This window comes from Aethina tumida, chromosome 7, assembly GCF_024364675.1.
Source record: "Aethina tumida isolate Nest 87 chromosome 7, icAetTumi1.1, whole genome shotgun sequence".
Taxonomy (NCBI): Eukaryota; Metazoa; Arthropoda; class Insecta; order Coleoptera; family Nitidulidae; genus Aethina; species Aethina tumida.
In genome coordinates, this window is record NC_065441.1 from 884,433 (window position 1) to 1,028,611 (window position 144,179).

General features: G+C 32.0%; 14 protein-coding genes across 25 annotated transcripts; 5 read left to right on the top strand and 9 right to left on the bottom strand.

Moving 5' to 3' along the window:
* Nucleotides 1–12,409: 12,409 nt before the first annotated feature.
* On the bottom strand, nt 12,410–19,701 carry LOC109604834 (WD repeat-containing protein 19). Its single transcript, XM_020021376.2, has 17 exons — nt 19,576–19,701; nt 19,368–19,522; nt 18,880–19,312; nt 18,529–18,815; nt 18,230–18,473; nt 17,929–18,174; nt 17,602–17,874; nt 17,397–17,544; nt 16,728–16,935; nt 16,572–16,669; nt 16,234–16,516; nt 14,207–14,722; nt 13,897–14,146; nt 13,380–13,836; nt 13,004–13,290; nt 12,871–12,947; nt 12,410–12,807 (listed from the first exon to the last, which is right to left on the bottom strand). Exons 1-17 carry the CDS (start codon nt 19,588–19,590, stop codon nt 12,705–12,707), a joined length of 4,080 nt encoding a protein of 1,359 aa, XP_019876935.2. The 5' UTR covers nt 19,591–19,701; the 3' UTR covers nt 12,410–12,704.
* Nucleotides 19,702–19,873: 172 nt separating this feature from the next.
* On the top strand, nt 19,874–22,720 carry LOC109608263 (translation initiation factor eIF-2B subunit epsilon). The gene is made up of 10 exons (XM_049969345.1): nt 19,874–20,197; nt 20,252–20,376; nt 20,427–20,618; nt 20,680–21,102; nt 21,174–21,224; nt 21,287–21,597; nt 21,657–21,875; nt 21,949–22,067; nt 22,228–22,404; nt 22,463–22,720. Exons 1-10 carry the CDS (start codon nt 20,087–20,089, stop codon nt 22,667–22,669), a joined length of 1,935 nt encoding a protein of 644 aa, XP_049825302.1. The 5' UTR covers nt 19,874–20,086; the 3' UTR covers nt 22,670–22,720.
* Nucleotides 22,721–23,213: 493 nt separating this feature from the next.
* Nucleotides 23,214–27,017, top strand: LOC109607786 (general odorant-binding protein 19d). 5 transcript variants are annotated; one of them, XM_049969356.1, is made up of 6 exons: nt 23,214–23,384; nt 26,268–26,352; nt 26,412–26,500; nt 26,584–26,704; nt 26,762–26,832; nt 26,890–27,017. In XM_049969356.1, exons 2-6 carry the CDS (start codon nt 26,295–26,297, stop codon nt 26,920–26,922), a joined length of 372 nt encoding a protein of 123 aa, XP_049825313.1. In that variant the 5' UTR covers nt 23,214–23,384; nt 26,268–26,294; the 3' UTR covers nt 26,923–27,017. The 5 variants fall into 5 exon arrangements, with proteins under 5 accessions (XP_049825313.1, XP_049825312.1, XP_049825314.1 ...); XM_049969355.1 differs by having other exon boundaries at nt 23,214–23,373; XM_049969357.1 differs by having other exon boundaries at nt 23,214–23,369.
* Nucleotides 25,156–25,926, bottom strand: LOC109603561 (general odorant-binding protein 28a). The gene is made up of 6 exons (XM_020020045.2): nt 25,870–25,926; nt 25,716–25,803; nt 25,570–25,658; nt 25,392–25,512; nt 25,272–25,340; nt 25,156–25,217 (listed from the first exon to the last, which is right to left on the bottom strand). Exons 1-6 carry the CDS (start codon nt 25,924–25,926, stop codon nt 25,213–25,215), a joined length of 429 nt encoding a protein of 142 aa, XP_019875604.1. The 3' UTR covers nt 25,156–25,212.
* Nucleotides 27,018–28,774: 1,757 nt separating the features above from the next.
* On the top strand, nt 28,775–29,731 carry LOC126266162 (general odorant-binding protein 19d-like). Its single transcript, XM_049969354.1, has 6 exons — nt 28,775–28,895; nt 29,030–29,114; nt 29,165–29,253; nt 29,340–29,460; nt 29,519–29,589; nt 29,644–29,731. Exons 1-6 carry the CDS (start codon nt 28,827–28,829, stop codon nt 29,671–29,673), a joined length of 465 nt encoding a protein of 154 aa, XP_049825311.1. The 5' UTR covers nt 28,775–28,826; the 3' UTR covers nt 29,674–29,731.
* A 105-nt stretch (nt 29,732–29,836) lies between these two features.
* On the bottom strand, nt 29,837–35,679 carry LOC109603566 (glycine receptor subunit alpha-2). Of its 2 annotated transcripts, XM_020020052.2 has the most exons (10): nt 35,629–35,679; nt 31,685–31,783; nt 31,488–31,559; nt 31,278–31,422; nt 31,000–31,226; nt 30,858–30,940; nt 30,665–30,799; nt 30,512–30,612; nt 30,299–30,459; nt 29,837–30,243 (listed from the first exon to the last, which is right to left on the bottom strand). In XM_020020052.2, the coding sequence occupies exons 2-10, from the start codon at nt 31,777–31,779 to the stop codon at nt 29,946–29,948; spliced, it is 1,317 nt and encodes a 438-aa protein (XP_019875611.2). In that variant the 5' UTR covers nt 31,780–31,783; nt 35,629–35,679; the 3' UTR covers nt 29,837–29,945. The 2 variants fall into 2 exon arrangements, with proteins under 2 accessions (XP_019875611.2, XP_049825305.1); XM_049969348.1 differs by lacking the exon at nt 31,488–31,559.
* An 832-nt stretch (nt 35,680–36,511) lies between these two features.
* LOC109603567 (pre-mRNA-splicing factor RBM22) lies at nt 36,512–40,696 on the bottom strand. Its single transcript, XM_020020053.2, has 5 exons — nt 40,562–40,696; nt 40,451–40,504; nt 40,128–40,391; nt 37,006–37,645; nt 36,512–36,947 (listed from the first exon to the last, which is right to left on the bottom strand). Exons 1-5 carry the CDS (start codon nt 40,613–40,615, stop codon nt 36,694–36,696), a joined length of 1,266 nt encoding a protein of 421 aa, XP_019875612.1. The 5' UTR covers nt 40,616–40,696; the 3' UTR covers nt 36,512–36,693.
* Nucleotides 40,697–41,060: 364 nt separating this feature from the next.
* On the bottom strand, nt 41,061–61,814 carry LOC109603559 (uncharacterized). Its single transcript, XM_049969858.1, has 22 exons — nt 61,703–61,814; nt 60,847–61,047; nt 60,514–60,786; nt 60,250–60,456; nt 59,596–59,865; nt 58,339–58,536; nt 57,452–58,053; nt 54,513–54,668; nt 54,174–54,380; nt 53,861–54,093; nt 53,353–53,572; nt 52,641–52,728; nt 52,212–52,355; nt 51,997–52,155; nt 44,601–44,730; nt 44,379–44,431; nt 44,087–44,294; nt 43,083–43,302; nt 42,788–43,022; nt 42,368–42,724; nt 41,884–42,316; nt 41,061–41,825 (listed from the first exon to the last, which is right to left on the bottom strand). Exons 1-22 carry the CDS (start codon nt 61,812–61,814, stop codon nt 41,642–41,644), a joined length of 4,890 nt encoding a protein of 1,629 aa, XP_049825815.1. The 3' UTR covers nt 41,061–41,641.
* A 2,264-nt stretch (nt 61,815–64,078) lies between these two features.
* Nucleotides 64,079–71,938, top strand: LOC109603572 (phosphoribosylformylglycinamidine synthase). The gene is made up of 9 exons (XM_020020056.2): nt 64,079–64,997; nt 68,201–68,454; nt 68,511–68,894; nt 68,955–69,243; nt 69,305–69,668; nt 69,724–70,030; nt 70,088–70,539; nt 70,659–71,100; nt 71,153–71,938. Exons 1-9 carry the CDS (start codon nt 64,168–64,170, stop codon nt 71,794–71,796), a joined length of 3,966 nt encoding a protein of 1,321 aa, XP_019875615.2. The 5' UTR covers nt 64,079–64,167; the 3' UTR covers nt 71,797–71,938.
* A 435-nt stretch (nt 71,939–72,373) lies between these two features.
* On the bottom strand, nt 72,374–92,427 carry LOC109603573 (protein Fe65 homolog). 5 transcript variants are annotated; one of them, XM_049969341.1, is made up of 13 exons: nt 92,257–92,426; nt 83,614–83,930; nt 82,552–82,861; nt 79,112–79,174; nt 78,765–78,946; nt 78,474–78,702; nt 78,217–78,415; nt 78,025–78,152; nt 74,663–74,925; nt 74,401–74,603; nt 73,923–74,099; nt 73,694–73,864; nt 72,374–73,642 (listed from the first exon to the last, which is right to left on the bottom strand). In XM_049969341.1, exons 2-12 carry the CDS (start codon nt 83,858–83,860, stop codon nt 73,715–73,717), a joined length of 2,151 nt encoding a protein of 716 aa, XP_049825298.1. In that variant the 5' UTR covers nt 83,861–83,930; nt 92,257–92,426; the 3' UTR covers nt 72,374–73,642; nt 73,694–73,714. The 5 variants fall into 5 exon arrangements, with proteins under 5 accessions (XP_049825298.1, XP_049825297.1, XP_049825300.1 ...); XM_049969340.1 differs by lacking the exon at nt 92,257–92,426 and adding an exon at nt 85,438–85,756; XM_049969343.1 differs by lacking the exon at nt 83,614–83,930 and having other exon boundaries at nt 92,257–92,427.
* A 289-nt stretch (nt 92,428–92,716) lies between these two features.
* On the bottom strand, nt 92,717–95,197 carry LOC109603563 (general transcription factor IIH subunit 1). 2 transcript variants are annotated; one of them, XM_020020047.2, is made up of 8 exons: nt 95,080–95,197; nt 94,629–94,866; nt 94,236–94,574; nt 93,978–94,179; nt 93,664–93,920; nt 93,202–93,588; nt 92,968–93,143; nt 92,717–92,913 (listed from the first exon to the last, which is right to left on the bottom strand). In XM_020020047.2, exons 2-8 carry the CDS (start codon nt 94,780–94,782, stop codon nt 92,797–92,799), a joined length of 1,632 nt encoding a protein of 543 aa, XP_019875606.2. In that variant the 5' UTR covers nt 94,783–94,866; nt 95,080–95,197; the 3' UTR covers nt 92,717–92,796. The 2 variants fall into 2 exon arrangements, with proteins under 2 accessions (XP_019875606.2, XP_049825442.1); XM_049969485.1 differs by lacking the exon at nt 95,080–95,197 and having other exon boundaries at nt 94,629–94,881.
* On the top strand, nt 94,936–96,542 carry LOC109603564 (uncharacterized). Of its 2 annotated transcripts, XM_020020050.2 has the most exons (3): nt 94,992–95,096; nt 95,179–95,607; nt 95,672–96,542. In XM_020020050.2, the coding sequence occupies exons 2-3, from the start codon at nt 95,205–95,207 to the stop codon at nt 96,499–96,501; spliced, it is 1,233 nt and encodes a 410-aa protein (XP_019875609.1). In that variant the 5' UTR covers nt 94,992–95,096; nt 95,179–95,204; the 3' UTR covers nt 96,502–96,542. The 2 variants fall into 2 exon arrangements, with proteins under 2 accessions (XP_019875608.2, XP_019875609.1); XM_020020049.2 differs by having other exon boundaries at nt 94,936–95,607.
* Nucleotides 96,543–96,622: 80 nt separating this feature from the next.
* On the bottom strand, nt 96,623–100,286 carry LOC109603565 (ankyrin repeat and LEM domain-containing protein 2). The gene is made up of 7 exons (XM_049969484.1): nt 99,610–100,286; nt 99,102–99,413; nt 98,891–99,043; nt 97,683–98,838; nt 97,437–97,620; nt 97,242–97,379; nt 96,623–97,184 (listed from the first exon to the last, which is right to left on the bottom strand). Exons 1-7 carry the CDS (start codon nt 100,075–100,077, stop codon nt 97,004–97,006), a joined length of 2,592 nt encoding a protein of 863 aa, XP_049825441.1. The 5' UTR covers nt 100,078–100,286; the 3' UTR covers nt 96,623–97,003.
* A 2,392-nt stretch (nt 100,287–102,678) lies between these two features.
* On the bottom strand, nt 102,679–103,984 carry LOC126266261 (NKAP family protein-like). The gene is made up of 3 exons (XM_049969897.1): nt 103,852–103,984; nt 103,476–103,796; nt 102,679–103,229 (listed from the first exon to the last, which is right to left on the bottom strand). Exons 1-3 carry the CDS (start codon nt 103,982–103,984, stop codon nt 102,748–102,750), a joined length of 936 nt encoding a protein of 311 aa, XP_049825854.1. The 3' UTR covers nt 102,679–102,747.
* Between the last annotated feature and the right edge of the window lie 40,195 nt (nt 103,985–144,179).

Below are 144,179 nucleotides of genomic sequence, written 5' to 3' on the forward strand. Positions count from 1 at the left end.
TTATTGAATTGACTGATGTAATCTGCACCTTTTCCAGAATTTTTACAATATGTTATCAAAGTTAACAATATTATGTTTGATGAATAAAATACTGGAAGTTTTCAGTTATTCTAGAATAAAATCTGCAATTTTTAAGATAGTTTAATAAAATTTTCAGAGAAAAGACTTAAAATGTTACTGAATCGAATGATGGAATCTGCATGTTAGTATCTACCATATTATTATGTAGGCTGGTATGTTATGAATATATGTTTTAAGTAAATAGTGTTTAGATCAAAAAATAATGAAACAAATATATTGGACTACAAAATATTTGGTGACAACTATTAACATACAGCGTTAAAAGATAATAATTTACAGTGATTATTTGAAATTAAACTAGTAACCTCAGACAAACAAAGTTTCGGTTATTAATTTTTCGTATGTTATAATTAGGTTGAGAGTGTGCATACACAAAAGAACAGTTTCTGTAAATGCGACTTCGCAAGGGGCAACAAACACAATAAAGGCACGATAAAAGAAATGGGTCGGAGCATTGGAATCGGTTCCGCGCCCCAAAAACTCCAAGTAAAATAGCGACGCGGTGCGTGTGAACCCAACGTGCAATTACTGTAACGTAAGCCGCAATCACTAAAACCCCGCTGATGAGAAACGGACTCGTTCGTCATTTAATATTTGACTTTACGACCTGTCGATTCTGATCCGATTTGCATTCTTGTGCACCCTCCACATGACGTCGTCGCCTTCCTGTTTTTCTTTGTTATATTTTTATTAATAAGCTCAGTCCTTCTTGGTGTAAAATATGAATTGAGATCTTTGGTGCGGATTGAACAACATAAATGTGGATTTATCGAGTTAGGAGAATTCGTAGCGTCGCGACGTGCTCTTTTCGACGCGTCTGATTTTCCCTCTGCCGAAACGTCAAGAAGTATAATTAGGAGACGTTTCCCTGCCACTTTCTTAATTAACAAACTAAATCACGGTACAACCTAATTTTCTTATTTGTCACTTCGTCAACGCGTTTACGTTTTCTCACCTCCACCCTATTCCGATCTATTCCGACAATCATCCGCACAGTCAATTCGACGGTGACAATTTTATCGTCTCAACAACACTCAACTTAAATAATAAATGATAGTTTCAATGACCGATAATTGTACGTTGAATTCACACGGAATTGAATGTGGATCCGTTCGTTCCGCCCGTTCCGCCCGTTCCGCCCGATCCGCCTGCCATTTATACATTTGAATGTGAAATGGGCGCGGAAGTTGTTGAACCCCGAAAAGATTCCCGCAAAGCGTACTCCTCGAATTACACACAATAAAGGACGCTTTTCAATCTTTTTCGAATATTTTTCCCCAATTTATTCCCAACCAACTTGACTTACTCTCACTTCTTCCTTTCAATAAACAAAACAATCAATTCAATATTTATGTGAATGTGCTAAGAAATTCCGATGAATGACGATTGACTCGACTCTATTATTCGTTATTAACGCAGATCAGCGAGGGTCAACAGTTTTCCCACATTTTACTTGAAAGACTGCCACCAGTAAATGGCATATACCCAATAAATAAAATTTTAATTTTTAATCTCTCAATCTGATCAGTGAATTATTGATTTACTAATAGTATAGTAAAAAAAGGGAATAAGGAATAAAAATTTGAAGTCAATCGGAAAACGTATTGATGTTTTTTTTTCTGTTTTCTTCATATCTTCATATCAAACAAGTGTGTAATTAATTTTTGTCACTATTTGTTTTATTTAGTAATTTATATTAAATGTTAACATGCCTAGAGTATGAAGAAGATATAATTTGGGCCTGAATGAAGCAGAAATTTTGTTTCGAAAAATGGCGTGACTTTTGAAGAGAAATGTGGATATTGTCATACTTTGTTAGCAGTCATGGAGTGAAGGGGGCAGAAGAGGTTGATCAAGTGGTTCCGGAAGACCCAGAGCTACCACAGAGCCACAAGACTGTCGTCTTATTAGATTACTGGGCTAAAGGGACAGGATGAATTTTTTTGCCGTTGAAGATAGCATTCGATCTGTTTACCCCCATATAAGGTCTTTTGGCCTATGAATTTATCGTCCTTTTTTGGACTACCAGCAAACCATAGACGCTAACGTAGTGACTGGTGCATAGAACTTCAACACTGGGATGAGGAATGGAATCACATTGTGTTTAGTGATGAATTACACTTTTGCTTGCTATGTGTTAGTAAGACGGCGACGTAGAGAAACACGTGATTGTCGTCTTGATGAGGAGGGTCATATTCATAACACTATGGGTTTAATGATATGGGGTGCTCTTGCTTATAGTAGTCGGTCATCTTCAGTTTTCATTAATGGTAATTTGACGTCCCAGCAATATGGTCCACAAATTGCCAGAAATATAATAAACTTCCTAGAAGCCTTCCCATGTAAATTTACTGCCTTGTCAGATCCTTGCCACCCAGATCTTTAGACCTTTCCAAAATCGAACATGTGTGATATATGATGGAGAGACGCTGAAGAAATTTACAGCGTCCACCATCGACTTTTAATAAACTAAGACGTCAGATTCAGTTCATGTGGGATGAGATACCACAAGAAAATGTCGATAATCTCATTAGATCGATACCACGAGTGCGTCAATCATAGAGGGGGTTCGACTCATTATTTCTGTTCTGATAATTTATGCTTTAAGATTTTTGTTTAATGTTTTAATCAATTATTATTCTGTAATAGGTTAATATTTTTCTAAAAGAAAAATGGAATGAATCAATTATTAATTTTCTAAGATATTTTTAATACATTTTTACTTCTTGTTGAACTAGAAATGTCATTAACTTTATTTTATATAGATACTATTACATTTTTTATTTTTTTTTTTTAAATTCTGGACCTGTTAGAACTATGAAATTAATTTGTCAGCATCGAAATTTTCTGTTATTTGAATTACACATTTCTAGAGACCATATTTTTGCCATTTTTCTCCAATTGTTGCATATTTTGTCTAAATTGTATTTCCACAGTTATTTTTGCACATAGGTAGTAAATAGTTTTTTTTAATTTTGCCAAATCTTACAAAGTATTATAATTAGATTCCGCACTTGTAAATAAGAAAAACATTTTGTTGAAGCTTTCTTTGAGGAATTGTCCCTGAATCTACAGTTAAGTGTGTAATTTAAAACACCTTATATAGCCTACATATAACTTATTCAAAGACTCAAACTCATAAAATAAGTTGAATAGCATAGTAATTGCCACAGGTGTTTTATTTGTGCGCAAAATACAATTTGAATAAGGAAATAATCAGAGTATTTCATAAATTTCACGAATATAAATATAATATAATGAATAAATTCGATAATAGAAAAGACATGACTATTTGTCAATCCAAATATTTATCGATGATATTTAAAAATAGAGTTGTGATTAGCACTTATTTTCCCACATTCATATTAGGATTCAAATTTGAAAACCATTTTGAACAGCAACCTTTGTATCAAATTGTTAGATTATCAAATTTGAATATATTATTAATCATTGATATTTAACTTACTAACTGTAGGTTGAGTTAATTTTACTTAAAAAGGGCTAAATATTAATATTTAATATATAATTATATTTTTAGTGTATATTTAAAACATTTTTATAATTCTATATTTATGCATTAGATACAATATTGTTTGTTAGTTACAACTATGATAATGAATAACAATTATGGTTTCTCTTACTAAATTTGTGTTGGTTGATAATATTAATATTTACAACATTTACTTCTTCATTTGCTTTTAGGATACTTAAATTTCCACATTTGGAATGACTAATTATATGTTTACCCAATGAAAACAGTGAACAGTATTCCAAAATATTAAACATTTTAGTTATAGTTACATTTTAATAGAGAATGGAGCGTAAATTATGTAATGGTTCTAACATATTGAAATTATAAATTTAAATGGAAACTCAATAAACAAAAATAAAAACATTACAACATTACAATGAAGGTAATACAGATATTTAGTTAGTTACTGTGTGTTCCATTAAAAAATACAAGTTTAAAATTACAAACAGAAAAAGAACAATACAAAATTAGACTGATTTATTTTTAATATGAACTTCTAAAGAATATTTTTTATTATTATTTATGTAATATAAATACCTAATATAAATAGTAATGTAAGGTACAATGTATGTATAACAAGCACAGATATGAGACAGAAGAAAACCGAGGAATCCTAAAAGAAATCAAATACGCCCATTTTTTAATTAAATTAAATTTGAAAAATAGAAACGGGTATTTATTCATATGTATTTACCTCACTATTAACACTGGCAACACCACAATTTAAAAAAAAAAATGTAACACACCAAAATCGTAAATTAATTTTCAAATTAATATATTAGTTACATTTGGATAATCTGATAAAACAAACAAATAATTCATTAAAAAAACTGTATATCGTATTGTAAATGCGTAATATAAATAGTAAGGTAAGGTTCAATGAATATTTAAAATAAGAATTTACTTTTATCTTATTTTTCCATTAAAAGATGGTATGTATAACAAGCACAGATATGAGACAGAAGAAAACCGAGGAATCCGAAAAGAAATCAAATACGCCCATTTTTTAATTAAATTAAATTTGAAAAAAAGAAACGGGTATTTATTCATATGTATTTACCTCACTACTAACACTGACTTCACCACGATTTAAAAAAAAAATGTAACACACCAAAACGGTGATTTAATTTTCAAATTAATATATCAGTTACATTTGGACAATCTGATCAAACAAACAAATAATTCATTAAAAAAAAACTGTGTATCGAAATAAACCGACAAACAAATAAACAAACAGTGTAATTCGCGTAAATGCGAGTGCGTTTTACACCCGTGTAAATGTAAAATTATCCATCCGCACGAAATATCGTAAAGGTAAAAATGTGCTTTGCTCGACGAGCGTGTCAATTTCAAAGAGTCTTTTTTTCGCATTGTTTTTGCGCGTGTCGTTTTTGCGGGACGCTTTTAATATGCTTTGTGTAACTTCATTTACAATATGTATTTTTCAGCGAACCAACGAACCAAAAGCGCTCGAAACGCACTTGGAGATTCAATCGGCCGAACGGATTCCGCCCCGTGTCCCCATCGTATCACTCACCTACCCTACCTGCCTACCTATGGTTATTAAACATTATTTTCTTTTGTCGGGGGAATTAAAAAGCACTGCATACCTATGGGGTAAATGCTAATTTATAAATTAGTGCGACGGAAAATGTATGTATTGGGATTTCTGTCAGAAAGATTACGGAATCCGTCAATTAAGCCAGTGTCTTCGGACACGATCCGTCCGGGGAATCGGGCTTCATCAGGACTTGACCACCTACACCCTCCATTCTACTAATAATATTTCTTCCGAACAAGTGCATGAAAATAAACTTACAGTCTAACTAACCCCGCAACAGTCCAGTCATCTTAGGCAAAATTACGTGAATATCTCGGAAATCGAGATACTCAGCTATAAACTCGTATAAACTTACATTTTAGCCGCAACTTATAAAGCCAGAAGTCAAAAGTCACAAAAATCGATTTTTTGCACATTTTTTGTAAATATATCGTTTCCTGTGGATTCTACGCTAGTTGTATTTCATATCAATATTAAGAGAATAAAATTCTCTAAAACTGTTTTACATTTACATTACATTTTTACAAACTGTTTTAAACATTTTTTCATACGTCGAACCTTTGTCGCTTTGCACTCGGCTAGAGTATCATTTGAGGCTAACTGGTAGTCCTGATCGAAAATACGTAATCGTTTAAAAATTATTGCTAAATATATAATTATTATTTTTTATTATCATTTGAATCTGGTGCACTTTTACAATATGTTGGAGACAATGTCGATGTAAATGTCCACACTCTTGATGGTAACAATACTCTTCATCTTATAGAGATGATTAAGACAGTAACACCAAAAATTGCTGTTCTCTGCGACGAACGGATGCAAAAACGCACAACCAAACCAAGTGAGAAAGAGTTGGCAGCCATATCAGATGTATCTCTTCAAGTTTATGAAAAACCAGTCGTACCTAGATACAGGAAACTTCAAGTCGGAATGGTTATCTTGAACAGTTTACTAAAAATAACATTATTTACACAATTTTACAAAGCCTCTCGATATTGCTGTCACATTGACCAAAAACGTGTATGATATGATGTAAAATTAGGAGGATTTCATATGCTGATGTCTTTTCTTGGAAGCATAGGGTACATAATGGACGGAAACGGACTCAAGGAAGCTCTTGGTCAAATATATGCAAAGAATTCTGTTGACAAATTGCTCAATGGTCACGCTTACTCGAGAAGCATCAGAGGCCATACATTATTGCGACTTGCATTATCAATGATAACTTTTGAAGATATGAAGATTAAAGATGGTACTTTGGATTAATTAATACAGCAAATAGCTTCTCTAGATGTTTCCTACGAAAACATAGAAGTGTGTATAGGTAGCTCAACCCGTTTTCCTGCGACATTTCTGAACAAACTGGATGAATTAAAAGCTGGCGGTCCATCTTGGGCTTTTTAAAGAACATCTTGATGAAGTGCGCAAAATGCTGCTGTATTTTCACGCTAGTGGTAACTTCTTATACGCAAAATCAGTACACTTTTATCTTCAAGATATGCCGAAATGGGAAGAAACTATAGATGAACAAACTTTTGAGAACTTTAAAAATGGATTCTTCACCGTGAAACGAACAGAAAAATTCAATTTTGGTACATGGACAGATATAGTAATTGAACATGAAATCAATGAAAACAGAATGAGGAGTACCTCGCGGTCGAAGAACAAAAGAAAGTGCTACAAATACTATATGTGAGGAAATGGAAATTAAAAATAGATAAGTAAGCAAAACATGATTGAATATAATGTAATAGAATTTAATTCTCTACAATATTTATACTGAATGCAAGTAGCGTAAAACCCACAGGAAACGAGATATTTACAAAAAAATGTGAAAAAAATAGATTTTTGTGACTTTTGATCTTTTTAAGTTGCGGCCATCCTATCAAGTTTTGGGATGTCAAAATATAAGATTATACGAGTTTATAGCTTTGTATCTGGATTACCTAAGTGAACTCCCTATAATAATTGGACTATAAGCTTAGGTTCGATGTGCTAGCCACATGCTAGCCAGTAAGGGATATGAATCTCTAAAGAATTTGACTATAAAAAATTTGGTACATACTCATTTCAGAGTGTTTATAGGTTTGCTATAATAATTTCTTTAATTTTCGTGCCTAAAAAATTACTCTTTTTGTCCACAAATACATATTTTCATATTTGACAATTAAAAAAAAGTATCAAAATCTGATCAAAAGTACAAATTTTATGAGGGTTTGCAGCTATTAAATAGTCCACCCTGTATGTATGTATATGTAAGCTTCGTAACTTGTTCTATTCCCCAGTCACATTATAATAATTTATTGTATTGGTTCATTTGTTGGCGGTGGAGAGATGAAGAGATGTAAAGACAAGCAGTAGATCATATCTAAAAAATCAGCACAGCCAACCACAAAAGCGATTGCGGATGACAGTCGGTAATTTGATTTTTCCCTCCCCCGATATTTGTTTGCACATTAAAGAGAATGAAAGTGAAACAGTATCCGTCCTGTCCGATGTTTATCATCATCACTTCTGCCTCGGGCCCGTACAAAACCGAAAGACCGAAACGCCGAAATACTTGTTACCGTTTAACAAACGACCGACTGCATGAACATTCACAAGTGCATTTATTACGGTCTCACCCCTCGACGATAACTGGGGTAACTGCGCTACACATACACGTAGTATAATATAGATATTGTATCGGACAGCAAGTAACAAACTAATAAGATTTCCTGCCGAGTTCGCTTAGATTCTCTTCTAGACTTTCTTTCGGTCGACTAATTAAGTTTCCCGACGTGCGTTAACAATCGTTATTCTTCCCAATAGTGTTCGATGGGAATGTTCAAGTTGATTCTTTTCCAGGACGTTTTTCCATCTAGATAACCGAACCCTTTTACTTTTCTTTTGTTTGCGCTCTATATATGGCACTACAAGTATTTCTGTGTGTATTCAAAACATTTTGATGTCGCCTTGTGATTGCGATTATGTTGAACTAATCTTGGCTAATTAATCACTAACATGAGTTCATTATTCAAAATGTACAATTTTGTCACACAATTAATTGTTTCATAGTTAAATGGTATATTATCTAAGTTTACGAGTTAATCGTAGGTTAAATAGATAGAAAACAGGAAAACGGACAGTATAAATTGTAAATTAAGGAACAACACACCGAATGAATGACAATGAGAATGAATGTGGGGTCGATTGTTGTGGTGGTTTTTGTTCTGATTGCAAATGAGTGTTTAATAGTAACATATTGTGATTCTCCAGAGAGTCCGTGGTGTCCCTTTTGCGGGGGGAGGGAATGGGGAAGAGAGAGAGATAAGATAGTGGGTAAATGCGAGATAAATGGACTAACACAGATAAGCAAGCAACCCTATTGCGAGTGCGATTGCAACCCCATTACAATACCTAGTCGGTCGCACTCCCGTCTCGAATAATCCGTTGACAACTTCATTATATCCGACACGCTAATGTCTCCGTTCAGATTTATGTGCGTGTGCGACAGATTATTATCATCATCTTCATGTCAACCAATTGGGATAAACAAATAGAAATAAAGGCAATTGAATTGATCTGTTTGAACTAACAATAAGGATAAATATATCAAAATATAATTATTGTTACGCCAAAATGCATTAGTCCATTGAACACCGCTTAGTGACTCATGAGAAATCGCATCGAAAATTCATTAATTAAAAAATAATCATTAATTAAAAAAGCGTACACAATAACTGGCGTTTTTATTTAATTCGACGCCAGACTGGAAAATTCGAAATGCAAATCAGGGCATTTTTTCCAGAGAGAAGCGCAAAGTATAATTTGATCCATCAGTTGGAATTAGATGATTATGATGTGGCCAGTGGGTTGTGATTGTGGATGTGATTTAATCGTTTCGGCCACATGTCCCGTTTTTCTACATCTGACACGCACCATACATGACTCTAAAACTCATTTGATCAAATGTGATAACCGACCGAATTACGCATGCATTTGTAGACTTATTACATGTCGACCCCTAAACACATTCTTACAAGCTTTTATTAATTTTTATGTACGGTATATGATTTTTTATTATTACAGATTCTTTAATTATTATTTCCTAAAAATACAACATTATATACATATATTCAGCATATACTGTCGTCAAATTATCTAGAAAATATATCGAGTATTTGAAACACTTACTTTACAGTTAGAAAAAGGAGTTGAAGAAAAGCTAGACATGTGCGACATCTATGAAAGAATATAAGTACTTCAAAGTCCTCAATAGAAAACTTACCTACCCTTACAAAATTAAAACTAAACATCCGAAACAAATTTCAATGATAAAGAGTGGGGTAAAAGTTTTTGACAGTTTCATGTAACATGTAATTACAAACGTAGTCTGGGTTGCCTCTCCATTTAAAACATAAAAACAGTTTTTTTATTTATTTAGTACCAATAGTATGAAATTGCAGTGTAGGTGGGTATAAAAAATATCTACGTCTTCGAATTCAAATTAATTTGTGAATTCTTCTATCAAAAAAATAAGGTAATCTTACAGAATACGCGACTTTAAGATTTTCTAGCGCATGCGTCGTGAGGTGCTGATTTCGCGCAGTTACAGACTGTAACTTACAGTGCAGTGTTATCGCTTTGTAACGGTGAAAATATCCAAATTGTTCTTTGTAACTGAATTATTGTTAAAATAGAGTATTAATTTTTTATTTTTTTAGTAAGTATATTCTTCTAATTTGATGATTACTGCTCATTAATTAAAATATTTTACATTACAGGTTATATTCTCGTGGTGTTTCTCAAAAAAATGTATTATTCTTAATTTATTGGTATGCTCATTTAATATATTTTCATTTTTAAAACATTATATTTTTATTCCCGTGGTAATATCATTTACAATTTATTGCTAGTCATTTTTTAAGTTATTTTACTTTATAGATTATTTGGGTGCTGTATTTTTAAAACATTACATTTTTATTATTACCATTATTTTTTGATAAGTACAATCATAATTAATTTTACTATATTCTTTTTTTAACTTATTTCCAATTCATTGATAAATTATATTTATTTATATGGAGAAATAAATATAAAAATCGCAATGTGTTTATGAGTATTTTAAATTGTAGAAGGGCGCAACATTCATTGGAATAGATTTGTTTCTGTTTTAATTGTGCTGTGTTTTTTATTATAAAATATATAAATATATTTTTTGTTAATGTTATATTACTGTATTATTTTAATATACCTATTAAACTTTTATTTTTTATAAAAATTGTTCCCATTTATAAATTCACCCAATTATTAAATATTTTTTTAAATTAATTAATTAATAATGAAATTTGAATTAGATATTAAACTATCAAAGAGATATGGGGCAAATAAAAAATTAATTAATAAAGTAAGATTTTATTTTTTTTAGAATTCACCACCTAAATGACAAAAGTCATACATGAAAATTGCATATAGATTTTTAATAACATATTTTATTAAAATAGAAATCTGGCAACAATGCGATTTAAAATCTCCTAAACATGATTTCAAATCAAGTTGACGCATGCCCTAAAAATATTTCTAAAAAAAAATAAATTAATCACATTAATCATTTTATTTACCATGTATGCAATATGGAATAAGAGCAGATGTATGATACTATTAATTAAAGCTGCTTGAAAAATGTAGGGTAAATATTATCTTTATAATTTGCAAATTAATCATTTAATTTTATCTCTTAAAATATAGTGGTAGTATCGCAAACATTGGAAAAGATAAAAATAGGTATCAAGTTAGGTTCAATGAAAGTGGAAATTTAATATCAAATCCACAAAAAAATAATAATTGTTTTACATCAACCACCAGAGGAATAACTTTGACCCCTAGAATATATTTCAAAATTAATTTCAAATTAAATATAAAAAGTAAGTAAGTAAGTTCCCATTCATTATATTAATTTTCATTTCATCGGAGTGTTTTGTTTAATATCTCGTAAATCGTTAGTGAAATAAAAATTAAAAATTTTTGTATATATAGAAATGTGTGGTTTCCCTGTACAATTGGATTTCTTTCTTGTTAATATTAATATTTAGATAGTTTATGTTGAAAAAAATTCTACACCATTTTTTAGATTACTTATAATTAGTACATTTTATGTTTATTCATTAAAATGTGAAATATTATATGAAAACAAAATAATAAGTATTAAGAAAAAAATATATGTAAATCCTCATTTATAATTTTAAACATTAACGATGTGTTTTATTTTTTAAATTTACTTAAATGTTTTTTTATTTAAATTCTGTAATTTGAAACAACTTCATTTTTATTATCTTATTTAGAATTCATATTATACATAAAAATATATTTTAGTTGATGTGGAAACACGTTTAAATTATTTCGGTGGTGCAGTTCGTGCACACAAAAAGGATATTTTATTCAATCATTTAAAATATTGAAGTTATTTTAATTCAGATAATTAAGAATAGTTTCTTTTTTTAAATATATACTATTATTATAAACAGTAACAATTAATTTTTTATTTTTGTTTATACCAAATTTATTTCCAAATCAAAGATTTTCGAGAGGTTCAAACTACAGTTAAATAAAAATCCAGATAAACTTTATTATAAATACAATTATATATTAAAATTTTTCTTAGATCGTGATCTTAGTAGTGTTTGAACATAATATTTCGAATTTTTTCCTTATTTATTATTTATTATTTATTCTGAGTATATTTGATAGATAGAGTTGATTTTGTAGGGTTTTTCTCAATGGTTTATTATTTAATCCTTTAGTTATACTCATCAAGTATAATCGTAATTAATAAAAGAGAAAATTTTAATTAACACCTTTCATTGTGGAATCGGAAAGGTCAAGATAAACTAAATAAATATAATATGAAAATTTGAAAATTAATTAGGAGTTATGTTGTAATATTACTTACTAGTATTACTAAAAAAAATCTGAAATATATCGACGATTGCAAGGTTATTAATAAATTTCATAATAATATTTATGACAAAAAGGAATTAAACTTAAAACATATAAGACTGCCAATTTATTGTAAAAAGTTATTATAAGAAATCATATATAAAATAAGTTTTCGTAGATCTCAGATAAAAGTTTAATTGCAAAAAATATTTATAGTTTATATTGTATTAACAACGTTGAATTTTATGTATTTTTTGCAACCATATGAATAAGTTGAGATTTTGGAAATTAAAAGGGTGGAAAGAAAACGACTAAAGTTAAGTCAAAAAACTATTTAATTAAAACATATCTAAAAAGTAACAATTGCACAAACTAATTAAACCACATAACAAACACCTCATTTGGACGGATTTCAGTTACATAATTATCACACTACTTTGTTTGTCATTTGTTAAAATAAATTAATTAAAAATTGAGATCTTGATCTAATATTATATGTACATTTATATTAACGAACGTTCTAACATTTCAATATTTTCTGGTTTTGTTGTAAAAATAAGAAAAATATTTTCCGTTGTTATAGAGTGTAAAAAATAACAGAAAGACTATCTATCACTCTATGTTCAAATAGGGTGCGGTATTAGTAATCTTTAATAATCTTCTTGCATCGACTTTTTCGGAACACATTGGACAGGATTCCTCGCTATCAAGTACCCTATAAAGAAATAAATTCAATAAAATTGATTATATGGCAAACCATTTTGTTGTTTAAACTCACTCGATAAATGCAGTTCTGATGGCAGGAAAATCGCATTCCGGACAAGCCGTTAAATCGTTACTGACAATATGACGTCCCTAGAAACAAATATTAAACTTTCTATATTAAACTGAGAAATTCAATAAATATTTACCGTAACAATACAGAAGGGAATGTTGTTCTTGCAACTGTTGCAGTCAACCTGGGTTTCTGGGATCATATTATCGCAATACGGACACGGACTAAGAGGTTCTTGTCGATCTCCGGACTCCCCATTCTTCGGTGGTTTTCTCACAACAGCTTCAATTTTCTTGGCATATTTTGCATCTATTTGTTTTCTGTATTCGGGATTCATTAACATCGTCGCATATTTGAAAGCTGCTTGCTTTAAATTCGCTCTGTGGCATTCAATTACTGTTGATGTTAAAATTGGTACAATATCTACAATTAGAAATATGATGAAGGATAAACATATTAAAACATTGGTGGATATATATTATTTTAGACAAAACAAGTAAATAGGTATTTACGTGAGGGAAAGTTTGAAATATTGTTCGCCACCCTGATCAACATCCTGGCCCCTTTCAAGTGATCACCTCTTCTGACATGTAACCTAACCAGAATATAACTGTGCAATAGCATCAGATTTGTGTGCATTTCGTTGGGTATCTTGATTCCGTTCTGTCTCAACTCTTGGTACATCGCAAACAGTACGTCGTGAGCATTCCTATAGTTGCCATTGATTTGTTCTTCGTTTGCGATTATAATTGCAGATCTTGATGCTTCACGGAACTGTTTCCTGGCCATGTATAATCTGAATAGGTATTTAGGATCTTTGGGACTACCATCCGTTTCACCTAGTAGGTATTCAATCAGTTGTTCTGCTAATGATTCATCCTTAGATGACGCCACAACGTCGATGGCGACTGTCAAAGCATCGTTTTCCTTCGAGTTGGTTTTCGAAGCTCTCAGTAACAGTTTCATCGCCTGGAATTACATTTTTTATAACATGATTATGAAATCTAAACAATATAATGACCAACTTACTTTCTGATATGATCTGGCATGGAACCAATACTTTCCCGCAAGTAGATAATCCTTTTCGTTTTCGAAATGACTAGCTACGTTCGCAAAATCTTGAGGTCTCATTTCATCTTCATTAAAAGTGGCCAGCAAAATTTCACCCAAAAGATCCATTTTGTTAGTTTTTTTGGCCAATTCATATGCGTCATCGGTGCATTTCGATAATACTAAGAAACGTATCGCCGAAGTTGTATCATTTAAATTTTGGAAAAACCTACAAAGAGAAAATATTGTGTGTATAATAAGTAAAAAGATAATGTTTCTTCAGAATTACTTTGCAACCAGTTTGGCTCCCTCTACACTCTTTGTTTCTTGCACCAATTCGACGGCAACTTCCGGATTATTTAAATGTTCCAGATGCAGTCTGATTGCCGAATCAAAATCTTTCGCTTTGTTGTATGCCTCCAAAGCTTCTTCGTATTTTCCTTCTCCTTCTTTGGCTCTTGCATATTGTAACAAAATCTTATTTGAGCTAACATTGGGCAGCAACTCTCCAACTTTGTTCCACTTTCTCAGTTTAATGTATCCCGAGGCTGCCCGGTCGTACATTAGACATTTTTCGTACAAAAGTGCGGCATCTTGCAACTGATTTTTCTTTTCTAAAATATCCGCACATTCCCTCAACAGCTGCTTGTTATCTAATTCGATGGCGATTCCGACACCATGTCGATAGTTTCCACCGTGCAAGTTTGTGCGTGCGATTCCCGTTTTGCATATCAAAATGTGTTCCGGACCCAAGTTTTCTTGTAACGCTTTTTCATAGTGCATCAAAGCCTCCGCATAATTTCCACTAAAAAACAACAATAATTTAATATTTAATAATAGTTCCCTGAGTAAACAAAACAATTCTTTTTCATTTTTCCTTCTCTAAATATCAGCTGCGTAGTGAATGCACGAAATATTCGATACACGAAACGGAAATATCCGAGGGTATCCGAGTCAATGTTACAAGTGGGTGGCATTAACTTATGCGCATGCTCATTGAGAAACGTGCAGCTGAGACGAGCTACGGGAAATTAATTTGAAAATCATTCAACATTAACCGCCAATTATACATATTCAGGTACTGAATATTATAAATAATGACTCGTTCACTTTGCAACATCAAACTCAAACTTTATAATAATTGTGATATTCATAAGGTTTTGCATTATTAGGTTATTAATAGCAAACTTTCAATTGTTATATAAATATTAACATGTTTTATAATTTTTAGATGTAAAAGCAGCAGTAATTTAAAATAGTAAAAGCGGCAAAGATATCTCAGGAAGTGTTTATACACAACTTAAAATTATACTTCTATTTATTTTATTTATATTATTTTTTATTAAACATTTAAATTTTTAGCAACATAATGAGTAATATTTTAACAAGCATCGAAGACCTTAATTAAATTGTGAAATAAGGAAATAAGGTGGCAAAGACATCATAGGAAGTGTAAAAATGTATATGGACATTAATTAAAACTATTCAATTTTTAAAAAGAATTTGAATATTATATTATTATGATGATATGAAAGCCTTAATTTATTTAAATAGTGAAAAATAAAATATGTTACTAGACTTCTTCTCATACCAAATAAGTGAATACTTTACCCTGAAGTTACCTTAACAAAGTTCGTTATTTAATGCAATAGTTCTAGTTATATTTATCCAAAATGTGAATAATACATATTTTAATAACTTGTCTTACTTTTTTGTTATTCAAATTAATTAAAGGAGTTTAATTGGGGGAAGGAAATGTCTGAAAATAAGTGATTTTATTTTTAAAATATTTGTCTTAATATTAATAATTAATAACGTTGAAACACCTAAATTTAGCACCTATTTGATTTTGTGCTAATATATAATGGTTAGGGTTCATTTAACAGATGCTCAACTGCTATTTGACACTGGTTGTGAAATAAATTTTATTTAAATTAAATTATTTGTTGATGCGAAAGCTTTGTTTGATCATAAATTGATTGAATTGTTTATATATTAATTAAATAATTGGACATTAAAAAAGCCATTTCATTTAAATTTGTAGTTAGTTTACCTAACCTAGTTGAAATAGTTAAAAGTAGCTAGATAATTTAAGCACTATATAGAATAAAAAATATCAACAAAATAATGTACATTTAGAAAATTTATAACCATATCAATTAAAATACTTCAAATTTGTAATGAGATTAAAGTAAGAACACTAAAATATCACATTTAATATTAGGTTCAAACAAATGATATGTAAGATGTTACAAAGAAAGTTGTGTGGCTATATTAAAATAAATAATAGAGTTTAAAATATAACGATTAACTTACGTAAACTCTAACTGTTGAGCATACTCCCTAGAAATTGCGGCAATTTCATCCGGTGCCATTTTACGGGCCAACTGCAACGCCTGATCCCAATGCAACAGGTCACGACGCATCTCTAGTGCAGCGCTAGGTCTGCTGGATTCGAGGAACCATTGTTGGGCCTTCTCATATTCCTTCAAATACATACAAATATAACCGGCCATTAGTTTCGTATCTTCAACCTCGCGTAATTTTTCCAAGTTCCAAACCATAGACACGTCGTCCAATTCTTTATACGCTCTAGTCGCTGCAAGTTATTTACTTTATTATAGATTGTAAATATTTCGATAACAAGTATTTACCAATGTCAATTTCCAAAAATCGTAAACATTCTTCAGCCAACTTCTTATACAACTGCTTGTTTTGAAGCCTCTGACAAGTCAACCACGCCGCACTAAACCTACTCAATTTATTCATTTTAAGTTAATTTAAGTGTGATGACCAGACATACATGTTACCTATGAAGTGCCAACTGTTTGGTCAAATTGGCCTCAAGGATGACCTGGTCTCGTTCATTGATTCCTATTTGAACGGAATCGTGAGTACTCAACATGAGTTGTGTAAGTTGTCCGCCCGAAGTTGCGGCCATCACTTCCCCGCCATACATTAGTAATGGAAGTTGTTTGGACACCAAAGTGGTCACTCCCAGTTTTTGGACTTTCGCTCCTATCAAACAACACGTCCAATGAATATTTATTGATATTACTTGGGAAACATTTATACGTTGGGTGTGTCGTGTGGTATAAAATAATACCTTCGTCGAAATTTACATTAATGATCTCAGTTTGGTGTTGTTCGTCATATTTCGATGGTTCTTCCCGAACAAACGATTCATCACTGCCGCTCGAAGCTAATGTACAATTTAAGAAATTATGGACGAGCGAAACAGAAAATAAATTTACTACCAAATTTCGAAGGGTATTTCTGACAAGTTCTGATTTCGATAATATTTCTAACACCACTGACATGATAATTTCTCAAACAGATCATTGGCAAATTATCCCCGCACTTTTTCCATCTTCGTTTCACTCTTTCGATATTTTTCTCCTTTTTATGACCCACAATTCTCGCAGATATTTCTAATTAACAATATTTAATTATGAAATATGAACAATTCGATTACTCACCATTAATTGAAAATTTAATGTAGATATAAGTGAAAATGTTCTGGTCATCGTACACGATGAAAACATTTCTATCTGAAATGTTACTGTCCCAAGTGACACCATTAATTTTATCTGGCAGTTCAGTGATTGGAATAATTTTATTATTCACCTAAAATGATTCAAATGTGAATTAAAGCTAAATAATATATCTAAATGTACTGCTTACGCCATTATAAACATATCCCTTCCCTTTAATGTCAAGAAATACGAGTCGGGCTCCAGCAGGATCAACGAACAACTCGGTAATTCCCACGTCGTGACTAAATTCATTAGCAACTGCCCAATCTTCAATATGAAAATACACAATGTGTCCCATATCAGTTCCATAAATCAGAAAATCAGTAGTCAACGCATGACACGTAATTACTGATTGACTTGAAGAACCATTAGGGAAGATTATGGTTTCTCGATCTTCGTGGCAGACCTCAGGTTGTTCAATCTACATTGAAATAAATGTAAATACTTAAAGAAAACATAATATATGATGATTTACCATGTGAAGTTGTAATTTTCCTTCATACATAACTGAGGCATATTCTGGATTGAGACGGATGTTCGTCACAACTCCTAAATACTGTCGGTCATTCAACATTAGCGGAACATCCTCGGTGCCAGGTTGAGATTTCGTGATGTCATAAAACCAGATTCTGTTGTTCATACCAGCTGCAATGTGAAACTGACCCACCGCAATAAAACTCGGCTCTATCGGAAGAGTTACCGGTATCGCTTTCAACGCTGACTACAATCAAATAATCCCTATTAGAAATTTTCCAAATAGAAAACGAAATAATTACTTTGTCAGCGGAATAACTGTATAAACTGATTTCATTTAAACTGGACAAAACAGCGATTCGAGGTGCACATACAGATGTCAGAGAAACCATATGTGAAACGTACACGTTTAAAGAGCCGCCCTTTGTACAAACACCAAATAATTGTCCATCCACACTCCAAGCAATTCTTTCCAAACCAGTTTCCTGACTTAGAGTTAAAACACTGCAGGTTTCTTGAAGGTTTTGCAAATCGTGAATTTTTACACTACAAAATTATGAAAATTATTTCATGCCCATTACTATAGATACAGGTGAATTACCAGTTGTCACCACAGGATGCAACCTTGCCAATCCTCTCACAAATAGTTATGTCATTCAAAGTATTTTTATGATTTCTTATTTGAAACAATTCTTGACCAACTTCTTTGATGTGTGTAGAAATGGCAATAAAATAACCCAAGCTGAATCCTATCAGAATATAACCATCTCCATACCACTTATATGTTATCATAGTTCCATAATGAGGTTGAAAGGCTAATTCAATTGGGTTTTCTGGATCCAGCAAATTAAATAAATACAAAGTTCTCTTTCCAACAATCACACTCACCTATAATTTTAAATAAGATTCAATTAAATCTAGCATAACATAAAACACTGCACTGGCTGCTTACAGTATTCTGTCCTCCAATTCTTTCATCCCTTTTCATCTCAGAGAATTGTACTTCATTTGGCTCAGCTCTCAGATTAATCACCCTCAATGTGTCTCCTTCAATATTACTAATTGAAATTGTTTTATCCTCTGAACCCAATGCTAATAAATGATCATTGTTCCATGCCCCACTACTAACTTTCTTGGTATGTTTACCAATAATAGGTGTTCTTCTTGAGGTGTTGTGATTGTATATTGAAACATTGCCTTTGGTTGTGCCTATAGCTAAAACTGGACTATTTTGTGCCCATATTAAACAAGACAAATAGTCCTTCAGTCCTACATCAATTGTGGACTTTTTCTGGGTGTTTGCATCCCACAAATGTAACTGGGGATGAGATGAAATTATTGCTAATATATCGCCATCAGAGTCCCAGCACATCCCTGTACATAAACTAGAAAACAAAAGGTTCTGTACATACTGATAATTTAATTGCTTTACTTTGGCACCTTGAAAGTTTAATTCTGTCTTTAACATCCCCTTGACGGTCGAATATATTAACAATTGAATCGACTCCAGTCGTCGCTAAATACATTCCCGAGCCTTTTTGCCAGGCGATATAAATGTCTCCTGTGCCGTGAGGCTGCTCTAAACGAAAAAGTAGCTAAAAAACAAATTTATTACGTTTAATTTTACATAAAAATATGCTCACAATACCTTTTCACTACCCATTTTTTCTTAATTAATAGATTTTTAACAATACAAACATTTCCTTTTAAACGTCATGATCGTAAACAATTTTCAGTTTGAAAGACAATGCTGTCAACCGTATATCAAATTTTCGTAAAAATTTTATTTCCGAATCAGATTTTCAATTATCATTATAACAAATAACTTTGCTTTGGTGTTTATTTTTGTTTGTTTGCTTTAACCACCGGTGAGTTGCATTTAAATCATTTAGTAATTTGGTATCATTTTTTAATATTTGCCAGACTGTTTTTACGAATTTCTACAGGTAGTTATTCTGCATTGACAGCTTTGGTATATTTGATTTACTGTGTTCTACCATAAGGAAATCTTGTTTTCTTTGTGATTTGTACAGTGTTCTTAAGCTTAGTTCAGTAACTTTACACATATAAACGTTAATAAAATTCATAAAACAACACTTCAAAAAACGTACGAGCGTAATTTGTTTCAATCATATGTTATTATAACCTAAATTTTTATAATGTCGTCCAAAAAAGGGGAATTGGTCCGTAAGGAAAATGCGGTACAAGCTATAATTGTAGCGGACACTTTCAACGACGAATTTCTACCAATATCAAAAGATCTTCCACATGTAAATTTATATTTAGACAAATGATGTAATATTAATTAAAATGATTAATTTTAGGCGTTATTACCACTTGTAAATAAACCTCTAATCGACTATACCTTGGATTTTTTATCTCTTGGCGGAATTGAAGAGACTTTCTTATTTTGTTGCAGTCATGTTGATGCCATTAAGAAACACATTCAGTAGGTTTTAATTAAAGAGGCACATATTATCCTATATTATCATTTTTTAGAAAGAGCATTGAAGCATCTGAAGGGTGGTCCTTAACTATGAAAGTTCATATAGTGAGTTCAGAGAGTTGTATGTCCTTTGGTGATTGTTTGCGAGATTTGGACAAGAAAGGGTTTTTAAGAGGTGATTTTGTATTGGTGGAACCAGGGACAATTTCGAATGTGAATTTATTATCCCTTCTTAAAAAACACAAGTAATAACATTAATTAATAATTAATCATTATTTTACAAATGTTAATCCTGTAAAATTGTAGTGATATCACCAAAGCTGATAAAGGGGCAGCTATGACTTTAATTTTTCAAGAATCTGGCATTGGTCATCAGGCTAGATGTAAAAAAGAAGAAGTTTTAATTGCTACAAACTCAAAAGGCAGAGTTTTATATCACAAAAAACTGGGTACTTATAAAGAACGTAAAATTGACTTCCCCTTGGAAATCTTTTTAGAAAATCACTGTGTTACATTGAGACATAACTTGAAAGACACACATATTGCAATTTGTTCTGCTGCTGTTTTACCACTCTTTACAGACAATTTTGATTTTCAAACAATGGATGATTTTATTAGAGGACTGTTAATTAATGAGGAGATTTTAGGAATGACTATTTACAGTGACATCTTAAAGGGTGGACAGTTTGGTGGTGCTGTTACAAATTGGAGGACTTATCAAACATTAAGGTATGCCTTGTGTGCATTTCTTATTGTGAAATTGATGTATTCTAATTATATTTGTAATTTTATTATTGCAGTAATGAACTCAAGAACAATTGGATATATCCCATTGTGCCATCATTTAAGAGGTAAACTTTTTATAATATATGTGGTAGAAATATGTTTGATAAAAGATATCAATGTGTTACAGGAATAAAAAGTTGAATAAAAACGTGATCGTAGGGTTAAACACAAGCATTGCAAAGTCTGCAAAACTAGAGGGAGTAATTTTGGGCGACAATATAACAATTGATGAGAATGTGACAATAACTAACTCTTTTGTTTTTTCAAATACAAAAATTGAAAAGGACGTTACTATCTCTTTAAGCATTATTGGTGCTAATTGTATTATCAAACCTAAGAGTAAAATTCTGGCAGGCTCGATTTTAGGAAAAAACGTACAAATTGAAGAAGGAACTTTTATTGAGGATGCCTTGGTACAATATACACAACCAAGTGAATGTAAATAAAACTGCATATATATGAGTGTTTTTGTAATAATAATATATTTTAATGTGTAGATGAAAATGGAGATAAGTTGGGGGAACATGCATACAGACTAATTTTGGAAGATGATGATGCTGAAGACGTGGTCGACTCCGCTTTGGCCAAGAAACTCTCGCGATTGCATATCGATGAAGACCATGAAGAGGAAAACGAACACGACGACGGTTTCAGTGAGAGCGATGACGACGGCTCTGACTATACGACTCATTCACCCGCTCCAGACGACACTAAACGTGAGTTTGCTTATAAATTTGCCCTTTTCTTATCTCACGATTAATATCGCACTTTGTCTTCGTCTTTTTCCAGTGTTCTTTACTGAAGTAATAGACAGTCTGACCAGGGGTTTCGAGGATCGACTCCAGTGCGACAATTTGATCCTCGAGATCAATTCGTCGAGGTACGCGTACAATGTCACAGTCAACGAGGTGATTAATATTATTTCAGTAATCACACAGCTTTCTTCAACTTTATAAAATAATCAAATAACATACTTGAAACAATTTAAGAAACTATTTTATAATAATATACCTGTTACTGATTATATATACTAATATAGAGAATGTAAAAAATTCGAACACTTTTTAGGTAAACTACTATGTAATAAAAGCAATATTGACCATGTCTTTGGGACCATCCTTGGGGCCATCCATTGGTCCACAGTATTTCTCGCACTTGCAGCGATTATTGCAATATTTTTCTCCGATCCTCAAGAACTACTTGCGTAACGAAAGAGCTATGTTGGACTGTCTCCAAGCAATTGAAGTAAGTAAAAGTATATATCCATTAATTATGTAACTATAATAGGAAACTGGTTTTGTAGCATATGGCAGTTTCTAATGAAGATTTAAACCAGAAATGGGTTACTTTTGTGCTACAGTGGTTTTATGATAAGGATCACGTTAGCGAAGATGCAATTTTGGAATGGTATGGAACGTTGGATAAAAACCAGAAATTTCACCAGCAAGTTAAGCCCTTCACTGATTGGTTACAAGAAGCTGAGGAAGCCTCGTCTTCTGAAGATGAATAATTAAATTTTATTTTATTTCTGTACATACTATGAAATAAACCTTTATTTACAGGTTATTTTTCATTGTGGACCTTAACCTTTTATTTACAGTGAAAATATTGAAACTTTTTTTTATATTAAATTAATATTTCGTATTTCCTTATTTTTAATGAGTGAAAAACAATATATCAATTCCATATATATAGTTGTTCGGGTTTATTGGAGGAATGATTTGGTTCGTGTCACTTTGACATCCAATTGACAACTAAAAGACAACTTAGACAATTGATGTTCTAGAAATTTCGATCTGTTTGTTGGCCATTTTTATCTGCTCAGCGATTTTGATGTTTTTGTGCACTGGTATCCATATTTTATCCAGCTTCAATGCTTCTTTTTTTTTGTTGAAGTTGTTTCCGTGTTTATGGATTTCAATTGCTTCCCTAATCAACGTCTTGTGATATCCAGTTGTTGAAGTAAGCAATTGTGTATCTTGGAATTTTATCTTATATTTCCATCTAACAGTGCATATTTAGCTACAGCAGACTTGTCTGATTGTCCTAGGATGCAGTTTCGTTTGTGTTCCTTAATCCTAGTCCCTATTGAACGTTTTGTGGTACCGATGTATACTTTCCCGCAAGAGCATAATATGGGGTATATCCTAGAAGCCGTTTTATGGTCTCTCCTATCTTTGGCAGATCTGGGACTGTGTTGAATCTTCCTTGTTGGTGTAAAAACAGTATGGATGTTATGTATTAATAAGATTTTTCAAATTCTAACGGTAAACTTATATATGGAAGAAAAGGTTCAGCCAACACATAAATCTGTATAAGTAATCTGTATATGTTGAATTGAAAATGATTATCTTGGGCTTTTACGTGTAATTTCAGAAAGTCATAAATTGAAGTTGTTATAGATTTCCGCAAACTAATATCTAACCGTTTCTGAAGTATTTACAAAAATTGATATTTGGTAAACTATCTTTAGCCAAGATCTAACTGCTAAATTAAGAGATTTTTAATAGTCTAGTCTATGAAAAAGGAAATCATAACATATAAAATAATTTTTTATTTTTGTTTTTAATAACGCAAAAATTGTATGTATAACATATTTCTTACATTTAAAAAAAAACAAAGTTGTACATGCAATGTCCAAGTTACTTCACAATAATCAATGCATTTTTCATTCTGAGACCTCTTCAACCATTAAGTTTTTTGAAGTGAAAACTTCTTTAGCCGCGTATTTCTGGTGGGGGAAAATCTTATGGGTTTGCGTCACCAACATGCTGACGACTGGCGTACGCGCAGTGTGTGTATATACTGTGCATTGTTGCAGAAGTTTTCACTTGTATCGGAACGTCTCTATAACTGCCTTTTTTTTTGAAAAAATCTATGCATCAAAATAAAGTCATATAAGAAAATATATTAATTCGTTTTTGAAACAACCATGTTTGTTAAATAAAAATAAAAAGTGGATTAGACAAATATTATATTGTATGAAAATTGTTGTTTCTTTAAAATAAAAAAAGTATCATTAATGTCGGGTCTAATCAAGTTTAAGGATGATGTTACTATAATTTTATACATAATAATTGAAAACACTGTCAAGGACGAAATCGTCATAATTTGTAAATTGGTCGACCATTACTGGTACCTTCTGTGAGTACATATGATTTCAGAAATAAATTTAAATACTAGTAGTTGTTAGGTATCGAATTTGTTGACAGGAAAATCTATTTTTCATATTTATATTTATTCCGATTGATCTTATCATCCATTCTGAACATTAGTTTAAATAAAATCCAAATCAAATAAGAAAAAAACTAAATATTCAAATTAACTTAAATATATGTAAAAGAAAATTTAGGATGTTTCACAACTTATGTTATCTAGAGCCCAAAAATACTTACGATTTAATCGAATTTGCTTTTCTCAAAGGTTTAAATTAAATATTTTTTCTTTATTTGTTGGTGAACAATTTTTTATTTAAATTATTATTTTGTTGTAGGTTAAAGGCACATAACATTTGTATATTCTTTTTTACTTCTTGGGATATATTAAGTTTAAAAAAATATATATTCTTTTATAAAAATTTTAAAATGTAAGTATAATTCAATATTATCGAATTAATTAATTGAAAATTAGAAATGGAACTTAAGCTTAATGGTTAACCATTAATTACTAATAATTAATTTATTAATCAACAACTAATTTTATATTTTGTACGTTAGTAATGGGATAAAAAAATTTTGCATTTTATTACATTAGTTTACAGTAAAAAAAGAGCAAAACACTTTCTTTTAGGTGCCATTGGATACATAATTTATCTATTCACTCTTCTAGCAAAATAGTATTAATGTGGATCAGGTTAGTTGTATATTCTGGGTTAAATAAAATGATAAACGAAGAAACACAAATTTTCTGTTATCTTCATTAATAAAAAAAATATTATAATTTTCGTGTTTAGCCCATACGAACTACTTTTCTATATATTAACAGACATAAGACTATATAATCCAGTTTATTTCACATTTTTAAAAAGCCTCGTATTTACCAAATTACTGATCATTAACCTGTAATAATATTTTTCAATAAATTTTATATCATATGTGCTCAAATATACTTAACTTTAACAACTTCACTGACACATTCAGCTAAATTTGCCAAGTGAATACACAAGTCGTCACCATCTTTGGCTAGAAGATTAATAAAATTAGTAATAAGAGAAAAATAACAAAAATACGTACCATTAACAACACATTTTTTAAAACCGTCTTGAAGCTTGCCGTATAATTCCGGGTTCTTTTCTTTAACAGGATCTATATACTTGTTAGCTTCATCGTAATTGAATACACCCTTTTCATTAACCTATAAATGAAATAAATATTTAATATTTTTAATTTAAATATATTTCTGGTTTATTACTATTCCTAAATTTTTGTTCATGCAGAAAATGAAGCATTTTCCTTCATGGCTGGCAGGAATCTTTTCAAGCATCAAATCTGCTAAATCATCTGTAAGTTCAAAGAAATATTAGTGACATTTATTAAAACAAAATTAAAAATACAAACCAGGGGTTGCTCTAGTTTCCGGCAAGCAAATATCCAAAACTTGATCAAGATATGGTATATAAAGATCTGTCACTGCTTTTATTAATGCCTACGAGTTTTTAATCGTATCAGTAAATTTAATACATCTAACAATATGGTTTTCTGAAAAGCTTACCCCATTGACCGTGACTAATAGTCCTACAAAAAATACAATATACAAAAGTTGCGTCATATTTGAAAATATGCCTACGCATTGAAATGCTATCCTATTTATTGTTCAAGAACCCACAATCAAAAATAGATTTTGGTTGATCTTGAAATCCGTAAATGGATTTTTAATTAAATGTCTTATTTTAATTAAACATTTGCTTTAAGAATTAATATCCGCTTGCAATTAACTAACATAATCATATATAAAGCAAGAATTTTGTATTATTTGGTAGTCAATTATAGTAGAAGTAAAAATGAAAACATTCGTGGTTTTATTTTCTCTGTTGGCACTCACAAATGCCGTAAGTGTACAGTAATTAATTGTCTCCATTTTATTTGTACAAATTGTTAATTCTTTTGTAGGTGTCCAGAGAATTTGTGGAAAATTTTATGAATAAACTACAGGAAGTTGGGGAAAAGTGCGCAGAGGAAACCAATGCAACTGACGGTAAATTAAATGGGATATAGTTATTTATTATAAAAAATTAAATAACTAAATATTTTTAGACGACGTAGCTGCATTAATTGCCCATACGATGCCCGAATCCCACAATGGAAAATGTATGATTTTGTGTTTTAATGTTGCTTTTCATTTGGTAAGTGAAACTTAATTACACATACGTGAAATTTTTACAAAAACATGCATTTTTAAATGACGAAAAAATGTGTAAATTTAAAGCAAAAACCTGATGGCACCCCAGATAAAGAAGGTTCAATTGCCTCGTTGGAACCTCTAAAAGCGGACGATCCAGAAATGCACGCCAAAGTTCTGAAAATATTTATGACCTGCGGCCAAAAAAGTAATAAAAGAATGAACTGTTTAATACATTGATAATAATATCGTGGAAAATTTACAGCTGCGGTTGATGCAGATCCTTGTATGACGGCTGCTCATTTAGCCGAATGTGCGACATTAGAAGGAAAAGCAGTAAGTTATATTTAAATAAATATTTACTTTCGTGTTACTTTTAAATTATAATTTTAGGCTGGTTTATCGGCAGACATGTTCGAGGTATAGAAGACTCAATTTTCCTAACTAATCCGCATTTTATCTGGATACTATCATATTTTAATCTATATGTATCTATACATTTTGTTTTTTAATAATAAAAATTGAGCATAGAATATTCATAGTGATTTAATAATAATAGTGATTAATATGTCTAATATTAGATACGAAAAGAGTAAGTATTATCGTTTTAACAATTTAAATCGGTATAAAATTTTTGTTAATTTAAATATATTTTTTGGAAGAATATACCTTTATAGGTATATAATTTTTATAAATTAATTCTGACGAGCAGTGCACACATGAGATTTGAACTGAAACTCTGAACAATTGAAATAATTAAAATAGGCAAAAACATAGAACTTTTCGGAAACTACAAAACTAAATAAAATATAGATGAGCTAAATAAAATTAAAAGCCCAGTAAAATCTATACAAGAAACTGTATAAAAACTTTACAAGAAGGATGACGAAATTTCTATGTCAAATTCAGTGAAATCTACATTAAAAGTTCGGTGAAATCTGCCGTTATATTTGAAAACTAGACTTTATATAGATTTGACATTTAGAAGAGTTGAAGTAGGTGAACATTATACAACAACATTGACCACTATTTAAAACACAAAACCATATATGGTATGTAGTTAACGAAAAACCTTTGTACTTCAAAATTAATTCATTAACCAATTACATTATATTATTTATTCGTCAGATATAACAAAGCTAGATAAAAATAATTGTCTTATATATATATTTTCTAAATTAGTGAAACTTTGAAAGTTTAAAAAAATTATTCACATTAATGAACAATTATTTATAGTTATAGATTTATTTATCCTATTGTAGTATTTTAAACTGAACTAAACAGTTAATTTAACATTAATACTTTGTACAACATCATTTTGCTCTATAATAATGTAATATTACATTAATTTTTATTGGGAAATTTCTTATCTTTTAAAAATATTTATTATTCTAACCAATTGTTATAAACTGGTAATACTACAAAAAAATATATAGTAAAGAGTTTTAAATTTAAATTTAAATATAAATTAAATACGTAATATTAACTACATTTAAGCTATTTAAAATACTTGTAAACATTTTACAATTAGTTTTCTTTCAGCAATATCCAAAAAAGGTTAGTTTTCGGCAATATTAAGATATCTAAGCCTTTGTCGATCTCTATTAGAAGTTTTGCACGTTGGAAATACTTATATTGTGTCATCCCAAAACTTGTCTCAAAATTCACACATGATAGGATGGCTACAACATAAAAAGTCAGAGGTCAAAAGTCACAAATATCGATTTTTTGTAAATATCTCGTTTTCTATATATCATATCTTCAAAATATGCTGAAATTGAAAGAAACTATGGATTAACAAACTTTTGAGAAAAGAATAATTCAATTCTGGTACATGGACCGATATGGTAATTGAACAAAGTCTTATGAAAGCAATGGAAACAGAAGAAGGAGTACCTCATTGTCGAAGTACAAAAGAAAGTGTTTTGTGTAAATAGGTCTATGCTATGCATGCTACAAATACTATATCTGAGGAAATGGAAATTAAAAATAATAATAAATTGACTTTTTAAATTGGCCATCTTATCATGTGCGAGACAAGTTTTGGGATGTCAAAATATAAGTGCATACTAGTTTACAGCTGAGTCTCCCGATTTTCGAAGTGAACTCCCTATATCTATCAGAATTTATGAGAAATGACAGTATTAATAATTTTCATTAAAAATGCATTAACAAAAAACAAAAATTATAGTCAATCAAGAACACAGCAAAATTGAAACATTTGAAGATATAATTAAAAAGCAATAAAGGTACATTAAAAATGTTTTCGTCTAAAAATTGTTGTATATATATATATATTTTTGGCAAAATCACAAACTACACATTTGTGTATGTTTTCAGTCAAAATGATGAATAAATTGATTTTGGTTTTTGTTGTGTGTTTTGTCGGTGTGCAGTCTGTAAGTACTAATATATACATATTAAAATATATATAATTAAATAATACAGTTAAATTGATAATAATTGTTAGTTGATAAAAATTTGTAAGGATTGTTAAATAATATTATAGAAATTATCTAAATATTTTTAATAGATAAGTGAGGAATTTATAGAAGACTTCTTGAACCAAGTCCAACCAGTTGCACAACGTTGTATGGAGGAGACAAATGCGGGGGAGGGTAATTAATTTAAAAAATATATATTTTTTAATATAAATATGAACTTTTAGATGATCTCGGAGCATTAATAAGTCATGAAACTCCACCAACACACGAAGGAAAATGCATGTTGTTTTGTATATACAAACATTTTAACCTTGTAAGTCAAATAAACGGCACGTAGTTATAAAAAATATTTTTTATTTATAAAGAAGACATTTTTTGAATATTAAATGTCTCCTCTAGCAAAAAGAAGATGGTACAGCAAACAAAATTGGGGCATTAAAATCTCTAGATCCTCTCCGGAAAGAAGATCCAGAAGCTTATCGTAAGTTTGTACGATTGTTTGTTCACTGTGGAAGGTCAGGTATAATTTACAACATTTTATATTAATATTTCATTGATTTTTTTTATTTAATTTCTAGTCGTACCAAATCCTGATCCTTGCATTTTCGCTACCGAATTAGGAAAATGTGCTTTCGAAAATGCCCAGGAAGTATAATTGTTTATTCATAATGTAAGTATCGGATTGATGTTAATTATGTTTCAGATGGGACTTGGAGATGTTATGCAATTTTAATAACATGTATTACTATAGAATAGTTTATTCATGGAGTTTTATTAAAAGTGAAAATTTGGAATAGACAATAACATAAGCATTCATATTATTTGTACACTTATAAATAAAAAATGCAAAATCAACAATAATAGATATTTTATTCTACAACACTCTTTTACCTAAAACTATAATATTTCTTATTTTATTCACTTATATGTTTAACTTTCAAGAAAATCAATTAAAATTTCGTATAAGAAAGAGCGATTTCAACATATTTTCATCTAAAAGCAAAATTAAATGTATTCAGCAAACAAAATCCAATAAGTAGCGTTTAAAACTGTGAACAAAAGTGGAAAAAACACCCTAGAAAATCTGTCGATGTTGATCGCTCTGTTTCTGGCTTTTTGTGAGGCTGAAGGTGGCGGCGGCGTTTTGGGAGTAGCACTCAACAAAAGCGAGTTTTCTTTAGAGGGAGGCATATTGAAGATGTTATCCATTTTTTTCGGAGGTGGTTGTGGTGGTTTCGGCAAATCCGAATCACCCAGAACGATGTTGACCAGGCAGTATTCCATCAATGCCATAAAAACGAATCTGGATTGAAAAATAAAGAGATAAAAAATGAATAGACAACAAAACAATAACTAACATTGTACAGACGGACATAAAAGCGTCGACAGCTTTTAGATAAGAGACAGGTGGAAGGGCGGCTTGACTTTTTGCATGTTGTGTAGACAAGGTTAAAAGAGATGTGACTCCCAGTGTCACTCGGGCTGGTGCTGCTTCTGGTTTTATCCAAAACGACACCCACTATAAGATAACATAATTATTTACTATGAAGTTTCTATGAGTGGGCACTTACAGACATGATGACTATTAAGCATGTTGGTATGTAAGTGTGGAATAAGTAGTAGCCCAAACGCCGTTTCAGTTGGAAGACCACTTCGAGACATGTAAAATTTCCTAAAAAATTGTCAGTTATTAGATTTGAAAAATATTAAAATACTAATAAAACCTGTCGAGTAAACTTGTGTACAATCAGCTGTGTAGTTATTGACCAAAGCGAGTTGAGGAAGTTCGATATGCTCATCCACAACAAGAGGAACATCCGGATCCCATTGAAAAATCATATCGTCCGTGGTGTGCGACACTGCAATCAAGATCCCAACCTTATTATTAAGAAGACATTATCGTTAAGTGCAACTTACAGCTTTCCATTTGAAGTTTACATTCTTGAGTGTCGTGTGGATAGATCATAAAATTCATGGCACAAGACAATCTCAAAGTCAACCTGAAACCAGTTCAGTTAATCTAAAATTAGACAATAATTTTTAACATTAATCGACACACTTGACCATATAAAGTATAGTTTTATCCTTGTACAACCACATGTAGTGGTTTGGTATGGTCATGGTTTGAAAAGTTACTGATTTGGCATTTTTGAAAAATGAATCAGGTCTCCACATGTTCTTTAACCAATCTACTTCCAATAATCGATATTCGGAAGTCATGTTTTCGGGTAGTCGCAGTCTGTGATCTTTCCAGGTTTGAGCAAAGAAAATATCTGCAGCATATGTCTAAAATTTTTTACTTAGTTATTTCTATCACATATTGAGTCTCAAACTGACCATAGATCCTTCGTCAATACTGTCCAAACCCATAACAGTGACGTGAAAATAGACAATAGTTGGATTGCCGTCTCTTTTGGGTGGCCGCATCTTGTCGTATTTGCTAGGATCTTCCGGTAGTATGTCCCTGATTGTTAATCCAGTACTAAAAGTGAGTGACAGTGATTGAAAAGTTGCCCATTAGTTTCAGGAGATGATTAAACTACGTACGCTATTTCGTCGGAGGCGGGTTCCACTTTTTTCTCCGAAAACTGTTCATGATAATAATCTAATGGACATAAGCTGTAAAGAAATTGTTATGTAAAATAATTCGTTTTCTGTTTGTAAAGACAATTTCTTTATGGCTTTTGGTGATTATAATGATAAATTTATGTGGGTCCTAGTTCAAAAAAAGTTTATGTACTCACGAAATTTCACCTTCTGTAGGATCATAAAGTAACAGGAAGAGAAAGAGATAAACTATATTTGTTGAATTTGCAATGTTGCAAATTGAGTGGTCCATTTTTCTGCAATAAATTCAAATTATTAACAAGCTAACTATTAAAACTAGTTCAATACAAAATAAATAATTGTAAATATTTTCACCTAGATAATGGCAAAATTTTCTTTTTCGGATTATTACTTAATACCATGGTAAAGCTGATTGAATCAAATTCCATGAGAATTTTTACTTATTTATTTTGAAAAGAAAGTTTAATAAATATTGCTAAATTTTTATGATTCTCCCATTTGAATTGGGTAAATGTTTTCGTCTTAAATTTTACAATTTCTGAGTCACAATTTACTCATTTCATCTTCTCAATTACAGATATTTTAAGGGCTAGCAGATCAACAACCTACTCGCTACAATGCCTTTACTGGAAATTCCTCTACTCTTGATCTCACCATCAGTGAAGCAAGTGAAGCAAATGTTATAGATCAGCTTGAATGGAATGTTCTGCCTCACCTCTATAGGAGCGACCATCACCCAATCTTAATAAAATTTATAGGACAATCAGAACCAACAACATGTTTCCCAAAATGGAATCTCAATAACGCAAAATGGTCACAGTTTAAATCGCAATCGAAGAAAATATACCGACCAATTTACTCCTGGATGTAGACGAATCAGTTGACAATTTTACCAGGCTTCTCTAGACTTATAAATAAAAAATAGGACCATGGTGGAACACTGAATATGCCAAATCAAAAAATTCAAAAACATTGCTCTATCAAGAGTTAAAAGACTTAATATGGAATTAAATCAGATAGTTTAAAAAACTTAGGGCTCAAGCAAGATACAAAATTAAAAAATCTAAAAAAAGAATTAAGTCCAACCTAACTAGTATGGAAAAATATCAGGAAAATGAAAGGTCTTAATAATAATAACACAATATCGCAATTAATCAGAAACAACCAAAATATAATAAATAATTAAGAAATAGTAGAGACACTAACAGATATTTTCAAGGAAAATTCTGATGACAATTATACTGCAGACTTTCTCAACATTAAATCTGCCGAAGAAGAAAAAGAAACCATAATTACTGACAACAATGACTCCATAAACAAAATATTCTTGCTAACAGAACTTCAAGAGGCCCTAAAAAACTAAAAAAAAATACCAATCCAGGGCCAGACAATATACCCCAATTTCCCCAAAACTTACCTTTATCAGCATTACTATATCTGCTTGACATATATAATTATATATGGACAAAAATGAAATTTTCTAAACAATGATTCCAATTCTAAAACCAGAAAAAAACAATGTGAACCTCAATCTTACAGACCAATTGCATTAACATCAACAATGTGCAAATTAATAAAAAAAAATATCAATAAAAGACTAATGTTGTCGCTAGAAATAAACAATCAACTAACAAATACACAAAGTGGTTTTCGTCCAGGAAGGTCGACCATAGAGATTAGAGATAGAAAGCTTTGTTAATGAATCCTTCGCAAACAATCAAATGTGTGTAGTGTATTCTTTGAGATAAAAAAGCCTATGACACAGTGTGGAAACATTTAATCATTAAAAAACTACAAAAATGGAACTACAATGGAAACCTGCTAGTTTTCATAAAAAATTTTCTCAATCAAATACCCTTCCGTGTCAAAGCCAACGGACAAATCTCAGAGAGAAGAAATTAACAAAATGAGACACCACAAGATTCTGTCACAAGTGTAATCTTATTCTTAATATTGATAAATGATATAGTCAAAGATATAGAATTTCCAATTCAAGCGATTATTCGCAGATGACCTGGTTATATATGCAAGAGGTGTCAACATCCTTCGAACTATACATAATATACAGAATGAGGCTTTGAGGATAGTGACAGAAGCTTTGTTACAAGTCATATTGAAAGCCAACGAACCACCACTAAAATTAACAAGACAAACACAATCCCTTAAATATGCTGCTACAGTTACATCAGCGAAACACCAGCCCAATTCTATAACAGCAACTACAACAAGATTCCACAAAACTTATACTAACAAACCAAGACAGAGTCCAAGAGAATATCTAAATACACAGATGAGCTAGACTTGAAAGAATTACCACAAAATTTTAAACAACCAACAAATATGTAACCATCTTGGATAATCGGGCTCCTTCCAAACGATACAAGTCTTACAAATGGAACAAGAATGAAACAATCATCAAGAAATCACAGCCAAATACAGTAATTGCATCCATATATAAACTGATCCATCAAAAAGTCCAGAAGGCATAGGCGCCGCATTTATGTGTAGAGATCCTCAACATTTTTTTAAGCTATCACCTGACCCCTCTTTATACATCGCACAGCTATATGTCATATTAAAGGCAATATAATGCATAAATAACAATAAAACAATGAGTAAAGCATTTACTAAGTTCAATTATGGGTATAAAACAAGTGTCTAGCAAACATCCACTTCTACAAGCAATTAATAACTGTTTGGATGAAATTCAACAAAAAAATTAAATAACTTGCTTCATCTGGGTACCTTCGCTAATAGGCAGGTAACCCTGACAGATACAAACAAACAAAATTAAAAATGTAGGTTTACGTCCATGGCAAACTAATGGGAAAACCTTTCAACGAAATTGAATGAAATTAAACGCCACGTCCTTAGCACTTATAAAGAACCGATGACAATAAAAGAACAAATTATAATAATCCGTCTTATAATCGGTCACACAAACCACACATGGATACCTTCTAAGCGCCAAAGAACCACCATTTTGCAAGATCAGCCATAGTCGACTAACTGTAAAAATATACTGGCCGAATGTGAACAATTCCGAGAAGAAAGAACAGAAAGCAACATACCCAACACTATCCTGGAAATCTCAGATACTATTAGGTATACATTACCTAAAAAATATTCAGATGTATAATAAGATTTAATATAAAATTGTATAACATACATGTACATTTTCGCTAATAAACCTTAAGTGGTTGATGCGATTAATCAGATAATAAATGAAAAGATTATAATGGAAAGAAGAACAAATATTAATGTATAATACCAAATATCTTTGTGCTTCACTCATTTGAACTGTGAAAAAAACTTGGACTAGTCATCAGTTACTTGAGTAGCTTAGATATCTTCTTTCTATTTCAGTCATGCATTGAAAAAACCTTTCACTTTGTTCTATGCTTTGAGCGTCTAGGTCTTCTAGAAAGAAAACTAAAGGACTGAACTAAATACAATATACTATTTAAAGTTGGTTTTCATCAACGAATAATTCCAATTTTCAGAATTTTACATTTTTGATGGTTTATTCAATTATAAATATTTAAAAATGAAAATATTACTATGGAACGAAGAACAAATATTAATATAAATAATCCGAATTTTACATTTGTGACAATAGGTTATTCATTCAAAAATATGATTATATTATGATGGAACAGTTGTTCTTCAGCTGTAACTCAGGTATTTTTCTTCCAATTGCAACAAATTAAGTTCTACTTACCATTCTGGATGCCGCCTTGGGTAAATAGAGACGTTGGAATTATTTATTGATAGAGAGATTACCCGAGTGAAAAAAGTCACTGGAAATAATCAAAAATTGAATCAAATAGAAATTTAAATTTTTTACATTAACTATTATTTTTCCTCTTCGTTAGGAACAATTTAAGTACCATTGGATGCATATCTTACTCACCTTTCTAACGTTTCAATTGTGCTTGTCGTTTATTCTGGATATAGTATTAAGTAAAATCATAAAACAAAAAACATATTTTTGTTGTCATCTAGGTGAAAATAATAAAAAAAAATTAAATAATTTTCGTGTACCTAAATTACCATAAAAATGTGAGGGAAGACTACTAAAATTGAAATTGTAAACTATTATGAATAAAAAAATTCTTACCATTATCTATGACAAACTCATGAACGGACAGAGGCGAAACAGTAAACTGAAAACCGCGCATCGAACTGATTGTTGAAGTGCCTGTCATGTCTACTTATGCACTCGGTTCGTAACCCACCCCCGTAACGAAAAACCGCACCCCCGTGCAATTTTCACGGCGTAACGATGCGAATTTATCCCACTTGACTGGGATGAGGAAGTAATTTTTAGAACTCGTTTCTTTTGTGCGATTTCGTGTCCTCCAACTAGGATTATAAGACGGTTTCCGATCGCAGAACATCTTTCTTCCTTTAACTTTTTTCGTGGTGTTTTTAGAACGGAAATACGGAATTTGCGGATATTACTGATTGATTTTATTTATATGTACTGAAATTTAAACATTCGAACTGCCCTTATATTTAATACTTAATAAAATTGCTACAGAATATTTAAAATTACTGTTTGTTTGGCATAATGATTAAATATGTACCCGTGTATTTAGGGAAGAAAATTTTATAACTAACATAAATATTTTATTTAAATAATAATATAAAAGATTTGTAAAATTACGTGACCGCGTTTTGTGATGAGCCTCTGTTAAAGTAGGTAGGTTGGCTAAAAAAGAATTGAAGACACTCGAAAATCGCACGGTCAGTTTTCGTGTTCGAGTGGCTGCCACAGTCGAGCAGACTCTGCTTTATTGTCCTCGTGTGTCGATGCTTCGTCCTTCGTTCCCAACTCATACAAATTTCACGGAACGCGTCACTACAGTGATCAATTGGGTGGAAACGACCTCAACATTTTTTTTATTTTCTAGAACAAGCTTTTCAATTGCTGTACTGAATTATTTCAATTAATCAATCAATCAGAATTAGATTTTTTTTAAATGAAATAAAAAATAATATTTACTGTTATTAGATATTGATTTATTTTTATAAACTAACGACTTTCTTGATGTACAAAATCGTAATTATATAATGTTATAATTACACATAAAACAATGAAGTAAATCTACTCAAAACCTTGATTCCAAGGCACGTTCTCAATACATTAAAATGCCTAAAAAGTCGTCTCAATCCATTCTTGTTATTCCTGCCGATCTGCATGCAATTGGGTCGCTCCTAACCTTGAAGGGTCCTGGCTAGGATAATGGACAGTAGGTTTAGCAGTAGTCTCGCTGGTACTTGTGCTGGTACTTGCTGTTGCTGTCGATGGTGCCGCAAAATTAGGAAGTTGAGGCGGATTGAAAAAGAACGGAGGAATTGGAGGTGGACCAAACAATGGCGGTACCATTAAAGACGGTGGTGGAGGCATGTTTGGTAACGGAATGTGTCCAGGTTCTATAACAAAATAAATTTTAATATGTACTGCAAAGGAGTTGTTAAGCTGACAAATTACCTAAATTAAAGAAGTTGTTGCTGAGTTCGGGCAATGCACCCGGAAGTCCGGGTACGGGTTCGTAAGCATCGCCCACATGACCCACAATAGATGGTCCAGATCTGCCCTGTGACCTTCCCCATTTAATTGTCAACCGTCTGCCACCCAAAATCAATTTGTTAAATGTCTTTTCGGCTGCAGTTTCAGCAGCTGCCCTTGTAGTGTACTGCACAAAGGCGCATTGCTGTTTTGGAACCAGACTGACCGATCGGATCTCCCCGTATTGATAGAAATGATCTCTGATGTCTTGTTCGGTCAGCGTGCCCAAATTTCCGATGTACAACGTGGTAATGGTCTTGTCTTCGGGAGGAGGCAGTGCCGGCATGGCGGCGGCCCTTTTCAGTAACTTATCTGCCACCGGATCGTTGATACCGTAATAACGATCTTTTATGTTCTGATCCGCGAGTGGGTCATCCGGATCGGTTGGTTTTTCGTGACGATATGGACATTCCTCGCCTCTTCTGCATTCACCCTTCACCCAAAACGAACACACGTGCGGTCTGTTTCTTTTGTAATATGGGGCGGTTCGCGCCAGCCGCATCAATAGATCATTCGGCTCGTTCAATTTTGCGTTCATCGATCCAGGATCAGATCTCTGTAACTGAAAAAAAAATTGAATTTCGTATTTATTATTTACTATATATTACTTCATACGATTATTTTGAACAGGAGGAAACGATTTCTTTTCTTTACTTTACTTATTTTACAGGGTAACTCAGAAATAATTGACCAAAAATTTGGGCTTTACTTTATAAATTAGAAAGGAAATATTTGGGTGTCCCACGAATAAAGGGACAAATTACAACACTCCAGAATGTTTGACTATTTATTTTTTGTATCAATTATTTACGAACTATTAATTTGGTTTTTTGATTTTTTCAAGCAATATATAATACACTGCTACTACTTATAGTCTATTTTTAGATAAGAAAAACTAAAAGAAATAAGTTGTGTAACGCTAAATATTTAATGAAGTCCAAAAATCATTCCCATTTGGGCTATGAAAAATAATTGAATAATTAGCAGTCTTAGTCATTATCAGACAACATGCCACCAACTTATTTCGAATACAGTCATCAGAAGACGGTCCGGACGAAGGTAAAATTGAAGGAATGGGTGGCCACTTCGCCTTCCCCGAATATGAACCCAGTTAAGCATGTTATGCTATTAGGTAGCCAGATTAATTCGGTGTCGTTTAAATCCATAGTGCAGATCTACCAAAGGCTGCATCTGTTAGATGAAATAATATCCCTCAAAAATGCATAGACAATCTATTAAGAGGCATACAGAGACTTATAAATGCTCTATTACAAAGCAAAGGTGGAAAAACTATATTAAATTGTAAACATAGATTGAAATTGTTTTTGATAAAAAATATGAGTTAACGAATTTAATTTTCCTCTATTTGGTAAATGTTATTCTCCTTATGGTGTTTTTATAAATATCAAGATAACAATAACAAATTATTGTTAGTTATCTAAGTGAATATATATATATATATATATATATATATATATATATTCATATCTATCAGAAAGTCGTTATTGGAATTTATAGCTCTTTATAGATTGAGAAAGTTCAAAAGAAAAAGAAATCTGAAAATAATAGGTGGTTTTTTTTAACTTTAATTTTTCTCTGTACGGTTTTCTCATTGAATTTTTAAAGATTAAAAGAAGAAAACGATTATTTTTTGCAAGAGCAAAGCCATAAAGACACTTTCGAATACTTAGTTTATGATATAATAAAACTCATTGAAACTACTACTTTTACTTATAATTTTAAAAACGTACATCAATTTTTGAGTCCAAAATTTTTCGTTTTTGACCATTTAGTATGGCCTAAGTGAGACACTCCCCGAAAATTTGTATTTTTCGTCTAATTTTTTTCAATTGTAAAGCATGAAAATATGTATTTAAAGACACGTCTTTAGGGTAGGTACCCGTCTGGATAATTTTTAGATGTGAAAATTGAAGACAGCATAGTTGCAAATTTATAGCAAATTTAACTTCACTACTCAATTACCAGATATATTCTAAATTTTGATAAAAAATTATCCACATTGATAATTATGTGTAAAAATTAAAAATCATATTCTTATGAATTTTTTTTTTAGACTGTGAAAAAACTGTCAAAAATATTTATTTCTCAATAATATTGAAATATTATACTTATACTTACATATTAATAAAGAGTATTTACTTATAATATTAAAATTTTAATTGGTTCCACCAATCTACCATTCATGGTTATCTTTCTTAAGTATTTTGGGATAATTTGCTCAAATGATTCATTAATTCTACCATGAACTTACGATAATAAACGCATTGGATTTAATGGTGGATTAATGGGGACAAATAAAATTTGATTATTCTCACTATTAATACAGTGTTATTAGTATTGATTATAAAAAAATAAATTCATATGAAAGGTATCATTTTTACTTTTTTCACAAAATTATGAATATGTGAAATTAGGTATATACCCATATTGAGGGGCTCTTAATCCAGTGGTGTAATTAGATTTGTTATAAAAAATTGCTGGTATGATTTCTTCAATTTTCATGATTAAAAATTACTCAATAGGTTCTGATTTTATTTATTATTTATTAAATTATTATTTTCACAATAAGTACATATTGTCATGTTTTACAATTAAGAAGTTTATTAAAATCAGTCAAAAAATACAAATCTTATGAGGGTGTCTCGTTTTTATAAGAAAGCTAAAATTATTATATCATTAAAATTTCTTGTCATATTTGCTTTTAGATCAAAATTAACCCATAAAGAGACTGAAATTCTAATGCTATGGACACTTTCAATTCAATAGTATTATCTATTTAAACATATTATTTTTTAAGTCAAATTTTTTTTTTTGTGCATTGCCCTTAAAAAAGTTTGATATTCAGTTCAGCATACTGAGACCAAATTACTATATTGTTTCAGGTGACACAAGTCTAACAACATTATAAGGTTAGATCTTTTAATTGAGGAACTAAAAGAATGTAATTTATGTTCTTCAATCAATTGGATCAATTAATTATAGTTTCACTTGTGTTATCTGTGATAAATAAATAAATTAAATACCTCTCTTTCCATATTCTGAATGTAATACTCTTTGTTGACATCACTTTTGGGGAGGTCATCCTTCATTTTAAGAGCAGCATCACGCACTTGGATAGGCAAACCATACTCCAAGTCCAACAAGCAAGTCTGACACACATTTTTCAACTTGGCACAAGTCTGGCAGACCTCAGTTTTTTTAAAACGCATACGAGCTCCTGGACACCAACGGAACACTGTGAAAGGACGCGCACATATTTTACACTCCTTGCCATACTTTTCTTTGGTCTGAAATATCAATAATTATATCACAAACATCCCATATCTATATTATGGATATTATTTACCATTCGAATGTAGGGATTGTCGCCCAAACATGTCTGACACAAAATCGGGAAGTCCTACGTGTAAAAATACATTAAAATATATGTTTATGGAGAAAGCAATAGTGGTCTTACCGCATCCTCCCAATTTTGTCTGTTGTATGTGTTTGTGGTCTTTGAAGTAGCCATTTAAGCACAAAAATTAAACAATTCGCTTTATAACCAAGCGATATTGACGTTTTTAGGTTAAATCGGTTTTACCAACCGTAGGTCAAAGAAAACTAACGACAGATGGTACGTAAACAATATAGGTTGCCTATGACAACATGTAAACAACCTGGGAGATAGAATGTAAAGAAATAATATATAAAATAATAATTTATTTATTTATCATCATATTTTTAATATATAAAATTAATGTTAAAATTTAAAAGAAAATATTAGTAATATATAGTTATAATTAAATTAAATTGGCTAATTAATAAACTGTACCTAATTTTTTTTTAATTAAACATGATTTACTGATTCGGTAGCAGTGTTATTCATTCTGTAAATGTACATGGATTCGAACTTAATGGGCTACCAACAGGTTCTGTAAAGCAATTACCCAGTTGTAAAATAAAAGAAAAATAAATAATATATAAACAATTAACTTTATTTTTTAACAATTTATAACTATTTATAGTATGTAAATATAACAACGTTAAGTACAAATCTCTAATTAAATAAATAATGATTGGAAGATATTTCAACCTGTGCTTCTCATAAAAAAAAAAAAATAAATAAAGTATTCCTAATAATTAACAGTCAATTTTTATAACACCAATGAAATGTACGCCTATAGAAAATGTCATGATCAGTGTAATAAAAATTGATTATTCAGTTATAAAAATTAGAATTTGACGCCTTATCATTAGGAAAATATATCTATGTCTACACTAATTAATTATATACAATTGGACGGATTAGTTATCGTCTAAATTGCGATTTATAAGGCAAGCTATTACTATTAATTCAACATCTGTACCTGGATAAAATTGAAAAACTGCCACCCATTTATATGTTAAGTAACAAATGTTTTTTGGCACAGAGCCTCAGACTAACTCTGGAACTAACTGTAGGTATTTGTAATTAATTTATGACAATATTTATTTATCTCACTGAATGAATTTATTGTTAATTGAATGGAGTGGCAATTTGGGTTGATGGGTGTATTTAAGTATCGGATTTTAGTGCGTTTAGAGCCTTGGAGATATGTCTTATTGTATGTTGCGGCACTGATTCATGGAGGTACCGTTGAAAGTTGGGATGTTTAACTAATAACGAAAATATTCCTTTGGCATGGCGGCGAGCATCTAATGAACCATCTGCCAGACAGTTTGCTGCTGCCCCCAAAATCCTAAACAAATACAGAGTAAAAATTATAATGTATTGTAAAAAGATTTTTCTAACTTTACCTGTCTCTCGTTTCTTTAGGTAGTTGAAATATTTTGTCGGCACCAAATCTTTCAACAATATCTCCTAAAATTCTGGATGAAGCAGCTCTGACAACTGCATTTTGATGCCCACATCCTCGTCCAGTTAAAACCGTGACGACACGATGTAAGGGAAGTTGTTCAGCCATAACGTCTAACGATGAGTTTGCGTCGGCTCTCAAAAACTTGTTAGTGTCGGCCGTTCTTTGCAGCAAAGGAACCGCAATTTCTTCAATTTCTACATCGAGTCCTCTTTTACAAGTAGAAAATAACTCCGTAGTTGCTTGACAAGCTGTTCTGGCCACTTGGGAGCGCAGATTCTTAACGTGTTTCGCTAAAGTTACGCAAACCGCATGTATATTGTTCTCCACTTGATCTGGATGGAATCTCATCACTCTAACCAAACCATGTATACCTGTCATAAAGAAGATCAGTATCCAGATGTCAATCTAAATAATATTTTTACCTTGTATTGTAACTTCCCATTCAGGACTTTCCATCTGATGCAGAGCCTGTTGCAAGGCTTCCTTAGGTTTGCTGCAAGGTCTCAACTGATTGGAAATGGGCTCGATGGCTGGAGTTCGGGGCGTTTTCAGTGATCTTCTACTTTGTGTTCTGGCGAACCTCTTGCTCAAACGTACCGAAGAACCGCTTTTGAGTGGAGGAGGCGCTTCGACTGGCGGTGGTGTTTCATCATCGGTGGCACACCCCGGTAGAGCAGGCCTGACCGGTGATATTGGAGTGTCGTCGAAGTTTTTAGAGGCGCAGTCCAATTCGTCGACGTCGTCGTTTAGTGGTGGAGCTGAACTAACAGATTTTCTTCCTAAACAACAAAGGAAATAGTATAGGTCAAATTTTTATTTACGCGATTTGTGCAATTTCTTACCAGAATTTGCTATAATATCTGGTAAAAATGTCTGTAACTCGACAACTGATTTGCTTTTCGTCCGTTTTTCAAAATCAATCGGTTCGCTATCTAAGTTTTCCAAATCTTCCAAGGTAGTTCTACTTATTGACAGTTCTTCCTTTAATTTATTTTCAATTTTTTCACCCAAAACATGTTCGCATCTTTCCAAATCGTGTGAATCGCTCATTTCTGGGGAACTCATTGTAAATTCTCTCTAAAATATATGAAAAAAATTACAGAAAAGGGTTGTAAATAAATAGAAGATGTTTATTACTTGATCATTATCAACGCAATCCTTCGATTCTTGTTCTGGTTCCATCGTTTCTTCGGTATCTAGTTTGACGAAAGCCTGTTGATTGTCTGGTGGTGGAGTGAAATATCCGGATGATTCGGATCCCGACGATTTGGGCGGCACCAGTTGTGGACTTCCCCCAACAACTTGAGGTGGTACTCTACATATAACCGGTGACTCTTGGGTCACATTAAACACGCTCCTGAATAATGAAGATGGAATAATATAATTATTATCAAGATGTATTAGTGAATATGTATGAATGTAAATTAAATTATTATTTTCATTTTCAATGGCGAAAGAAATTTTCCAAGAAATACTGAAGAATGACATTCTAATAGTTTTCTTTTAATCGTTATTAGACATTATTTTTAAAAATCAATCTTTCTATTGTTAATAACGAGAATTGTATCGAGATTGTAGCGTCTTCCCCTCGTTTTCGCAAGTTAAAATCGACCACGAAACTACATTACTAAAGCACAATAACCAATTTTCGCGAATAATTTATAAGCCGACAGATCGATGGCCATTATTAGTTCAAAGTGCGAAGACAAAAGTACACTTTCTAGACATTTTAAGGTCATCGACTCTATTCTCCACCATTTTCAGAATTATTTTTACTTTAACTCTATTTAAAGGAATCTGATAATTGTATATGTATGTATATAGATCGATTCGATGGGAATTAGGCTGCAATCAATAATAAGCGACGTGGTTAATTGTCCATAAATAACAACGTTAACGTTCTTTCTTGGGGGTGTTTTATTTGCTTTGCGTCATGGCACCTCGTAAAATATAATAAAATATAAATTTTATGACATTTAAATTTTAAATAGTAATAATTTTTAAATTTGTTCCAATTTTTTGTGTTCAACAAATTGTGGTTTGTAGCGTGAATTACATTATATTAAAAAATAATTAGCAGGACAATAAATCAGTGCGTGGGAGCAGAACATAAAAATGTGTATGTGCGAAAAAAAACATACACTTCAAGATCCTTTTCGATGTAGTTTTCAGGCGGCAACGTGACAACGACGACTGGCGTCGAACTTTTAATTTTTCCCTCGAAACTATTCGAATCGCAAACCTTTGCACCCCTAAAAACGCACGGACACCACCGATATACCATGTCAAACTTCTTCTCCCTCAGACCCCACGGGTTTACAATGTCGCACATCATTTTTACAGGACGCACTTAATTTTTACCAAGTGCTGTTCATAGTGTGGACGTTCGAAAGGTAAATGGGGTGGCATCGATTCGGTTTGACCGCCGCTGACCGTCCCCACTACTTACGACGCGGCGTCGCAACGCCAGCGGTCTATCGACGCCGCTCCAAGGTGGAAATTAAGACGTCGCACCGTCTGATTTATTGTTTATACAAATATTTCATCATAAAAATGAATAAATCAAATTTATTAATATTTATTATTATGATTTTCGTGACTCGATAAAATAAAACACAAATACAACATAAAATAAGAAAAAAAATAGTGACTCACCTTTTTGCGATGACAGGCCCGTTGCTGTGATTCCCGTTCGTCCTAATTCTCAATTTTGTTTCCGAACTGATTGGAATTGGGATGCCGGATCTGAAATCTTTGTGCCAAATACCGCTTCTGGTGGAGGATCCTGCGGGATACCAGTTGATCAGTGACATTTCAGTGATCGTGTTCAATGCTTGTGTCTGTCTGGTTGAGACAGATTTTTGATGCGGGATTAGAACAGGTGGTTGATAATTTTAGAACGGTTCTTTCGACGAACGGGTAATTAATTTTGCTAATTAGCGGTTTTTATGGTTTTGAGGATAGATATGGAAGATTAATTCAAAAATCAGCAGGGTTAGCAGCATGTTGTGCAAATTTATGCAATAGAAGATTTTAAAAAATGTAGTCTTGGAAAATAAGTAAGTAAGTAAGTTCCCTGGGAAACAGTTTTTTCAGGCGTAACATCGATTTATTAGTACATATTCATTAAATTACCAAGTCAAATAGCACTTTTATGCACGTTCTCTTTTACTTGAATTGGGTTAAGGCCTTTTAATACTTTTCCGATAATGTATTTTTTTAATTGATTGCTTTACTAATCTGTTTTAGTGCACTTAAATAGAGATTTAGATAACTGAGAATTTCAAAATGAAATCAATAATTAGTGTTTAAGATTTTTTCTACCGTTATCCGTTATAGAAATGTTAAAGGTGGTTGTTCCGCTTAATTTTATTTTAGACATGTACAATAAAAACACTCGAAACTGAATCACGCAAAGGTGAAAGTGAAAACGGGGATAAAATCACTCATAGTAATATTTTATTATTTCTTTTGGTGTGGATGAATGATGTTTTGAATTGTTGATTAACCACTTCGTTTGTATAAACGGTTCTTTTGGGGGGAATAAAAGGTCTATATGTCTTAATATAGTCGAGGCATAAATTAATAACGATTGTGATAATTATATTCAAATATAAAACGATACTAAATTTGTTAGTTTTACATATAATAAATAAAAAATAAAAACGTTATGTTATAAAAAAGAAAATGGTAGTGATGTTCTTATTCATTTTTTTTTAAATTTTATCGACTAACAATTAAATAAAAGTATAATTTGTATTTATTTGCATGCAAATGCAATTTTGATGTAAAGGTTGAGGCTTTTGTGACCATTGTTTCCATATCTATAGTTGTAGAGGATATTATTACCAACACTGAGGCTGCCATTAGAACTTTACCAGAAAATGTAACCCCAGAAATCCGCATGGAAACTTATAGCATTCTAATGAAAGTCAGACCACCGACAAGCAATCTTACAAGTATGGAGTGCCTAGTTCTTCGAGAAGATAAAGGAAATGCAACAGTTATAATGAAATCCGAGAATTACAAAAACAATATGGAAGAACTGCTGGATCCGACAATCTAGTACTGGCTCCTGGGTCACCAATATATACTTAGCTAAGTATCTTACAGGTTGCTACAACCTCATGTTGGAAACACCCCAACCTTTATCAAATATTCCATTCATTTTGTTTAGATATTGAGAGGATTACATCTTGATGTAGAAGATAGACTGATCAGTATCGTTTTAGTTTTCACTAAAGTTTCTGTCAATGAATTCTTAAACATATCAGAAATATTTTCTTCAGATACAGTGGATCTTTTCCGTACGTGCCTTACTGAAAGCTATTTCGTTTGGAACTACAAATTCTACGAACAGTCTGAAGAATTAGCAATTTATTTATAGAAACACAGAACAAAAATCTATTGAGACTTCCAAACACAAACCTTCTGTTTGGTATTGATACGTGGATGATACTTTCGTGGTATGGAAACATGGACAAGAAAAACTGGATCAGTTTCTAAAACACCTAAACTCTCAACATAACAATATCAAATTCACAATGGAATTGGAGGAGGAGAAGTAAATACCTTTTTAGGATGTCCTAGTAAAAAGAGTGGGTGAACATTTACACCATACAGTATACCGAAAACCTACATACACTTATCGGTATTTACATAAACTCTCTAACCACCATCCTAGTCAAAAACAAGGGGTCATCAAAACACTAACTGAGCGAGTCAAAAGGATAGGGCCACACACCACCTCGTTGAAGGACAAGAACACTACAGGCCAACGGATACAAACGCTCAGAAATAAGACAGAGAATGAGACCTAATATTAATATTAAAGATCCACCTAGTGAGCTCACGATTGCTAAAGCTTTTTCCCCATATATATGTAAAGTTACCGATAGAAAACATTATCAACCCCATTTCCGAGGAGATAGGAGCGGAATTCCAGTTTATAGACGACAACGCACGGCCTCAAAGGGCAGAATGTGTTCTTAACACGATGAGGAAACTCGAAATTTCCTTCCATCGATGTCACCTGCTCTAAATCCCATCGAACACATGTGGAATATTGTTCATAAGGTGTTGGATACTCTCGAACTTGCTCCTACAACATTTTTGCAGTTACGGGATGCCTTATCTCAAATCTGGGACCATATTACTTAAGATACGATTGACAACTTAATACGAAGCATGCCTCATCATATTCAAACTGTTCTGGAAGCTAGAGGTGACCCTACAAGATACAGATCCGTCTTTCATAATTAAAATCATCATTGTACAATAAAACTTTCTTTAATTTTTTGCTAGACTTTTAAAAGGCGCCGCATTGCTACGTTATATTTTATTTGTATAAAAATCAACGTACTTTGAGATTACACATTTGATAATTTCGAGTCTTTTTTTCTTTTAACCAAACTAACTCTTATTTTTTGCCGGTAGCTTAGAAAGACATTATTTAATTTTTGTAGAAATTCAAATGTAAATATGTGTTCTACAAACTATAGAGTTACTTTAGCCCTTTAGTTTCAAGGATAAGTAAATTCGTTATTATAGTATCCAGTATATTTAGTTTGTAAAAATAATGCAATTCTCAAAACGACTGTACACGAACGCATTTGATACTAAATCCGAACACATAGTTTATTTTATGTTAATGCAGAATTATACAGTAAAAAGCATGTCAGAACTAAAAATAAAATAAATTAATTTTGTTATTGAAGTGAAAACTTCTTTAACCGCGTTGGACACTTTTTGGTAGGGGAAAATCTTATGGGTTCGCGTCACCGACATGCGCGTCTTTCTTTTGTTAATAAATTCAGACAAAAGAAAAAAGTTGTTGATTTGGCTGGTAACCTTGGTAACTAGTCCAACAAACTATGTGTCTGTCGGCGTTTCAAGGGGTACCCGAAAATTAGACCTTAAGAATAAAATCCCGGAACTAGAGGGTGAGTTACAGCTGTATATTTGAGAGCATTTTGAAGTCAGACAAAATTTTACTAATGTAGTGGTTTCGTTAAAGGCCTACAACTAAGCCGGAAATGAGTTTGACGCTAATATCTATTTTGAAAGTGGAGGGTTAATAGAGGAGAATGAGAAATATTTGAAATTTTCAGGATCATCTTTATTTCTGATGAATTTTCAAGGAAAAAATCAGCGCCCAATTCTTATACCATCTGTTACGAACGCGCTCAATTTCGTCGAAAAGTAATGGATCTGATCAAATATCGTGGGGGGTAAGTTTAGAAGGTAAATTTCTCAAATAACCGTTCATGATCAGTATTGAAATCGAGTGACCGGTTGTACATATTTTGGTTCCAATTACTAGAAGGATGGAGCCAAAGTAATATATACTTGTATTTTATACCGTCAACAAAAGTGTGTAAACTGAAAATTAGTCTTTCCTAACAAGTAATAATAAATTTAAAGTATTTTTGGAAGTGAAAACTTCTTTAGCCGCGTCGGGCACTTTTTGGTAGGGAAATATTATGCGTTCGCGTCATTGACATGCTCATGACTGGCGCACGCGCAGTGTTCTGTGTGCGTTGGACACTTTCTAGATAGGTGAAATTTCGTGCATTCGCGTCACCGACATGCTTATACCAGTATATCTGTAGCTATGCAGTTGATGTATTGTGATGTGTATATCTTATAAGTGAAATTGAATGGATTTAGTGAAAAATTTATTTAAATACTGGCTGTACTCGCGACTTAGTCCGATAGCGTGTTGAATACGATCGTTTTCTAGACGGTGATCTCGAGAGCCCTTAACAATGAATGACGCTATTGTAACCGTTCATTCCTCTCAGAACTCAGAACTCTCATTCGACCTAGACATGAACATCCGTAATCTACAATTTGTAAGACGACTTTCCCTATCTTGTTCAGATTCATTTTCACGTCGCAATCTTTGGCTTTTGTCCTTTCTCATGTTTTTAGAGAGATTTGATTTTCTTTTAGGCATATCTAAATATTAGAAAAAAACAACTATCTACGTTACTAATTAAATAAAATAACCTATAAATAATTTATCAATTTCAATGTAAATCTGAATATTGAACACAAATGTACTTAATTTATAATTGTTTATAATTATTACTTAAAGGTAAAAAAATACAAAATATTTTGAATTAAGATAAGATAAGAAGAACGTATCGGTGTAAGTATAAAAGATACCTATCAATCAAATCAAACTATCAATCAATCGTTGGTGGGAGAAGTGGTGGAAGGCGCCCGAAGTGACGGCCCAGTAGTGGCATCCGCGTGAGCTGCGCGTGGTACTGGACAGTGCTTGGTCATTGCAACATTACTTTATTTTTCTAAAATAAAAGAATTTTTCTAAAATAAAAGTAGTCTAAGTTACTCCTTATTACATGAGCTACCTGCCTATAAAAGTCCCGTCAAAATCGGTTCAGCTATTTCAGAGATTAGCCGGAACAAACAGACAGACAGACAGAGAGACAAAATTTGTAAAAAATGTTATCTTGATGTATGTACCGTTTTTATATTCATATGCATGTAGCAGCATAAGCCTATTGTATCTTTTTTAGAACAAAGTGATATAATTGAAAGTACAAAAAGTCTAAGTATTGTTGAAATTAATGATAACAATGATGCAAACAATTAAAATAATGTTAAATATCAAGTACATTGAAATTTAAGTAAATACAAATAAATAAAAGTAAATAAATAATATGATTGTATATTAATTGTTATTTCAATTGAATTGTATTTATATTTTGTCATAATCTTGTACAGCCCTTAATATATTTAAATAATAAAAAACCATATAAGTATGCATAAAAATTGTTGCTCGGAGTGTTAATAGATGTGAAAACCAGATGATAAATTTAATTCAAACATTATGAAATTTCAAATTTTAATACAAAAAGTTCTAAATGTTCACTTCTATCGGCAGTCCCTATAACTGCCGATATATACTTTCCCGTAAGAGTATAGTATTCCAAAAGCTGTTTGATGGTTCTCCTATCTTTGACAGATCTGAGACTGGTATTTGGTTCTTCTTCTTCAATTCCATTGTGAATTTGATATTATTATGTTGAGAGTTTAAGTGTTTTAGAAACTGATCTAGTTTTTCCATCTTTCTATGTTACGAAAGTATCATCCACGTAACGATACCAAACAGAAGGTTTGTGTTTGGAAGTCTCAATTGTTTTTGTTTAAATTTTTCTATAAAGAAATTGGCGATCACTCGATTAAGAGGACTGACCATTGCTAATCCTCCAGTCTGTTCACAGAATTTGTTGTTCTAAACGAAATAGCTTTCAATAAGGCACGTACGGAAAAGATCCAGTATATCTAGAGGAAATATTTCCTCCAGATATAGTGGATATATCCTGCTTAAGAATTCATTGACAGGAACTTTAGTGAAAAAAGTGACACTACATCGAAACTGACTAGTCTATCTTCTACATCAAGATATAATCCTTTCAATATCTCAATAAAATGAGTGGAATATTTGATAAAAGTTGGGGTGTTTCCAACATGAGGTTGTATCAATCTAGTAAAATACTTAGCTAAGTTATATATTGGTGACCCAGGAGTACTTACGATGGGTCGGAGTGATACATTGTCCTTATGGATTTTGGGAGGACCATATAAGGTCTGGTAAGTGCCTCTGATTTAATTAATTATTTTTGGATAACCGTTGGTGTTAATGAATTCTTTATTAGGAGGTGTTTCTTAACTTTCTCTTTGACGGATCTAGCTAAAAGACACCAAAGAAATTGCTAAATAGGTAAGAACGGCCAACGAGCAGAACGAAATTTGTAGAACAGTTGTTTAAGTTGTAATTCATCAGATGATAAAGTGAAGCGAAACGTCAAGAAATAATTCCAACAAACCCGAACAACTATAGATATTTTTTATTTGTTATTTACATGTAGTAAATCTCACTGATAATATTTGAATTGACATTTGATTTCAAATAATAATATGTAAAATATTCTCAATCCAAGTTTATATAGTTGACATGTGCCAGATCAGCGGCAGGATTTTAACTTTCATACCGTATAATTCTGTTACTAAATCTTTATATTTTTATTTCATGTGTAGGTCAAATAAATTCCCAACTAAGAAAAGATGAAAATTAATATTTTCTATGATCCAATACATTGTATAACGGAAAGGACATACACCAATTATATAAAAAAACAAAATAAAAATTTTAATTAATTCTCATTCATTACATGACGTATTAATTTGAAAATATTTATTCCTGGTTTAAATATGATGATTAGTATGTATTTTATTTCAATCGTTTAGAAGTGTGATAGTTTCATCAAGATATCACTAAAATGGAAGGAAGATACCAAAGCTTCAACGACGATTAAATAAATTATGGTACACCATTATTTGTTATTTATATCAGAAGATACGACCGACAAGAAACATGAAAATTAATGTCTTTAAACCGTTCAAATGAGTGAAATATAGATTTATTTTATTTATAAAGCTATTATGTAAGAACCTATCACTAAATCTACTACTAAATGATATATTGATGATTTGTTAGGCCAAAACATACCGTAATATCTTTGACCCAATGAAGGAAAATAACTTAACTTAACTATAGCTCTTAATCCGTCGTAGGAAATGTAATGAGACATCTATTTTTAGATCTTGTAAATCCCATATTAAGGGAAAATAGAAAATTACAAACGCATCAATAAAGGGAATGAAACTTCTAAAATTCTAGGTCCATATCAATTGGCCACTAGGTTTATGGTGGTAAATTTTAATTATAGTATTTTTTTTCAGTTAACGACAGGAAATGTGACGTGGCTAGAATAAATAAATACTTCTAGAAAATTTAATAGAAAACCATAAAAGTTTAGGCCTAAACTTTCTACTTCTTCTATCATGCCATTTTTAATTTTTATCAGATTTCAGTTTACTAGGTGAAATGTTTGTAACCGGGTAACCATCGATTAAACATGTGAATCTCCAGATATTTTAATTATTTGCTTGTGGAAAAAAGCACATTCGAATTCCAATTATGACATTCATAAGAGTTATAGACGAGTATAATTCTTACCAGTTGATGTAGTTGAACTTCTGCTCGACAAGGAGAATGAATAAGGCTCCTGATTCGGTCGTTCACTGTGATACAATTGTTCTGAAGAAAAACTTTTTTTAAAACTATCATACGGATTTTTGGAATTCAACGAGTATTTTGGCTGGTGAACTGCAGAAGCTGAACAAAAAAATATATTTAGTAATGGTTTTTTTAAAAATACGTCCTTAAATTACCCGATAAAGTTTCATTTGATCCATTGAGAAATCTTCGTTGTGGTTTCGGAGGAGAAAACGACCTGCCTCGATCGTACCTTCTGTGCCCTCGAATTTTATTCTCCGGTTGAAGGATGTAAACAGGTCGAAGAAGATTGGAACTTACTGGAGGAAACAGTTAGTAAGAGACAATGTTATGCTTATTTTCTTTAAAATATGAATAATTATCAAAAAAAGTAGAATTATAACAGAAGTATGCCCAAAACAATTCAGATAAAAATAATAATAATTGTAAATATAGAGAAATCAATATCACTAATTTGTTTAGTTCGTGTCTCTAACCTAGTTCCTTTAAAGAATTTAGTTGTTGCCCCAATTTTCCTTAATAATTGTGTATCAAACTATTTTATATTTATATCATTTGTATAATTTTAAACAATTAAATATTACCTTTACTGTTGGAGTTTGGATGCTGTTTGGAGAATATTGAGGAATCAACGGCCCAAATTTGAGCAGGTTCATTTCCATTGCCCTCGTCCTGCAACGAAACTCACATTGAAGCTTGCACCATATAAAGAAACTTTCTTGCCAAATTATCGACAAAACAAACACTAAATTTAGAAACAGAACAATTAATTGATCTCACCAAAACATAGTTGTTCAATGCAACCGGCCTCAGAGCAACTAAACGACACAACAACATTATTTCATCACCGAATCAACAGCTACCAGTGAATATTATTATTAGTATTATGTAAATTTCGACATTGGAAATAAAAGTGCTTTCTGCCGTTTGGTGATCGATATTTGTGTCGGAGTGGCACGGAACGTATTCGACGTCTGGCGTCTTTCTGCGACATTGCATGCTCAACAGTTCGTTACGTTTCACGTTTTATGTTTTATTGTGACGTCAAGATGTTTGATTAAATGTCTCGATGCAGAATTTACGCCCACACATCGCCAATTCAGCCCCTTTTCTCTCTGGGGGTTAATCAAATTTGTCATGCCAATTAAAAAATTAAATTTTTCTAATTTAAATTTTTACGTTATTATTATTTATTTAAATTAATTAATGTAAATAGATAAATAGATATTGAATTTTGGAACTTATTATTATTTATTTATTTAAAGAATATAAAAGAGTAAGGAGAGGAGAACTCACACTTTCTTTATTCTTCTGAATCATTAAATCGGTGATTGGACCATCCTGATGTCTTAAATTATGTCTCCAGTAATTAACGGAAGCGGTGGAGGACGATGATGAATCGGAAGAAGGTTGTTGTAAGTTTCCGGAGATCCATTCGATTTCCGTTCGTTCTTTTGGAGATGAGTATCTTACACTGCCATCCGTTTCTATGGTAGGAAGTTGTCTCCTCGATAATCTTTAAAATATTAAAAGAATATTAGAGGTAAGTGCCAAATTTCAAAAGTAAATTAAGTAAAAAATTATAATTAAAAATTTGTATCTTTTGTACAGTGTCGATTGATTGATCATTATTTAAATATTTTTTAGACAAAATATTTGTCTAAATAATGAATGTGTATTATGTAAATATGTTTGACCAATTCTTGAATACTTAACTAGACGGTAGTAATTTCAATGGGATTAATAATTTTAATTATATATCATTCTGACTTCATAGATCTTCGTCTATATAACTTATAATTACCTGGTTCTAACAACTCTCATCAAATTATGTTGGTCAGGAAATCCGGCCACATTTTTTTCAACGATATCTAAAATCTCTGAATTGGACCCGATTTGTGCAAGAGTCGCCAGAAGTTCTAATGCGCCTTGTCGAATCTTCCTTCGGCGGTCCCTCAATGCTATCGAGGCAAATTGTGCCGCTCTGTGGACTTCCACTTCCATACTTGGAAGCAAACGGGCACAAGCCATTAAAATCTATAAAAAAGCACATTAGAAAATTGTATTTTTTATTATATATTTATTATGAATGAATTAATATATATATTTGTGAGTACTTGTAAAGATCCCTCCCTCGATCGATGTCCGTATCCTCTTTCAGTGAGTTCGATTTGAAATTTTCTAGCCGGACACTTCTTCATAACCAGCATGGCCAAACGAACTCCTCTTGGGGCCCCCATTTTCGATAAGTTTGGTGCCAACCGTCCCAGACATTTTTCCAAGACTTCCCCTCGTACTTCTCGAATCATTATTTCCAAAGCTTCCTGAAAACAAAATTTATTCATTCGAATTAAAGTGTTCCGTTTATAAATATAACAATCAATTTTATTGTAAATCTTAGTAACTTAATTATATTTGATTCTTTATTCAATTTATATAAGTATAAAAACATTTACATCAGCTTTCCCATGAAGCCTGTCCCGATGTTGGCAGGCAAAGAGGGCTTCGAATAAAAGAGCTGCAGGACCAGGTTCCAAAGATGAACAGGTGTTTGGTTGTTCTAACGCAAAAATCAAATTATCCAGAGCTTCAGTTTTTGCCCAAATTTCTTCCTGAAAATGAATCTAATTATTTAATAATATATAACATATGTTCAACAAATCAAGAAATCAGAAATTTGAAACAATTTTAATTATAAAAAATATATTTAGTATTGGAATATTTTTAAAGAAGAAAATAATTTATGCAATGACAAGAAAATTAGCATTATATTTGCATTTATCGTTCAATAAATATGGCTAATATTTTCCATGGTCTTTCCTGCTTTTCCTGCTTGTGCAATTTAAATTTCCAACTATGAAATTATGAATTTACATTTCGCATGTCATATTCGCTACATATTAATATCTCTATTTATGCGATTTATTTTTAATTTTTGTCATTTATCAATGTTAATTGGAAGGAAGAACAATCCATTCACCTACAATTACCGTTTGTTTCTTCCTGAATAAATTCTACGTGACATATGCAAATATGTGAATGTTTATTATATTTTACGATGGAACGTACTAATAGCTAGAAATAAAATTTTATTCACCACGGAATTTCTAATGTTTACTCACGAAAATTAAGTACGATTAGTCCTTTAACCCAATTTTCTTGATGGACGCACACACTCACAAAATAAGTTAAAATGGGTTAAGAAAAGGTCGACACGAAACTAGCACGCGAGTTAATGATCATAATTGTGCTCATATTTCAATGCAGTCGATCGAATTGCCCTTATTTCAATTTTGCGGACAAATGCGGGCCCTTTTTCCATTCACCCTCCTATATTTGACTAATTCATGTACCTATTACCGTTTCTTGATAAAAGAGTACGTTAACCCCCTTTTGATTGTATGAACTGTTTTGTTAATAAAGAATTTATACGTTTATATGGAAATTCAATGAACGTAAGTAATTTGTTATGTTTTATATTATAGATTAAATATAATATATAATATATAATATATAATATATAATATATAATATATAATATATAATATATAATATATAATATATAATATATAATATATAATATATAATATATAATATATAATATATAATATATAATATATAATATATAATATATAATATATAATATATAATATATAATATATAATATATAATATATAATATATAATATATAATATATAATATATAATATATAATATATAATATATAATATATAATATATAATATATAATATATAATATATAATATATAATATATAATATATAATATATAATATATAATATATAATATATAATATATAATATATAATATATAATATATAATATATAATATATAATATATAATATATAATATATAATATATAATATATAATATATAATATATAATATATAATATATAATATATAATATATAATATATAATATATAATATATAATATATAATATATAATATATAATATATATGTATAATTTGTATTATATGTAGGTAATATGTATATATGGAGGTGAAAGTTATTTTTTAGAATAAAACTTTTTATCCTCTAATAAAATCTCCAGATTTAAATAAATTAATAAAAAATATCTAATACATTAACAGTTACGGGGTTTTTTTCAAAATCAATATGAATTTATTATTGGATTCATTTTAAGAAAAAAAATTATATGAATGTCTTAAACTTTGGGATACATGGTGGTACAATTCCAAACAATTATTATTTTTTATAAAATCTATGCTACTCAGATATATTAATGAAAATTGGTATACAGCTTCTAAGGTACAACAATTTTTTTATTTCATTATTATTTCATTCATTTATTATTCATTTATTATTCCAGTGATGTTCATACGGCTATTAATAAAAATGAAGATGGCTTTTTGCTGTTTTGAGGGCCATCTCGTAAACTGTTCCAAAAGTAAGTAAGTCCTTGTGTTATTGAAAAAAGTGTTTCTAAATATGTCCGAAATTACGAATTTCTCAAGGAGTTAAAATGTAAAGGAAAAAAAAACGAATTATTAATAAAATTAAAATGTTTCGAATAATTTTAGTAAAACTAGGTAAGTTCTCTTCAAATCCTACATGAATGCAACTTGAAGAAATAAAAATAAATTTTACACATCAAAAAATGATCAAGGTAGTTGTGTAAATCAAATATCATTAAAATTTCTAGAATGGTTAGATATGCTATATTCCCGTATTTCTATTTCACGTTCATATAAAATTTTTGTTATTAAAATAAGATCAAAAGTCGCCCTTCTAAATATTTTACCTTACATGTGAAACACTGTAAAACATTTATTAATATTAAACATTGTGAGCATTTTTTGAGGGGCCATAACAATTACAGGCACTAAAAACGTACAATTGCAGCATAAAATAATGGTAATTAATGCAACTCGACACGGAACATCAATAAAAGTATGAAAAAATCGAGGTTAAGTGGCGGAAAAAGGACCTGAAAGGTGAAATTCATGCAAATATTTTGGGGTTGTTTCACCTCACTCCGAAAATCAGATAGAGATAATGATTTACTTGACCCAGTTTAAGCAATCTACTAATCACACACATTGCCTTGTTTTAGTTTTTCATAGTCTTGACATGTAATATTAAATCTTAATTAAAGTTTAATTGATGTGTTTTGATTGAATTCAGACAATTGTTAGAAGTGATTAGTGGTTTTCCAAATAAGGAACGCGTGAACCCTCCCCGTTAATTTTCTTTGTTTACGAGTAACGTTGAGTCGACCTAATGAGGTTATTATACTCTGTTTTAACCCCGTTTCTACCCTTGCATTAAATGTCAAACGACACATGTTATTAATTTAAAGTGTTCCCTGTTTCAAATTTACGTGGCAAAAATTAATAACATTAATGATACTTACTTCTCCGTGAAGATTCGAGAAATGCAACGTTTCGTGCAAGTCTTGTCCATTCTCGTTGTCTTTGTTTTCGAACGAATGAAAGATCTTGAAACTGTTATAACTCTCTTTCCGTCTTAGTTTACCGTGATCAGAAACTTTTGAATCGTTCTTCCGATCTTCTTCTTTGGAAACAGTCGGCCAATTATCATTTTGATCTTTTTGCAACCAATTACTTTCCTGTGATCTCACTTGCGGCTCTTTCGTTGACCATTTGTTCACAGTTTCGGTTGGTATCAGTTCTTTGTCTTTCCAGTTTTGATTTTCTTCTTTATTTTCGTTAGTTTCTTTGCTTCTCCAATTGTTGTTTAATGGGATTTTTTTTTCTTCTGAAACTTGTTCGGTTTCTTGTTTGCCTCCTTCTTTCGGTTCGGATATTGATGACTTTCTGCTCGGCTGTGGAGATCTGGTTAGATTGTGGAACAGCTCGATTTCATTGTGAACAGGAATCGGACTGTACACGTCTTGACGACTGTTTCTTCGTTGACTTTTTGGCTGTTGGATCTTCAAATTTTCTTTGTTCTCTTTGTTCTCCTTTGTTTTTTCCGTCTCTGTTAGTTTAGGAACTATTTAATAAAGAAAAAACAATTTGAATTCGTCGACGAATACAAACAAGAAAGCGAAAGGTTTGCGTTTCAATTGGAATGAAGTTATTTGAGACGGGAAGAGGGTGAGTATTTTGGGGTGGCATACGAATTTACTAGAATTGTCCACTCGGCTTATAATTAAGGATCGTTGACACATAGATCGATAAATGAAATTATTCTATTATTTAACATATGTATATAATGTTATTTTTGTATAGTGATTGTGTTAATTAATAAACAGTTAAGAAAGGTATGTGTACTTACTTTTGATTGTTTCATCTTTCTTCTGATCATTTTTGTGCGTTTTTCTTTGTTCAGTGAAATTCAAGGAAGACTTGAAATTTGGTTGTTCCGAAGAAGAGATTTTTGTGTCCGTTTTAGAAGTATATCTTAAAGGTATCTTCGAATTTTGACAGTTTTTTATACTTAAGTTTGGAGTCGACATGTGCAACCTGTTTGGAGCTAGAAATTTGACAAAAATAACGTTTATTTAATGTTACAACAATTTTGAATTTTAAATATTTTTAAAATTTCAAACAAGAAATAAATAAATATAAATATTTACGTTACTCTCATCACAATTTACCAACCGAAAAGCGTTTGATCCGATTGAATTTTGAGAGAAACATTATGCACGACAAAAACACTAAAAGTCTGCAATTTTGCTCATTAGTGGGAATCTATTACTGTCTCTGTCATGCATGATGTCTTTTTCAAAATTCAGTAAGATCAAAGACTTATCAATCGGTATACATTGAGGTCCAATAATGGACGTTGTTAACAATATTTCAGTGACTACTATTTGAATATTATTAAAATCTTTTTAGGGTATCCTTTAAAATAAGAGTTACCACGTGTTTGTACAGATACACCTACAGTAAAATGAATACTGAACTGCATTTTCAAGATGCATGATTAAACACCTAAAATACATTTTTGAGACATTTAATATGGAAAAAAATAAGTCTGATAGTCAATTAAATTAAACGCCAGTCCCACTTTTACTAATAATAAATGTTGAACCTTAACACTTATTAGTTCAATAGAATATTAGTAGTTATCAATAGGTAAATCTATTTAATTCTCTTGAATGATTTTAGCTGATTAATAGTAAACAGTTTTCCAACAATTGATTGATTATAAAACTGACTCGATAAATTGAATCAACAAACTAACGATAAAACAAGTGTTGTTTGCTTAACCAACGATCGATTTCAGTAATTTTTCTTCCTATTGTAATAAAGAGCAACGATTTTATGCAGATGTTTATCTAATTTTGCCCATTACAAATGGAAATGATTGCGTGATGAACTGGCAAAAACGCAACTACAATTCTCAGATTAATTATTAAAACAATTCATATTGTTGATTTTTCCTTATTAAAATTTTGCGAATAATAATCAAGGATAAACCAAAAAAATCTTACAATGAATTAATTTTATGTCAACGACTATTTTGTTAATTGGTAAAAGGTTATTACAAATTATTTAAAAACTGGGTAGAATTGTTAATTGGGAGTACCTTGCAAACATTTTTTAGGCGTTGAAGGTAAAGATGTGATCCTGACGGGAATCAGACTTTTCTTCGTCCGGATTGAAACGGCGTCGGTGACGGTGATGTGAATAGTGGTCGTTTCCTCGTTCGGTTGCGATTCCGACTCCGGATCGGGTTCGTGGTTGCTGCTGTCGCTTTCGGGCGTCCGCATTTTCACCACCTCACCACCAAAACGGACTTTACGGGGTGTTTTTCTCGCAGACTCGTAAAAATCACTCTCGCTGTCGTCGGCGAGTACTCTCACCACTCCAGGATCTTGTCTAAACAAAATTGGAACATTACCTAATGATTGGAGGGCAATATTCAATATGTGGGAGTGTAACGCCAAAACAAAGCTGAATTCGCCTTGGGTTGTGGTATTATATTCAATAGTTTTGTATTCAGTTATGAAAATGTGTGATAGTTGGAAATCAATAAGGGTAAATTTCACTTAATAACAAACCTGGAACGTTAAATCAATGCAAAGAGAACCTTGAAACCATTCTTGGACTTTTATCACGATTCATTATTATTACATCCGTTTCGTTAAATTTTCTTACTCCACACACGTGCATAATATATCATACATTGATCGTATTCTTTACTGCATAAAAACATACCTTGAATCCTCTTCACTTTCACTGATCGCCAAAACACTGTTCGGTCTGGATTCTTCGTGTATTTGCATTGTGATTGCCGGTCCACTTTCCAAGGTAATTTCAGTCTCTAAAATCACTCTATCCTCCACATAATCTTCGGTCCATGTTTTTTCTGATTCCATTTCGTTTATTTCGGTAGGAAGACCAAGAGTGTCGCACATTGTTCTATACTTCGTCGTGTTCACTTCTCCTTTAATTTAAACACGGAATGTATTCAATAATTATTAATTTTAAACTAAATACTGACCTAATATTTTTTTGAAAGTGAAATCTCCAATGAAAGTTTTAATCCTTGCCAGAGATTTAAGGGCACTTTCATGATTGATGCACTCACTATTGGCGATATCAAATAAAAGGTTTAAGATACGTGTTAATTGTAAAATATTAATTTTTCCACTGATGAAAAACGGTATGGATTTCACGAATGCTGCACTGTTAGTTTCTGAATTAAAAAAATCTTCCAGAATTTTATTGTAATTTTTTGTGTATTCGAGATAAATTCTTAAGGTGTTTGTCGCACCTACAATAATTATAAATATATAAATGAGTAACGTTTAAAAATATTGTCGGGAGAATTTACCGTTTCTTAAAGAGGGAGCAGGATTTTCCAAATTATGGACGATTTCCGGCACAATTTCGCTCATATACGAATCCAAAATATCTCTCTCGGTGTACTTTACTACGTCGCAAAGTACACGAAGGGCATGTTGGCGTACTTCCTTTTCCGGATCTCTCAACTTCTCGTGTATTGTCGAATATAATGTGGACAAATCGATATTATCTAAAACAATGTTTTACAAAAATATATTAATTTTGGTAAATTTCCAAATTTTTATCACACTATTTTGGAAAAATTATCTTCTTCTTAATCAATCTGTCTTCTTACCCTACACAAACATGTGATTAATAAAATACCAAATGTGTATAATGGATTAATTATAAAAAAATGTCGCAAATATACATTAAAAAGCGTTTGGACAAAATTTCTATAATTATAAGCCTTAATCGCTAAAAAAGTTTGACCATAAACAATCAAAAATCTGTAAAACATTTATTTTGTTTTATCAGAACTTTGAGATCAACAAGCGTTTTTAAAAGCTGTAAATTTGCATTAGTGTACTAATAATAAACCCAGAAAAAGACTAATTAATTGAACAAACTATAAATAAATTGTACAACACGCAAGGACGATTATTATCCTGATTTTTTTTCTCCTTTCCTTAAACGTCCCCAAGACTTTGATTGATGCTGGACAAATTTTTTTGCTAGTATTACCTAAGTTTTTTAATTTCTAAAAAAGCATATTACAATTCCTATTTACAGATTATAGATGTTTTCTATATATTCTATAGATATTCTACAAAAAAAGCAAAACTATTTACAATCTACAAGACAATAAAACACTCTTTACGATTAACACACACGTTTAAATTTACCTGGAAGACGTTTATTGTGCAAAATGTACTCCCACAATTTAGCGAGTGACAATTTTCCATCTTGTTGGATTTTTTGCAATTCGTTTAACTCACTTAAACTGTTATCTAACATAGTTTCTTATAGTTTCGTCCATTTTTTTCAAAAAATCTAATCTAATAAATAAAATCAAAAATTAGAATTTTTGAAGCAAATATTTTGGAAAATAAAGCAAAAAGATGAATTATGACATAATTTATTAAATTTAAAAAAAAATAATAAATTTAAGCATGGTTTAAATTCAAATAAAAATTTTAAGGTCATTGTATCACAATTTTAGTTTTCAGGGTCGAAATATCATATTATAAAAAACAATAGGGTTGTTTCCAGCTGCTTTCAACAGAATACTACCATTTTGATCCATTTATTATTATTTTAGTTCGGACAAAATCGATTGATGTAGTTGTAATAATCGAGTGCCAAGTGTAATTTTGAATATTTTTTAGGAAAACGTGTGTGCTTAGATTACAAATTGCTTTAATACACGCACATTACGTGTTTATCTGGAGAAAAATTTTCTGGTCAAAGAAATAAGGTTTTCGGTGTGTAGATAAGACTTGACCTACCTAATAATTAATTTCGATTTCAGAAAATTAATTACTTTCAGTAGATCAATTTAAATATATGTGTAACTGTTTTTATTCATAATTCTATAAAAGTGTGAAATAAAATATTTTGATTTATATATTTTGTATTGAATATAAGTTCCTTTAAAATAGGACCATATCAAATTTCATAAAATATTATCGTATTACTATGGCATATTAATAAGTCTGTGACAGAATTAAAAATTATATTTTTCAAATCAAATTATGTATTCTGTTTAACTAAACCAGTACAATAATATATGAAGAATTTGAGAATATAGTAAGATACTTGTTTAACGCTTTAATTTTCACAATCAGTTTAATGTTAGTTAAAATATCTTTGATTTGATGCATTAAACTAATTGTGGGAACATGTCAGATACTTTGAAATATTTTTGGCATTTTATTCCATAGTTAATTTCAGAAGTGACTTTAGATATATGATGTACGAAAACACGGGCGTGATTCAATGTTAACATACATTGACACCACTAAAAAATTGCTTAATTTAAAATAATTTCAATATATACATTTTAAAATGAAACTTTTTATATTTACAGTAACGAAGTAGCTTAATTGTGGATTTTTTTTTTAATTTAATTAATTTAAAATTGTTTATTATAATTTACCACCAAGTTTAAACAATTTAATTTTAAGATAAAATTAATTTTTCAATATTTCTCACTAAAAGAAATAATTTTTTTTTAAATAAAACTCACCGAGAAAATATTAAAACACTAAAAACTAAATGCGACCCGATTATCGAGACATACCGTTTCACAACGTGGTGCGTTTTAACTATGGTAAACTGAAAGGCAGCCGAACCGCTCGCCGTAAATTCGACCGCGTTACTAATAGCGTCGCGACGCCTTCCCGCAACAATCGATTTAGCCGGCGATTGTTGCAGTGCACGGAACTGAATTTGGAATATTTTACACGTTAGTGGCGGGGAAAATGACGTTCCACTTTGTTTGTTTTTATAACAATCATTTTGATTCAATTATAGTTAAAGCAGACAACTGAAAAAACTTTTTTATTTTATTTATAAATGGGTTTAATGAAGTAATTGAATTTTTTTTAAATACATTTTTTGGAATGTTATGTAGACGTCAACCCTTGTTTCCATACGGATCACCTGTCGCCAGTAACTACTCAACCTCTTTTTATTTTTTCTCTTATTAGTTCTCTGAGGACTTTTCAAAATATACAACGATAAAGTAAACTGTCGGTGAATCTAAAAAATTGTGTTGGCAACAGTTTTACATTGCGTGTTAACTGGGTTGCGTGTCTATATATGAACGTGTCGTCGTTTTCCTTGTTAATAGATGGTGCTCTTTAAATTTCAAATTCAAACGAGTATTCTGTAAATTTAATTAAAGAAATTGATAATTTTAAAATCTATTGATGCACTTTCAACTACATAACTTCCTATATTCTATTTTTTATTTGTAAAATTTAAGGACTTTTTTAAATTAAACTTCGTAATCTAATAACAATGTTAAGAAATATAGTTTAAAATGTAAAGGTGTGTACATATTATTTTTCTTAACATGAAAATTTTAAACAATTTTTATGATAATTTTTAAATTAGATTTTATCTGAAACTATACTTGGAATTAAACTCGAGGCAGAGAGTGACAGAAAATCGTCGGGAATTGCAAAAAAAGTGTCTGCAACCACTTGTTGCGCACTCTTAACGTAAACATAAAAACATGTGGTAACTTGGCGATAACCTTTCGTTGTACCAACCAATATTTATCGTCCGAATTCAAAGACATCCCGTATTCAGAAAACCTCACTCAACTCGAAAGTGTCGAATAGTGAATCTCGCGTGTCTCAGAATGGTGAATACAATACTACGATTGTATCGCACTCCGGGCTGCACCGAAGCGAAAACTAACGAAATTTTTAACAAATTGTCGACGGTCACGCCGAATCTCAAGCAAATCGACACGGAGGAATGTTTCCATGTGGAGCTTACCAAACCGCTCACTGAACAAGAAGAAAACATTTTGAAGTGGGTGCTGAGAAATCCACACAACCCCAACAGTTTGGTTAGTCAACAAGTTCTGACTGAAAATGAAAACCAAATATTGATAGAATGCGGCCCCAGATTCAATTTTTCAACGTCCAGTTCCACAAATGCTGTGTCAATATGCAACAATCTAGGATTGAGCCAGGTTTCTAGACTGGAAGTGTCGCGCCGTTATTTGCTAACTTTCACAGGTAGCAAGCCAACAAAAGACACAGAAAACAAACTTGCACTCTTGTTACATGATAAAATGACTGAGTGCAGGTATACACCAGAAAATATACCACAGAACAGTTTCAATGAGAAATTGGCCAAAAAGGAGAACATCTGTGTGATTGATGTTCTGGGCAAAGGCGAAAAAGCACTAAAACAAATTGATGAGGAACTTGGTTTGGCTTTTGATGAGGCTGACTTAAAATACTACACAGATCTGTTCAAGAACAAATTGAAAAGGAATCCCACTAATGTGGAGTGTTTTGATCTGGCACAGTCAAACAGTGAACATTCTAGGCATTGGTTTTTCAAAGGAAAAATGATTGTGGATGGTAAAGAATATGAGGAATCTTTGATTGATATGATTGTTGATACACAGAAACACACCAATCAGAATAATGTTATTAAATTCAGTGACAACAGCAGGTATATTTATTTATTTTTTTATTGTCTTATAAAATGGTAAATTGATTGAATGTATTATGTAATATATTATAAATTGATTGATGTCGTTATTTGTCAATTGATTGATTAATAACTTGCGTCACTAATAATTTTGTTGTAATAATTTATGAAGCAATTTGAGACATCTATTTTTTATTATTTTCAACTTTAGAATTGTTTGCTTCTTGGATTGTTTATTGCATCAGAGATAAGTTTTGGAATTTTACTATACACATTTATTACATATAGATAATTTTCTAATTAAAGCTCGAACGTTTGAGGTCAACGATATTGTGTGTATTTGCAGTATCTTTTAGTGTGTTACTTTAAAATGATATAACGTCTCACATAATTGTTTAAATATATTAATTTATATCATACTAGTTTACTGCAAAAATATAAAAACATTCTTTTTTATATATTTCACCTAAAAAATAGCAAATTGAGTTTTTCCGATAATTATTTTTCTTACACTTTCACTGACTGATTTTTTTCAATTATAAATAATTCAACTGTTTTACTGATAGTTTATTGAATCACAAACGTTTCAAACCTTAGTACATCATAATTAGATTCTTTATTAAATGTTGTGATGGAAAGAAACAAATATTTACTCTTAATGCTAAATTTGTGTCTTTTCGTCGTTCAAATTATAACATTTTTTATGTTTTCTGCCTTCTTTTATCTTATTCATCATTTAAAGCACCCACGTAAATTTATTTAAAGAAAAAACAAACTAAAAGGCTGAAGAGAAAATAAATTTTAATTATAATATTTAAACCTGAAAATGTAAATTGATTATTTAGTATGAATGTGTTTTAGAAAGAATATGCATTAATTGAAATAATGCGAGTGGTGCATGCCTGTTACGTTATACTTTTGTATATTTTGATATAACTGAGACATTTAAAACTTGATAACAACTATCGAAATTGAGAGTTAATCTTGTTTTGATTCTATAGTTCAGTCATCTTAGTCAAAATTAGGTGAATATCTCGGAAATCGAGATACACAGCTATAAATTCGTATAAACTTATATATTGACATCCCAAAACTTGTCTCAAAATTCACACATGATAGGATGTTCGTAAAAGTCAGAGGTCAAAAGTAGAAAAAATCGATTTTTTGCATATTTTTTGTAAATATCTCGTTTCCTATGGGTTTTACGTTATTTGTATTTCTTATCAATACAATATCAATATTGTAGAGAATTAAATTCTCTACAACTTTTGTTTTAAACATTTTTTCATACGTGGAGCCGTTATCGAGATAGAGGGCAGAAGGTGCACGGCTACAGTATCAGTTGAGATCAACTGGTAGTCCTGTTCAAAAATACGTGTTATAAAGTTTATAAACTACTGCTAAATATATAATTGTCATTTTTTATTATTATCATCAGAATCTGGTGCATTTGTACAATATGTTGGAGACAATGCCAGTGTAAATGTCCACACTCTTGATGGTAACAATACTCTTTATGTTATGGGTATGAAGATAGTAACTTCAAAAAATGCTGCGATCTACGATGAACTGAAGAAAAAATGCACAACCAAACCAAGTGCCAAAGAGTTGGCAGCCATATCACATGTATCTCTTCAAGTTTATGAAAAACCGGCCGCACCTGGATACAGTAAAGTTCAAGTCAAAAATTTACATAATGATGAAGGATTCACAGAAAAAAACATTGACGAAGTTGATTTTTTGTGGCTGTATGGAAAATGGAGAGATATTGCATCGTTGCCAGGGTGGAATGGTTATCTTGAACAGCTCACTAAAAATAACAAGAACTTTTCAACATCTCAAGTTGTTTCTTCCTTTTATTGATAATCCTACCAATCACGTGGACACTATTTGCACAACTTTACATTGCGCTCTTGATATTGCTAAGTCACGTGGACAAAAAACGTGTGTGAATAGTTTTGATTAACCCCTCTACTCTAAAGCACGTGAAATGGTAGCTGCATCAGATGCTAACTCACCATTTAGCACAATAGTTATAAAATTAGGAGGATTTCATATGCTGATGTCTTTTCTTGGAAGCATAGAGTTCATAACGGACGGGAGTGGACTGAAATGAGCTTGGTGAAATATATGCAAAGAATTCTGTTGACAAATTGCTTACTGGTCAAGTTTATTCAAGAAACATCAAAGACCATACATTATTACGACTTGCATTATCAATGATAATTTTTGAAGATACGAAAATTGAAAATGGGATTTTGGATCAGTTAATACAGCAAATAACTTCTCGAGTTGTTTCCTACGAAAACATAGAAAGATGTATAGGTAGCCCAACCCTTTTTCTTGCAACATTTCTGAACAAACTGGATGAATTAAAAACTCGAGGTCCAACTCAGGCTTTTTAAAGAACATCTTAATCCAGTGCACAAAATGCTGCTGTATTTTCACGCCAGTGGTCACTTCTTATATGCAAAATCAGCACACTTATATCTTCAAGATATGATGAAGTTGGAAGAAACTATGGATGAACAAACTTTGAGAATTTTAAAAATAGATTCACCGTGAAACGAACAGAAAAATTCAATTGTGGGACATGAACAGATATGGTAATTGAACAAAGTCTTATGAAATCATTGAAAACAGGAGGAGGAGTATCTCGAAAATGCAAAAGAAAAGTGTGCTATGCATGCTACAAATACTATAAGTGAGGAAATGGAAATTAAAAATAGATTGAATATAATGTAATAGTTAATAAAAAATGGTAATTATATAATTAGCAATAATTTATAAACTCTATACTACGTATTTTCGATCGGGACTACGAGTTCACCTCAAATGATTCTCTACAATTGATAAGAAATACAAGTAGTGTAGGAAACGAGCAAAAAATTGATTTTTGTGACTTTGACCTCTGACAAGTTTTGGGATGTCAAAATATAAGTTTATAGGAATTGTTTATAGCTGGGTATCTCGATTTCCGAAGTAAACTCCCTATAATGACTGAACTACTAGTTTTTTTTTAAATATCAACAACCGTTGTAAAAATAACTTATATAGCGAAAGTATCGTTAAAAACTGTCCACCAACCAGTTTTAAGCAAAATGTTACAGTCGAAAATAAATTTTCTATTAATGGGAGTATGACCCAAATGAGAAAAAAAAGAAAAGATTATTCAGCGTACCTGAATTATTGTTATGTGTTATATATATTTGATAATTTTACAGTGCGATTAAGGGTTACTTGCACAGAAGTTTGAGACCGGTTACGCCAGGTTCTGTGAGCGAATTGAAGGCAGTAAATGCCGAATCCCATTTAATTTTCACGGCTGAAACGCACAACTTTCCTACAGGCGTCGCTCCTTTCAGCGGAGCCACCACCGGAACTGGTGGTCGCTTGCGGGACGTCCAATGTGTCGGACGCGGTGGCTACTGCATTGCCGGTACCGCTGGCTACTCAGTCGGAAATTTGAACATACCAGGTATGTGGGGCACTAAAAATATGTAAGTAAATAATAAACATGTATTTTTCTGTTAGGTTACGATTTACCATGGGAAAAGACCGGCTTCGAGTATCCGACCAACTTCGCTCCTCCATTGGACATCCTGATAGAAGCGAGCAACGGAGCCTCCGACTACGGTAACAAATTTGGTGAACCCCTGATTTGTGGCTTCGTCCGCTCGTTCGGACTCGTGGATGCTGCCGGCGACAGGAGGGAGTGGATCAAACCGATAATGTTCAGCGGAGGTATCGGAAGCATGGAAGCGGCCATGACGGAGAAAATGTCTCCGAAAGTCGGACACCAGATTATTAAGATTGGCGGTCCGGTTTACCGGATCGGTGTTGGTGGCGGATCCGCCAGTTCCGTCGAGGTTCAGGGTGACAATAAAGAAGAGTTAGATTTCAACGCCGTTCAAAGAGGTTTAATCAATCGATCGTCGTTCGCTGTACCGATGTAATTTACAAATAAAAAATTTACAGGCGATGCTGAAATGGAACAGAAACTCAACAGAGTGGTGAGAGCTTGTCTTGAATCTGGCAAAAAGAATCCAATCGTGAGTATTCACGATCAAGGAGCGGGTGGAAACGGAAATGTGCTTAAAGAGTTGGTTGAACCGGTTGGAGGTATAATTTATGCGGACCGATTTGAATTGGGTGATCCTACTATTAACGTTTTGGAACTTTGGGGTGCTGAGTATCAAGAAAACAACGCTTTGTTGTGTGAGAAACGAGATCTTGATTTACTAAAAGCAATTTGTCGCAGAGAAAGGTGCCTACAATCTAATTCCTACAAAGAAAGGAACAAGTTTTAATCAAAATTTTATTTTTAGATGTCCAATAAATGTTGTTGGTGAAGTAACAGGAACAGGACGCGTAGAATTGGCGACCGATGAGACAAAATCATCAATCCCTTTCAATTTAGAACTTGAACACGTTTTAGGAAAAATGCCGAGAAAAGTGTTCAATTTATCCCGGAAAAATGTACTACTTAAACCAATAGAGTTACCGAAAGGCACGTCCATTTTAAAAGCTTTAGAAGCCGTTTTGAGACTACCGAGCGTTGCAAGCAAAAGATATTTAACCAACAAGGTTGACAGATGTGTCACAGGTTTAATAGCCCAACAGCAATGTGTTGGACCACTGCACACTCCTTTAGCCGATGTTGCGGTTACAGCTATTTCTCACTTTGGATACGTAAGTAGCCATAAATATTTTATTTTAATAAGTATACTGTAAATGTTTACTTTAGGAAGGTATAGCTTCTTCGATCGGTGAACAACCAATAAAAGGTTTGGTAAATACGGCTGCGGGTGCCAGAATGACAGTGGCTGAAGCACTGTCTAATCTGGTTTTCGCCGCCGTTTCCGATTTACGTGACGTAAAGTGCAGCGGCAATTGGATGTGGGCGGCGAAGTTAGAAGGCGAAGGTGCCGCCTTGTTTGATGCTTGTAAAGCCATGTGCGGTTTGATGAACGAGTTGGGCATTGCCATTGACGGAGGAAAGGATTCTTTGAGTATGGCTGCCAGAGTCGGGAAGGATACTGTCAAAGCCCCTGGTAAATATATTAGTACTTTTTTGTAAATTTATATTTTTCATGATTCGAATTTTTAAGGAACTCTTGTGGTTTCGACTTACGCTCCTTGCCCGGATGTCAGGAAGGTTGTGACACCCGATTTGAAGGCACCTTCGATGGGAAAATCGGGACGATTGCTCTTTGTGGACTTGTCTAACGGCGATAACAGACTCGGCGGATCTGCACTTGCACAGGTTTTCGGACAATTGGGTAACGAATCTCCGGACGTTCACTGTGCCAAAACTTTTGCCAACGCCTTTAACGCAACCCAAAAACTGATTAAGGACGGAGCTATTCTGTCGGGTCACGATGTGAGCGATGGAGGTTTGATTGTGTGTTTGTTCGAGATGGCGTTCGCTGGAATTTCTGGCTTGAACGTCAGTTTAAAACATCGATCTGGTCCGGCTCTTAATGTATTGTTCTCTGAAGAAGTTGGATGGGTTTTGGAAATTCTTGATGCGGATCTGCAACATTGTCTTTCTACTTTCAAGGTATGTACTGTCTAATCTGAAACTACTTATCAAAGAATATCAACTTCATTGTTCAATAAATATTCGATGTTGGTTGTAGCGTTTTTCTGTGCTCACTCTTTGATCTTTTAATTTTATAGCAATTCAACGTTCCCGTATGGGAAATCGGTAAATCAGTCGGATACGGAATGCGTTCGGAAATCCTCATCAACGTAAACACAGTGACCTTTGAGAGTCGTCTGGTGAACCTCATGATGATGTGGGAAGAAACCAGCTACAAATTGGAACTGCAACAAACCATCAAAGTATGTGCAGACTCGGAATTCAACATTTTATCACAAAGAACGGCTCCCAAATACAAATTGACATTTGATCCGGACGAAGACAAAACAACGAAGGGTCAGAACATTGAAGTGGCTGTCATAAGAGAGGAAGGAACAAATGGTGATCGGGAGATGGCTGCGGCTCTCGTACAAGTTGGTTTCAAAGTATTTGACGTTACGATGCAAGATTTGTTGAGTGGGGACGTAACTTTAGATCGATTCAGAGGTGTTATTTTCCCTGGTGGATTTAGTTACGCAGGTAAGTAGTTGGCAAGGAATCAACGTTAGTTATTAAATTGAATCGATTTTAGACGTGTTGGGATCTGCCAAAGGATGGGCCGCCAGTATCCTCTTCAACGAACGTGTGAGCCAACAGTTCAAAAAGTTCTTCGCACGACCAGACACTTTCAGTTTGGGCGTTTGCAACGGTTGCCAGTTGATGGCACTTATCGGATGGGTGGGCAACAGTCCGGTAGAAGGAGACGACAAACCGGACATCGTGTTGGAACACAACCTGTCCGAACGATTCGAGTGCAGATGGAGCACCGTGAAAATCGAAAAAAGCAAAAGCATCATGCTGCAAGGCATGGAAGACTCCGTTTTCGGAGTTTGGGTGGCGCACGGTGAAGGTAGATTCACGTTCAAAAACGACACCATCTACCGGAAGCTTGTTGAACAAGGCTGCGTGGGACTTCGTTATGTGAACGATGCCGGAAACCCCACCGAAACCTACCCAATGAATCCCAACGGAAGCATCGAAGGTTTGGCCGGAGTCTGCTCGAACGACGGTCGACATCTGGCGATGATGCCGCACCCAGAGAGGTGCACGCAGACATTCCAATGGCCGTACATGCCGAGGGATTGGGTCAATTATCAGAAGAGTCCTTGGGAGAAGATGTTCAGGAACGCCTACGAATGGTGCTGCAACGTCAAATTCCACAGGGTTTATTATTAGGTTCTTTGGTGCAATATTTTGCGTTTACATTCCGCGAGTTTATATTTTTCTATTGAATTATATTATCAGTTGTTAATTTATGGTAGGTTTAATTTGTTGAAGAAATAAAACATGAGAGTTTTTAATAAAAAATTATTTAATTTTGGTTGCCTTTCACTAAGCAAGATATAAAGGACTTTCAAAGCAGTCTTAATAGCATTTGAAATTATGTACATAACCATTAAGTTTTACAACACATTTAAATTTAATTTTTACATAAAAAATTCAACTTGTAAACAAAACAGAGCGCAACGATACAACATTACGCGAAATTTACCAAACCGACGAATTTTTTAAAATAAAAACACTAAATTTAAATTGCTGTATTCTTAATACACCATACATTTATTGTTCAATAGTTTTTATTTTTTGGTGCCTTTTAAGTTTTACACAGTGGCTAAAATTCCTATTCAGTTCATAATTCTGAAAAGTGTAACCACAGCGTTTAAATTATACAATAAGTACAATATACAAATAAGCAATATTTTACCATTTTTTTTTTCATTTTTAAGCACGAAAAGTTAGCTTAGTGCATATATCTCTAAAACATCATTTATTGAAAAATAAATATGAAATTGTGTTTCAACAATTTTAATTTTATATTACATATAAATTATACAAATATACAATTGTTTAAATTTTCATTCATTTATATCTAAACGGTTGTTGTAGTTGTTGTTGATATTGCCTTTACATATAAAACTAAAATGTACAAGTTACCGGAATTAGAGGAACTAACAATACTATAAATAAATACTTAAATAAGTCAGTTGGCGGTAGGTATTTGACGACTTTAATCGTATTTACTAGACGTTCAATAATTACTGGCATTATTAATTATGGTATAACATGTAAAATATATTATGACGAAACGATTTGGAAATATAGTTGTTTATGGAATATTTTAACTAATAAATGCAATTCAATTCCAAAACATTTCGTTAGAAAAGTTTCGAAGTAAAGCAAATGGTCAAACTGAATTAAGTGATCCAATTATGATGAATTATTTGTTTTATTTAAGTGAATTACATCAGTTTCATGACAGAGACACAAAATGCTGATTAAATTTATATTTACAGCGTTTAGCATATGCAATCAAACAACCCCTAACTACAAAGAAAGGTAACGTTTAAATAAACTTTTTGTTTGAATGCGCCGAGGATTTTTTCACGGTAACATCGCCGTTTTGTCATGAAACTTTTGTATGGAAACTCGTCCGTTATACACGACACTTTTGAGAGAATAGGAGCGATGAAATAGAAAAAACATCAAAACATTCAGTTATCGAGATTTGCTACTTTGTGGAACGCAGAATGGCCATTTAAGTATGTACTACTACAACATAGTTGTCATCATAGGTACATTTTTTAATTTAAAAACAAAGCCACCTCGTCAAGTATACCTACTATACAAACCCGTAGTAAATCGTCATATATAACGCATAAATTCCCGATTGCGATTGCGATGCGCAGCCGCGACAATTTCATATTTAATTGCAAATTGACTTAGCCTACGGATCTCCTCCACTCCGCACTCCGTGAACGCGAGCGGGAGTGTCGGTGTGAGTGAGTGAGTTGTGTGTGGGTGAGTGTATCAGTGGTGGCAGGGAAAAAGGTTGGAAGGAAAGGAGGACTAGAGGACACAGAGAGGGTGGCGGCGGTTAGTCGAAGCGGGCGAGTTGCAACCGTCGCAGGTCGAGCGTGGGCGACAGCAGACCGCGCAGGTTGGCCGACATCCTCGGAGTGAGCGGCGACTGCAGATGCCGATGCCTGATCACCTCGCGCTCTACCGGAATCATTCCATATTCCTGTAAGGATACACTTGAACGAACCGATCAATGCTTGTTGCTGTCACCAACCTGTAGAGTTTGCAGTTCATCTCAGGAGTCGGTGCTTTTACTCTTCCGGCCACGGAGCGAGCCCACTATGGATTTGAGGGCGGCGCCGATTCCACCTCCCGGCGTGTTCAAACTAGAATTACTCGTGCCTAATCCCTGTGGATGGGCGTCTAAACACTTTTGATATCGCAACTGCAACGGAATCTCGATTAAATCTTGTTTGGGTTGCGGATACAATCATGTGACATACTTTGCAAGCTGCCTCAATTGTTTTGCACAAAGCGCCGCTCGACGGTTCGCAGTAAAACACGTGGGCCATAAATGTGTCTTGGGCGGTGTGCATCACAAAAGCCGAATGTTTTATTACCTTGCCTATACCCAAGAATGACAGATACCTTACTCTACATTCCGCCAACAGTCTATCGTCCTGTAACACCAACAATAAATTAAATTTGTAGGCAACAAATTTGATAAAAGAGATGGTTTTGATCAGTTCAAACTTAAATTGAAAAAACAACAGAACATAACCAAACAGAAACAATGAAGTATCGAAAATATTTCGACAATATAAGACAATATAACATTAAAACCCAATGCTGAGACTTAAATATTAAAAAAAATAATAAACAGAGGTATAAATATGGGACGTGTGGAAGAAACAACAACTTCAGTTCACCCAGTGTAGGAATTAGGGAAGTACAAAAACAAAGAAAGTTTGATTCTCTTACTGTTGGATGATGTATCGAGATCATGGAGGGCGCTATCGATATGTTGACCGGCTGCCACTGATCCTGCGGCACCGTACTGACCAAACGATCGATGGCGTCGTTCAAAACATCCATGCCAGTCGCCTGGGCCACCTGAGTGCATCCCAAATACTGTGCACGCAGCACTTTCTTCGGTTCCTCCATCGGCGTCGGGAATGATTGAGCTAGGAACGAAACACACATCAGTTTACTGTATACATTTCAAATAAAACAGAATACTCACAGACAAACATTTGATTTGTCCTGCCTGGTCTTCGATGCTCGGTGGGCAGGTTGTTGGGACGCGTGGCGAGACTGCGGCCGTTCGCGTCGACGCCCGCTCCGCAAACGGCCTTGCCCAGATTTTGTTGGAGACTGCGTTCGATCATGATTTTCTTGCATATGTCGCGGAGCGTGTTGGCAATTGTGCGGGCGGGCATGTCGCATCTGAAGACATGACACATGTGCTTGCGGGTGGTGCGATCTCGTGCCACGTAAGCAAAATCCCTACAAAAATATTCGTTACATATTTCATCACTTAGCAACTTTCAAATATTATTGATTACTAATTTACAGAGAAAATTTAGAAACATATTTTTTATAATTTGTAAAATAACTCTAGATAATAATTGTAATTTTCTAAACTTATTGTTCAAGATAAATAGGAATCCTAATTGAGATATTATATTTTCATGGAATGATCAGATAAAAATAGGTAAAATTCAGATACAACAATTCAGTACCCCAAATTTCAAATTTTTACTACGTAGCTTATTCAATTACACTTTAAGATTTCACTAAGGAAGATCAAATAAAAAAGTAAATGTTTTGATGGAAAGAAGAAAAATAAGTCTAATGTCAAATCAGTATATTTTTCAATCTTTTGAATTTTCAAATGAAAAAAAATGTGCTACATCGGAAAAAAAATTCGACACTAAAAAATATAATGTTTTTTGAATTTCCTGGTTTAGACTTTTGTTTATATTTTAGTAGTAGAAAAAAGGATTAGGATTGGGTAAAATTAAGTTTAACCTTCAAATATAGGAATTTGTCCACAGAATCCAGATCAAATAAATCAAATTTATCATTCTTAATTATCATTCATAATTTACTTAAAAAATATTATTACTATAAAGGCATAAACCTTGATAATTGTAAAAGGATAAATATATAATATCAAAATAGATCTAAAATTTTTGTATTGCCTCAAAATCTTCAAAAATAGGAATTTGTCTAAATAATCGACAATATAAAATGAAAAAGGAATAATTATCAGACTTGATTATGATAATGTGCTTAATAAATATATATTATAATGTGTCTATAAAATCTTCAAAAATAGAAATTTGTTAAAAAAATTCAGATCTAATAAATCAAATTTATCATTAAATATGGAATAAATTAAATATAAAAAAGGATAATTACATTCTTTATTATACAAATATCAAATTTATCATTACAAAATACATATATGAAACATAAAAAAGAGATATTTATCATCCTCAATTATATACGTGATAATTATCAATAAATATTTACATCAAGCTATACATAGATTTTTTATTATCTCAATATTTTTATAAAAAATCATAAATTAAATTTATAAATAAAAAATAAGTAAATAAAAATAGACAATTAAATTAATAGTTTAAAAACTTCTGTATTATCTTAAAATCCTTAAAAAATATTGACAACTAGAAATTTGTTCAAAGACTTACTGCAAAACACTTATCAATAAAACACATTTGATATTAAAAATACATGAAAATGAGATAATTATCGGTCAATTTACTTGATATATCAAAATATATTTTTTTAATGTCCTAAAACTTAAATATTCAACTTAACTATTAAATTTATTATCTATTAAATTTTTACAACTATATTCTAAATTACAGTATTAAATATTTGACAGAGAAAGTTTAAAATATATAATTGTTATTATTATTATACTTATAAATATTACACTTTTTGGAAACCTGACAAAATTTTCAATAAAAAAACCATCTAAAGCATACATAAAATAGTAGATTAAAGTGACCAATAATATTATCTGAATATTTGCAGCTGTAGATGATCTCTATTTCAATTTGTATTTACTTTTTATATATTTAATAGAGATAAAACATTCAATTTTTTCTTGTAAAATTTTTATTTTCAAAAAACTTATTTTTTGCATGATGGTCGACAACGAGCTACGACCTGAGGACTGGACCGATTTCTGGACTAAGAGGTTTTCGAAACCACCTATTAAACATGATGCGTCAGGTTACCCCCAGAGAATAGATTTCAGTCGAACAACGTAATTGTTTGTTCACGATAAGTCTAGTCTAGTCATTACATCACTCGTTTAACCAGCTTTGGACATGACTTGAACATGGCTTTAATTGTTGCTTTTGGAAGTGGGTTTTGTAACAGTGTGAGGTGAAATTTCTTTAGAGATATGTACGGAGTTACTCATATTAAACCAAGAAACTATGAACGCTCGATAATATCACGACTAGTTACTCAACTCTAATTCCTCTTGTTTAGAAATATGAACCAGATTTTGTTTTTGTAGACAACAATATCCACTCTCACTTTTAATTTTGAGTTTGTTAAAGAGGCAGGAAGCAGTTCGTAGAGCAAGAGGGGACCGACCAAGAACTGACTGTAAAAATGTATCGGCGGTTCTCTTCTTTTTAATTTCCATTATTTTTGTCATATTAATTTCTGGAATTTGATGATATTAGTTTTATTACTGATTTAAAACTTCTATTGTCAATATAATTTTTTAATTTATGCATGGAATTTTTTCTTGGTATTCTGATTTTCTAAATAAATCAAATTATACACTTCAAAAGACGTGCAGTGTATTTACAAGTTTAAATACGAAAGTGAAGATTCATTTTCTCTTTAGTCATATAATTTTCTACCCAGAAAATTTAGATACCAATAGCGACGAATAAAATGAATGGTTTCACCAACATAACATTTAATATGTATGAAAATATCGACAAAAATAATAACTATAAAGATCAATTGGAAACAGTAATATTTTCTTCTTTTCGATATACTATTTTTACTTCTTATCTGATTCTTTATTAAGTCAAGTATCAATTATAATAAGAAATGTGACTATTCAAATTATTTCTTGGTAAAAAAAGCTACAGAAAGGACGAAAGTGGTGGGAACTATCAAATTGGAATTATTAAATTTTATCATTTTTTATAAATTTCTAATTTAGCTTGATAGGTTTTGAGGTTCAGCTTAAGTAAATTCAAAAATCGAAAACACAATTGATTATCTAGATGAATGATTCAAATGAGAAATAAATGAATACATTTTTCCTGTTCAACCCACACCCTAATTACCCTGCAAAAATTTAAGAAAAATGTTCTATATTTCTTTGTAAATCAGCGATATTTATTAGTTTATTAGGAATAAAAAATGAGTGTAATATAATATTAGTGCGTTTTATGTTTTAATTAGTCCGAAACCTTATGGTTAATTCTAAAACAACTTTTACCTTTCTCTAAATATCCACGAAGCAAAAATATTGAAAAGAGAAGAAAACAATCAATTAATTTGACAAAGTTTTGACAAATAAAATTCTACTTTTCTTACCTGCCGTTATCTCTTCCAACACCCCAAACTCTAATGGTGTGAATGGGCTGTGTGTTGAGCACCGTCAAGTTCTCAGGATCGAATAACTTTAAAGCACCTTCGTCCAAATCCATAAAAAGATCTTTTCCCTAAACCAATAAAATAATTGTTAATATATTGCGATTAAATATATTGAATGATTGATGTTCTTACGTCACCCCAACGTCCGACAACATCTAAAAGATCGTTCTTGCCCAAAGAGAGGTCAACAATGCACTTGTTGACCGCCTTGCTGCTCCTCTCCGGCGTCAAATCCTCTTCCGCAATTTCAACCCAGCCCAACGATCTGACGGCGAACCTGATCGGACGTTCTTTTATTTCCTGATCTGGTTTTGATGGGTAACTCCTTCTCCTAAAACCGATAACACGTTTAAAAATCCATCAGTGTAATATTTAAAATAACTACTCACTTGAGTGAAATATCCTCTTTCCTTTTTCTGTCGTCGGCGTCAAGATCCAGAGCGGAACTGGTGCTGCTCCTGGTTACCGACGAGTTGTTTTCGAACGGCGACATCAACACATCGGTCTCTTTGAAGCCACGCACGTCTGACTTTTCAGGTTTGTCCTCGGTCGCAATAATAGGTATTTCCCGTTGTATCGTACCACTTTTTATGTGCCAATAATACGGTCCGTCATTATCTACATAGAACAAACCGAGTGTTGTTAGTAAATTATCGTGATGGGCTGATGAGATGACGAACCTTCGTGTTTCTCCCATCCGGGAGGCAATTCGCAGCCGTCCCAATCTTTCTCTGGGGTTTTCAGCTTTTCGGGCGGCGACTTTTTCATCGGGATGGCGTAAAGATCGTTGTTGAGATGACCGACGATGTGCGGCACGCCGTCCACGTCTTCAGTAATAACGCGTTGCTGTTTCTCGCATAAACTATACATAAAAACATTCAATTTTCGCCAATTCCATTTCTTTTTTAACGTTATTAATATAATTTGGTTACTTTTTTGAAGTCAAATTTTGAATGAGTTTTGTTAATCGATAGTTTTGGAGAATAAAGTTAATTACTGAAATGATTTGTTTAAATAAAACACCTACTCGTTCCATACTGTGGCACTTTCGGCCCCTTCCTGATTCCCATTGTTCTCAATCACATTGTCCCTACAACAAAAATATACAACCTGTACTTTTTTGTTGTTCTCCTTCGAAAACATAGTGTTGAGCTAGTGAGTTATCTGGTTGGCCGCTCGAAAAACGAAACAATCAATTATTGACCGTTTTTATCGTTCGGTAACCGATAATGTACCATTAAATAAGTGAACACTAAAAATTGGCGCTTCGACTTCAATAAAGTAAAAGGAACAAAACATAAAAAGGTACCAAAGTGATGTATATTAATTAGTAATGAACGAATTAAAGTTAAGAACCTGCATGTGGAAAAATGGCAGTAAATAAAATACTACTATTTTTCATAGACTAATACTTGTATGTAAAAGTGGTTAGTGGCATTTTTAATTTAACCCTTGTTTGAAATATTGATTTTTAAATTAGAGTACTTAGAAACGATATATTTATGGGAATCTATTGTAGTTTTTTTTAATTGTAGAGAAAAATTATTCAAATCAATAAATGACTTCACAACTGTGGTAGATCGGTGACTAATGTATTTCTATGAGCTCCTTTGACTCTATTCCGGATGACAAAGACACGTTAGACAAGGTGTAACTTCTAGGTCACTTGGTATATCAAAATGAGATCTGGTATAGTTAAATGAGAGAGCAGAATTTTCGCATAGTTTTCGCTTTCCGGTCACTTCCGGTTTCACCGGAAATGGTTCCGTTTTCAAATTTTTAAATGAAATACCCTGTATATTTTTAGATTAGTTTGCTTTCGATCACGGCCAATTAGATGCAATATTAAAAATGGTTCTAAAAAATCAAGTAAGCGTACATTTTTTTAAACGTCACAGATCGAGAATTGTCTTAGAAATCCAAAAATGTAAAAATATACAGCGTATTGCACTTAAAACAGAACCATTTCCGGTAAAATCGGAAGTGATCGAAAAGTAAAAAATATACGTAAACACCTCTTCATTTACTTATACCACATCTTATTTTGATATACCGAGTGTCTTAGAAGTTATACCTTGTCTAATAGATTCGTTGACACCCGATAGACAATATGGTGATTCTAGTTAGAATTTAAATTCCCACAACCTTATAATAACATAATCTTGCCGAAATTTATGAGTAATCGGTGACTAAGCAACTCATAATCGATATTCGATGCGATAAATAAGAATTATGTTAAAAGTTATGAGCTAAGATTGTTATCACATTATATTTATTTTAAGTTAAATTAAAGTAATATTGTTCTTGTAATTGTTTCACTCATGGAATCTAAAATATTTGTTTTTGGGCCGAAATTAGCCCACAAAGAGCCCAAAATTTTAGTACTAAGACCACCTTGGAATCGACAGAATTAACCGTTTAGTGTCAATGAGAAAAGTGAAAATATATGGAAAACTTAATGTTAAAAAAAAAACATTGTTTTTTGAGCTATATTTTTTTCTGTTGACCATTTATGAGCCCAAAAAGGGCCCGAAATCCCATGTAATTGTTATGCCGATTTGGTGAAGTGCGAGGGGCAACTTTTCTCACATATGTATTTGTTTTATTTGTTACCTAAATGCCAATTTTTTCTTTTTCCATCTAAATATTTGCAGATTAACTATTTATTTTAATTTTATTAATAATATTTATTGTATACATATAATGTCATAATTACTTTATATCAACTTGCACACATTTTGAACAAATACAGATGTGCTTGTGCTAAAAATATAAATAAATCATTTGTCGATTTTATTATTATTTGTTGTCCACCTCAATCATACTTATTTTATTATTTATTTTTTATTTTATTGTTATTTCTTAATTATTAGTATTTTACACAATGAAAGTTCCTTACTTTTAATACTTCTTATCATCACAGTACAATACTTTTCTTATTTAAATTTTTCACAAGCTTTCTATTCGAATTAAAAATATAGAAAATTATTTTTTTTATTTTAGATATAAAATTTATATTCTATTTGAAATAAAAATTTTTATTTTAAATATCAAACTTTTAAGAATATATGTTATGTATTAGTGTATTTTTCTTATATTAGATAAAAATATATCCGTAGTAAGTTTACAGTTTGAGAAAAAAAACCTATTTTTTCTATATTAGTTATACTCGTAACTCACTAAACATATAATTTGGAACATACTGTATTTTTTATTTTGGATATCAAAATTTTAAGCATATAAGATATGTATTAAGTTATTTTTCTTATATTAGGTAAAAATGTGCCCGTAGTAAGTTTACAGTTTGAGAAAAAAGACCCATTTTTTCTCTATTAGTCGTACTTGTAACTCAAAACATACAATTTGGAACATACTAAATATTTTATTTTAAGGATATAAGATATGTATTAGGTTATTTTTTTTATATTAGATAAAAATGTGTCCGTAGTAAGTTTAGTTTGAGATAAAGAGACCCATTTTTTCTCTATTAGGTGTACTCGTAATTGACAAAACATATAATTTGAGATATACTTAATCTATCTATTCGAATAAAAATATAAAAAATCATATTTCAATATATTATAGGGGAAATCTTATGGGTGCGCGTCACCGACATGCTCATGAGAGGCGCATGCGTAGTGTGCTGTGCACCTTAGACACTTTTTGGATGGGTGAAATCTTTCGTTCGCGTCACCGACAAGCTTATAGCAGTATATCTGTAGCTATACAGCTGACGTATAGTGCTGTGCATATCTTATATGAGAAATTTAAGTAAATACAAATACTATCTATAAATAATATGATTGTATATTAATTGTTATTTCAATTGAAGCGTATTTATATTTTGTCATGATCTTGTGCAGCCCGTAATATATTTGAATAATAAAAAACCATATAATTATTGCTCTGAGTGTCAATAGGTGTGAAAACCAGATTGATGTTGATAATTTTAATTAAATCATTATGAAATTTCAAATTTTAATACTAAAAGTTCTCACTTCTATCGGCAGTCTCTATAACTGCCATTTTTTATTTTAGATATCAAAATTTTAATGATATATGTTATGTATTAGGTTATTTTTCTTATATTAGATAAAAATGTGCCCATAATAAGCTTACAGTTTGAGAAAACACCCATTTTTTATTCATCAGTCGTACTTGTAACTCACAAAACATACAATTTGGGACATACTGAACATTGATTTATTTTTGAATAATTTTCTTATATGCCTGTCTAATAATAACAAGCTTTTATAATTAAAACAAAGAAATATTTATATATTTAATATTCTGCCTTCATGTATTCCAACATTTTCTAATTGCGTGAGATTTATAAATTAGTGTAATCGAAAATGGCATTAACATTAAATTGTTGCACAGAGAATAAGTAAAACTCTCATACAGCGGGTTTTCCTATCATTTTGGAACCTTTCGTAAAAAGAAAGTCTATCTTGAATTCACACTTACCGATTGTCGACCAAATTTGAGACGTTGATCTGTTTGTTATTGGTGACCGTGACAGTGACCGGCCCAGCTGTGACATCGACGCCCATAGATCCGATGTCGAGAGCGGCATAGGCCTTGCGACCACCTCCCGCTGATCCTCCCTTCAATCCGTGACCCATATTGCAGATGTCGTCCAATTCCCGATAAATATCTTCGTATAGCCGATCTCCGGATGTGTTCGAGTTGAGGGCGTCGTCCAGGAGACGGTGGCCGCCTGTCGCCGGCGGACCGAGGCGGTAGTTTGGGTTCTCGTAACTCAGCAAACCATTTTCTATCAAAACAACATTTCCATCTGTTAACCACCTCTTACACTTTTTACCTTTTCTTTTTATTTTGGTTGCCACTCTCACCTAATGCAACCATATTAAATTATGGTAATTAAAACCGCTACTTAAAATTAACGAAACACAAAAAATTACATAACAACAAGCGGTTTCGGCGAAAAAAAAACAGTTATTCACAATTAGTGAACAGCATGAACAGTTAAACTGGACGAAGTGATTTAATTACGCGTCGGCCAGACGGAAAAACGAGTGTGCCAGTGGAAACGAAAACTCGATACCGAGACCGAAGTGAAGGTGGGGAAGAAAGGGGAGAAGCAAATGCCAGACTGACGGACCGGGGGGGAAAACAGTTTGTGAGTCACAGTCAGTCCTTTTTACGATCGCCGTCCCGGCAAATTTATGAGGTCTTTATGGCCCCGACGAAACCTAAATATGTGTTTTGACGTTCAGATGCACCGGATAATTTATAAATTAATCGACCGAGATTCCGAGATGCGATGAGAAAATCATTTTATTCACGAATAACTGGAGCTTCGATTTATTCATGGAATCGGATAATCAACTGACGGAAAGTACGAAGGAAGTCGTCCCGCTCTGGGATGGCTTTATTAGTTGTGGGAATTGAGTTTGGAGCCAGCTGAAAAATATATTTATTCCTGCAAGTTAGATAAAAACATGAAATAGCGCCACTTGTTGCGAGTGGTGAAAGGGTGAGGAGAGAAAGAGTTGAGAAACACACCCAAGAAAATGTCATCGTCGTCGTTGAGCGACGACGAAGAGGACTGTTGGTGTTGCTGTTGTTGGTGTTGCTGCTGCTGTTGCAGGTGGTGTTGGGCGGTGACGGCCGCCATGCCTCTGACGAGCGTCGCCAGCAGCGACCAGTAGGGACTGGTGGTGGCGCCGCCGAGTGCTGCTGCCGCCGCCGCGGGCGATCGCACTTGATATAAACCTAGGTGGACCGAACTGCGGAACTCGCCGCACAACATCCCACCACCACCACCACAACCGACGCCACCAACGTCCGACCGCGTCCGACGCCTAACAAATATGCCCTACCTGGAACAAAAACAGAATCACTTTAAAAACATTCCGTACGAGTGTTTCTGGGAAAAATCGAATATTATTTATAGTCGAAAGGGGATCGCGTGACGCCGCGTGCTCGTTTCTTCGTCGACCCAATCGAAGTCAGACACTGTGGCGCCTTCAGGAGCCGGCTCCCGAATCGATCAACTTGTCCGCGTCCGTCTCCCAAACGCACTCAACGACTTGCTTTCGTTTTTTAAATAAAACAGAGAAATGTAAACCGTTGGTTAAACCTTCTAATAAGCCAATTAACAAAAGGAAAACATGAACACGGAATGAACGTTAAAACTTGTCATTTACTTTTCTCTATAATAATTGTTGATTATATCGAAGATTGCATTTAATTCACGAAAAATATTGACAAGCAATTTGAAATAAAGACCCAAAGGGACGATGCTTTCTTCCCCACATCGTTTTCGCTTGTTTATCCGTTCCCAACTTTTTCCTGCCCAATCATAGATAAAGTAAATGAAAGGGGGTCCAAAAATTAATCTCGGGGACACGAAATCGAATTGACAAACAATTTCCGTTTTGGCAAATTGGTCGTTTCTGATTGCAAACTATGAATCGACTACAGATGAAATGAATAAATGTATAAAAAGTAACAAACAGACATATATACTTATGACTTGATTACAAAATCAATATTTGTCGAGACAATAAATAAAAAATACATTAGTAAAATACAAATCGAATCGGTATTATTTAATTTGGATTCCAACAAACATTAGTGTTTGTCCAACATCGAGAATAAACATACAAAAACAAAATTGTACTTAAATAACATTAATAATTTTTCTATTGACATTAAAATGTAATTTAGTGCAAAATGATGAATGGCATTTTCGATAATATAAATAGTATAAAAATGCATTATTAACAATATTAACAGACCTAATTAAAAATGCATCAGTGGTAACATTTTAATTAAAACATCAACTGATTACAATCATTATAAATATTAATTTAGTTTGAATACAAACCTTTCAGATTTTATCAAACATTTCAGTTTTTCATAAAATTGTTCACAATAAGAAATTTATTATTAAAATAATCATAATTCGAAGTGGATCTGCCGAATGAACAATCGAGAATATCGATTAGCGATAATATAGTTTTCGAGTCGAACAACAAGAATCGTTTCTTGTCTTTTATTATTCTATTCTGTCTAGTTACGTAAGACATAATTTTTAAACAGTTTCTAGTTGTCTTACGGCCTGTCTGTTTTTGACAGATTATAATTAACAAATTGTAAAGTAAATGAATAGTGTAATAAAGACGATCTCTGAACGGCAGGTTAATGCGCCATTAAAATAATATTCATCTCGTGCGAAATCTTAAATTCAGTTCAGTTAACCCACACATTCACATACATAGCTTCCTTCCAGAAAGTACATGTGCATTATTTGTGGGACATTCAAGATGTCCATTAGGTAAGAAGGCTCAGATCAAATAAAAAAGATACTAAAAACCTACTCACCGAATTGGCAAAGTAAAGACATTTAACGTCGGCACGGCACGTCACCACCGGGTAAACGACACGCAGACGAAAACTCCGGACTATGAAAGAATAGGGGGTTGAAAAATGGCCGCGTTCCGGAGACGGATAAAAACGGGGCGACGGCGACTGCGACGACGGTTCCGTGTGTCTATCGTATGGTGGAGTCGCGATTCGACTTCGCGCCGACGGCGCACAACCCCGTTCCTCCGAAAGTGGATATATTGATTTTCTGCCGCCCCGAAAACGCGCACAACAAACCGAATTCTCGGTACGAATACCGGGTGGCCATCGAACGACCAACAACCAATAACCGAAAGAAATGTTTGCTAATTAAAAATATCGGTTGGAAAAATGGTCGTTGGGTTTTCAGGATTTTGGAATAAAACCATTCTTATTTGATGTCGATAAAATACATGTTTTTCTAAAAAATAAATTCTATGTTTTTTTTTAATGAAAATGTTTTTTCAATCATTTTCATTTCTGAAATTTGTTACGTATATTTTGTAAGGTATATTTTTTTATATTCCGCTGTTCTTAGTATTTACACATTATTACACTTGTTCCTCAAATTTCATTGGAGTCGTTTAAAAACGTGATATCTTATTTTAACATATCAAGAGTAATTATTTCAATGGACAAATAACGTGAAGTATTTCCCCGGATGTGATAAAATCGGTGCAGAGCAGCAAGACAGGATCGGCAGATAACAAGGATAGCTTGAAGAAATATTCTGGAATCTAGTAGTATATCCAGGGTTGCTGCTAAGCTTGAACGACTGCATATTTAAGACTAAATGAGGTAAATTTTCCAAAACTATCAATATCTTTAGTTGTTCGGGTTTATTGGCCGACATTTGTTGGAATTATTACCTTACATTTCGCCAGCACAAGGGGCTAATTATAATAAAATTCAACGATTACAAAAGCAAGATGGAAGAACTACTGGCCCCGACAAGCTATTGAGAACTGGCTACACCAATATAGAGAAAGCTGAGAAACATCAATCTCATAATAAAGAAACCATCCATACCAGTGGATATCCAAAAACAATTAGTCAAATCAGAAGCGCTTTCACATCACTTATATGGTCTGCCCAAAATATAGAAAAGGATATGTAGCACTTCGACCCATCGTTAGTAATCCTGGGACAACTTAACTAAGTATCTTACCAGATTGCTACAACCTCATGTTGGAAACACCCCAACCTTTATCAAATATTCCATTCATTTTGTTGAGATATTGAAAGGATTAAATCTTGATGTAGAAAATAGACTGGTCAGTTTCGACCTAGTGTCACTTTTCACTTTCAAGTTCCTGTCAATGATTCTTTAAACATTATATCAAAAATATCCCTTCTATATATAGTGAATCTTTTCCGTACATGCCTTACTGAAAGCTATTTCGTTTGAATCAACAAATTCTACGGACAGACTGAAGGATTAGCAATGGGCAGTCTTCTTAGTCCAGTGATCACCAATTTCTTTATGGAAAAGTTTGAACAAAAAGTGATTGCGACTACTAAACACAAATCTTATGTTTGGTATCGTTACGTGGATGATACTTTCGTGATATGGAAACATGGACAAGAAAAACTAGATCAGTTTCTAAAACACCTAAACTTTCAACATAACAATGTCAAATTCACAATGAAATTGGAGATGGAGAACCAAATATATTTTTTTGGATGTCCTTTTGTGGGTCAACATTTAGACCATACAGTACCAAAAACATGCACACACCGATCGGTATCTACATAAACTATCTAACCATCATCCTAGTCTCAAACAAGGGGTCATCAAAACACTAACCGAAAGAGTCAAAAGGATATGTCCCACACACCAGGTCGCTGAAGAACAACAACACTTGGAGAAAACACTACAGGCTCATACTAATAATAAAGATTCACCTAGTGAGCCAACGATTGGTAAAGCTTTTCTCCCATATATATGTAAAGTTACCGATAGAATTGGAAAAATCTTATTAAAACATAACATCCATACTGTTTTTATACCAACGAGGAAGATTCAACACAGTCTCAGATCTGCCAAAGATAAGAGAGACTAAACAGCTTCTAGGATATACCACATACCATGCTCTTGGGGATGTGTATACATCGGTACTACAAAACGTTCAATAGAGACTAAGATGATTTCTCCATCATTTACCGAAACATGTTATTTATTAATGATAGTAAAGATGTCATCACTCTCAAATAATAGAAATTACGAACGATGATAGAAAAGGTGTAAGATAGTGATAACAGCCACCCGGAAAAATAATTTTTCTTAAACATTTGATCACTTACTCATCACTATTCTAAAATTACACCCCTAACGCTTAACTATTCAATGTATTGTTTTCTTACAAGCCTTAGAAATTGACAAATTTAAGTTTAAATTTGTTACTTAAAAATTTAAAATACTGTACAGAGTGTTTGTTTCGCATTTTTTGTTAACCAAACTTCTTGCTCTGTTTCTAGAAATTAATGCACCATACCAATAATAATGATGATTATTATTAACATTTTTTTAAAATGGTAAAAAATAAACGTATACACTCTTTGTATACTTTTTTAAAAATAGGTTTTATTTATAGTTGTTACAAAAAATTTTAAAATATATTGTTTTTCTAATAATTAACAAAATTTGATGTTTATAAAAAATAAAAATTTGAATTTAATGTGAGGTATTTCCATCTCTACTACGAATGACAGCCCCACATATTCTGTTCATATTCAAAATCTGGGTTCTACTTTCATTTTTGTCCAAACACTCCACCTTCTAGGATGGGCCCTTAAACGTCTCCCAAGAATGTTCCAGTATTAATATCAACGTCAGCAAGATAATTTCGGAAAACATGGCCTGTATGTGGTCGTGCATTATCCTACTTTAGTACAAAATTTGGATTTATAAAAGGGACATATGGCACGACATGCACTTCTAGAATATCCAAAATGTAACACACAGCATTGCAATGTTGTTCAAGAAATGCCACACCGTAATTGAGTCCCCACCACATAAGGTTACCACCTTATTGGGTAGTTATATTGAGAATATCTTTGATTTGGCCGTAGAAACACACGAATGCGTCTATTGCATGTGTTCAGGAAAAATCTGGATTATTCTGTAAACAGAACTTGCTTCTCCTAATCTGCTTCTACCCAAATGACGTGCTATATTCGTACTTCGAGATGATCTAAACCGTTGTTTCAAAATTAAAAGTCTCAAAAAAGCAGGAATTGTAGCAGGATTTCTACCCTGGCCTGGCTTCCTAGTATTCCCAGAAATAAACTTATATAAACTTTCACATTCCAAAACTTGTTTCAAAATTCACTCAAAAATCGATTTTTTGCACATTTTTTGTAAATATCTCGTTTCCTATGGGCTACTTGTATTTCTTATCAATATTGTAAAGAATTAAATTCCTACCTATATAACCCTTTCATAGGAAACAACTTTAGAAGTTATTTACTGTATTAACTGATCCAAAGTTCCATCTTCATAACTTCAAAAATTATCATTGATAAAGGAAGTCGTAATAATGCATGGCCTGTGATGCTTGTAAGCGTGACCATTGAGCAATTTGTCAATAGAATTCTTTGCATATATTTCACCAAGAGAGAGCTTCCTTGAGTCCACTTCCGTCCATCATGTACCCTATGCTTCCAAGATAAGCATATGAAATCCTCCTAATTTTACAACTATTGAACATAATGATGAGTTGGCATCTGTTGCAGCTACCATTTCGCGTGCTTTAGAATAGAGGGTTGATCAAAAGTAATCACACACGTTTTTCGTCCATGTGACTTAGCAATATCGTAAGTGCAATGTAAAGTTGTGTAAATAGTATCTACGTGACTGGTAGGTTTATCAATAAAAAGAAGAAACATAACTTGAGATGTTGAAAAGTTCTTGTCATTTTTAAAGAGATGTTGAAGATAACCACTCCACCCTGGCAACGATGCAATATCTCTCCACTTTCTATTCAGCCACAAAAAATCAACTTCGTCAATGTTTTTTTTCTTCTGTGAATCCTTCATCATTATGTAAATTTTTGATTTGAATTTTACTGTATCCAGGTACGACTGGTTTTTCATAAACTTGAAAAGATACACGTGATATGGGCGTCAACTGTTTGGCACTTGATTTGGTTGTGCATTTTTGTATCCGTTCATCGTAGAGAACAGCATTTTTTGGTGTTAGTATCTTAATCATCCCCATAACATGAAGAGTATTGTTACCATAAAGAGTGTGGACATTTACATCGGCATTATCTTCAACTCTTGTACAAGTGCACCAGACTGATGATAATAATAAAAAATGATAATTATATATTTAGGAATAGTTTATAAACTTTATACTCCGTATTTTCGATCAGGACTACCACTTGACCTCAAATGATGCTCTAGTCACGTGTTCTCTGCCCTCTATCTCGACAACGGTTCGACGTATGAAAAAATATTTAAAACAAAAGTTGTAGAGAATTTAATTCTCTACAATACTGATACAAAATACATCGATTTTTATGACTCTTACTTTTTAAGTTGCGGCCATCCTATCATGTGTGAAGTTTAAGACAAGTTTTTGGGATGTCAAATTTAAATTTAAATTTATTAACTTTAGATTTTCTTTAAATTTTAATACACTTTTATACCGATTGGAATGCCTTTGATCCTACTGAATTTTAAGTGAGATATCATACATGACAGAGACCGTAAAAGATTCCCACTACAGAGCAAATTTGTAGACTTTTACTGCCTCTGTCGTCTCTCTCAAAATTTAGTCGGATCAAACGCTTTTTCAATTAGTATAGCTTGTAATGCAAATGATTCGTCGGTAAATAAATATCTAGTCCTCTTAATATCCTTACCCAACTAACAGATAAACAACAATAACATATTTCGTTAAAAATAATTACTAATTAATCCTCCAGTTTGTAGGACAAAATGTCGAAGGCTGCACTGTATATTCCAGAAGCTGTTTCTTAAAAAAAAATAAAAACAACTAGTCCAGAAATGTGCGAATGTGACCCAGATTCGTTAGCGTTTTCCATCTGTTTGCGTGTCGCACCGAAACGTAAAACATTTTGGGAAAGGTTACTTACGTTATTTTCCACTCGACTGAAAACTGTTTCATTTTATATTCTTAACATCACTTTCATATCTCAAATCAAATAAAAACGTTGTTTCCATAAACACGAAAAACGTTTTCTAATTAAACTACTATTTTCCACGTCGAACCATTCAAATCTAACATTCTCGGAGAATGTTATTGATTTTCTGCGTATGGATAATTCAATTTTCTCTCCTGAATATTTCAATTCGACGATAGGAAATTAGTATCGAGGTGACACTATACAAGAGAGAATGTTCGAAGGACGATTAATTGAGTTTTTGGCGAAACGAAATCATACAAAACTAAAATAGGCACACGACAATAGACTACCAATCCAATTCAATTGTCAGTTAGGATAATTTCTACTTTTTGTTCATTTCAAATAAAACACACTTTGACACATATTCTAACAATACACAAATTTATATTTCTGTTCAATCATTATGTATGAAAGCATAAAGTTCCGTTTCACACATGCACACATGTCGAAAATCGAATTGGACAAACGCAATGAAATCGTTAACTGTTGTACTCATTGAAATTGATAGAATCGAAAATAGAGCGGAGCGAAACAACAAAATAGCGTTTTGTTACATTATCTGGAACGTCAGAGTCACTGTCCTCTCTGACTTTGGAAAATATGCGTTATCGGCAAAGGAAATGTGAAATCCGATCTCATCTCAAACAGGCCACGTTTCGTTTTTCTGTTAATCTCTTATTTTATTATGTGTGGCTTCGGCTTTTCGTCACTCACTCCAGAATTACCGGTGCTCAAGACGAACGCCATTCCTGTAAAGCGTGTGGGTCGAAAAGTTACGTCATTTGTCCGAAATGTCGTAATGTTTGCCATGAACGAAAGAAAAATCTTTTCAAGTGCTTTATGAACATAAATGCATGTTTTATTACAGAATTAGTTAAACATCAAATGTTTATTTTTGACTTGGTATTTCTCAATGTGGGCATATCGATAATGAAATCTTTAAAAAGGCCGGAATCGGTAAAATTACAACATTTCCATCCGCCACTTCCAAGAAGATTCTTTATTTTTATATCGTTTTGGCGCATCTAACGAGGCGATTAATAATAATTAATCGAGGCGAATTAACAATGGCATTCGCACGAAACAACAACGAACTACAATTAAAATAAATTCACCGGTTTCAAATTAAATTCTTTTCCGTTTCTAGAAATAATTTCACTCGACCTCAAATATAAAACTACTATTTTATTTTAAAAAACTCATTAACGTAATTAATAATTTTTATTGCCTAAATTTATAAACATAAAATAAAAATAAATTATTTATAAATTTCATTCAGTTTTATTTAATGTTAAATTTTATTTTAATTAATAAAATAAATCATTAACTTAACTAAATCAATTATAAAGAATGAATAACGATAATTTGAACATTTTCTGTAAATTTTCAGCGACTTTCTCCTAAGAATTCCTGACGCGTTTTGCGTGGGTGTTTCACAAACTTGAACTGCATCAAAACCGTACGCTTCTGTTAACACTAATTAACATAAACCATTAGAGAATAACTAAAAATAACCCACAAAATACACGCCCCAAAAACTACAAACACACACACGAAAATTAACAATTCGAAATTCAATTGGATCTCCCTCACTATATTTATTTACATTAACAACCCCCGAAATGCAACAAATAAAAATTCCTACCTTGTCCGGCCATCAGATCCGAGTTGGTCCGTCTCTGTGGGGCGCACACAAAAAATACAAGTTTTGCACAATCGGTATTTTTTATGCGGTGGCGAACTACACGGATAAACAAACCATTTGACGGGCGGACGTAAATACAACAAATCCGCGGAACCCGCACCGAAATGTCAATATCGAATCCGTGTGGGGATATTACAGGGGAAATCGTAATACCAACATAAAACAGGGAGTTAGGATTGGTCACATTTAAACTTCTTCAATACGGATTATAAAATGCAAAATCGATATTTTACGTTCATTATATTAATTCACATAAACAAAAAAATGATTTTGATTCATAACTTTCATATTGTATTTGTAAACTAACGTATATACGAAAGACAAGAATTTTAAAATTTCAAATTGTTATAGGCAACCATGATATCACATGGTTTGAAAATAATTCAAAAATAAATAACACTGAAATAAGAAAATATTTATTATAAAAATTAATATAAATAAATATTTAAACAAGAATTTTGACAAAGTGATTATTACAGATCAACGACTCTTAATTTTCTGCCAATTAGTAAACTTTTGGTAAGCCATATTAAGCAACTGATTGAGGTGCAGAGTCAGATGATGCGACAACGGCGATAAATCTCTAATCAATTTATCCTAAAACAAAATCTTTTAGATGTTAAACAATAGAAATGATTTTGGGCAACAAACTTCAAAAGGCTTCAACTTTGCTAACTGATATCTCTGAAGTGCTTCATGCATTTTTATACATTTTTGTTCCATACTTGTACTAGTTGGGGGAAAACATTTCCAAAAGTGATTTAACAATTCACAAAGTGCCAAATACAGATTTCTAACTTCTTTTTCAACATCTGCAGGTACAAGCTCTAAAATATTCAAATCAATAGTCTGAGTTTATTTCACAAGTTGAATAAAAATTCTTACGTGCTAAAGAATGTTCTTGAAAGCCTCTCATGAGGGCGCCGCCCGGCGATAACTCCCCTAAAGCGCTAACCGCAGCAGCAGGACTAACTAAATTACTTGTATTATGTCTGCTGTTCCACTGACGAGTTTCCTGAACCACGCCGCGCAAAACATTCAAAGCTTCGTTTGGGTTAATATTCTCTACTGCAGTGTCTGGCATGGGACCATGTAAATATCTTTCTACCTTTGACAGAGTCAATTTTGGTTCCTTATTTGCATTCTTAGGCTCACTATCAAGATCTTCATATGTAATTTTTTCCAAAATTCTTTGCTTTTTCTTTGGAGGTTCAGTGGATTTTACTTCTGTGCTTTCACTAGTGCTTGTAGTTGCAGTTTCTGTCTTCTCAGCTAATTGCAATAATAATTATTAAAAAAAAAAAAAAAAATAAAAAAATACTTACAAATAATCTAATAATTATATACCTGTTTTTGCTCCAGTAGCCTTGAGGACCATTATAGAATGTTGATTGAATCTTTTGATCATAGCCTGGCTAACAGTGCCCAAACTGTTTGGTTTATCATTTGGTACACCATAAGCAGCATCATATGTCTTATCTTCAAATCCACTGATATTTACCAAGGGATCATCAACTCCACTTTGAATGTCTTTTTTCATCTCCTGATCATCAATTTTGCCACATTCTGTGAACAAGTCTTTACTCTCTGCATATTTTCTATCCCTGTTTCAAATGATATTAACAATATAAATTAACAAATCAACTAAAAACAGTTGATACCTGTGAAAATAATGTGATTGGAAGAATTTAGTCCAAAATTGTGGTTCAGTAAGTTTGGTTGGGACATTTTCAGCAAACTTCTTCTTAACTGCTGGATATGTTTTAAATATGCACTCAATAATATCTGGTGTTATGTTGTACTTCAGTCCATTGCAGCCATCAGTTTGTGGCTTGATGTCAGCCAGAAACGCACCAGAAACACCTTTAAAAAAGCAATTGTGACCACGTAGGAATCAGTAAAGAATAATTTAGCCTTACCAATGTCTTGTGTTGGTTGTTTTTGTTTTTGGGTGTACTGTGGGGCATGTTGGGCCCAAAATTCCTCAGAAGAGACAATGTCAGTCATAACCAAATCTTTGTACAGCTGTAACAATGCAGGATTGCTGGACAACACTTTATTTTTCTCTTCAAGTTCTTTATCAATCTTTCTTTTAAATTTTGGTAGCAAGGACTGAAGCATTTCTTTAACATTATCGCGGTCTTGTACTTGTGCTTGTTGTCCATTTTTGTTAATGAAGTGAAATGTGGATGAAACACCACTATGCAAAACAACTTGCAATTGAACTTTGGCTTTGCCTTCTGGTGAAATTTTTTGAGCTGAAACCGAATTAGAGCATTATCCTGTTGCAACATCTAAATATTTTCAATTACATTTGATATCAGCATAGGGATGGGAAACCGCAACAGTATCGCGATTCTCCACCATCCAAATCAACCTGGTGTCCATCAAAAATAATGTACCGTCTCCTTTTTTAAATCGAACCTGCGGGATTTGCAGTAGCACATCTTCGCTTGATCTTGACATTTTTTCTCTTTCAGATTATCGACTGTTTTCAAACTATTCAAGATCGTCAGTAACTTGGCAACTAGGCTTTCTATGCTTGGCAACCTACAGTCCGAAATAATAAAAAACTTAACAACCCTACGCGCAACAGAAAACCTAACCTAACAATCATAGCCAACTTACAAACGAAAAACTGTAGTTTTGACATATCAAAACACGATTTGTTTACATTTGAACTGTCTCAAATATAAACATAAACAAGATTCGTATAAATCTTTGTAGATATACTTACCACAAGAATCATGGATAAAATAATACCTGCGATTCCAGAAGCGGTAAGAGAACAACCTCCTATTTCATCTGAAGAATTACAAAAAATGCTCCACGTTTGGTTTGAAAATAAAGGACTTTTAACAGATTTGCGGTGTCACTTGCGGTCGAAAATGGTGGAAATATTGAAAGATACTACCATGGGCAATACGGTACAAACGTCCAAACCGGCAAATTTGACTGAGCAAGCTGTAAATTTAATCGTGGCCGAATATCTCGTCCGCAACAACTGTCACTATTCCCTCTCAATGTTCACGACTGAAGTGTCGCTAACAAAACAATTTGACACTTCAACTATGCATCAAAATTGGCAGTTCACAAAAGAAAATTTACTCAGCATCCTAGAATTGAATGGCATTCCAAAATACAGTGTCCAATGTGAACAGATTTTGCAACTTTATTATGGATGCAATGGAAACCTTTCACTTTTGACCACTCTAATTAGAGTCTTAAGTGAAGTACTTAAGACACAACTTCATAAATTACCTGAAACTCCACCTGCACCTCCACTAAATGGTATATTTTTTTTTGTTGTATGTAGTTTATAACAAAGTTTTCTAATTTAATCTTTTATGTATAGGACAAGATGCAACGTTTCTACAGTTATTTAAGAATATGCTCAATTCAATAAATCTACCCCCTTATATTACAACACAAATAGTAAAGGTTGTACATAATCATTTTGGTCATGTGGTGAAACAAAAAGATGAAGAGTTGAAAACTGCCATGCAGAATATGACAGAGAAACTAAATTTTAAAGAAAATAAATTACTTGAAATGACTAAAATCAATGAGTGTATACGAAGTAAATTGGTGAAAAAAGTGCAGGAGAACAAAGATTTGAAAATCAAAATTAATAGTATCATATCAAGAGAAAAAGAAATAAGGAAAGAGTTGAAGAAAAGGACAAGAGATAAATATGATAGGTCAGTTCAATGTTGTTTTTCAGAAGAGCCTTGTAGATTAAGTCATTGCGGCGACGGTTGTCTGAATACGATAGGCATTGTTGAAGGTTTGAAGCAAGAAAACGATCGACTATTGAAAGAAACATCCAAACAAAGGTATAAGATCCACGATTTACAGCAGCGATTCCAACAATTAATGCGGGAGTTTCAAATGACGGGCAGTAAAATGAATTTGTTGTGCAATAAAATCGACGGAGAAGAGGCAAATCATAGTGGTGAAAGTTCCCCCTCAAGTAGCGAACCAAGGACCACGGATTCGTTTATGGAACCACTCAGAAAACGGGTGGATTTAATGTGCAGACAGGATAGAGACGTTAATACCAGTGTCGAGTCGATAACCGACGATGTCATATTGCAAGCCAAACTCAAACTGAAAGAGTTGGAAAAGGAGAGTGAGGAAATGACTTCTAGGTTCAGCAAGTACATCAACTTGGCTAATTTATGATTGATTCTAGGTTTCATTAATAAATTTTTTACCACACACCAGTTCCTGTTTCATTTTATTCTTAACAATATTTATTAAAACAACAAACAATACAGGTTTAAAAAAATGAAACAAGCTAAAGGAGGAAGTGTAGATTTCTGTTTTTATTATGAATAAGAAAATATAATTATCACTTTCATATCTTTTATCTACAGTCACAGTATAGCATAGTAAAGGAAATATATCTAGGCACAACCTTTTAACAGTTCATTTACATGGGACAATTTAAATTAGTATGAATCTCAAATATTAAAAATGTAACAAACGTGAATCAGGGACGAGAGGACCTGGTCAAAAAATAGAAAAATCTGAAGAAAAACTTAAAAACTATATACAGTTACAGAAACAACTAAACACTTAAAATAGTACATTAGTAAATAAAATTGAAACAAAAAATTCCTGATCTTCTGTCACTTTACAACTTAACAAAATAAATCTAAACAGTACGTACATTAAAGAAAGCTTAAAAATTGAGTTTAAGATTTTTGAAAGCAGCTCGCGGTGAATTCGCACCCGTTATCCTTATCCAGGATTTGGAAGGAGTGCTGCATTGCAATGGTTCACTATTAATTGATCCATTCATAGAAGGGTCCGGTGTGTTCGGCTCTCTCTGCTTCACTTTCAGATGATGCGGACTGGGCCACCTAAAAAGCAACTCGTTACAAACAGAAACAATGCGTTAGGTATTAACTGCGTGGTACCGTTCTCTTTCAGTCTCTGAGTAGAGTCCCACGTTATGCCTCCATCTGTAGACGTACGGGTGTGTTGTCTCGCTCAGAACACAATTGGAGTAGCGCAGTGCATTGAACACATCATAATCGGTTTTCGTCGGCCGAGTTCTAAACATAAATAGAAGAAACAATTAGCAGTTCAATGATACGCTGTTTTTATTTTACCCGTAGATGAAAATTTCGAGTTCGGGCAACTGTGTGTCGTTAAACTCGTTGTCCGACTCGGATTCCGATTGAAATGTGGGACTGGAAGGGGGCGTGTAAAAATGTTCGTCATCCGATGATGAACTCTCGTCCTCGTGTGGCGTCAAGCCGTTCAGACTGTTGTTAATATTATTCCGATGAATAACTAAAACAATAAAAACAAAACAACAGTAATAAAATGTTTTGGTTCATGTTTATTGCACAAACCTTTTTCGTCATCGTCAAAACACAACTTGATGGGCAGCACCTCACTTTTGAAATGGCTTTTATTTTTGGCACTTCCACTTCTGGAGAGACTGTTCTTCTTCCATTTCCGAACCCGGTAAACGCAATGACACTCCTCCGCCTTGCACCAATCTGCCACGCATTCTTCCTCGTTATCCAAATTGAGAACTGAAACGAACTTGCTTCGCATCGAGTCCAAAATAAATTCCACCAAACAAATCAACTGACGTTTGTGTGAAGTGGGCTTTTTCATCTCGTTCTGGTCGCGAAAATGGATCGCCTCGTCGTCAGAAGAAAAACAATCTAGACTTTTAGTGACGCATTCGAGGAGGTACTCGAGTTTCGAACATAAGAATTGACGAGAATCGTCCTTTATATTGTGGCACAATTTGTTACCTACTAACGCACCCAGTCTAGAATGGACCTTTTGAAAATTGATGCCAGCAAATCGAGCGTCCTCCATATAACTGGCGACTAATAGTTCTAATTGTTTCATTTCAATTTCCAAAACTGGGGCTATATTATTGTATTCCTTGCACAAAATGTGAAGCACGTCGTTACTAATTCTATTCGAGAAAACTTGGCACGCCTTGTCGATGTATGACACTGGCTTCAGCTCTTTTTTATCTGTCGTTTGGACGGGGGTACTGGTTTTATTCGAATCATTCAAATGACAGTTTTGGAACGCCGCACATAAACTAGACATGGGACTTATAATTTCCGACCGACTTTGCGATAGAACCGACACCGGAGAATTAACAACGGATTGCTTATCGTAAAGTTTAGTCGCCGCAATTAAATGCTTCTCCAATAAATTCAATCCTTCCTCCGAAACAATATCCACAAATCCGTTCAAGAAGGGCCAATACTCCTTCCAACCGACCTCGTACTTTCCGGCTAAGTTGCTACCAATTCGTTCCAAACCTTTGTCGGGATCCCTGAAGCGGAGTGCGCTACTCACATCAGAGGGCGGCGAGTCCTCATCTCTGATGAAGCGGCGGACGTTCGGCGAACCGAAACCGGCTGAACGTGGTGGTGTTTTCCACACCCGCCTAAACCTCTGAGCCTCTGATTTGTCCATTGGTCCTGCGTAAGCGTGAATTTCCAATCTAGGACTCAGAGGATTTGAGGGTAAAACCTTTAACAGAATAAAGAAAGTTTGAAGTTAATCTAATTATTAGAAAGATTACCAAAGGTTGAGTGGGCGAAAATGGTTCTCCAATAATTGGAGGTAGACTATTACCCTCAGAACGTAAAACAGGAACATAGTAATTCTGCTGCAGTAACACCTGGATTTTCTTTTTTATTGGAGACGAATTTGTCTCGGCTCTTTCACATATTACCTAGAAACAAATAATAGATAGATAATTAGAAAAAATCGATTTAAACACACATAATTACTTCTTCTGCTGTCTTTTGATACTTGTTCTTCAAAGTCCGATCGCATTCCGGAAAGGACACAAGCACTTCAACCACCTCATATGCCCCATATTTCGAAGCAAAATGCAATGGGGTCTCGTTAAGTCCTTTGTTGGGAGTGTTCAGGTACAGATCTAAAAGGATTTTGGTACGACGTAGCGCGTTCTCCTCATTATCGTCGCCATAAAGTAATTTTACAAATTCCACATCTGACACAGTGTTCAAAATTAATTCGGTCAGTCTAGCATTATTGGCTTTGGCGCATACATGTAAAGCATTGTATCTTGGACCCTCCTAAAAAATATTTCATATTTATTTACAAAACTTTTTATTTGATTTTAAATAAAATAATTTTTTTCCATGTAAGTACCAAAAGTAAACTACTACTAATAATTTATTTATTTTGAAATCAGGTATTAAGTAAAATTAATATCTTAATTTTATATAAAAATAATTTTGCAATATAAGTAAATGAAATGCAAAAACTCACTTGTAAAATACTCGGAGTGTCCCCACTACTGACTAAATATCTGGGATTTTGCCAGATGGTTTCCTTAACAAAATCCTCATTTCCATTTTCAATAGCTTTCCTCAGTTCAACCAGTTCCTGCGGTTTTGGTCCCTTAAAGGGACTGGCTTTTTCACCAACTGATTGTTGAGTTTGTTCATGGTTTGTTTGTACATAAAAGAGTCCATCAATATTAACATTATTGTTGGGATATTCAGACCCGTTGCGTGCAAATTCCAAAGCCTCGTGATAAAACTGGAAGGGTTTGAAGCGGGACTTTTTGTTTTTTTTTGCGAGCTTCAATGCTTCAATTTTGTCTTGGAAAACGTTGATTGCAGGATCGTAATGGTCATTCGGCGTGTAAACACCATAATAGGTCGTATTGTTGCCATTTTTGTCGTTCTTGTCCAAATTACTGATAAACTCGGAGTTTTCTTTCGTGGTTTCCATTTACAGTAACACACACGAACCTAATCAGAACATCAGTTTTAAAATCCTGACAGAGAAAATCACCCAATTCGTGTTCAAATTCGCAACGATTTATTGGGATAAACCCTAGAAGATCCGGAACGCCAACGAAGAATAGTTGTGTGAAAAATTCTAGATTTTCTAACTGAAATTCTTGTTTTGTTGTTGTGTTTGACAGCCCGTACGAAATGACATCACTCAATCTGGGTATTTTGCTTTTGTCACGTTGGCAATTACCAACTTCTAAAATTCGTATTCATTTACAGGAATCTTCAATAACATAATTTTAAACAAATAAATTTTTATGTACGTATATTCTCTTCATTAGTTTATCGCTATATTATACTTGTTTACAATTTGTGAGAAATACATCATCGAAGTATCGAAATATTAGTAAAATTTAAGAATTTATTTAAAATTGACAGTGAAAGTAGGGAAGATTTTCTATAATCGACAGTAAGTGTTTTACAACTGAATTGTACTTTACATTAGCTTATTTATTGTGTGTTTAATCGTTAATATACATGTTCAAACTAGAGTACAGAATCCCGTAATTTGTAAACTACATATAATAGTTTAGCGCTTTTGTTCTAGATGGCGTCTGAAAAATATATTTATTCGGTTAATCAACTATGATGATTTCAAATTTATTAATTTTTTACCCAGACCCAAGAAATTGTAAATTGAAATGAGATTTTTATGACAATAATTTATTTCGTTAATATTGTTCAAGGCTAGATTTAATAATACAAAAATTGGAGAATTTATTGTTTTATTTTTTACATATACTATTTATATATTTACTTATTGGTATTAGACAAATCAATAAATAAACTGTAATATAATGATGTATGATATACATTACGTTATACATTATTTTAAAAAATAATTATAATACTTGTGTAAAAGAAAATTTATTATCACATATTGACTGTTACATAAGAAGTTCAATTTAAAAAAAATATATATGATAAATCGACTACTTATGCAACAGTGAGTATATGATTAAAATATGTTGGATAATTTGCGAAGCACCCTGTATAAGATTTTATGCAGCTTTTATAGATGGATTGAATTATTTTTTATCTCGTTTCCATAGAATTAACTACATCAGTGTTTCTTATATTATATTTAAAACAATGAATGAATTATATTTATATATTCAAATTATTTTTAATTAGCATTTAGTTAGATCTGAGCTTCATAATGTATATTATAGAAAACTATAATAAAAGATATCAATCTTGTAAAAGAATAGATTATTAATAGTGCACTAAACTAAACTAAGTGATCGATTATATGAGGGTAAGACACCACTTCATGTGTGTGTAAAATATTTGATTTTTTTATAATAAATTGATGATGATGTTTGAGAAAACTTCATTATGCTTTATGTTTTTTAAATTGCTTTTATTAGTAGATTAAAACTAATTAAATATCAATGTTAAATAAAATAAAAATTAATGTTGCTGATCAAGTGTTTATATTTACTTTTGTGAGTTTTATACGAAATCTTATTGTAAAATTTCTTAAATAGAAATTAATTAAAATGACTCTAATGAGAATTTTTATTTTTCCATCTTTGGATTACATTACATTACAAGTATTATTATTATTATTATTCTTTCACTGACTCACATGTGAAATTATATGTTCTATCAGGACATTTTAAATTGGTAATCTTAATATAACTAATATATAATTTAAACTAATTAACATAAATGTAAATTATAATGAAAATATATTTTTCATGTGTAAATAAAATAGATGAAGTGTGTTTCATTTCCGAGAATAAAATATTTAATATTCTGCATTTTGGTTCGTCGTCTCATCAGTTACCAAGTGCATTTTTAACGGATTTTAATGAGAACAGACGTAGTTTTGGTTTTTGATAAATTTGATGATTTTAAATTCACTTGGACTGATTTATGTGATTTCATTTCATTTCCATAATTTTAAACTCTTTTTTTTGAGCTGTTTAAAGGAGTCGTGTTTTGTGTTTTGTTTGATTGATGTGTGGATTTTAAATGAGAAATTTGGGTGAGACTTAGTTTTTTTTTCTATATGTTTTTTAAATATTGTAACATTTTTTTGCATTGCACATTAAATGTTGATAAATAATGTTGCCTTAAAATGAAAAAATATATTAATAGTTTTAAGTTTGATAAATTTGAGTCAGTTTTTAAATCAGTATAAAAGTTTAGTTGTCAATAGAATAATGTGGTAGAGGGAACCAAGTTCATCGATGTGCACCAAAATATTACTAATACTAATATTTTGGTAAATTATCGAAAAATATTTATTTTAATTCAGATTCAGATTACAGATTTAATGCACAGTCAGACAATAATCAACCACAGGATATAATTAAATTCACTAGACATGTCAAATGACATGAACGGTAATAAATATTTTTACTCACCTACTTGATAATAATTATATTAATTAAATGAATTTGAATGTTTTTAGGTAGGTTAAGAATTAGACTTGTTTAACTGGAAACTGGCCAGGCAAAGTAAGTTAATAAATGTGTTATTTCTAGGTTTTCTTTTTTATAGTTAGTACTAATTTATATTTTAAAACTTGACACATAAATATTTTTTTTATTTCTCCATCAATAAATACGTACATTATATATTAAATTTGAATGAATCAATAATATTGTCGCCGATAAGGTGAATCATAATCATAGTCATTATATGCCCTGATGATATGTCTCGGATGATCGTATTCATCGCGTTGATCCCAGGTTTCATCTTCCCATCTGTCCGAATGACTGGGCTTCCATCTCGGGTGAACGTAGCGCGGATCTTCGAAAACAGTTATAGTTTTATATTCCGTGTTGCCCCCATGACTCACAGGTGCGTCGTAGTATTCGTCGTCTTCGTAGTATGCCGGTCGGTTGTACTCTTGGTAACTACCTTCGTGACCGTCACGATTTCTAAAGTTTCCTCTGACTCCTTCAACTCTTTGGTCTGCATAATGCCTTAAATTATTTCTCCTTTCATTGACATCGTTGAATCCTCGTTTATCACCCCTATTGTAAACTTTGTGAGTCCCTTTGTTCAAATCGTAACGTGCACTATCTAAGCCGCCTCCGTTTCTGTGTGAATCTCGAAAATCACCGTATGCCCCTAAAACAATTAAAAAAAGTCTTCCAACCTATTGGTCACATTTGCGAATGGAATTCCTTATCCGTTTGAATGTCATTTATTAAACGGTGGAACAAAGTTGCGCGATTTATCATCGGAAACGTGGACGGGTCCCCAAACACACGAATAACACGCGGGGGGTGAATAATGTAACATTACGCTTCGTGTGCGGCTTTCGTCCCTCCACCACAATCGATATTCCAATCAGCAGGAAAAAAATCAAATTACCCTTCTGGTTCTCGTAGACCGCTTCTTCTCCGTTGTCGTCGCTGTCGTCGTAGTAGCTGGAATTGCTGCCGCTCTCGTCTTTGTGGTAGGTGTTGTGGAAGCCGCTCTTGTGAAAGCCCCTGCTGTGGCCGACGCTGTTGCCGTGTTCTCTGCTTCCGACGCTCGCCTTCTTAGCAAACTGGTCTTCGTTGTACCGACCCTCGTCGAGGTGATTCTTGTGCGCGGCAGAGTCTTCTTTGAATGCGTCTTCCAGGTGTCCGTTCAGGAAACTGCCCGCGTGCTCACCCTGCTCGTGGTTCTTGTCTCCGAATTCGCTGTAACCTAAATGAAATATTTGTCACGTTTATAAAGACATGGCCCGTTTTCTCTGTCGTACCTTTGCGATGTTGCGAATTGAATAAGTTCCCATCTTTATCCGCCTTTGCGTTTGACCTGTAACTGCTGATGATGCTGACGGGTCCGCAATGAACAACCGCCACAGCTGACACAAGAACCGCAAAAATTCTCATTTCACCTACGTGCACTCACAAAATGTCCTCGTTTCTTGGTCGTCTTGACTTTTATATCGCCGGCGACCTTCCCAACATACGGATGCGGATTTCACGGTCGAAACACCGGAGTTCTGCCGATTTCTGCGTGAATAATGTGAGTCGAGGAATTTTGGCAATTATACGGTTTGTTTTGGCGATTCGAAGATGTTTCATTGGATCGATCGACCGTCCATGAACACTTGATTTGTAAGTGGTTCCTTTTCGAACAATTCAACGGAAAGGAAGATCATTGTTGCGATCATTCCAATTCGGCTAACTGTACGACGATTAACTGGTATCGATGGCTTGAAATAGTAGTAAGAGTGCACGACAAAGGAAAATTTAAATTGAGTTTGAAAGTGGAGTCGTGTGCACGGTCAAAGGAAGAGTGGAAATCATCGAGGCGAAAAAGTATTTTCATATTGGAAAACATGGAAATATACATGTGTATGTCTCTTTGTAGAATTTAAGTCGGACATTTCCCGGACATAATTTCCCCGGCGGCACTTTTTATTAAATTCTCGTCGACATCAGAAACCGGACATGAAAGGATGATTTACGACGACGAACTTTAAGTTGATATCGCAATTTTGTCAAGACGGGACTCGTTCACGTGATTGGTTCGATTATTTGCTTTGGTTATTTACGATCGGTGCTCGAAAATGGCCATTCGCCTAATTAAGATAAGACCGGGAGCGACCGGAAAAGAATTGCACCACTTAAATCTCGAGTCCCGAGAGAAAACACATTAATCTTGGAATTTTAGTGCGAGTGTGTGTTAATAAATGTGTTGCTGGCACATACCACCATCAGCAATTTTTTTCCGACACTTCTCCATCGGTTCTTGGCTCTAATGATCATTCGAATCTTTCAATAAAATCATTTTACCCATGAAAGAATGGGTAATTATTCGTGGTGGAAAAATTAATTGACGAATAAATGAGTGTTCGCGGTGCATAATGCCTTTAAGACCATAAAGAAGATTAATGACGTGGCGTCGGGATAAAGAGGATGGTAATTTGGCGGATGACGAAAATGTTCGTGGGCTTATTTTACGTAGCGGGGAAATATCCTTTCGAGCCCGTTTTAATGCGACAAACTTTCGACATGATCCCGCGCTTCTTTTCCTTATCGCTCCACCCTCGACGGGGTAACGCGTTTTATTTTTAATACCTTCCACGTTACGTTATGTTCGAAAATACTCGATCACATTTAAAATTTCGACGTTCGTGGAGAGAGGCGATTAAGGGCAGAAGGAGGAATCGCGTGTCATTCGCACTGTTAAACGCGGGAAAAGTGTGGGAAAACGGTGCGAAAATGGCAGGTGCTTCGGGTAATTTGGGCAGGATTTACCGCTTGAGAAAAGAAGGCCGCAGCACCGTCGGAGTAACTAATCGTCTTAATTCGATCTCTTCATTATGTCGGTGCGGGAGTCGGGCCCCTCGATAACGGATCGTCTTTTTTCACGGGCCCATTTGGCTAAGTAAATTTCATTGTTCGCTTTTTCTTTTGCCGCAGGATCATATTTCTTTAGATCGCCTTTTTAATTAGATTAATTACACTCATTTTTATTCATCTCGACTCTCATAATGATGAAAATTTTCGACAAACTATTTCTTAAAGGGATTTACAAATATTAATTGTCGTTCACTTTACGTGACGGGTAGCTGTTAAGAGAATCCGGCGATCTGGTGATCCGGCGACCGGACGCGACATTAAAAATGGTGGAACGTCGCTACAGGGACACCGGAACTTCCGACTCCGGACTGGCATACACATTTACACACACTTTCACGTGAGCCAAGATGCTAATTTTAGGATATCATTTTCATGTTCTTTTACTAGTTCGTCTCAAAATATTGTCAGCAGTACAGACTAAATAAAAAGAACGGTCAAAATCGATATGGGAATTAGTGTTTGTAATTCCATAACAAATCAGTCGAGGGCCGAGTGATAAACACGTCCACTTAGAACCAGCTGACCGACATCATTTCTCACTGTCCGACCTATTCCTGCGTATTCCTGCCGGTTACTGTACGGACCATTTGTCCGGCGTTCTTGTCTCATTTACCTGACAAACTACATACAGTTATTATCTATTATTTTTACACAATTGTGTAAATTATAAAATATAAATAAAACTAGAAGAAACGTGTTCTCAAAGAACTCTTTGTTAACAGTAAAATTTAAGACATTGTCAAATTATTTACGGTTTTACCATTAACCGTTTCATGAACGTAATTATGAACAATAAAAATAGTGTTGTCTCAAGGATGGTGTATGCAATTTTATCCTTTTCCTGTTTTTGAAAATTTTCAACTAATCTTTAATCATCTAATATTAAATGTCATCTATAACATAAATAATTTTTCAAAAAAATCAAAATAATTAAGAAGAAAGTATTACGATTTTAGGATACGTATAAGTAAAACACGATTTTCGCGTAGCCTGTTTATTTATATTTTGTTGCTTCCCACCATATCATAACATACAGTTCTAGTCATAAGGTTCTAATTACGCATTATATTGTTTGCCAACATTTAATAATAACCAATTCCTAAACAATCCCAATAAATAACTATTAATTAGTTCAACCTAATTTAATTAACTCTTATCATTAACATAATGCCTATTACTAATATAACTCTTATTACTAACCAAATATTCTATATAAGTATTTACATATAAATTTTCAAAGTTTATGACATACGGAACAAAGCTTCATTTTATACAATCCTTATACATTTTTAAGCAGCTAGAGTACGTATGTTTTTTAACATATATTTATAAATGATTTGATTAGACACATATTATTGTGGATTCTCAGGAATTCACAAAGAATCAGAGGAACTCTACCCTTATAATATCCTTAAAATACCTTTAAATTAAGTATTGGTCAATATAATCTATATAATAATATCTATCATATTTATGAATCTAAACCATTTTTTGGTTCCAATAACTCTGCCTTAATATAACTCTCACCGTAATAGATTTTATCACCTTGTTTATGAATTCTAACCCATTCTTCATAGTCCACAGTTATTATATAGTATTTTACACTACAAGGGAAGAAAGTTTGAGATTCCTGCCGCCGCCTCGGGCAATATGGCGCGCAGGGCAGGGCTCTCAAACTTTCTTCCCGTGTAGTGTATACTATTTTTCTTACTACCTCGGCTACGCCTCGGGCAATATGGCGCGCAGGGCAGGAATCTCAAACTTTTTTCCCGTGTAGTGTATACTATTTTTCTTACTACCTCGGTCGAAAGTACGTATTTTGCTCCCCGGTTCCACGACAGAAAAATACTATTTTCTGTCGTGGAACCGGGGAGCAAAATACGTACTTTCGACCGAGGTAGTAAGAAAAATTTATTTTCATTTTTCTTCTCCTTCTTCTTCTTCTCCTTCTTCCATCGGCAAAGCTGTAGATCATTTTGTTTTTCAATTTTTTTCCATATGTTCCTCCGCATTTTAAACTCTGTCATATCTAATTCATATGTATACAATTGTGTGTATTTAATTTTTCTAAACTTGTATTTTTTGCTATATTCATTAAACCACTTATTCCATTGTTGTCCTTTGTCATTATAAACTGTTACAGTGCAAATACCCTCTTTATATTTGCAAGAAGAAACTTGAAATTTATTATTTTTCGTTGAATCCTTCATAGCAGACTTTAATTTACTTTCAATATCCATATCATTAGGATAGTTTTCTGAGACAATATAACTAAAATGTCAATATATTACTAATTAAATAGCGAAACTGAATATTAATTTTTCATTTTTTTTCATGTAAACTGTTAAATTTATCAATGAATGTAAAGAGTATTATCAAAAATTTCACAAATTTTTTTGAGAATCTTGTGGAAAGTTAAAAATAAGAAAAAATTCTGTCTGTGCGTTCTTTTTATTTTTCTGTTAGAGCCAATACAAAAATATCGGTAAAAAAATAATATTTAAACAATGTTTTCAGGTATTTCTAATTATTATTATATAAAAGAAAAGATTATCATTGAACATATCAAAATAATTTAAAAGACAACTCTAATGGTGTACACTATTTAAAATAGGCATAACTAAAATAAATAAATGTAATATTTAGTTGATAATAAAGTTGACGATTGACAATTACAATGTATATATAAGTATATTTTAACAGATTACAATAAAAAATAATGTTATTAAAATATAAAAATATGCATATACTCACTGCTCATGCTGGTCCTCTGGATTCTTTTTTGGGTTAATTGTTTTAAATTCGGAATTATCTAACCAACTTGTGAAGGCTTTTCTATTCTTAGCATCGATAGTTACTATACATATTCCATTTTCGTAGTAAATACTTTTAACTTTAATTAACATTTTGTTTATTTGCTGATTCAAATTTGATTTTAATGTCTTTGTCTTCTGGATTTTTTAAGACGATATAACTAAAATTCGATTAGAATTTTTAATTTAATTATAGTTTATGTATGAAATATTAACCGAATCAATATGAGATCACTACATATGTGTATATTAAGTAAAAATTGCGTAAATTTAATTCTAAGCATTTTAAATTACTTACTAATAATAGTCATTGACCTTGCTTCTGTAATATAAATAATTCATATGTAAAAAGAAATGTTAATAATTTTGTAATATATATTATAAATGAAATAAATATTATATATAACACAACAAGATTATTATAAACCCATATTTCTATAATTTATGTATAAAATAAATATATACACGACCTTATTTTATCTTCGGATTTTTTTATTGATCAATTACTCGATCACAGTTATTGTAACGAATGGAAAGATGAAACTATAAATGCATATTTAATACGGCTCTTACCAAAGGATGGAACTGTTTGTTTGAATTCGCATAAACAACCGAACTCGGCAAAGGCGGCTTATGTCAAGGGCCGATATTATTTAAAAACATATTTTTGACATAGTTATAATGAGGTCAATTTTACTTTTCTATTAGTCCATTTGACGGTGCGTTTACAAAGGATATTGTACCGATGTTCAGATTTTGATTTGACTGTGTATTCCTAAAATATAAATAAAATAAATATATAATATTATTATAATTAAATCTTATCGATAAAATATTACAAACATATTTAATAATTTTTATTTTTAGATAAATTATAAATATTTAGAGTTCATAGATACTTACGCCGATGTTGACTGTGTTCCATTCCTAAAATATAAATAAAATAAATTTATACAATTATTATAAGTATTAAAATAAATACAATTAAATTTTATAAATAACATAACAAACACATTAGATTATTTTTAATTATTTTATTTTATTATTGAGATACATTTTTATTTTAACAATAGAAGTTAATTTATAGAATATTTGTTTTTAATATACCCTTAAAAAAATTTTACTGATTGAAATTTTAAACAAAGTAATACAAATTAAACGAGTTACTTTGTTTCTAAAATATAAATGTAATATTAATATAATATACAAAAACTTACTCAGATCATCTAACTTCATTTTAATTTTTAATTAATTTAAACATAACAGTTTAAATAGAATATGATTTTCAATTTACTTTGTATTTATAGTTAAACTAAATATTTACCCAGATGGTGAATCTTCAATTTCTAAAATATAAAAATTTGAAATTATTAGAAAGATAAACATATAATTAAATTTTAGCGATTCTATATCATGTGTCCCATTGAAAACTGTCAATGTCCTATATTTTAAAAATGAGAAAATGATCGATAAATAAAACTGGATGAAGCAGTTTCGAGTTTCTTTTAATTCCCTTAAGGATTCTGTAAAGTATCTCTTATTTTCATAAAATACACATTTCAACGGATGCAATAATTAATGGTTAGATATAGTGACGAAAAATATGTTATTAACTAATTAAATATTCAATATATTCTCTATTTTTTCAACTCATTAGCCAAGGAAACACTAGTTAAACCAATCTGAGTGGCAGTGCAAAATACAATGGTGCCACGCCTTGTTGGAAATGAAGGTACTCCTCACTAAGTATCAGGTTTCTATTTCTATCTCTCTGATCTTTGATTTTTTTTTCTAATTAAGTATGTTTACTTCCACCGAAACGAGTTTTTCAAATTTTATTGATCGATTATCTTTTTAGAGATAAAGGCTATTGACAGTTTTTCGTGGGACACTCTGTGTAATAAACACATTTAAAACTGTTTATTTTTAGCTAAGTTTATATAAAACAAAATCATAAATACTTACCCTGATTTGTGAGTTGTTGCATTTCTAAAATATAGATAATTTAAATGTATTAGTTATAAAATAACATTACAATGAGTTTTAATGAAAATTTAATTAAACATAATTATTAATATTTTATTTTTAGATCAGTTTAGATAAAAAAACATAAATACTTACCGATATCATCGGATATTCTTAATGAAAAATTATATTTAGTTATACTGAGATATAAACTAATTTATGAATGTTTACCCAGAAGGTACTGTCCTAAAATATAATTAATTTAAATGTAGTTATAGTTTTAGTTATAAAAAACGTTACTATTAAATCATCAGATCAGGTCATCAGATGAGGTCCATTTACGTCTTAAACTTAATTTTTACAGAGCAGTAAAGAATTATCTTTTTATAATATCTGTGAAATTTTAGATATTTTAATGTAATTTGTTACATGACTACTACGTACCAAGAGACACTTTTTGATGTAAGTGTACCTTGAATTTTTCTAATCTGCTTGCATGGGTTTGTGTTGGTAATTGGAGCTATTTCACAACACAAAACAAAAACCAAATTCAGAACCAAATAGAAATGTTTATGGTATACTTATAAAATTGTTTTGTGCGTACACGTTGAAATTTAATGCTTGTTTAATTATCGGTTTTTAAACATATTATCCTTCTATCACAATATTAAGTAGCAATCTTTTTTAAAAAATAAAAAGTATATGCAAAACGATAAATTGTTATAAAAAATTGTAAGGTATCTTTTTTGTAGAACGTTCAATTTCCTACAAGAAAGGTATAAATAGAAATTTTCTGTACGATCAAGTAATGACGAGATATGGATTTTGCCATATGGAAAATTGAGATGAGGAGGACTTTTCTATTAAAATTAAGAGCTCATTTTTGAAGAGAGGGAGTTTAAAAAATAGTCGATACTTTTAGACCACCGTAATGTATATATATATATATATATATATATATATATATATATATATATATATATATATATATATATATATATATATATATATATATATATATATATATATATATATATATATATATATATATATATATATATATATATATATATATATACTTTGTTACTTACATGTTGGCAGTATGTTCTACAACTATAGTAGAAAAATGAGAATTGACTTTTATATGTGGTATAACTGTAATCTTATCACACATTACATCTGTTTTAAGATAAATGATTTATTGCTAATTTATTTATATATTTTATAATAATTTATAATTTAATTCATTACTTGTGAAAAATGGAAGAAAAAGAGTGAAATTTGTCCGTTCCATCAGGACAGTCTACCCAATATTGTTCGTTTCCCTGAACGGAATATTGATGTGAACCATGAAATATTCAATGTGCGAGATGTTTTGAATATTGCATGGTATGCGATTCCGATTCCATGTCCCCCAAATTGAGATTAATGTTAAAGAAACTCGTTTCTACATACTGATGATTTATCGTCGATGATAAACGAGTCGATGGTCGTGTTTTTGTTCTATTATGGCTGGTATGTATTGAGAACAAAAGACAAGTTCCAAGTGTTCCATGTTTATTATCGTTTGGGGAAGTTTCGATGCGCATAATCAGAGATAAATAGAGGTGGTGCAAAGGTGTTTTAATAGGATCACTCGTATTATCCTTGGAGGAAGATGCGGCAAAACGATAAGATCCTCGCGTTGTTTTAACAGGATACAACGCAAACTTCCTTACGATAATTACGCTTACACCTCCCGAGCTCGGGACGGAATCCACCAAATCCCCTGTTGGCCGAACATGCCTCCAATTCTAAACCGGGCATATTCCACCTTCATCTTAAATATACTTCAAGAATTCATTGTTGTTTTACTGCATCGATTACGATATCATTCAAACGAACAACAATGACAAATTAGCGACGATAAAAATAATCAGTATAATGTTTATTATTTGATAATGATTAAATTAAACTCTATAACTTTGGCACAACATTAAAATACTTTTAGGCAATTTGTATGCAGTACGAAAAGAGTTTGATCCATCTGAATCCTGAAAGAGACATCATGTACAATAGAGACAGTAAGTCTCCCACTATGGGGGAGACTTCTACTGTCTCTGTCATGTATGATGTTTCTCTCTAAATTTAGACGGGTCAAACGCTGTAGAACTATAGAAGGTAAAAATTAATCCAGATAAATATTAAGAACTATTTTTCTAAAATCGGCAAAGAACCTCAATGATATTATTTGGTATTTTCTATTTAATGAATAATAAATATTCATGGAATAAAAGTAAAGAATTGATTAATTATAAATGTTTCGTTTAGTCTTTAGATTTATGAATCGAAGAAGAAATTCGCCGCCGTTGTGTTGCGAAATCCCCTTGAAACTTGAGGAAACTTAAAAGATTAAGACTTTTATTCGCGCCAGGCTAAACACAATAAAACTTTCGTCGGAAATGTTAATAAACATACTTTATCGTGTTTCTAAATTAGTTTTAATTTGTTGAGAATACTTTAATGATCGGAGAGGGTCCAACTGCATTTGCCCCCTTCACTTTTTCTTTTTATTTCTTCTCCTTTTCAGAATTTGCATACATAAAAGTTGGCGGGGATTAAACTCTCTCGAATTTTATGGAAGCTTCGTATTTCGTTTAAATTGTATGGAAAGTGGTTAAAGGTGAATAAATAACTGGAGTTGTGTGTCATTTGTCAAGTGCAGAGAATCATGGCCGTTTAAACAAGGTAGTGACACGTGTAAAATATGCATGGGCACACGTTCGCCGCCCACATTAAAATATCGCTCGTCAAAATCCGCGGACGTGACGCTGAATTATTCAGATAACGGACATCCGACATATTTTATTGCGATGTCCGGACATTACGTCGGACGCGTCCGCGATTTTCGAAGGAACTTTATCGTTTTTGGACCGCGCACGATCTAATAAATTGTTCTTCAGGAACGCATGAAAAATGCGTGTCACGTCGTTCCGCAACCAAATACTCCTCTCCATCACAATTCAGTTTGTCCATTCGGATGGAAGTTTGAGTAATCCGGGAGACGTGTCCCGGATAAGGATAAGGTGACGGATGTCCCTTTTTGTTTTTCTATTTTCAATCCTAGTCGAACGAATTTATAATATTATAAAATGATAATACTATAAATACAGTTCAAAATATGTATAATCCATTTATGTGAATGGATAAACAATGTAATTTAAGTATGATTTTGCGTGTAATAATTTAATTTCGAAAAAGGGATAACATACAATTTGGCGTGTTGCTGTTGTGTCTGTCTATAATAATGTCATCGTGATATTATAATGAAATTGAATTGAAAAGGTCAATCTTGCCAGTAAAGTTTCTGATTAAATTATAAGGCCGATAAACTGAAAGGTTATTTAATCATCCCCAATTGACATGCTCAATTTCTTTTGAAATGTTCCGAGAACAACTTTCTCTATTCTATTTTTCTAAATAATAATAATAACTATATAACAATATGATTTAATTGAATTCTAACTAAGTTATTACAATGAACTTAATATTTGATAAGACGTTGGGACCTAAGATTAATTCAAATATCTAATCTTAACATAAGTACGTGGGCCTAACCAAACACAGGCTTGTTTGAATTTCATTATCAATCAAATGATTCACTATTTTAGTATTACATCAAGTTTTATTTATAAATTTTACGAATTGATAACGCATGTTGTCTTATGAATAATAATTAAAGATTAAATATTGTTTTATGATTTATTTGAATACATTTTCAAATTAAATTGTAACATTTTCGTGTATATTATTTGATAAAATTTAAATTCAAAATGGAGTCAATCAATATTTTTATAACAATAATAATTCGTGCAAATTTTTTATATGAGTTCAATATTTGTCTTAATAAATTTATATTAATTAAATTTTAAATTGCAAAATTTTAAATTTTAAAATTTAAATTTATTAATTTTAAATTTTGAAATTTTTAAGTTTTAAATTTTATTTTTTTTTAAGTTTTAGATTTTTTAAGTTAATTTTGAAATTTAAAAACTTAAATTTATTAGATTTTAAATTTTAAAATTTTAAATTTTAACATTTAAATTTTTAAATATTAAATATTGAATTTTTTAATTTTAAAATTTAAGTTTATTAAATTCTGAATTTTGAAATTTTAAATTTTTTTAAATTTTGAAATTTTATATTTTATATTTACATTTATTAAATTTTAAATTTTGAAATTTTAAAATTTATAATTATTAAATTTTAAATTTTGCAATTTTAAATTTTAAAATTTAAATTTAATAAATTATGAATTTGATGAAATCTTAAATTTTAAAATTTAAATTTGTTAAATTTTGATATTTTAGATTTTATAATTTTAAATTTGAAATTTTAAAATTAATAATTATTAAATTTTGAATTTTTAAAATTTATAATTATTAAATTTTAAATTTTTCAATTTTAAAATTTAATTTTATTAAATTATGAATTTGAAGAAATTTTAAATTTTAAAATTTAAGTTTATTAATTTTAAATTTGGAAATTTTAAATTTTCAAATTTAAATTTATTAGATTTTAAATTTTTAAATTTTATATTTACATTTATTAAATTTTAAAATATATATTTATTAAATTTTAAATTTTGAAATTTTAAATTTTGGATTTAAAATTTAAATTTATTAATTTTAAATTATAAAATTTAAATCTATTATATTTTAAATATTGAAATTTTATATTTACTAAATATTAAATTTTAATATAATGAGATTATTAAATGTTGAATTTTGAAATTTTAAATTTAAATTTATTAAATTTTAAATTTTAAAATTTATATTTATTAAATTTTAAATTTTGAAATTATAATTTTTAAAATGTAAATTTATTTATATTATTATTAAATTTTAAATCGTACTGTGTATGTGATGAACTCGAAGATTTTATCGCTTACTTTAAAAAACCATTTTACTCATAACAGTTGCTATTTATTAATTGGCACATTGACAGATATTTACAAAAGGTCCTTCTTCTCAATCGGATCATATATTACGAAATATATTTGAAATCGCGTTATACATTGTTATAAAATTTGATTACAAACCTTTCTGTGTCATACCTATTTTTACCATATTACTAAATTGTCAAAAAATTATAATTTGACAATTTATAAACTTATTGACTGTTTTCTCATATCAGAAATTTAATGCTTATAATTTAGACACACTAATTTGGAAGATTGTTTTTTCTTATTTATTAATTAAAATCGTTGAAACGTTAAATATGATTAGCTGTAATTCACTTCACTTTGTACGATAGTTTAAAAATTAACAGGATTTTAAAATATAATTATATTTAAGTACATGAATAATTCAAATTAGAAAAATATATATTGTTGTTGTTTAACATATTTATTTATTGCAAATTATCCTAAAATGTATAAAGTTATTTGTTATATTTAGGCTTTAAACAATTGTTACAAAAACAATAATAATAATTTCTTCTAATTACCACAAATAAAATGTAAACAAGCGTCGATTAATTACTTGGTCAATTGAATCAGTCAATGAAAGAAAGTTTAATTTATGATAAATCAAAAATATTTGAAGCGTTCATATAAATTTTTTTAATTAGTTAATAAATAATAATAAATTAATTTAATTCTTAAATAAAAATACATTTTATAATTTTTTAATAAGGTTAATAAAATAATGAACAATATGAAAACTTTTTGATTATTGGAAAAAAAAATAATTGTTAAACGTAGTAGTAAATGATGTTGGTGAATAATAAATATTTAATTTGGTAATACGACATGGCCCATATTGAGAGTATTGCCATATATTTTATTTATGATGTACAACATTCAGATTACCACACGCAACCAATAAATTTGGTCTTTTGTATGTTCCACGCTTTTGTTTTCAGATGAAAATTAACGATGGACCAACATACAACATCAAAGTGTATCGTTTCTATAAACTAATATCTGTTTGTTTAACCAACAGTTCGCAGCAAGAGCAGCGAAAAAGAAAGTTTACGGGTCTGGTCGTAAATTAGTGTTGCGAAGGTTTTCGGATCCGAAACAAACGGCGAATTAATGAGCGGGCCACGTTAGAATCGCGACAATCGGCTTCAATTAATCAATCCGAGCGAAGAGAAGTGGCGAAGGGGGAGGAGGGGAGAAAAGTGAGGTGACAAATTGTATAAAACGTTTGTTATGTGCGACATCTGCGTCGGATGTGTCCAGCGACTTCGGTCGGACTGTTTTAGTTTGTTTGCGCCCCCGTTTGGTTTCGGCCCCCGAAAGTCTCAGATACAGATGTGCACTTGTGCGGATGTACAGATGTGCGGATGCGGATGCGGACTAATTGCCGATAAATACACCGCGACAACCTTAACTTTACCCAAACAATTTAACTCCCATATAAATTATAGGGGTAGGTGTATACGGTTAAGAGAAAAATGAATTTGTTGTCTCGGGGGATTAAGAAGTAGCGACCGAACGACAAGACAAGACGACGACAGAACAATAATGGAGAGTGACACCGCGATGTGTCCCCAAATTCCCCATTAATTTAATGGAAGTTGAGGTGCCGCGAATCAGCGTGTTAGTCCCACGTCCCCACATCCCCAACCACCTATGGGAGGGTGGGTTAGACCCGTTATCGAAAATGGGATTATGTTGCCTGCCTTTGATACGTGATACCCTTACGTTTCCCATTGACAATTTACAATTTACTCACTAATTGTCATACACTACCAAACATACAAACAGTCGAACAACAGAACTATTTGATATGTTTCGGATTGAGGATGGATGTGGAGGGATGTGGAGGGAGGGTACGGCTCCCTTGTGTTACAAGTGTCGTTAAATATCAATCAATATGCGGACGACAAAACCTTTTGTTTCACTGTAATGGACACGCGAATCACAAAAATCTACACACCACCTTTTTCTGTTAAAATCGTATTTAAATAACTAGTCCACATAAATCAGTTGAAACAACAGCCCCTTTAGTGAGAGGTAAATCCCTAATCGAACGATTTCGGATCAATTTCCAATTCGTATTCGTGCCGCACGATTCTAAAGCCTTGGAAAAAGTGCAAAAATGCGAATTAGTATTCGGCAATAAACTCACCGATAAATTAAATCCCTTTTGTCAACTTATCGGACACCGTAAAACTTTTTCCCGGGAAGGTGAAAATGCCGATAAAAAGCTGCGAAACTGTATAAAATAATAGCGGGAAGGTGAGATAAAAGTCCATACATAAATGCATGTGTGGAATCATAAAATCGCAAGATCGCACATATGACGGTAGGGAGAACGGGCCGAAAATTGATTTCGGTTTAAAACAAGACGCGCGGTTACGGTTATGGGCGGAAGTCAAAGTAAATCTAGGCGCGGTCTCGTAGACCCGGGATATTTGCCCAAACTGGATCCGAATCTGATCCACTTGTGATATATTGAACAAGTCTATGCGGTTTTTGGGGTTGAGGGTTGGGTGCTTGCTTATTGGATTTAACATCAAACATCAGAGATAAATAAAGAATTTAGGTTTTCTCGATCATTATTTTTTGTTTGGTTAAATTTTTGGGTTAAATTAATGTATGTCGACATTTAGATCTTGTTGTTAAGATCATTACTTTAGGTTTAGGTTTTTTGTGGTTATAAATTAACTGTCAAACGACTCTTTAAGTAGATAGAAAAAAAGCACCTATCAGTAAAACAAATTAAACGAGAAATTGCGCTTGTTTTCTGCCCAAAATACATAAAGATAATATACCACTCCGATCCATCGTTGGTACTTCTGAGTCACCGACATATAACTTAACTAAGTATCTTACCAGATTGCTAATACCTCAACCCAACCTTTATCAAATATTCCACTCATTTTGTTGAGATATTGAAAGGAACTTCACTAAAGTTCCTGTTAATGATTCCTTAAATATGATATCAGAAATATTCCTTCCAGATATAGTGGATCTTTTCCGTACATGCCTTACTGAAACCTATTTCGTTTGAAACAACAAATTCTATGAATAGATTGAAGGATTATTAATGGGCAGTCTTCTTAATCTAGTGATCACCAATTTCTTTATGGAAAAGTTTGAACAAAAAGCGATTGCGACTACCAAACACAAACCTTCTGTTTGGTATTGTTACGTGGATGATACTTTCGTGATATGGAAACATGGACAAGAAAAACTAGATCGTGTTTCTAAAACATCTAAACTTTCAATATAACAATGTCAAATTCACAATGAAATGAAATGAGAAAAAGAACCAAATATATTTTTTGGATGTCCTAGTAAAAAGAGTGGGTGAACATTTAGACCATACAGTATACCAAAAACCTGTACACACCGATCGGTATCTACATAAACTATCTAACCATCATCCTAGTTTAAAACAAGGGGTCATCAAAACAGTAGACGAATGAGCCAAAAGGGACATACCAGGTCGTGTGTGGGACATACCAGGTCGCTGAAGAACAAGAACACTTGGAGAAAACACTACAGGTAAACGGATAGAAATGCCCAGAAATCTGGCTTACAATGAGACCTTATACTAATAATAAAGATCCACCTAGTCCGTCCACGATTGGTAAAGTTTTTCTGCCATACATATGTAATGTTACAGATAGAATTGGACAAATCTTAAAACACTAGCTGTACTCGCGACTTCGTCCGATAGCGTGTTGAATACGATCGTTTTCTAGACGGTGATCTCGAGATTCCAAAGATTCTTGAGCCCTTAACAATGAATGACGCGTTCTATCTAATTGTAATCGTTCATTCCTCTTAGAACTACTCTCATTCGACCTAGACATGGACATCCGTAATCTACAATTTATAAGACGACTTTCCCTATTTTGTTCAGATTCGTTTTAACGTCATAATCTTTGGGTTTTGGCATTTCTCATGTTTTTAGAGAGATTTGACTTTCTTTTAGGCATAACTAAATATTAGACAAAAACAACTATCTACGTTACTAACTAAATAAAATAACCTATAAATAATTTATCAATTTCAATGTAAATCTGAATATTGAACACAAATGTACTTAATTTATAATTACTTGGACATTGCAACATTACTTTATTTTTCTAAAGTAAAAGAATTTTTCTAAAATAAAAGTAGCCTAAGTTACTCCTTATTACATCAACTACCTGCCAATAGAAGTCCCGTCAAAATCGGTACAGCCACTTCAGAGATTAGCCGGAACAAACAGACAGACAGACAGACAGAGAGACAAAAATTGTAAAAAATATTATTTTGGTGTATGTGCCGTATTTATATTCATATGCATGATGTAAAAAACGGTTATTTCAATATTACAAACAGACACTCCAATTTTATTTATATGTATAGATCACATCCATACTATTTGTATACTAATAAGGAAGATTCAACACAGAGAGACCATCAAGCTCTTGCGGGAAAATATACATCGGTATCACAAAATGTTCAAGGGACTAGGATTAAGGAACACAAACGAAACTGCAAAAAGTTAAGCATATTGCCTTCTTTGAAAATTAAATGAAAATTGTAGTACTAGAATTGTAATAAAAGAAATAAATATCAAAAAGAAATTAAACTAAAGGCAAATTAAAATTTATTTCACAAAATAAATAAGAAATTTTGTTCCCACATATAAAATACCATCTTTTTTAATATCGACTACTTTCGCCACTGCTTCCTATTACAGCTAGTGCCCTACATGGAATACTTCTTATCAAGTCATCCAGATAATTTTGGTCCAAAGCGTCCGATAATTCTGGAATTCTGTCTTAATTGTCTGGCAGTTTGAGCACGGGGCTGGTGTTGTCTAAAAATCGAAAATTCCACCGGTAATGTTAATTATAATAAATTTAACCGGTCTTGTTATGGTCGTAGATGTAGAGCTTCGTTCTACTTCATAGTAAAATATTTCTTCGTACCATTATGGACCCACCTTCCACATAACGTGAATTTATTCTCTGCTTCCGTCTATAAATTTCGCAGTATTCTAAACTTCTGACAAATGACGTCTCTGCATCACTTTAAGAAAAGACAGTATAAATTGGTTGTTAATTCTTGAACAGAGTCAAAATCAAACTGAATATTTAAATATCGTAATGTATGTAACCCATAATGTGTTTTTCGATCTCATTTTTTGTCTTAAGGTGGCACCATAGAACACCCATAAAAATGTATGGTTAAAATTATATTTTTGTCGAAATATCATGCTTAACTTTTCTGATCAGTTTAGAAAATTATTTTTCAGTTACAAATACCCAATTTACTCATAAGAATGTTTAGAAACTCATTAAAGTTACCATTAACTCAGGTAGTATTATTATTATTATTATTATATTATTGACAGTACTACACTGCTGTAATTGTTTCACCAGGACTTGGGTAGCCGTAATGGAAGATCATCAAACAGTAACCATTACCTTCTTTTGCTCGTTCATGATGCGGAAAAGAAGACTAGACACTTCATAAAGTTTTTGTTATTTTCATTCAATTCGTTCGGTTCCCATTTGTCGAGCAATTTGGACATTTCAATCTGGTTTTAGGTGGTTGGAAACAGTAGTATGTAGCAGCAGCAAACTCTCAAATAGTGGAAGTATTTTCAACTAAGGTTCTCAATTGGTCGTTATAAACCGTTGTCTTCATCATCTTTAAAGCTCTTGTCTTCATCGTGGAATTTTTTAAAGCACGTTTGTTAGTGGTTCTTGGGCCAAACGCATCGTTGATATCGCGAGTAGGTTCGGTCGCTTTTTACTAATTTGCTTTTATCCATACTTTATACAAAGCTCTGATTTCTTATTAGTCCAGTCATCTTAGTCAAAATTAGGTGAATATCTTGGAAATCGAGATACCCAGCTATAAACAATTCCTATAAACTTATATTTTGACATCCCAAAATTTGTCTCAAAATTCACACATGATAGGATGGCCGCAACTTAAAAAGTCAGAGGTCAAAAGTCACAAAAATATAGATTTTTTATAAATATCTCCTTTCCTATGGGTTTTATGCTACTTGTATTTCTTATCAATATTGTGGAGAATTAAATTCTCTATAACATTTGTTTTAAACATTTTTTCATTTGTCGAACCGTTATCGAGATAGAGGGCAGAGAGATCGCGGCTAGAGTATCATTTGAGGACTACCAATTGACCTCAAATGATACCGTAGCCGCTCAAAATATAAGTTTATATGAGTTTATAGCTGGGTATCTCGATTTCCGAAGTGAAGTCCTTATAATGTCAAGAAATTGTAACGTAACAAGATAACAGCAAAATTCAGTTAATATTTTGGAAAGGTCGCGATTTAAATCAATGATAAATAGACGTAAGGGATAGGTAATTTAATAATTTGAGTAAATTATATCAGATTTATTTATTTATTTTATTTAGGTATTGAATTCCATCCCTGAAAAGAAATGCTCTCCACTTGTTGAGTCCTTATCTAGATGTCAAAATGTTCTTAAAAATAGGGGTTTACCAGGTAACATTAAATATTAAATGAGCAAATACTTTAAATATATTTTTAAAATTATGTTTTATGATCATAAACATTATACTATTTTCATTTTTTACTAATAATTAATTTATAACCGCAAAACCTTTTGAATATTGATCTCAATAGGAATCTCAACAAAAGTTTTAACTGAACAAACCAGTAATAATATTAGTTTCGAATTTAAAGAAACTTGTTAAATAAAGTTATCGGAAGGACCGCAAATTGCTCCCGAAACCAGTACCAGGCAATAAATCAGTAGTTTTTCTCGGGCGGACGTTTTTTTCGTAGCGAAACACGTCGGACAGGGACACGTAAGCATCCCCCATTTAGGAGAGGCGATCTCCATGAATCAGAGTCCGGTTCGGGAGCGGCAGGTATCGTCTGGGGGGCAGTTTCGGTTCCCGATTCCTACGTATAAATCCGCATTCCTAACGGATGTCGCCGCAGTTAACTACCTTTTAGAAAGATGGATCGGCCCAAGGACGAATTGTCCTGTCGCGATTCCCGGTCCGGCGGGACACGATTTTCATCGGTAATCGAAGCTTTCGAGTCGACAAAAAACCAAATGAACAAACGACATAACGTTTCCGTAAAATTAACTAATCTCCTCTCTCCATTAGATCTCCATTTGAAAACGATGTCGGGATAAAATAATAGATTGTCGCATTGTTAGAGATCCTTATTAAGTGTCAGTTGCAGAGGCACTAAAGGCCAATTAAATTTTTCTAAATTTAGAGACAACACGTCAACCGCACTCGCAGCTTCGGAATTATGGAATTCTGTTTGCGACAATCCGGCAATTAGCTTTGCCGGAACAAAATTCGTAGGACAAAGACGACACAATGTTGGCAATGGTAATATAAATATTATTATCTTATTATGACGAATCGGAGTAGAAGAAACATCCCGAAAGTAGAATTGTTGGGTCGGCGATAAATCAAACCCGTATCATTCCGATGCAAAAATATACGAAAGGGTATTTTATCGCAAAAAAGAAGCGGAGGGAAAAAAGAAAAGAAAAAGCATCAAATGGTCATTGTAGTTGAAACCGCGTTGCGATAACACAAAAGTTCTACGGCGAATCCGACACTATAAATCATAAAGTTAGAGCCGCACGCTGAATAGTATTATGTGGTGGTTGTGCGATGCGGCCGAGTCTCAGAGACCCGCACAACGAAAAAGTTTTAAAAAACATTTATGGCTCGTGAGGGAGAAGGACTAATGCTTATTCCGTTATTCCGTTATTCCGTTATTCATGTCCTTCCACCGATTCATGTGCATTCATTATCCTGTTCCTACACGCTCTTTTTATATAACTCAGAATCAACGTACTTCTGAGATTTGAATGCGATACTTTCCTCGACACTAATTTGCATTAGTTATTCTCTTTTATTCTGATGGTGCTGGTTTATGGTTTCACGCAACTAACGGCACTTTTGGAGGCATTTGTTTAATGAATTTATATCTTCGTTGTTTACTTGTATTCACCCCCTAAAAAGGCATGTAAATAAAAATCACAACGAGGAGTTATTTTTGAATAATTTCAATAATTGCTTCTCCGCTTGTTTGTTTGTTTGTTTCCGTTCGTCGGTTATCAAACGGGTATCGAACGCGCGCCATAACGAACAATGAATAACTTATTTCACAATAGTTTATAAGATTTCCCAAACACAATGGACTCGCAAATGGCAACTCGGATTTAATAAGGACAATAATAGAAACCTCGTCGCGCAAACAACTCCGCCAACTTCCAAATTGTAGGCATTTAGTCAAACAATGGGGACAAACTCGCCTTCTCTCCCCCGCACCCTCCACTCCTTCCCTCCTCCTGCTCCTTTAATAGAGCCGGGATTTGTATCAGCGACGTTGAATAATAGATGCACATCCACGTGCCGTGCCGCAAGGTTCCATTCTTCGCGACGCGGCGACATCAATTATGAACGGCACGGTAATTAAAAAGAAAAACCGATCGGAAAAATCTCCGGAGAGGAAATGACACAAACATCCTGTTGCAGCGTCGTTGCGAGGCGCTTCCGCCATCAAGAAAAAACTCTTAATATCCTAAAAGGAATTCATTACGGCAAATAGGAATTAAAGAAACATGATAAAAAAGACGCGAATTAAAACGGAAATGCTCATTTGAGCTGGCTTTCCAGATTTGCCTTGCGTTGAATAGTAATTTGAAAAAAACATGTTGGCCGAAGCGGAGTTGAACCAAAGTTAGTTAGTTGGTACAAGAAATAATTAATTCGGTTGGGATGTGTTTATAATTGAGGCCAAGAAAACAAAACGGGTAGGCGCACCTGCATTTGCTACCCTCAGCTGGAATAATATGTAATTCATGAATTAACTTGCAAATAAACAGTTACGGTATGGTTGTATATCTTGAAAGGTGAAACTCCCCAGTTCTTGGCAACCACTTCCACAACTTTGTACATATTTAATTAGCGGATCACACACACTCTCGCCAAACTTAAACATTTGCTCCGTTCCCTCCCGTGTTCCTTCTGGCTCGGATGGTTCAATTGCCGCCTGATTCAGATTAACATGTTTTACCATACTATGTGCATCGGAACAATAAGAAAACCCCGGCCGGCAAACTTGTCGGCAAGGTGAAAGGGGCTTTCCAAGTTGCGGCCTCTTAATGACTTTAATTGTGTAAATAGTTAAATAAGCCGGACTTGGAAAGACCCCCTCGAAGTGGATATGCTTGTCGGGCTAATGCGAACAGCTCCAAACTCACACAATTACCACTTTGCCAAGACACATTGATCAGCTTGCCGTCTCGAACAACGGGATTATTTTCAAAATCTGCATATTTACTAAACCGGGGAGGGGATGGGAATGTGACGACGAGTTAGTTTAATGTAGTAGAAAGAAAAACGTGCGGGAAAACGAACGGGAATCGGGACGCGATATGACGCGTCGGGAATCGGGACGTCGGTTGGGATCTTGGACTGCGATCTTTTATCTTTTATCGCGGATTTATCGTCGGTGCCGCCGTTTACTCTCACGCTCCATCTATGTTTATTTATGTTCTTGTTATTCTCTTTCATTTTTTTCTCTTGTGTGCTTAAATTGAATTAAGATAGATATTCAGTCGTATAGTAGTCCAGTCATTATAGGGAGTTCACTTCGGAAATCGGAATACCCAGCTATAAACTCAAAGTTCACACATGATAGGATGGTCGCAACTTAAAAAGTCACAGGTCAAAAGTGTAAAAAACCGATTTTGTTTATTTTTGTAAATATCTCCTTTCCTATAGGTTTTACGCTACTTGTATTTTATATCAATATTAGTATAAAGTTTATAAATTATTGTTAAATATATAATTACCATTTTTTATTAACTATTACATTGTATTCAAACATTTTTTGCTTACTTATCTATTTTTAATTTCCATTTTCTCACATATAGTATTTGTAGCATGCATATTATAGACCATTTACACAAAACACTTTCTTTTGTACTTCGATCACGAGATACTTCAGAATCTTCAGTTTTCATTGATTTCATAAGACTTTGTTCAATTACCATATCTGTCCATGTACCAGAATTGAATTTTTCTGTTCGTTTCGCGGCGAAAAATCCATTTTTAAAGTTTTCAAAAGTTTGTTTATCCATAATTCCTTCCAACTTCAGCATATGTGATCACTGGCGTGAAAATACTGCAGCATTTTGGGCACTACATCAAGATGTTCTTTAAAAAGCCCGACTTGGACCTGGAGCTTTTAATTCACCCAGTTTGCTCAAAAATGTCACAGGAAAAAGGGTTGTGCTACATATATACCCTTCTATGTTTTCGTAAGAAACATCTCAAGAAGTTATTTACTGTATTAACTGATCCACAGTACCACCTTCAATCTTCATATCTTCTAAAATTATCATTGATAATGCAAGTCATAATAATGTATGGCCTCTGATGCTTCTTGAGTAAGCGTGACCACTGAACAATTTGTCAACAGAGTTCATTGCATGTATTTCACCAAGAGCTTCATTGAGTCCACTTCCGTCCATTATGTACTCTATGCTTTCAAGAAAAGGCATCAGCATATGAAATGATGAGTTAGCATCTGATGCAGCTACCATTTTTATCCGTTCATCGTAGATCGCAGCATTTTTTGGAGTTACTATCTTATCATCCCCATAACATGAAGAGTATTCTTGCCATCCAGAGTGTGGACATTTACATCGGCATTGTCTCCAACATATTGTACAAGTGCACCACACTTTGGTGATAAAAATAAAAATGATAATTATATATTTAGCAATAATTTATAAACTTTATACTAGGTATTTTTGAATGGGATTACCAGTTGACTTCAAATGATACTCTAGCCGAGCGCTCTCTGCCCTCTATCTCGACAACTGTTCGACGTACGAAAAAATGTTTAAAACAAATGTTATAGAGAATTTAATTCTCCACAATATTGATAAGAAATACAAGTAGCATAAAACCCATAGGAAATGAGATATTTATAAAAAAATGTACATTTTTGTGACTTTTGACCTCTGACTTGCGAGTTGCGACCATCCTATCATGTGTGAATTTTGAGACAAGTTTTGGGATGTCAAAATATGTTTATACGAGCTGGGTATCTCGATTTCCAAGATATTCACCTAATTTTGACTAAGGTGACTGGACTACAGGGAATAGTTCGGACGAAGAAAATACTAAAAAGCATTAAAATGTATCACGGCAACGATTTGAATGTGGACGGTGTGTTTTTAAGCGAGATAAAAATCAGTAATTAGAGCGAGTGTAAATTTTTTTGCAGTGTAGATCGTAAAGCATTTCGGAGCATTTGGAGCATTTGGAGCATTTGTTTTTCTCGTTCGCATGCATATTCATAAAAAAGTTTTTCGGTGTCTGGATGTTTTTTCTGCATTTGTATAAAACACAACATTTAAATTAGCCTGTCATAAAAGTGTAACTACAATAATTTTAAAATGGGAAATGAATATAACCCGATTACGGAGCTCCCCTTTTAAGCGCTCCGAAATTAATTTAATTTGCTTAATTTTTATTCGGTCTTTCCCAGAAAACACTGCCGAATTACACGTAAATGCTTTTTAATGTTGGACGATTGCAATTTTATTTAATACCAATAATTTCCGTTTGATAAACGGATGAATACTTTTATGTTTTTATGTCCATTCCTGTCGTTTCATTCATGTCAATTTTATTTCGTTTAATTGTGTTTTTTATACAATTTTACTGCACAATTTTATTATTTATCGTAATCAAAATTTTATATTACTTTTTAAATTCCATTTTTCCATTTCTCCCAATTGAAAATAATTCAATAAAAAAGTAGTTATTAGGAAAACTGAAACTTTTTTCCGAACAGTGTAATTTTAAAGAGAAGAGTGGGGCAATAAAAATACGCGGATTTTACCATTTTTTAATTGAGTTTAATCTAATCGTCCTGCAAAAGGATCATCCAAAATCCTTTTTCCCTTTCCCGAATGAAATCCGACATGAATAAATTAACAATTATCTTAAGCTACACATACTGGTACACATGTACACTAATTAACTCGGACGGAGCGAAAGAATCTCCCCAAGGATTAGAGAACGGAATTTCTGTCACTGTGGCTTTTTTCCATTTTTTATTTTGTTTTGTATTATTCATATTTGTGTCAGTTCAAGATTTATCCCGGCTTAAACGTTTTACCTATGTTAACGTTACATGTACGATTAATTTTGTGAAATTTTTCCCGTGACAAAAGAAACGACAGCCATTTGAAAATAGTTAAGTTTTATGGATCTAGTTTTACAACTGTTTTTATCATGTTGTTTCCCAAATTGAAGTCGAATTAAAGTTTGATCTTTATAGAGGCTCGTTAAAATTTCGGACAATTGTTTTATTATCTCTTTTGATTGTTGTTTTCGAAACAATCATTTCAAGTTTATTGCCGGTTATTTTATAGTGTGCTACTGGATTTAATGCTCGTTTATTCTTGTTTAACATTACATTTGAATCCCCCCACACATAAAATTAAATTGGGTTGAAATTTTGTTGAAATTAACGTTTTGAACTTTTCAGATCATTTTTTAAGTGGGTATATGTACCTTTATGTATAATCTGGTACACCTAAATTTACACAATTTGAGACTAATCCGAAGTGTCCGCTAACTAAATCCTCCACCACGTAACCTCATATTGTACTGCTACTTCATCAAGCTGTCAAACTTCAAAACCTTCTCCAAAAGTGTAATATTTCTTCTCTTTATACTTACTAACAAACTAAAGATAAGTTAACAAGTGAAGTTCAATGAAGTGAATCATTCGATACTTGATAAAGGTGCAATGGGCTTCCGATAAATGTCCTCAATATTTTCTAATTTAACCTGGTGACATCATTTTTATTCAATTATTTTATTTAAAATCAAAGGATAAAAAATACATTTATTTTTAAATTAAATGATTTAAACTAATATTAGCATATCTTTTTATTAATCATAGGTATTTTTATTAAGTTAAGTTGTCTTAACCAATTGTTATACAGTACAAAAAGAATTTGATCCGTCTGAATCCTGAAAGAGATATCATGTACCATAGAGACAGTAAGTCTCCCATCATGGGGCAGATTTCTACAGTCTCTGTCATGCATAATGTCTCTCTCTCTAAACTCAGACTGGTTAAACGCATTTCTTACTGTATATTGCATTTATTGTTCATTCCTAGTATAATGTTTGGAAAAATCTTGTACCAATTTAACTCCTATTGCAGCATAATCATTCACAACTGATAAATTCTTGACAAATTTCAAAGTGCTATTATAGCTTTCATTTTCAGCCGAAAAAATTTGATCGATTCAGCAGTTACAAAAAAATCAATATCGTTGTACAATAAATAATTTATTATACATCGATAGCGTTTTACCCCACATTTTTCATCTGTATAATTTAGTCTTCTTCTGGGATAGGATCGATTGAAATCTTTTCATCTTCTTTATGTAATTTCCTCACAATTTTTAATTTTGTTTCTATTGAAATATCAATTCTGTAGTTATTTTCAAAAATTTGTATCTCAGATTCTATGTTATATAATTTTCCGTTTAATCGACATTTTTCTCTTTCATTACTTTCAAGACAAAAATAAATATTAACGCTAAACTCATTTACAGCTTATCTGAAAATTTTCAACTAAACGTGTGCATTAGCAAATTTTTAACTGTTTTCAAAATACTCTTAAATCTACAGCTTCCAAAGTATAGGGTTAAATAAGTACTGATACTTTTTGTGGGGTCGTATCCTATTGAAATCTGTCCATTTTTTCCTTAATTATCTCAAACTTCGATTTTCTTCAAATTTTTAGCGAAGTTATTATTGTTTCCAACAAAACCTGTATAATTTAACTATGGTATCGAGCTTGGATTCGGGTTATATATATTTCAAATATTTCGAAAATATATGTTAGGGTAGGCCAAAAGGAAGGTCATGCTCATTTCAGTTTTCCATTTTTTCTTCAGTTCCATATGGCAAAAATCCATATCTTGCCATTACTTGATCGTACAGAAAATGTCTATTATATATTTATTTATTTCAAACTTTGATAACTGGAAGCAAATGATAACTCAAATAAATTGATAACTCTCACAACCTTCGAAAAGTCGATTTTCTCCTGCTTCACGTAAACTCATTTCCTTTCCGATGATACCTGTCATATGCTTGAAGAGCATTTTCTGTTGGCAACAGTTTTAAGACAAATTATCGATTGATTAGGATAATGTCGAAAACTCCTACAATTTACTTCTTATAACATCTTAAGTTTTGAATGGATTTATAATTTACTAAGGGTTTTCCAATTAAATCTCTTACAAACAATCCCTACAAGGATAATTTTTATATTAGGCTCCATGTGAGGAATCCTACGAATGAAAATGTTGAAAAAGCTATTCTGAAACGGCTTAATCGTAGATTTTTTGAAAATTAGATTAAAAATTCTTTCGTCAAACACAAAAAACTCACTTTTTTTACAATAAAATTATGTATTACGTATTTTATAGGTTTGTACTGTTCTTTAGTAGTATCTTTTGTAATATCTAGCTCAATCATTTTATTTAATAACTCGAAGTCTTGATAATTCGATTTTTTGGTGGCAAATCACGTCAAGTCAAAAATTTTTTGATATTATAACACACTACTGTATTCTATTTCTTAATAATAGTTAGGTAAAATATTATAAACACCCCCTGTGTTTAAGGAATTCTATTAAAAATACTTTTCCGGAATTTGTATGTTCTCATTTTGAGGTTTAGCGAGTATGCCCATCAAAGTAGTCATATATTACTATGGTAGAAGCCACCAGATATGGGTAACAGCATTCCCCCATCTTAAAAATTGGTGTATGCACATGAACGGTAACATCGGTCTGAAATTTGAATTTATTGAAGTACACATACATTGTACAACAGAGTGGTTCACCTAAATTATTAATAAAGTTTATGGAGGACGGAAAAGGATATTGACATGAATTTTGAACAAAAATTTCATTTACTCTTTCGACAGAAGTGACAACAACTTTGTTAGTCTCCTATATCTAACAGTTTATGAGTTATTAATTTTTTTTTCAAAAATTTTGACAACTTGATAGTCTAACTGAAAAGTGTGCAAAAACTATCCTATAAGCAACCATTATTAGTACACATAAATTTTATAGAGTGTTCCCTATTTACGTCTAATTTTGTGCATCACAAAACATCAATAACTTTATTATTTTCAATAGAACTCCATTCTAATTCATCAATAGAAATTTCTATACTCTCCATAACGAAGCACAAATCTGCGTTACTTGCATTACGTTTGACATCTCGTATCTTTCGAATCATTTGATGGTTGAATGGAAATGAAAAAAAGTATTTGTACGTATAGTATTCGAGTGACGCCTTTTGCCCAGTCCATTGAGATAAGACCGTTCAGAAATCGACTTCGGCATAATGAAACCGTCTCCAGCTTGTGGAAACTATTGTTGCCGACATTCAAACCCGACATGTATGTATGTATTTATTTGAATGCGGTCGCAATAATGTGTGTGAGCACGTTTATCGTCGCACATTGTTTCAGTTTGCGGCCAGATAAACTGGGAAAAGGAAACGTGAAAACACATACACGGGTGGAAACACGTGATGAAAAGGCTTCTCGAAAGATAACCGACCGGTTCACCGTTCAATGGAAATGTCGACGCCATCCGAAATTGAAAATGTGTAATTTGTTAAACAGGACGGATAATAATGATAATTATTATAAAGTTATATTTGTTTATGTAGCGAAACAAACAATGAAACAGTGATTACGTACGCATGTACTGAAAATTTATCAGCCGACGGGACAAAAACAACACAAAACACAAAACGAAATTTACACGGGCAATTATTTGAAAAAAATTATTTCTCGTGCATGCCATAAAAAGGGTTTTAAAACGGCACAAAAACACAAAACAGAAGAGAAACACAGAAAAACAGATTTGGTCTACGGGACACAAATTCGATTCTGTTGTTCTGTCAATAGAACTATTTAATTTGCATCGAGTTCCATTGTGATTTATTCCGTGTGCGCTAGCTGTTTAGTTTTGCTTCATTGCATATTTGATGAGAGCAATGTTAACTGGCGAATCAACGAATCACTGAATCACTGAATCACCTTTTGTTTGCCTTTCATTAATTAAACGCTCGCCTGTTGACACACAAAACTTGTTTGTTTAACTCCAAGAAAAATCACCTCCTATTGCGAATTATGAAACTTTTTACGTTACGATTCTTCGACCAATAAATCAACCGATAAGTATATTAAAATATAAATCTGCACGTAACTGAGTCGAGTCAGTTGTTGGTGTTTTATAGTGGCGATTATGTCATATTACGGGAACAAATTGGCGAGAACCGTATGAAATAGGAACGGAGGAACGGAGGAACGAGAGAATGTGTGCAATCTGTCCATATTTGGGCAAATCCTTTTTATTACCCTAAAACCCGGGGGCGCAATGTGTGACGAAACACACGCTATCTTTCTTAATTGTGCGCACTAACGTTTTTATACCTTCACCCGCAGACATAACACGAATTAAATGATGAATGTGAATTGCTGAATGATAATCTACTGCTAAACAACACACAACCAACCGACAATCTCGACACACAAACAGATTTTGATTACTACCTTTTAAAATGGTGAATGCGCCAGTTTAATTGAGAACTTCGGTGCACTGAAAACTGAAAACTATTTTTTTCCATTTGGACCATTCACTTAGGTAAACGGTTTAATGTTCTTGAATGGATGATAAGTTTACGTGTTAACTTAATTTGATCCGTTCACGAGAAAAATAACTAATGGCTGTTTTTCACTCTCCAATTTATTGTCCTAATGTGGACCTTCAATTTAGAGCTATTGGCCATACGGAATCTAAAAATAAAATATTACCCAAAGAGACAAAAAATTGGTACATGTAACATACAAATTTCTACTAATAAATTTGGTGTAAATTGTGCAGTAAATTGATGTACGTAAAATAATTCAAATTCCATGAAAATTCATCATTTGAATAATTTCTTTCAACAACAAATAATTCCAATATCCTCAATTTCATATTTTTAATCGATAGTTTATTGAATTATCGACATTTCAATATTGAATAAAAATTAAAATATAATAAAAAGAAGAGAAAGCAATTATATTTCTGATAAAAATGGCTTTTCTAACTTGTAATTTTAGTAGTGTACATACTATGTTTTAATAGTATATATGTTACACCTTATAAACAATTTTTCGAGGTAAACAAATTATTAAATGAATTGAGTGTATTTTACAATTCATTTTCATTCGTTCATTCAAAATATTCTTCATTGTCTCCTTTTCAATCGGAATATATATTGACACTGTATTTACAAAATACCACTAAAAATGCTCTGTTTTCTTTTCAATCGGATATTATATTGTCACTATATTTATAAAATATCTTCACTTATAAATCATGATGTCTTAAGAAAAGCTAAGAAATAGTTAGGGTTTTATGCTTTCTACTTCTACTTAATCAAACGTATTTATCAGGGTTTCCTTCTGAAAAATTTGGCATATTTGACATTACTTTAAATACAAAAATTTAACAACTCCAATTATAAATATCACTTCATCCTTCCTCATAAACATAAACATTGAATTGTTCTTCAGTTAAGTTCTTAAGATAAGCTAAGTTATACTTCTACTTAATCAAATAAATTTAACAAAGTACCCTTCTAAAAATTTTGACACATTTGTAATAAAAGAACGAGATGGGATAAAAAAATTAGCATCTCTTAATTATTCCCCATAAACTGTCATTGAATTGATCTTCAGTTACAAATTATGATGATTATTAGAGAAGTTCCTGTAGTTTTTTTTATCATTGTTAATATCAATTATATACATTATCATTTATGATGATGATATATAGCCTGTTTAATAATAAAATATTCAATTTCCATTTACAAATTCATATATGACAATTAAGATACATTTTGTCTTTAGTAATTTGGTTCACCACAGAAAATTTAATAGTGACGAACAAGGTGAAAGATTTTGCTAAAGCTTTACTTGAACAGAAAAAATATATCGAAATTTTAGGAAGGAGTAATTATTGGGGAACAATTGTTTGTTTTTTATATGAGAAAATCGACAAGAATATAAAAGATTAAATCAAATCTTTTTACACAGTTCATCTGGGTGAAACATAAAGAGATTTTACAGTTAATTTAAAAGCTCATCTTTTCTCTATTTTATCATAATTTGTTATTCGATCTTTGTCTGCCAGAATTTGAAACAACTAATAATTGACATATCAATAACATGAGACGAGAAAAATACAACTAAAAATGCTCTTCATTGTTTTCTTTTCAATCGGACATTATATTATCACTATATTTATAAAATATCTTCACTTATAAATCATGATGTCTTAAGAAAAACTAATAAATAATTACAGTTTTATACTTTCTACTTCTACTTAATCAAACGTATTTATCAAGGTTTCCTTCTGAAAATTTTGGCATATTTGACATTATTTTATATCCAAAAAAGTAACAACTCCAATCAAAAATTGTAATGTTATAAAAGAAAAAGATGGGATAAAAAATTTAGCATTTCTTCATTCTTCCTCATACTCTGCCATTGAATTGATCTCCAGATACAAATTATGATGATTATTAGAGAAGTTCCAGCAGTTTTTTTATTTCTCACCATTGTTAACTTCTATTAGATACATTATCATTTATGATGATGATATACCTAGTTTAATGAGATACAAAATATTCAATTTCAATGTTCAGATTCATATATGACAATTAAGTTTCATTTTGTCCTTAGTAATTTTGTTCTCCACCGAAAATTTAAAAGCGACGAATAAGGTGAAATATTTCACCAAAGATTGACTGGAATAGAAAGAACATATCGGAATTTCAGGAAGGAGTAATTACTGTTAATTTTTTATATGAGAAAATCAACATGAATATAATTAAATAATTAAATCAAATCTCTTTACACAGTTTAAGTGGGTGAAACGTAAAGAGATCTTACGGTTAATTTATATGCTGATCTTTTCTATATTCTGTCATAACTTTTTATTCGATCTTCGTCTCCCAGAATGTGAAATAACTAATAACTGATATATGAATAATAAGAGACCAGTAAAATACAACTAAAATATTCTTGTCTTCTTTTCAATCGGAAATTATATTGCCACTGTATTTACAAAACATCTTCACTTATAAATTGTGATATCCTAAGAAAAGCTAATAAACAGTTTTATGGTTTCTACTTAATCAAACAGCATATTTGACATTATTTTAAATCCAAAAAATTAACAATTCCAATTGCAAATTGTCATGTTATAAAAGAAAGAGATGGATGTGATAAAAAATTTAGTATATCACTTCATTTTTCCTCATAAGCTGCCATTGAATTGTTTTTCAGTTAAGTTTTTAAGATAAATTAAGTTTTACTTCCACTTAATCAAATGTATTTATGGAGGTTTTCTTCTAAAAATTAGCATATTTGACATTATTTTATATTTAAAAAAGTAACATCTCCAATTGTAATGTTTCAAAAAAAATAGATGGGATTAAAAATTTAGTATCTCTTCATTCTTCCTCATAAGCTACCATTGAATTGATCTTCAGTTACAAATAATGATGATTATTAGAGAAGTTCCTGTAGTTTTTTTTTTGTTTTTCATCATTGTTAACATCAATAATACACATTATCATTTATGATGATGATATACCTAATTTCATTTCCAAATTCATATACGACAATTAAGATACATTTTGTCCTTAGGACTAATTATTAGGGGACTATTGTTGATTTGTTATATGAGAAAATCGACAAGAATATAAAAGATTAAATCAAATCTCCTCTTTACACAGTTCAACTGGTAAAACATAAAGAGATTTTACAGTTAATTTAAATGCTCATCTTTTCTATATTCTGTTATAACATCTTTACTTTTTATATGAACTTTGTCTTTCAGAATTTGAAATATTTATAATTAAGTAAACTATCGGCGAAAGATCAGCATTTGGAATTTTTTTTTTATTGGAAAAAAACTATTTAAATTAATGAACATTGCTAAAAATCAACAAAAAATTGGAATTTGAAATTTGATCTATTTATCAAATGACCCTTTAAGCAAAACAATTAATAAAAAATAATAATATACAATTTTCTAAATAAATTACTCAAAAGAAAAAAATCAATTTCTTTTTTTTTTTCGTTGTATTAAATATTTTACTTGAATAAATATTATAAAATTTAAACAAATCAAAACAAACAAATTACACATAAAAAAGAAAACATGTTGAATGGAGAGGATTATGGAATAAATTTTTAATTAATATCAATTACCGTGTCAGCATTGTTTTAAATATAGTTTACATAAATAATTATATTGAAGCAACACATATTTGCCCCGTTTTGCCCTGCCAGTATTATTGAAATGATGTCGAAGCACACGCGCGCACCAAATCGGTTTTTGCGCTGATGCCGATGTAATTTATTTAATTTTCTCGTTTACGAAAAACGACTAAAACAATGTGTTTCATTTACCGGGGCACAATTTATTTTGCCTAATTAGATTATTTCCTACTTTATAGGTTAATTCAATTTTCTTGAACCAACTTAAACATAAGCAAATTGTATTAATTAAAATTTATTACTATTTATTTACACAATATTTTAAAAAATACAAATATGTGTCATTTATGAAACAAATTTATTTCTATTTCTCAACACAAATAACTTAATTTTCAATCAAAATTAATCTTATTTGATATACATTTAAAATATACTCATTATATTAAATAAAGATTGACTTTTTGGTATTAAAATGAAACTAACTGAAACGTAAATTTTGAAATGGAGTAAATTCGATTTTCCCTCGTATTTGCCGCTGTGGGATTTTCTATTTATGCTGCATAATGTAAATATTAAATAAATAATCGGTCGTATGTGTGTGTGTGTGTATGAAACTGCGTAAATACATAGATCACGTTAATCGGCCAATTAATTATTGTTAATTTGAAACGTAAATACCATATTACAACAAATCCAATTTGGTCACTAATTACTTTAAAGCAAACACTCGGTCCATACCTTCAATTATGGTACGTCCGGTCTGTCCGAATGTAACGCGAAAAATTCCCTAATTGTATGCAATCAATTCCTGTTTCCGATTTCAGGGACGACTCGTCATTTTGACTGTTTCATGTTAAAGGAGCTGAAATCGTAAAATTAAAATTATGGCTGACAATAAAGTTGGTCAGACGCAAAAGATAAAACGTCAAAGACACGAAATAACAGTAATTCAAAAATGATTAGGCGTCGCGACGCTCGTTTGGAATATCTGAACAGTCAGCCAAACCAAAACTTTTTTATAGTCGCAGAACAGACAAAATATACATATTTGGAAGCAGCAACCGAATCTTTAAATTTCTTTAAAGCAATTTGTCGCCTTTAATGTTTGTTTGATACATTTTTTATGCATTTTCATACATAAACTAATAAATTAAGAAATTTGAAGAAAAGATTTCGCTGATAAGTATAATTAAGGTGGCGTAGAGGGTTTTTGGCACGAAGACAAACAGTGTCGTAAAGTTATGTTTGGTTAAAGTTGTTTCGGCTGTATATCTACGCAGACATCGGCACAAGTTGCGTTTTACGAGGCCGTTTTGGCTCCGTGATGCCTTCATTACGATCCCACCGTCGATATGTTTTCCTTCTCTCTGTTCTGTTGTGTTGTGTTTGTGCCGGCCAATGTTCTGTTGCACATTCCCTCGATCATTTACTTTTATGGAGCCCTCTTTCGCCTGCGAAAACGAGATTTTGATTGTTTTTCCAATTATTTATCTTTGCCAGCTCTATTTATACGTTTTAAGTGATTTTTCTAGATGATAGCAACCTATATTTCAAAATTAAGTGACAATTAAGTCACTGGTCTTTTTTCACTTTAAATAACGCATTTACTTTGGTTGAAAAATATTCTGACAAATCAGACAAACACCCATTTTTTAACATCTACGTAATTCCTGAAATGTGCCTCTCTTAATAAGGGTTGAATTGAAGAAAATAGGTAGACATCAAATTGGGTAAGGTTTTTCTAATAATAATAAAATAATAATAATAGTAATAATAGTATTAGTGATAACAATAATAACAGTAATAACAGTAAAAACAGTAATAAAAGAAATAACAGTAATAACAGTAATAACAGTAATAACAGTAATAACAGTAATAACAGTAATAACAGTAATAACAGTAATAACAGTAATAACAGTAATAACAGTAATAACAGTAATAACAGTAATAACAGTAATAACAGTAATAACAGTAATAACAGTAATAACAGTAATAACAGTAATAACAGTAATAACAGTAATAACAGTAATAACAGTAATAACAGTAATAACAGTAATAACAGTAATAACAGTAATAACAGTAATAACAGTAATAACAGTAATAACAGTAATAACAGTAATAACAGTAATAACAGTAATAACAGTAATAACAGTAATAACAGTAATAACAGTAATAACAGTAATAACAGTAATAACAGTAATAACAGTAATAACAGTAATAACAGTAATAACAGTAATAACAGTAATAACAGTAATAACAGTAATAACAGTAATAACAGTAATAACAGTAATAACAGTAATAACAGTAATAACAGTAATAACAGTAATAACAGTAATAACAGTAATAACAGTAATAACAGTAATATCAGTAATAACAGTAATAACAGTAATAACAGTAATAACAGAAATAGCAGTAGTAAGAGTAACAACAGTAATAACATTAATAAAAGTAATGACAGTAATGATGACAATGATGGAGTTATTTTTTAATTTATTTTGTTAATTATAATTAAAAAATATAAATTATTTTTTTTCAATTAAATAAATAATTTTGGTTTCTTTTAATTTTGTTAATCTTTTTAATTTTATGAATTTAAATTTCTAATTAAAACTAATAATTAGTTTGTTTCATTTATTTGATAATTTAATTTTTTAGCACTATTTTTTAAATTTTATTAAATTAAAATAATAATTTTTTTTAATTTAATTGGACGTTATAACTTTTTAAAATTTATGAATTTGAATTGTTAATTTTAAGACTTTTATAATTATTTTGTTAATTTTTTACCGTAATTTTTTAAATGTTAATTATAATTTTATAAAATCAAATAAAAAATAAATTAATTATTTAATTTATTTACTTAATTTTTATATTTTTTTAATTTAATTGGATATATATTTTTTAACTATTTTTTTAATTATTAAATTGATTTTTTTAATTAATTGAAAATTATCAATTAATTAAAAAAAACAATTAAATCTAATTTTTTAAAATATATAAATAATTCTATTTTAATTAATTAATAATTTTATAATTAATAATAATAATGATGATTATTATTATTATTATTATTATTATTAGTGGAGATGTGACAGCTGCAGAAATGGGTCAAAAATAAGCCTATTGCAAAAATCTGTTGAAAAGTTGGAGAATAAGGTGGACCAGCTACTTAAAAAACAGGAATCCGTCGACAAATTTGACAAGAAGCTGGATGAAATAATAAAAAGTCAAGAATTCATTTCCAACCAATATGATGAGGCTATGAAAAAATTGATTGAAGTAACGGAGAAATTGACTAATATCGGAAAATTCCAGCAAGAACAAGATAGAATTAATAAAGAAAAGGATAAAGAAATTGAACAGCTAAAACTTAGATTAAATGCTGTAGAACAAGAACAAAGAAATAGAGAAATTACATTAAGGCAGGTTCCAGAAAATAGAGATGAAAATTTATCACAAATCATATGTAAAATCTCAAACAAAATTAATCTTGAAATGAATTTAGAAGACATAGAAAGCGCTTACCGCATAAAGAGCAGGATCAGCACTGGTAAAGCCAACAATGAAGTCGGCTTTATACAGCCTATAGCTCTTAAATTTAGAAGCAGAATTAAAAGAGATTTATTCTCTTCACTGCTTAAAAAAGCCAACGTTAAAAGCGCTGACATCATGGAGAATGGGTCAAACCAATATATTCGTGGATATGATATGCTGACACCATATTATAGGAATTTTCTATTTGCCACCAAACAACGTGTCATTGAGAAGAAATGGAAATTCTGCTGGTTTGGCCAAAATCAAGTCAAATGCAGGAAAACAGAAGGATCAAGAGTCATTTCTATTCTAAAAGAAAGCGATTTGGAAAAAATCTTATAAAAGTGTTATTTTTTAGTGTATAGAGTTAACACCTGAGGTTTATTTAATAAAAATGGACCAATTTGTAATAGACAATATTAATGAAATAGAGTGTTTGTGCTAGTTAAATAAGTATATCTAACAGTTTTGATAAAACTTTATTTTCTACAATTTACACTGTTCAATATAGATGCTTTATGTACAATAATTTCTGCTAGACTGCCATCCATCCCCTTGGATGGGCCTATTTAAAATAGGGAATGTTTACGTTAACCCCATTAAGGGATACTCTTAATAAGTGGGCGAAAACATTCCCATGCCTAAACCACGAAGAGATAAGATAACTAACTATATACAAAACTATATCTAACATAAACACTAATATAAACACTAATACATTTAACTCCTCCCTTCTTAGAGAGGGCCTTAGAAGGAAAGAAAAAAAAATATTATTATTATCTTATTTAAACATATATACATACATACATATATATATATAAATATATATATATATATATATATATATATTTTTTTTTTTTTTTTAAGGGCCGTACATAATAATATTTACAACAATACATACATAATAATACCTATACAATAATATACTAATAATACATAATACATTACAATTATACTGTTATGCGCTGCCTAGAACTCATGTATTGGTCGAAGGAACAGGGAATACAATTCTTGAATTAGAGTAGTATAAATCTACTAGGAATATAATAAATACTGTATTATACTGTAATATTTATGTGTTTGTTTTTTTTTTATATATATATATTTTAACTGTTCGATTAACATGAATTTTAGGTAGTCTGGGAAGAGTATTTTTAAATTATTCGGTATATTTGAGATTTGCATTAGAATGGTATCGGTTAGACAGTGGTCTTCTTAGGTTGTTTTTGTTATAATTTGTATTGACTGTTTGTATTTTTTGTGTTAAATTTTTATTTACTACATAGGGTTTGAACTTGTTGGCAAGCTTGTTCCTGTGGTCAGTTTTGTGATAGACTATTGTACCAGGTGTATACTCCAGTGGTTCGTGTCTATTTTTATTAATATTGGTAATGTTCTTTGTTTTATCGGTAATTAATTTTTCTTTGATGTTTTTATATATTTCTTGAGTTAATTCTTTATGTTTGAGAATATAATTATTCATCATTTTTTTGTTAATGTCAATGTCGAAAGGTGAGTTCGTTTTAAGGTGGCCGTTAATTAGATCGCTCGGTTTGTGTTTTGTTGCTGAATGGATGCTGTTATTATAACCTAGTATGGCTAATGGCATTAGGTCTATGATGCTTTGGTCTTTTTCTTTTGTTTTTAATATTCGTAGGTGTTCAATTAGACTAGAGTGTAATCGTTCGATAGGACCATTTGAGGTGTGTGTGTGTGGGGTTGTGAAATGTATTTTAATTTGATGAAGATCCGTAAATTCTTTGAAAACTGTATTTTTAAATTCTGTGCCATTATCGCAGATAATAATTGATGGTGAATTATGATGGCTCATGAAAATAATAAGGGCTTTAATTATATTTATTCCGTTTGGGGAAGTTACCGGGTATGCTTGAGCATATTTTGAAAATGAGTCTACTATCGTCAAAAATTTTTGTGTGTTTGCTGAAAATATATCGATATGTACAATTTCGAATGGGTGAGACGGCGTAGGTGAAACATTGAGGATTTGTTTAGGGGGGTTTCGGTCGTATTTTAATGTTTGACAAATTTGACAGTTGTTTATGTACATTGAAATTGTATTAGTCATATTAGGCCAATAATACCGGTTTCGCAGTTGCATTGTTGTTTCATTGATACCCCGATGGTTTGTTTTACCTTCGTGGTATTTTTGAATAATGTGTGTTTGTTCATGATCATCTTCGACGTCTTGTAAGATTTCGTTACAAATGACTAACTTAAGAGCAGAATTTCTGAAGTTAGATTGTAGTGTACAATTTAATAGATTGAAGTACTCTTTTTGATTTATTAAAATTGCAAAGGTTTTGTTACTGGTCGTAAATTCTTTAAATATTTTTATTATATCTTGCTCAAAATTTATTTTTGTAACTTCGATGGTTGTTCGATTTTTGTTGTCAAATAGTTTTTTCAAGACAGGTTTCTTTGGGTTTTGTAACACTACGTTGATAATAATTTGATCTTTGAACATATTTAAGGGCTTTTCTGAAATTGGGATATTTAAAATAGGATTCTCTAAGCTCGTGTGGACGGTTGCATTATCGTTAATTTCTAAATTGTCTTTTGGTTGAGCATTTTCTAGTGTTTCTAGGATTTCGTCTAGGTCTTCGACATCTGACATTTCGGGGGCATTTGCCAGAATAGATTCTAGTTCTGCCATTGGATCAAGTTCGTTATTGTGCATATTACATTCGGTTATTTTTATTCTGGAGAGTGCATCAGCATTAGTGTTCGATGAACCTTTTTTGTATATAATTTCGTAATTATATTCATCCAATTTAAGACGCCAACGGGTGAGTCGTGAATTAGGATCTTTGACTGAAAATAACCAATGTAATGGTTTATGATCCGAAAAAATTTTAAATTTTTGACCATACAGGTAAGGGCGGAAGTACTTTGTTGCCCAAACTATTGCCAACAATTCGCGCTCAATGGAGCTATAATTACATTCAGCTTCGTTAAGGGTTCTGGACGCATATGCAATGGGTTTATCTTTGCCAGGCTCTCCTTGTGACAGAACGGCGCCTATTGCGAAATTGCTCGCGTCTGTTGTCAAATTGAAGGTTTTTGTGAAATCTGGATATTGAAGGATTGGGTCGTTCATTAACAGTTCTTTACAATTATTAAAACAATTTATGTATTCCGGTGTTAAAGTGATTTTTGCATTTTTCTTTAATAGTTTGGTCATTGGTTTGGTCAAATGTGCGAAGTTGGGAATGAAGCGCCTGTAGTAACCTAAAAGTCCAAGGAAGCTTTTTATTTCTTTACTAGTTTTGGGAATTGGAAATTTTTTTATTGCGATTATTTTGTCTGGATTTGGTTTAATACCTTCTTTTGTAATTATATGCCCTAAGAATGATGTTTCTTTTTTTAAGAATTCGCATTTGTCTAGTTGAATTTGAAAGTGTGCCTTGCGTAGCTTACCGAACACGAGTTCAAGATTGTTAATGTGTTCTTGAAGGGAGTTTGAGAAAACGATAATATCGTCTAGGTACACAAGACAGATTTTTCCAATCAATTCTCTCAGGATATTGTCCATAACTCGTTGGAAAGTCGCCGGGGCGTTCTTTAGACCGAAAGGCATGCGGACGTATTCGTAATGGCCGTTTTCGGCATTAAAAGCCGTTTTTTGTACATCGTCAGGGTGCATTTCGATTTGATGGAAACCGCTGGCTAAATCTAGAGTGGAGAAATAATTACAACGTCCTAGTTTGTCCAGGACATCAGTTATGTTTGGTATTGGATATTTATCGTCTATTGTTTTTTCATTTAATTTGCGATAATCCACAACTATTCGCCATTTTTTCTTTCCGGAAGCGTCTGATTTTTTAGGTACTACCCAAATAGGGGCGGACCAAGGAGAGTGGCTAGGACGGATTATGCCCTGTTCTAACATATTGTTAATTTGATTCTTTACCTCCTCGCGATGTACGAAGGGATATCTGTAAGTTTTAGTAAAAACAGGTATTTCGTCTGTAGTACGAATCCTATGTGTAATTTGATTGCTGAAGGTTAGACTATCATCTGGTTTAAAGAAGACGTCTTTATATTTTCTGCATAGTTTGATAATTTCTTTTTTTTCTTCTGAATTTAGATGATCAGTCCTAATAACTTCGGAAATATTTCTTAATTTAGTTTCTTTTGCTGTTATATGAAAATTATACAGCTCGAAATTATTGTCTGCTTTGTAGGCTTTTAGCGGGTAAAGTAAGGAAAAATTAATTTCGTCATCTGATACATTTGAAATTTCTATAAGTGCTTTACCATTTTTAGCTGTCGTTAATATTTCAGGAATTTTGCAATTTTGAATTGTTTGTTTTGGAATTAATATATTACCTTCGGAGATTGTTGTAGGCACTTGTAATGTTATTGTGGTGTTACCGGGAATAAGTTTTTGAATTAATATGTTATTACTAGTCTGTAGATAGAGAATTTTATTATTTGAATTTGGGGTGCTTAGAATGTTATTAGGAATATCTAGTTTTATTTGTAGGATATGCATATTATCTACTCCTATTAGACCGTCAAAAATTTCGTGAAATTTAAATAAATGAAATGTTATCACCTCATTACTATTAAATTCTGGAAATGCCTTTATTTGCATGACCTCGTCGTGTTTGGATGATGCAAATGCTGTTGTAACAATAAATGGTTCTTTGATTATTTTGTGAGGGTAATGTTTATGAGCGATTAAAGGATTAAGAAAAGATTTTGTAGAGCCTGTGTCGATAAGTAATTTTAATTGAGGGTTTTTTATTTGGATGTAAGGAAGTTTTTTTCCGTTGGGATTTGTGTGGAATTCAATTACTTTGTCGGTTTTGAATATTGGTCGTCCCGAAAATTTTCATAATAAGGACTCTCTTCGTTAAATTCGTAAGTAGTCTCGTTTTGATTGGTTTTAGTGTCGACTGGATTATTGTTTTCTAAGTTATAGAGCTCTTCAAACTGAAATTTAGGTGACTGATTTTGACGAGAATTGATTGTTTTGGCTCTAACGTGGGATACACCA

Coding starts and splice junctions, on each gene's coding strand:
- LOC109604834 (XM_020021376.2), bottom strand. Junction 17,545..17,601: donor AGGGATATGTTTATAATGGC/GTAAGCAGTACA, acceptor GAATCATTTTAG/GTGAATAATAAAATTATTCC. Junction 14,147..14,206: donor GGAGCCAAACTGGTTGCAAA/GTAATTCTGAAG, acceptor TTCTCTTTGTAG/GTTTTTCCAAAATTTAAATG.
- LOC109608263 (XM_049969345.1), top strand. CDS start 20,087: ATGTCGTCCAAAAAAGGGGAATTGGTCCGTAAGGAAAATGCGGTACAA. Junction 20,619..20,679: donor TCCCTTCTTAAAAAACACAA/GTAATAACATTA, acceptor GTAAAATTGTAG/TGATATCACCAAAGCTGATA. Junction 22,405..22,462: donor ACTGTCTCCAAGCAATTGAA/GTAAGTAAAAGT, acceptor CTGGTTTTGTAG/CATATGGCAGTTTCTAATGA.
- LOC109603561 (XM_020020045.2), bottom strand. CDS start 25,926: ATGACGCAACTTTTGTATATTGTATTTTTTGTAGGACTATTAGTCACG. Junction 25,659..25,715: donor GGAAACTAGAGCAACCCCTG/GTTTGTATTTTT, acceptor TTGAACTTACAG/ATGATTTAGCAGATTTGATG. Junction 25,513..25,569: donor TGAACAAAAATTTAGGAATA/GTAATAAACCAG, acceptor TTTCATTTATAG/GTTAATGAAAAGGGTGTATT.
- LOC109607786 (XM_020024255.2), top strand. CDS start 26,159: ATGAAAACATTCGTGGTTTTATTTTCTCTGTTGGCACTCACAAATGCC. Junction 26,705..26,761: donor TATGACCTGCGGCCAAAAAA/GTAATAAAAGAA, acceptor GAAAATTTACAG/CTGCGGTTGATGCAGATCCT. Junction 26,833..26,889: donor CGACATTAGAAGGAAAAGCA/GTAAGTTATATT, acceptor TTATAATTTTAG/GCTGGTTTATCGGCAGACAT.
- LOC126266162 (XM_049969354.1), top strand. CDS start 28,827: ATGTTTTCAGTCAAAATGATGAATAAATTGATTTTGGTTTTTGTTGTG. Junction 28,896..29,029: donor GTTTTGTCGGTGTGCAGTCT/GTAAGTACTAAT, acceptor TATTTTTAATAG/ATAAGTGAGGAATTTATAGA. Junction 29,590..29,643: donor CTTTCGAAAATGCCCAGGAA/GTATAATTGTTT, acceptor ATTATGTTTCAG/ATGGGACTTGGAGATGTTAT.
- LOC109603566 (XM_020020052.2), bottom strand. CDS start 31,779: ATGGACCACTCAATTTGCAACATTGCAAATTCAACAAATATAGTTTAT. Junction 31,423..31,487: donor CCCGCCTCCGACGAAATAGC/GTACGTAGTTTA, acceptor ACTCACTTTTAG/TACTGGATTAACAATCAGGG. Junction 30,460..30,511: donor GCTTAATAGTCATCATGTCT/GTAAGTGCCCAC, acceptor GTTATCTTATAG/TGGGTGTCGTTTTGGATAAA.
- LOC109603567 (XM_020020053.2), bottom strand. CDS start 40,615: ATGGCTACTTCAAAGACCACAAACACATACAACAGACAAAATTGGGAG. Junction 40,505..40,561: donor GACAAAATTGGGAGGATGCG/GTAAGACCACTA, acceptor TTTTACACGTAG/GACTTCCCGATTTTGTGTCA. Junction 37,646..40,127: donor TTCAGAATATGGAAAGAGAG/GTATTTAATTTA, acceptor TTTTTTTTTCAG/TTACAGAGATCTGATCCTGG.
- LOC109603559 (XM_049969858.1), bottom strand. CDS start 61,814: ATGTTAGATAACAGTTTAAGTGAGTTAAACGAATTGCAAAAAATCCAA. Junction 60,787..60,846: donor TGCTCCCTCTTTAAGAAACG/GTAAATTCTCCC, acceptor TAATTATTGTAG/GTGCGACAAACACCTTAAGA. Junction 58,537..59,595: donor GCCTAAAAAATGTTTGCAAG/GTACTCCCAATT, acceptor TCAAATTTCTAG/CTCCAAACAGGTTGCACATG.
- LOC109603572 (XM_020020056.2), top strand. CDS start 64,168: ATGGTGAATACAATACTACGATTGTATCGCACTCCGGGCTGCACCGAA. Junction 70,031..70,087: donor GGATACTGTCAAAGCCCCTG/GTAAATATATTA, acceptor CGAATTTTTAAG/GAACTCTTGTGGTTTCGACT. Junction 70,540..70,658: donor ATTGTCTTTCTACTTTCAAG/GTATGTACTGTC, acceptor TTAATTTTATAG/CAATTCAACGTTCCCGTATG.
- LOC109603573 (XM_049969341.1), bottom strand. CDS start 83,860: ATGTTGTGCGGCGAGTTCCGCAGTTCGGTCCACCTAGGTTTATATCAA. Junction 74,926..78,024: donor GTTGGAAGAGATAACGGCAG/GTAAGAAAAGTA, acceptor ATATTTTTGTAG/GGATTTTGCTTACGTGGCAC. Junction 73,865..73,922: donor CAATTGAGGCAGCTTGCAAA/GTATGTCACATG, acceptor ATTCCGTTGCAG/TTGCGATATCAAAAGTGTTT.
- LOC109603563 (XM_020020047.2), bottom strand. CDS start 94,782: ATGTCAAGATCAAGCGAAGATGTGCTACTGCAAATCCCGCAGGTTCGA. Junction 94,575..94,628: donor TCCCTATGCTGATATCAAAT/GTAATTGAAAAT, acceptor ATTCGGTTTCAG/CTCAAAAAATTTCACCAGAA. Junction 93,589..93,663: donor GGCTACTGGAGCAAAAACAG/GTATATAATTAT, acceptor TATTGCAATTAG/CTGAGAAGACAGAAACTGCA.
- LOC109603564 (XM_020020049.2), top strand. CDS start 95,064: ATGGATAAAATAATACCTGCGATTCCAGAAGCGGTAAGAGAACAACCT. Junction 95,608..95,671: donor ACCTGCACCTCCACTAAATG/GTATATTTTTTT, acceptor TTTTATGTATAG/GACAAGATGCAACGTTTCTA.
- LOC109603565 (XM_049969484.1), bottom strand. CDS start 100,077: ATGGAAACCACGAAAGAAAACTCCGAGTTTATCAGTAATTTGGACAAG. Junction 99,414..99,609: donor ACACTCCGAGTATTTTACAA/GTGAGTTTTTGC, acceptor AATATTTTTTAG/GAGGGTCCAAGATACAATGC. Junction 98,839..98,890: donor TTTCGCCCACTCAACCTTTG/GTAATCTTTCTA, acceptor ATTCTGTTAAAG/GTTTTACCCTCAAATCCTCT.
- LOC126266261 (XM_049969897.1), bottom strand. CDS start 103,984: ATGAGAATTTTTGCGGTTCTTGTGTCAGCTGTGGCGGTTGTTCATTGC. Junction 103,797..103,851: donor CAATTCGCAACATCGCAAAG/GTACGACAGAGA, acceptor TATTTCATTTAG/GTTACAGCGAATTCGGAGAC. Junction 103,230..103,475: donor GGTCTACGAGAACCAGAAGG/GTAATTTGATTT, acceptor TAATTGTTTTAG/GGGCATACGGTGATTTTCGA.